The sequence below is a fragment of the Castor canadensis genome, chromosome 5 (assembly GCF_047511655.1).
Source record: "Castor canadensis chromosome 5, mCasCan1.hap1v2, whole genome shotgun sequence".
NCBI lineage: Eukaryota > Metazoa > Chordata > Mammalia > Rodentia > Castoridae > Castor > Castor canadensis.
In genome coordinates this window covers 76568859-76713037 of record NC_133390.1, presented here as the reverse complement: position 1 = coordinate 76713037, position 144179 = coordinate 76568859, and the positions used below count along the sequence as shown (strand labels likewise).

At 43.0% G+C, this 144179-nt stretch overlaps 2 long non-coding RNA genes and 1 pseudogene across 2 annotated transcripts in view; all 3 read right to left on the bottom strand.

The window, feature by feature from the left end:
- Positions 1-51769: 51769 nt before the first annotated feature.
- LOC141423267 (uncharacterized) lies at positions 51770-119808 on the bottom strand. The gene is made up of 6 exons (XR_012447990.1): positions 118934-119808; positions 107702-107808; positions 106992-107123; positions 62733-62792; positions 61025-61112; positions 51770-55018 (listed from the first exon to the last, which is right to left on the bottom strand). It is a non-coding gene; the product is annotated as an uncharacterized lncRNA (long non-coding RNA).
- LOC141423266 (chromobox protein homolog 3 pseudogene) lies at positions 90084-99699 on the bottom strand (annotated as a pseudogene).
- A 23580-nt stretch (positions 119809-143388) lies between the features above and the next one.
- Positions 143389-144179, bottom strand: part of LOC141423070 (uncharacterized) — a 2601-nt gene continuing 1810 nt past the window's right edge. The window contains exon 3 of the long non-coding RNA XR_012447727.1: positions 143389-144179. This exon is cut by the window's right edge and continues 301 nt beyond it. This is a non-coding gene — a long non-coding RNA (uncharacterized lncRNA).

The window sequence follows — 144179 nt, the reverse complement described above, 5'->3', positions numbered from 1 at the left end:
GCCACTCCCCAGAGCCAGGCCGGGAGAGAGAAGAGATGCCCCCAGACACCGACAGGCTCTGCAGCAATTAATCAGACTTTGAAGCTGAGGCCGAAGACCCACCAGGAGCCTGGCAGTGCCCACTGCTTCGCCAGCCACTCGGGCCCTTCCCTGCCGTGGTTAATTTTCACTTTTCACAAAGATGCATGGGTTTAGGGGATCGGAACACATGCCTCCCCCACGGCGGGCGCTGCGAGTCGTGCAGGGGCCAGGTTGCAGACGTCTTGCGGCCCGTGCGCCAGATGCCGCGGGCCTGGAGCTCGGGCGTGGGCTGGCCTCGCGTGCGGGGAGCCCCTGCCCACATGAAAGCGCGGCGGGCGGCCGGGAGCCAGCGCCTTCCTTGGAGCAGCCGCGCGCTCCGCTCGCTTCCAGCCGAGTCTGGGAGCCGCACAAAGGAAATGGCAAGAGCGTGAGTCACCAAGAGGCTCGGCTGCTGCCTGGGCTGCAGGCCCACAAGGAGACCTTTGTGCTTGAGCGAGGCAGACATTTCAGGGCGCTGAGTAATGCCGGCGACAGGGAAGGAATCTCCATCGCCACCCGTTCCTCCTGTCCCAGTCCCTAGCACAGGAGAAGGTGCTAAAGTCTGTGCAGTGGTTGAGTGAATGGGTGGATGAAAACATTCCTTCACACGAATACTGTATGTCAGGAGCTAGCCCAATGCCTTCTTTCACAAGTGGGGAAATGGAGGCCCAGAGATGGGATTGACTCCATCAGGCCCCACAGTGAGGAGGGCAGGGCTCAAAAATTGGGTGTCATGTGACTATTGTGTGGTTCAGGGAACACCCAAGGGCATTTCTGACCTGTAGGGGAAAGTCAGGGTGGTGGAGTTATCTGAGTGGATAAGACAACCTCAGAGGGGCCTAACTTGGAAAGAGAGAGAGAGAGAGAGAGAGAGAGAGAAGCCAGAACAATATCAGCACTTAGAGCTCCAGGCGTTAGGACAATCACAATCTCCTCGCCAAGGTAGGTGGTAGAGAGATTGCAGGGAATGGGGAAAGCACTAGCATTTGTTGAGCAGCTGGTGTACACCAGGCATGGATATTTAAGCTACTCAGCCCTGGGTGAAGTTTCATTCCAGATAAAGAAGGGGATGAGGAGCCTCAGTTGCCAGCTCTGGCAGGGCCTTGAAGTGGAGGTGACTCAGAGAGGCCACCTCTGAGTGGAACGAATTCTCAGCCTACAGGCCCACAAGCTCAATGATCTTGGAGCCCTTGGAGGGTACCAGTGTCTCAGGGCTAACTCACATTAACTCACATTCAAAGTCTACCTTCAGTTTCCAAGAGACTAGGATACAGAATAGTCAGCTTCCTACCTGTGTGATAAGCTCAGTGCCCAGAGCCAGGCAGTATTCCTGGGGGACATGGAAGCAGGACTAGAGGTTTAGAGCCGCACCAGGGAGCGCTGATCATCTATGAAACTTCTTTCCATGAGAAGTAGCGTGGACTGCCACACACTACTCATCAGAACCCTTAAGGGTGGGCTCACCCCAGCATGTGCACAGACACAGCTTCCTGCTGAGGCCTCTCCTTCCCTAAAGCCTGTGCTGACTGTCCTCCCCATACACCAGGCCAAGCAGCAGGCTGGTTGCACAGACAAGCTGGTACATCGCGCTCTGGAAACCACACCGGGATGCACTCATGGGAGTCAGACGGTCCAGCTGCTGTCCATCCGTGGAGAGATCATTCCCTACCTCTGCTGTTTCCTAATATCTCAACAGAAACCAACTTTAAGGATGACTACCATCCTTAAAACTTTCTAAATTAGCCAAAGTTTAAAGATGAAGACTCCAGATGAAGGTCAATAGCCTTCCCAAAGTCACATGGCTAAGAAGCAGTAGTGCCAAGAATAAGGGCTACTCTTCCCCACTGCCTTTCCCTTAGACACTATTAACACTAATGACAAAGGCTACTTTAAGGACCTGGCACTTCACTTGCTTCTTCATGTAATCCCCACAACAACGGGATGAGATCGCTCTTGTCAACCCTCTATAGGCGAGGGTTGAAGTGCAGAGCAGTGAGAAAATCTGCCCAAGCTGGGATCACTCAGTTACTAAGAACAAGAACTGGCTTTCAGACCAGTCTGTCTGCCTTCCAGTCCACCCCCTCCATAGCTGAGAAAAGCAAGCTATGTTCAATAAGTAGCCCCTTGGTTCCCCTGTGCCCTGTTCTGAACCGGGAGAGGGTGTAGCAGCGCTATCATGAGGTTACCAAAGTCCAAAGTCTTGCCCTCAGCCTTGTCGGTTTAGGGATTAGGTTTGGATCAGCTTCCTGGAGAGAAACAGGTTCAGGCAGTCTGATTGATGATGACTCAACCCACAAAGGACTAAGCCAAACCCAATTAATTGATTCACCTGTGAGATACACCAACCAGAGAAAAAGACCGTGGTTAAGAGAACTGGCTTTGGAGGCAAAGGCAGCTTGGATTTGAAACTCTCCACCACTTTCTACCCCTGTGACTTTGGCTATGCTATTTGCTCTCTTTACTTCCTAGTTTTCAGACACTGAAAATGGGGGGTGGAAAATGCCAGTCTTGTGTGATGGCTGTGACTTACATAAGATGCTGTGTATAAAATGTCTAGTACAGTGGTTGTTTAGTAGGAGCTCAATAAATGGCAATGCTTATAATTTTCATTATTTTATTGTTTGAAAACCAGGCTTGGCCATCTGATAAGATCTCCCCTGCCCTGTGGGTAGGTCCTATCATAAAAAGCAAAATTCTAGCTCAGAAGGCTGCTGGGAGAGATCTGATTAGAGGGAAGGGATTTACTCTGAGCCTCTGATAGCTGGGCAAGCTGTCCAGCCTCCTTCCTTGCCACCCAAAGGTGTTTCTGTTGGAATGCCCAGAGCTGCATCTGACTCAGAGCCCTGTGTTCCCCTGGACAGAGCTACTTGTAATGACATAGTCTCCCCTATCAGTACTTTCTTCCCACAGAAGATCAGTCCTGACTTGTCACTTCACCTTTGCAGCCACTGAGGGGTAAACAAACTCTTGGTTCCCCTACCTTCACTTGTGAGATCTTCCAAGCTCCCCAGGAATTGACCGCATGCTGGTCATGCTTCCCAGGCACTGAGACACAGCACTGCAAACCACAGCTGGCTCCTCTTTCTGGATCTTGAAGTCTAGAACGACAATAAGCAAACCAAATCATTATAGCTTCTAATTGCACAGAAGGAAATGACTGGTATGATGTGATAGAGAACCCTGGAGCAAGGGGGTGGCCAGGAAGGGCCTCTCTGGGGAGGTGACATTTACCCTGAGGCCTGAAGGGACGGGCAGGAGCCAGCCTTGCCAAGAACTTGGAACAGAGGGTTCTTGGCATAAGGAACAGCTTTTCCTTTTGGAGGAGGGAAAGAACTTGATGTATTTCTCATGATTGGACCAGGCTGGAACAGATGGTGGAGGGATGGGGGAGGAAGAGCCATGGAAACCAGGGATAGGCAAAGGCCTTGCTTCTCTGTGCGCCCAGCTGGATGTGTGATAGAATAAGACTCATTACCATTTATTGAATGCCTACTTTACACCAGGCACTGTGTAGGCACTTTCCATAGACTCTCTCATTTAATCCTCAGCTTCCCATCTTGAAAGCCCCATATCAATGTCTCCATTTGTGCTCTTGTCCTGCCATGTTGTCATTAGTCCTCTGTGGGTTTGTTTCTCTGTCTACCCCCACCCCCATCAGTCTGTAAGCAACTCTTGGGCATCTTAGTATTTGAGCACATAGCACCACAACACAGTGCTACCACGTCTGTGGAGTTTCAAACAGTACCCCTCTTCACTTGGTCTTGAGCAACTACAATGGGGAGATTGATATCAGAAATAGATAAAGTTTATAGAAACACACCTGGCACCTTGATGTCATAATTCAAGAAGCACTTTAGTGGCTTTGGTAGTTAGTACATTTAACAATTATGACTTAGGTTGCCCAGGTCCTCGTACTATGCAGAGCAGCTGATCTCATTCTTTGTGTGTTAGTGTCTATTGCCGGGGGTAGACACTTACCCTTGCCCAGAAGGAGTGAGCTGGTCTGGACAAGCCACAGAGACCACAATGCCTACAGCAGGGAAGAGTCCATTCCATCCAGCATGCCAACAGTGAGCACCTACTATACGTTAGAGCCAGTGACAGACGATGTTCTCCTGGGTATAAAAATAAATTTGGTGTCCCGTGCTTGTTAGTTACTAACCTGCATGGTTGACTGTGTGCAAGGTTATAACAGAGAGCAGAACAGTGATGGGAAGGTGATCGACATAGCAGGGGCCCAATCATAGGAGCCCTTAATTGTCAGACCAAAGGCTTTGAGCTTTAGCATGTAAATAATAGAAGAGGGGGGAGCACTGAGGAGGTGGGGGCAGGGGGATTATGAGCCTGAGACCAATCTGGACTAGATAGTGAGTTCCAGGCCAGCCTGGGCTACATAGTGAGAACCTGTCTCAATAAATTAGCTAATCAATCAATAATAAAAAAGAAGAGGGAATCTCAACTGTGGCTTTTATTTTTATTTTTTGAACATTAGCAATTATAAAGAGCTCTGTTCTGAAAGGGCCATTTGGGGAAGGTGGTTAGGGCCAGGGTAAGAGACTGTGTGATGGTAGGGGCTTATTTCATCCAAGTTGTAAGAGGGACATGGGCTGAGAGGGAGGATCACACTGAGGGAAGGTGTTGAGGAATAGGTGGTATGTGGTGTGAATGTGTGTGGGGGGGTTGCTGCGAGAGGACAAAGGTTACCAGCCCAAGACTCCAGAAAGCAGAGGCTACTGAGACATCACAGTACATGGAAAAATACTGGCCTTGAGTTAAAATTGACTTCCAGTCCAATATTTGTCATTGATTAGCTGTGTAACTGGAAAAAAGTCACTTCACTCTCTGAACCTATTTCCTCAGTTGAACATTGTTGGGGGTTACAACCTCCAAACCTCAAATTGTAATAGATAAAATGATACGAGAAGTCATCTTTTATTGAATCTGAGAATTCTAGATCTTTCTCCAGGTGTTCAGTTGGAATCTACTCTACCTTCTCCTTGCACATGCTCATCTTCTGTTACCACATGACTTTGGGTGAAGGATCTGCTTTCAATTCTGTAATTCATAAAGGATTTTGCCAGATCAAGTTGACTCAGGACTATGAAGCATCCCAAGGAAGCTATTCCCTGAAGGAACGTCATTGTCAAGTCTATGAATGATGCAGCCATGTTGCATACTTGCACATATTTCACATGGATTTTGCTAGACTGTGCAATCCATTTTGGTTTGATTCTCAAGTAAAAAATGTTATCGATTGCTTTAAGGAAGACAGTAGTGAAAAGGCAATTTTATTAATATGGCCATCACGGTAGGTTATGTATAGTTTCTCTTTTGAAGGTCTTCTCACCATTCCCAACTTGAAATTTTCTTCACTGAATTTGCACAACCAACTGAAATGGTTTATTCTGAAGATGTAATGCAAAAAAGAAAGGATACCTCCCAGAAAAAGGGGTAGGGGAGGGAATAGGAGGCCCTTTGAGGGAATTCCAAGATGAAAGTGATGAATGATGGTGACTTTAAACTAGGGCTTGCAGGAGGTATCACAATACCTGACTTCAAACTATATTACAAAGCAATAACAATAAAAACAGCATGGTACTGGCACAAAAACAGACATGAAGACCAGTGGAACAGAATAGAGGACCCAGATATGAAGCCACACAACTATAACCAACTCGTCTTTGATGAAGGAGCTAAAAATATACGATGGAGAAACAGCAGCCTCTTCAACAAAAAACTGCTGTGAAAACTGGTTAGCAGTCTGCAAAAAACTGAAACTAGATCCATGTATATCACCCTATACCAACATTAACTCAAAATGGACCAAGGATCTTAATATCAGACCACAAACTCTAAAGTTTGTGGTTGATAACAGGAAAAGTTGATACAGGAAAGAGGAGGAAATACTCTGGAGTTAGTAGGTATAGGTAAGAACTTTGTCAACGAAACCCCAGCAGCACAGCAACTAAGAGATAGCATAGATAAATGGGACCTCATAAAGCTAAAAAGCTTCTGTTCATCAAAAGAAATGGTCTCTAAACTGAAGAGAACACCCACAGAGTGGGAGAAAATATTTGCCAACTATACATCAGACAAAGGACTGATAACCAGAATATACAGGGATCTTAAAAAACTAAATTCTCCCAAAACTAATGAACCAATAAAGAAATGGGCAAGTGAACTAAACAGAACTTTCTCAAAAGAAGAAATTCAAATGGCCAAAAAACACATGAAAAAATGCTCACCATCTCTAGCAATAAAGGAAATGCAAATTAAAACCACGCTAAGATTTCACCTCACCCCTGTTAGAATAGCCATCATCAGCAACACCACTAACAACAGGTGTTGGCGAGGATGTGGGGAAAAAGGAACCCTCTTACACTGTTGGTGGGAATGTAGACTAGTACAACCACTCTGGAAAAAAATTTGGAGGCTACTTAAAAAGCTAAACATTGATCTACCATTTGATCCAGCAATACCACTCTTGGGGATATACCCAAAAGACTGTGACACAGGTTACCCCAGAGGCACCTGCACACCCATGTTTATTGCGGCATTATTCACAATAGCCAAGTTATGGAAACAGCCAAGATGCCCCACCACTGACGAATGGATTAAGAAAATGTGGTATCTATACACAATGGAATTTTATGCAGCCATGAAGAAGAACAAAATGTTATCATTCGCTGGTAAATGGATGGAATTGGAGAACATCATTCTGAGTGAGGTTAGCCTGGCTCAAAAAACCAAAAATCGTATGTTCTCCCTCATATGTGGACATTAGATCAAGTGCAAACACAACAAGGGGATTGGACTTTGAGCACATGATAAAAGCAAGAGCACACAAGGTAGGGGTGAGGATAGGTAAGACACCTAAAAAATTAGCTAGCATTTGTTGCCCTTAACACAGAGAAACTAAAGCAGATACCTTAAAAGCAACTGAGGCCAATAGGAAAAGGGGACCAGGAATTAGAGAAAAGGTGAGATCAAAAAGAATTAACCTAGAAGGTAACACACATGCACAGGAAATCAATGTGAGTCAATGCCCTGTATAGCTATCCTTATCTCAACCAGCAAAAACCTTGTTCCTTCCTATTATGGCTTATACTCTCTCTACAACAAAATTAGAAATAAGGGCAAAATAGTTTCTGCTGAGTATTGAGGGGGTGGGGGGGAGAGGGAGGGGGTGGAGTGGGTGGCAAGGGAGGGAGTGGGGGCAGGGGGGAGAAATGACCCAAGCCTTGTATGCACATATGAATAATAAAAGAAAAAAAAAGATCAATAAAGAGTGGCCAGGCATAGTGAAAAAAAAAACTAGGGCTTAGGGCTGTGGGTGTGACTCAAGTGGTAGGGTACCTACCCAACAAGTGTAAGGTCCTGAGCCCAAATCCCAGCAACACACACACACACACACACACACACACACAAAGTCAGGGCTTGCCTGGTTGATTCTCCACCTTCTGTCCACGAAGCCTTGGTCTGCAAGTGAGCAAGCCATTCATGTTCTTCACCTTATAGGCAGTCAGAGTGGGATGAGTTAAATCAGAGGTTCTCTTCTTTCTTGAATCACCAAATCAGAATCCAAGGATCTCAAACGGAATCCAGATGATCTCAATTCAAAAGGTATTATTTACAGAACAGATGCTTATCATTTTTTTTCTTTTTTTTGTGGTACTGGGACTTGAACTTAGGATCATGTGGAATCACTCTACCACTTGAACCACACCCCTAGTCTTTGGTTTGTATTGTTTTTCAGATAAGATGTCCTGATAACTTTTCCCAGACTGGTCTCAACTGTGATTCTATTGTCTCTGCCTGCTGAGTTTGTGAGACCACAGGCATGTACCACTATACCTGATCCAAAATAGATACTTCTGCCTGAAGAAGCTATAATGTGCTTTTTCTATCTGACTTGGGGCAATTTACAAAAAGGAATACCTAGGCTTACAAATATGTTTAGTCCATTTGAGATGCTACAACAAATTATCACAAACTGGTAGCTTATAAACAAATGAGAAATTTGTTTCTCCCAGTTCTGAAGGCTAGGAAGTTCAAAACATAGGAACCAATAGATTCAGCATCTGGTGAGGAATTGCTCTCTGGCTTGTAGATTATAGCTTCTCACTGTGTTCTCATACAGTGGAGGAGAGAAGCCTGATCTCTGAGGTCTCTTTTATAAGGCTATAAATCCCATTTGTGAGGGTTCCACCTCATAATCCAATCACCTCCCCCCCCCACCCCGCCCAAAAAAAAGGTCCCTAACATCATCACATTGAAGACTGAACTTCAACATATGAACTGTGGTAAGGTGTGCAAACATTCAGCAAAATGTCACCTTCACATTGACAGGGAGGAGGAAAGACAGGTGTCAGGACTCAGAGGGGAAAGGATACTAAAGAAAGTCTTTCAGAAAGACTAAAAGAAGTTGCTCAGGGACAATTTTATAATCTCTTTCAACAAAGTGTAATCTCAACCTATAGGTCTACAAGGGCTCCAGAAATCCACATTAATTGTGAGGGACCCTGACACAGGCTGGTAGTTTATTTTGAGAAGTGATCCCAAGAAACTGGAGTGAGAGGCTGGGAAGAATAAAACGTGAAGAAAGCCAACCCGAGGGTAAATGATCAAGCTGGTCAGGCCAGCTTGATACCCGTGGGGACCCTGAACAGCTATGAAGGGGCTTATCTTATGGATCCCAGGCCACCCTGTGAGGTGCTAACCCCTCCCTATCTCTCAGTTTTCTCCAGGGTCAGATGGCAAAATGGGTTTCCTCAGGCACTCCACACGGGGGAGCAGAGAAGCCCTGGGGCAAAAAGTGAGGAGCTAGGAGCAGATGCAGCTTGAAACCAGGATGTAGTTGGCATAAATAGATGGGCTGAGAAGAGGTACTCACTAGTAGGTTAGAGAAGTCAGCCTTCAGTGGCAGGCCATGGTAGACTCCCAACTCAGAGGGGGAACTGGTCCAATTTTGCATGTATGTAACATGTTTAGAAGACTCTGGAAAGAAAGTTTTCTAAGAAAAAAGGAGAGGATAAGCAGAAAGAGAGGAAGGAAAGGAGGGAAGGAAGGAAAATTGCTAGAACCTTAGGAAGACACAAATTCACTAGTTTCTTAAAAAGAAAAATCATGGAGTTTTCTTTGTGTAATAATTGTAGTTAATTCATTCCTATAACAAAATATTTAAGCATTTTAGACTGAATATACAATGAATAAGTTTTTCTCCTAACCCAGGCCACAGTCTCTCTACCAGAAGTAATAACTGTTACGAGTTTCTTGTGTATTTAAAAAGGAAACTTTTTGTATCTGTATATATTTCCTTTTAAAATCACAACTGAAATTAAAACATTTAGACATTTTTTTCTTTTTTACTCTCTGCTTTAAGAAATGTTTCATATGAGCATATGGATTCCTAGATTATCAAAAAAAAATCCTTCATAATACTTCTTTATTTTATTTATTTATTTATTTATTTATTTATTTAGTGGTACCAGGGCCTGAACTCAGGGCCTACACCTTGAGCCACTCTACCAGCGCTTTTTGTGATGGGTATTTTCAAGATAGGGGCTCTTGAACTATTTGCCAGGCTGGCTTTGAACTGCGATCCTCCTGATCTCTGCCTCCTGAGTAGCTAGGATTACAGGCGTGAGTCACCGGTGCCCGGCCATAATACTTCCTTAAATGGACTTAGCCATTTATTTAGCCAGTCTCCTTTCGGTGTACAGGTAGGGTTGTGATAGAACAATAATGTCACCATTTGTAAATCGGTGGCCATTTTATCCTCAGACACCACTTGAAAAACTTGCAAGGGCAGCCCCACCCTTAAACAAATTCCCGCACGCACTCTAAGACAGCTCCACCCCTACCAGAGACTACCGCGCATGCGCTAACTTCCTTACCCTCCCCCTTCTATAAAAGCCATGCCTGGCCCAGAATCGCTGCTGCGCCATCTTTCCCCTGGCCAGCCTGGCAGTTGGGGCCTGCCATTAAACTTTGCTCTATGGACGTGAGACTTTTCTCGTGAGCTTTCTTTGTGAGCAGCATTTTTCTTAACAGGTTGGTTACCACATTTTTTTCCCTTCATTGATTACAATTCCCTGCTAAAAATACTTGTATGCCTTTCTCTGTACACACATCTAAGGCTGGTTGTAAGATACAGTTCCAGGAGTGAAATTATAAAAAACGATGTGAAGTTAAACTTTTAACAGAGATTGCCGAGTTGCTCTTGAAAGAGTCTTGCTGACTTCTACTCCTACCCCACAGAGGAGTGTGTGTGCGGTTGTCCTCACCTCTTCACTACTTTGTGATCTTTAGGGCTCTAATAGGTAAAAAGTCAATCGCATGGTTATTGGAATTTGTATCTATTTAACAAGTGCTAGTCGCCATTTTATCACGTCTTTATAAAGTAGTTGTTTTTCTCTCTCTGAAACTGCCTGTTTAAAAGCCAAAATAACAGATATACACATGCTGTCTATAGGTTGTGCCTGTGAATTATGGTTAACCTAAAATCACTGGTATCTGCAATGGGCATAGTACCAGGTGACAAGGGGAGGGGGGGGGAGGAGAACAATCCAGCCCCTGCCTGAAGCACTTACAGTCACAGCAAGAGGCCTCTAAATAGCCCAGCCATGTCCTGGGGGAACTAGAGAACACTACACAGCAGGGACAAGTCACCTGACAGGTGTCCAGGAAGACATCCTGGAGGAAGTCATCTTTCAACTGAAACCAGGAGGTGGATTTCAGAGTTAAAAGGGCAAAGAGGATGGGCAAAGAGCTTCTCAGTGGGAGGCACTGTAAGTGTGAAGGCCTCAAGGTGACAGACAAGTTAAGTGAGAGAAATCCAGGTGAAAATAGTATGGGATGGAGTAGGGGTTGGGGAGTGAGGGGAAGAGTAGAGTGACCAATCAGAGTTTCCAACAGGGTTGCACTCCAAGGTTCAGCGTTACAGAGTCTGCACAATTTGGAAGGGCATGGAGGGGCGAGGGGAAGTGTGACCAGGCTGGAAGATGAGACGCCAGCTGGGTGGTAGTTTGCAGTATTAGGCCCAGTCAGTGACTGAGCAGCCCTCCTATGCAAAGCCTTCCGGACACCACTAAGAGTCTAAGTCTCCTTGTCACGATGCCTCCAGGGCAGGGCCCACCTTCTTTCCTGCTTCCGCCTGACACCCCACATGAGCCTTCCTTCTTTACTCCCCTGAAGCTCTGACACAAACCAGCGGCCCTCTACTGCAGATGCCATCTCACTCCACAAAGCCCCAACCTCACCTTGGACCACTGCCCCTCCTATAAGCCTCCAACCCCTCCTACCCCCACAACAATGATGCTGCCTCAATAAGGATATTAACAATGGCGACAGAGATCAGCAGGATTCATACACTGGCTGCTGCTGCTGTGGTCGGTGATGCTGTTCTCTGCGGGGCTGGGGGACCACTTCAGGGTAGTAACCGGGAGGCATCCAGAGCGAGGATAAGATGAGAATTTACACTGTGAGGCCAGGGCCTGGGAGCTACCCAAGTGGCCACATGCAGGAAGCAATTTGATATCTGGGTCTGCATCTTAAGAAAGAAGACCTGGAAGAGATTCAGTTTGGGGCAACTTTGCCTTCAAAATGTTAACTGAAGCTACTGGAGTAGATAAGAACACCCAAGGGTGTAGAGGAAAGTCTGATGGGGGGCTATAAAGATAACCCTATTGATTAATTGCAAAACAAAAAACATTTATGAAAGTTCAAAGAAATTTGATTTGGAGTAACAAATTGAAGATATTGGGTGAACTTTTGCCTCACAGGCACACCTCTCTGACTGGGACATGTGAGGAGAGGGCTCACTGCGGCGGGATAAGGGCCTTCCAAATGCTCTTCAATGGCAAGTTTCTTGCCCTTGATTCATGAGGTCCACATTGTTGGGAGGACAGTTTTGAAGGTTGAAGCCTCAGAAAACAGCCAACATGCTGTCCATTTTCAGCTGCCCAGACCAAGGGGTCATTTGCCTAAGGTCACCTGACCAGTCCAGAGGGAGAACCCAGTGTTTCTCATTCCTACTCAGTGTCTTCATTCAGACTAGTGCTCTTGGCAGAACCAGAACCTGTTAGAACCGAAGGCATCCTGAATAGGAAGGAATCCTGGTGTTACATGAACAAGACCTAGGCCTCATTTTACAGTGAAAATACAGTGTTTGCTGTCAGTGTGTGCTCCCCTCAGAGATCTGCAGGGACCACCATGAAGGCCAGGCAACTCAATAGAGCTTGCACCCCATTAGCCACAAGTCTGTTCTCTCACCAGAGTGAGTTACTGTGCACCCACTGTGGTACCCAGCGAGCTCCTGGCTCACTCTGGGGAGTTTGTTCCATGCATTTCTCACTCCACAAAGGAGTCCCAGGGGCGTCAGAGGCCAGAGCAGCAAGAACAGACTGCTCCATGCCCACTGAAGAGCGAGAGGATAAGAGGTATCAGAAAGCCTGGAACGTCAGAGAATGCCAGAGGCGTCTTTCTTAATAGTTAGAGTTAAGACCAGCCTCTCCAACTGTGCAGAGCACTTGAACTTCCTAAAATGTTTCATGTACGGAATCCACTTAACAAAGATGAAGACACTTGTCCAATGTTAACCTAGCTGGGATAGCACTTGAATCCAGGTCTTTTTTATTTATTGTGTCATCCATCCAACGATCAACATTTGTCACCTACTAATTGCCTTAGGTGCCACTAGACTCAGGACACCTTCAAGATGAAGGTGAGACTCACAGCCACCTTCAAGGATACAACTTGAACACCTCCCTCACCAGTGTGTCACTGGTGCCAGGACACACTCCATAGTATGTCCTGCACGGACACTCTCCTCACCCATTCCTGGTCTGACACCCTTCGCTGGGTTGTCCTCCTATGCCAAGCCTTCCTCACTCCATTAAGGGTCTGAGTCCCCTTGTCAGGATGCCTCCCAGGCAGGGACACCCTGCTTTTGCCCAACATCCCACAATGGCCTCCCTTCCTCACCCCAGTGGGGTTCCAACACACATCCAGCAGACCTGCCCTATGGATGCTGTCTCACTCTACACTGACCCAAACCTTACCCTGATCACCCCCCTCCCTTGTGGGAGCCTCCTCTTCATCTGGGTGACCCCACCTCCTGATCTGGGCCACTACAATCCTTCCCATCTCACCTAAAGGCTTAAGAACAGAACTTTCTGGAAGGAGGGAAAGAAAGGAGCATATTCTCTTGACTGGTTCCTGCACCCCAGCCTTCTCCTTCAATCACATCTTCTCCATTGTCTAGGAACCCCAATAGCTCCTGGCTTTGTTGAATTCTCCAGGTGGGTAAGGTTTTCACTGGCTTCTACCGGAGCTCACTTGTGCCATCTCTATGCCATATGACAGCCTGGAGTTCCTCAAGTACCAAAACCTGTAACTTCTGTTGAAAGTGTGTTAGAACACCTCTCTTTACCACCTTGCTTTGTCACACTCAACCAGGAAGTCCCCAAGCTGTGTCCTGTTTTACAGTTTGGAGTCAAACAGCTTTTGCAGGGTACCTAGTCACGTCTGCTGTGCCCATCTCGCTCCCTCCACAGTCTGGATTGGGAGATAGGTCTCAATGATGAACACCATTGTGCATATGGGATTCTCTCCCCTCTCCCAGTTTGGGCTCCCTACTGACCAGTTCAAACTTTCAATGACCTCATTCCAACCCTCCTAAGTAATGCCTCATGAAGTTCCCTAGGCCCTTGCTGGCACAGACCTCTGCTGCTCACTGTGGCATAATCTAGACATTTCCAAACCAAATGTGGGTACAGCTTGGGCTCAAACTGGACCCTTTAATGATGTGGCCAAGGAGTCTGGTCTTCGAATGTTCCCTCTCCCCTCAGTGTGCCCAGTGCGCCAAAGCAGGGACCACATCTTATTACCAGTCTATGACTAAGACCCCTGCCATAGCAGGGTGGAAGAGTAGTAAAGTTCCCATGGCAAAGACCGATGAAGGCCTGTCTGCTAAAATTCAAGCCCCATGTACAACCTGAAGAGCAGCCTGAAATGCTTTTTCCTCCCACCTACCTTACCCAGTAGCCAGCCTGGGGGAAAATTAGAACCTGTTTTCTTATTTTATGATGAATTAAGGAAGAAGCTACCCACCATAGAGAACCTGTCTATGAAAGAGATTTATTAGACCATGGATATGTCATCAGAGCAGGCTGGGAAACTCCATTGCTGAAATATCAAGCAGGGACCAGCTTCTCCATCAAGTCTTAGAGAAGCTGTCATTAGAGAAGTGTTGGGACAACCCAACACTTTTAAGTTCCCATATTCTAACACAAGTAGTGGTTACTTTCAAAAGAAAAGTGACAAGATCATGAGTTCACTCTGTGCGGGAAGGGAAGGAAAGTCACTGATGTAGAAAAGGCATTTGCTACTGATGGCAATAGAGTGGGGCCCAACTTGACCCAAGCCTTTCTGGCAGGTGCTCATTCATTCCCCATGGAAAGGTCCCTGAGTCTTCTCAGAAGTCCCAAAGAGTGACTCACACCTGCTCAGAGACAATTCTACTCTCAGTCTTTCTCTTGCCCTCTGTCCCACGGGTACCAACACCACCTTAGGCACTGAAGTCTCTAGGGATGTAGGAGAGGGAGGAAAAGTGGAGATATTCTAAGGGAGTATAGCAAAGTCCTTGCCCAGTCTTGGGCTGTGGTCACATGTAGGGCAAGGAGCACAAACATGTTCCATTGTCCTGCCTTTCAGGTCCTCTTACTCTAGCTATGTCGCCCAAGGCCCTACACAGCTATTTCAACTGCGTTCTGCCTCCAAGCTGCTCAATAGCATGGCTGTTAGCCACCTGTGACTATTGAGCCCCTGAAGTGTGCCGATGAACTGCTTCTTAAATTTTCTTTAATTCTAATTAATTTACATATTGTATTAGTCCAGTTTCTGTTGTCAGTAACATAACACTACAGGCGAGGTAAGTTGTAAAGAAAGAAGATTTATTTGGGCTCATAGTTCTGGAGGTACAAGGCCAAGGGGCTGCATCTGATGATGACCTTCTTTTTGGCAGAGTCCCGAGGCTTCTTTTTGGCAGGGAACAGGGAGTGCACGTGTGTTTTTGTGTCTCCGATGGTGTCTCTCCTCCTTCTTATAAAGCTACCAGGACTCACTGGTAGGGGTGCCACCCTGATGACTCTATCTATCCCTAATTACTCTAAACACCACAGTTGGATTAAGCATCAACCCTCTTAATACTTCACAATGGGAATTAAATTTTTTTTAATAGTTCATTTTATTAAATAATTTATAAAGTTGATTAATACACTGGCTTATTAGGGGAAACCATTTCTTCACATTGTCTCCTATCTTGGAATAGATTATGCCAGGTGTCAGGACATTCCCTTTTAATTTATTCACAACAGAGTACTGAATGAAGATGGAAGGGCTGATTCTTGCACTTGAGGAAAGTTGTGTTAGTGTTTGGGAATTAAATTTCAATACATGAAACCGTAGCACATAGCTACATGTGGCTAACGGCTACCATATTGTGCAGCACAGTCCTGGGCACCATCTCCTTGCTCAGGCATTGCCAGGAAAGACCTGAATTCCTATGGGAGCCAAAAGGGTACTTTGTGGGAGACTCGTGACTACAGCTTTGAAACTGTTAAACTATTCAAGCCTGGATCAGCCAGAATGTCTCCCAGTAACCTCTATGCTCCTTGCTGCTACTCTTTCCCAGGCCTAAAGATCTTCCCTTCTTTCCTTCCTGCAAAAAGCTTGAAAAACCTTGAGAAGACACAGATATTGTCTGTTTAGCCCAAGATGAAATAAAGGAGTGATCAGACCAGGGCAGCAGTGGTCTTCGATGTGCAGTTACAACCCAGCAGCTAGCATCATCTGGGAACTTGTTGAGTATGCAAATCTCATGCCACACCCAAAGTCCTGAACCAGAAATCTCAAGGGTGGAGCAGGCGGTCTGTGTTTTAACAAGCTCTACTCACTCTGATGCTCTCTGAAGTGAGAATCACAGCTCCAGAAGGCATAGGACAGTGGTGGGTGTCCTATGAACGCCAAAGAACTTGCCCTTGAGCCTGCCAAGGAGTTCACCAGGCAAGGCATGCCTGGGCAGAGGACCCTGTATGCCTACAGCCACTGCCCAGCTCTGCATTTCTTCTGATATATGTTAAATAATCTTAGAATGATAATTTTTGTTCCTATTATATTGTAAATAGCAACATATTTTTTAAAGAATCAAAACTGCATTCTGTTTTTGAAAATGTTCTTGATGGTCTGAGTTCTAAATTTAATTAAAGATTATCTTTATTCAAAGTTTTAAAAGTTTACCACGTTTACCTGATGAACTCCTCCAACCTCTTTCCTTCGACTCTTTTAAAGCATACACATAACTTTTTGTTGTGGTTGTTGTTTGTTTTTATTTTTATATTTTGTTTTTTGGAGACAGGGTCTCACTATGTAGCCCAGACTGGCCTGGAACTCTCCATCCATCCTCCTGCCTCAGTCTCCTACATGTTGAGATTACAGGCATGTACTACTATGCCTGGCAGCATATAACTTTTAACATGAAATTTCTATTCAAAGAAATAAAAGATAGACAACTAAAACACTGCTTATTTAAGAATGCTCTTCTCTTAGACATTTATTTTCTCTATCAGCTTGATTTTCCCTACAATTTACCTACCCACCCTCACCCCCTCACCAACCTCCCCCCATCCTGGCTTTGAACCAGATAGACAAGCTGTTTAAAATTGTACAAAGAATGAAGCTCTAAGCAAAAGACTTTCTTAAGCTTGCTTTATGCATGGATGCCACTCTGAAATTCATAAGTTAGTGGGGGAAAAAAAGCACAGGTTTATGATCAGACAAATTCAAGTTCAAGTTCAAGTTCTAGCCTTGCTAGTTAATCATGGAACTCCATGGCTGTGTGTTCTCATTTTGTCGGCTATAACATGAGACTAAGGATGTGATGAATGTGGGGTTCAATGAAATAATAACGTGTAAAGTAGCTGGCACTTAATAAACACTTGCTGAGTGTTCGTTTTTACTTCCCTTTCCTTCTTGCAGGGTAAAAAATGGAATGTGAAGAACCCAGGCTTTCATCCAGACTAATCTGACAGCTAGATTTGAGTCCAGCCCAGCCATTTACTGGCATGTGACTTTGAGTAAATTATTGGAATTATTCTCTGTGCCTCAGGTTCTTCATCCTGAGAATGGGAGTTACAAAAATAGTATTATCTCATACTCACACAGGAGAAATGGTCTTCCTACAAGCAAAATGCATAGAATGCCTGGAGTATGCAAGCACTCAATACGGGGTAGCTAGGGTTATTGATGTCATAATTACTCTCACTCCTGTGAGCAAGAGAAATTGCCCGAGAGCTGCACCATACAGATTAGTAAAGTGCTCATGTGCGTTGAGATTTTTCAGATGCTTGATCAACTTCTTGGCACCAGAAATACTCATCATTCTTTGATTTTTTTTTTTTAAGATTAGGTTCTGATAGGTTTTGATGGTTGCTTGACCTGTATCACATAACAGACATTTCAGTACCAATTCCCTGAAACTATTTGGAAAAAAAATAGTCTGCAGGAAAAGGAACAAGATGGAGTAATTGATTGATTCTCCCACTCTATTCCATAAAGGATGTGGGATGACAAATCAAAAAATCTAAATTTATACTAGTCCAATATTTTCTAGTTCCTAAAAAGAAAAGACTGATTCAATAAAGTCACTGAATTAAATAAAGCTAACTTTAGTCACCTGCTTCTGTAGGGATGACTGTTATTCTAAAGGAAATCCTACCTGAGACTGGGGCATGGGATATTTTGGCAGAGAATTGCAGAGAAGGGAGGATTAGAAGATTCCTGTTTAGAGAATCTTGAATTTCTTTTTTTTTTTTTTTTAAATGACTGAGTTTCCTAAGGTTGAAATCCAGAAAGTGAGTATTTTCCATTTATTAGATTTTGCTCCCTGGAAATAGAAAGACTCCAAATACCCGGCTTGATGGGCCCTCTTGTTTCTTACTTATCTTAACCTTGCCTTTTCTCTCTCCACCAAACAAACCCATTAAGCCTGGCATGCTCATTTCTTGACTTTTTATAGGATACAAATTTGCACACTTCCAGATCGAGAGCAGCTCATCTAACAGTCTGTGAGTTACTCACCTAGAATATTCAAAATAACATCTTATGGGGTTTTTCCAATCACATGTCAGTGATTCTCAACTTGGCCAGTGCATTAGAATGACCAGGGAGGCTCCTTAGTAAATGTGGAGGCCAGGCTCCTCCATCACTCCAATTGAGCCTCACTCTCAAGGGTGCGGCCCAGCCATCAGTGCTTTTCAAAAACTCCCAAGCTGTGGCTGGACTGAGACTCACTCCTCCAAATGGTTGAAGGCTTAATAAGCCTCAGTGACTCCCAATGTTCCCCTCACTGTGTGAGGAGCCTTAAAAGGGAGTCATAGGGGCCTGATGCCAGTGGAAGTTGTGACAGTAGGTCTTTAGCACAGTGTGTTGGAAAGAGCTTCTCATGTTGCCTCAGCCAATCTGAAATTTCCAGACATGTATCATCCAATCTTTTAATTTTTCTTAAAATCATAGCTAAAACTTACCATTTTAAGTAGAAATCAGTGGCATTAAGTACTTTTTTTTTTTTTTTTTTGAGACAGGGTCTTACTACACAGCTCAGGCTGACCTCAAACCCATCATCCTCCTGCCTCCACCTCCTGAGTGCGGGGATTATAAACCCATGCCACCATGCCTGGATTTTTTGTTTTTTTTGTATTATTGAGACAGGTTCTCTCTATGTTTTCCAGTCTGGTCTCAAACTCTTGGACTCAACAGATCCTTCCACCTTAGTGGAAGTCCCAAGTAGCTGGGACTACAGGCATGCACCACCATGCCTAAGAACCTTCATATTGTTGTGCAATCATCGCCACCATCCATCTCCAGAACTTTTTCATCTTGCTAAACTGAAATATGCACTCCCCATTTCCTTCTTCCCTCAGTCGCTGATGACCTTGTACTTTGTCAACCTATAAATTTGACTGTTACAGGTATCTCATGTAAGTGGAGCCATACAAAAGTTGTCCTTTTGTGTCTGCCTTATTTCACTTAACATGGTGTCAAGTTTCCTTCATATTGCAGCATGTGGCAGAATTTCATTCCTTTTTAAGTCTAATAATATCCCATTTATGCTATACCATTTCGTTTATTCATTCATCCATCAATGGTCATTTGAGTTGTTTCTACCTTTTGGCTATGATGCTATGAACATTGATATATAAATAATCTATTAAAGACCCTACTTTCAATTATTTTGGGTACATGCCAGCCTCTTTCAGCTACATAAAATTACCCAGGAATTCTCCCCTAATGAGTTGAAGAACTAAAAGCTAAGGTCTACCAAGATAGAAGGCATTATATAGGTCCATGATAGATGGAGAGCTGACAGGATACATGTGGGCATTGACAGAAATGTCTTCTTGGTGAATTATAGGAACAAAGGAATTAGGAAGGCAACTTTGGCTGGAAATTGAGATTTGGTCTTTGGTCATGGATGGTGAGTGTCCTCAGGCATCACTGAATACAAGCTCGTATCCTAGTAGGGCTCAGGATGGGTCCTGTCTGAACATGTGTGGGTTTGGCCTGCCTGATATTTTAAACCTTGTAAAATTATCTGCATCTTGCCCTCTCCAGAGCAAACCTGGCTGCGTCATTCATTTGTACTTCATTCTTGGACTTGAGAGCACTTGTAGTTATCACCCTAGTTCAATCCAAATTCCCAGAACACAGGTGAAAAAGTTGAGTGAGACCTGTGGGGTTAAATGACTTGGCCAAGTTGAGCTCATGATTCCTTGGCAGGGCACTTTTCATTTTCAGTGTTATTACAGTATGTTGACATATGATAAATTGCACATACTTCAAGAATATAATTTGCTGAATCCTGACATATATATACACATGAGGATTATGAACCTGTCCCAGAAGTCCCCTCATGCCCCTTGGTAATTCCTCTCCTCCTCTCTTCCCTGCCACACTGCCTCCAGCAGAGTTGCTAGGCAACCACTGATCTGTTTCCTGTCACTATACATTAGTTTGCACTATATGAAATTTTATGTGACTGGAGTCCTACAGTATTATGTACTCTTTCTTTTTTTTTCCCCCCGGCATAGCTTTCCCTGACACAATGAACTACACTCCCAGCCTGCTATTGCGATTCTTTCACTTGCCATAATTATTCTGAGAACATCCCTGTCGCTGGCAATTTTAATAGTTCATTCCTTTCTATTTTTATGTAGGGTTTTGTTGTAGTTTTTATCCGATTGGCCTGTTGATGGACATTTGGGTTGCTTCTAGTTTTCTGGCTATTCCAAGTATAGCTGCTGTGATTCTTCTCATACAAGTCTTTTTCTGAATATGTACCTTAACTTCTCTTAAATATTTACCCAGTAGGAGAATGAGTGGGTCATATGATAGGGACTTGTTCAATTTTATTTTAAAAAATAAGCTGTAGAGCTGTTTTCCAAAGTGGTGTGACATTCTTCAGCCCCATCACAGTATTCCATACTCTCACCAACACTTGTTCTCACCAGTCTTTTTAGTTTTAGCCTGGAGTTCTACTGGGAGACCCAGTAAATTTACCCAGTAAATTTAACTAATGATATTTAGCATTTTTCCTAGGTGCTTACTTGCCATATATCTTCTTTAGTAAAATTTTCAAGTTTTTTGCCCATTTCCATTTATTTTTAATTTTTTTGGTGGTACTGGGACTTGAACTCAGGGCTTCACACTTGCTAGGCAGGTGCTCTTACCATTTGAGCGACTCCACCAGTCCTCCATTTTTAAATTGGACTGTCTGTCTCCATATCATTGAATTGTTAGAGTTCTTTCTCTATTTTAGATGTAAGTCCTTTACAAGGTTTATGTTCTACAAAAATACTCTTCCAATTAGTGGCTGGTATTCTCAGTCTTGTAAGTTTTTTTTAGCAAATATTTTTTATTTTATAAGTTCAATTTATTTTTTTTAATTTTTTTTACAGTTCATGTTTTTATATCAGATTTGCCAAATCCAAAATCACTAAAATTTTCTTTTGTGTCTTCTTCTAAAAGTTCCATAGCTTTAGCTCTTACACTTAGGTCTATAATTAGCACAGATGAAAGATCTGAGACTTGTGTGTGTTTGAGTGACTTGGCCGAGATGGCATGTTGAATCAGCTCTAAGCTGATTCCATGTCACAGGACTCCTTGCCTTAAACAATTTTAAGTAAATTTAAATTTACTTTTAAATTAAAAAAAAAAAAAACTTGGTGGCACTGGGCTTTGAACTCAGGGCCTGAGCTCACTAGGCAGGCAATTTACCACTTGAGCTGCATCCCCAGCCTTTTGACTTTTGTTATTTTTCTTGCACTTCTGCCCATAGCTGGTATTGCTATGTGCACCACAACACATGGCTTATTTGTTGAAATTGAGTCTCACTAAGTTTTTGCCTGGACTCAAACTTTGACTTCCCACTCTCTTCCTAAGTAGCTAAGATTACAGGTGTGAACCACTGTGTCCAGCCTAAGTTGTTTTTTTAGACTCATTTACAGAATTGAGTTTATTATACTCCTTAATTCATAAGGTCACTATTATCAGCAGTCTAAGATAGTACCCCAATTTTAAATTATTTTTCTTCTTTTGGTAGCACTGGTTATTTATTATTATCTTGGAACCCCAACCCATCATTTTATGTTTTGCTCATTTGCCAGTTGGCTTCCTGACAGGTTCTGCCTGTGGGCACACTGCTCAGGGATAGGAAAGCAGAGGGTGCCAAAGGACCCTCCTATCTTAGCCCCAGTCACAGAGGACAGTCACAGCTCCACACACCAGCTTCTTCCACTCTCCAGCATCAGCCATTGGCACCCACTCTACCCACCCCACCCCTGCACCCAGAGATCTGAGCAACTTGTCTGCATACCAGCCATGTGTGGCCTTCTGTCAACTCCTGAGTCTGACTCCACCATCTTTTCCCTTTTATCCTACCAGCCCACAGCATGACAGGTTTTCTTCATGATTACGTAGATAAGTTATCTCAGCATCCCTTCCTGATATCTTTCTGATATCTTCCAATCCCCTGTAACCAATTCCCTATACTAAGTACGCTCTGTTTGAAATACCTATAGTGTTTCCTGTTTGCTTTATTGACACTGATTGAAACCATGGTCCCTTTTCTTCTGTGTGTGCACCCATCTAGTGTGTTGGACAGATATGCTTGAATCCTTGTAAAATACAGGGGCTTTTCCATTATTTCTAATGTTTGTAAATGTTATTGTGCTATCTATCTTATTTCTTTTCTTTCTCACAAAAATTTTTGGTGGGACTGGGGTTTGAACTCAGGGCTTTGTGCTTGCAAAGCAAGTGCTCTACTGCTTGAGCCAAACTTCCAGTTCATTTTACTCTGGTTATTTTGGAGATGAAGGTCTCAAGAACTACTTACCAGGACTGGCCTCCAACTTTGATCCTCCTGATCTCAGCCTCCCAAGTAGCTAAGATTACAGGTATGCTCCTGGCTAAAAAATCATTTTATTAGGATCTATTCATGTTATATTTCTACATCGCTGTAGATTACTGCATACTATTATACAGTAAGCACCTTCCTCCTTTTATTTATCTACCCTTCCCCCCCATCCCCAGATAGTCTCTGAGATTATCACCAACTCCCAGATACCATAAAGAACTCAACCCTGACTTACGTGAGAGTTTCCATGGCATTCCCCCTGGAGCTAGAGCTGGTCAGAGGTCACATGCTCTCCTCAGTTAAGTATGTGTAATACATTAAGCTTGCTCTCAGGCATGGCTGTACTTGCAATGCTTGTGGGTTCCTATTTCCTTATATCCTCATTAGTATTTACCTGTTATTCCAACATTTTGCTAATTTAAGGAGTATGAATACAATCTCGCTATGTTACTTTGAATTTTTGTGATTATTAGTGAGATGGTATACTTGTCAATTTTAAAAGGTTCCCCCCTTGCTGTATGACTTACCTGCTCATGGCCTTTGACCATTTTCTATTGTATTCCTTCTTTTTTTCTCTTTTTGGCAGTACCGGGGTTTGAACTCAGACTCATGCTTGCTAGGCAAGTGCTCTACCACTTGAGCCACTCTACCAGCCCCTCCATCTTTTTTTCTTATTGGTGTACAAGATTTCCTTATTTTGTCTATTTCTTCCTCCTCACTTAAGATATTGCAAACATCTGTTGTTTTTCTTTAACAATTATCTACTATATCCTTTGTGGAGCAAAAAATGTAAGTCATTGTAATTAAATCCATTAATATTTTGCCCTAAGGTTTGTGTTTTGGGATTCTTCATTGAGTCTTTCCCTATCCCAAGGTCATAAATATATTCTCTTACCTTCTCTTCTTTGGATTCTTTTATAGCTTTATAATTTTACCTTTTCCATAGTGATCTTTAATTAATCCATCCAAAATTCACCTTTTATTTAATAGAATTTAGGTGTACTAACTTTTTTTCTTCAACGAGTAGCCCAGAATGGGTATTAAGGAAGGTGGACTCAAAGAAAGCACTAAATACATACGAATGGAAATTCCACAGTGAACCCATTACTCTGTACAGTTAATATAAGTTAATAGTTACAATAAAAAGGGTGGCCTATACTCCCAAAACCATCTAATCTTTTCACATTTTATGTGTAGAAAAGTGAGACCTATTCTTTGTGATACAATTAAACCTCCATGATAAATAACTAAATTTATTATCTAAATGTTCTAAGTGATGTTGGCTTAAACCAGGCCCATAAAAAGTAAAAGAGGGACAGGATCACGTGGTTAAACTCTTAGGACCCCCTCAACTGCTGCTCCTGACTCCTACCAAGCACACCGGTGACCTTCCCCTCAGGACTCCTGAAGACCTAACTTCATGCATGCCACCTTGTGGAATGTCTAGCCAGCCACTTCCTTCTTTCCTGTGCCACCCTCATCTCTCTGAAGCTGCTCATGAGAACCTCTCCTGTCCCCATTCTTTCAATGCTTTGTGAGCGCTGAGGGGCATGCACACATGCACCCTGTCATAAAGGTCTGCTTTTTATAATTCACAAAATCCTCTCACACGCATTCATGAACCCTACAAAGCAGGCAGAGCGGGAAGTATTTTCTCCCAGCGGCAAATGAAGAAACTGAGACTCAGAAGAGTTCAAAACTCTTGAAATTTAAGCAATTGGCCGAAGGTCATGCTGCCAGAACAAGGAATGGCAAGGACTGAATGCCAGCTCTTTTGGTTCCAAGCCCAGTCTTTACTCCATGCTTCGTTTCTCAGTACTAGCCAAGGGGCTGTCTCTACAATCAGATGGATTGTTTCTCAGGGCAAGGCAGGGTTTGACCCTCCAGAAAGTACTTGTCTCACCCCGATCCAAATGAACTACAGGCACAGAGGCCGTTGCACTTGGAGCCTGGTCTTGAACTCCTACTCATTTGTCTGAGGCCATCTTGTTACACTGTGTACATCCTTTTTCACAACATTGTTCACAACTATTATTAGATTACCCCTTGTGTCATTAGTATTTAACATCTGCCTCCCTCACAAGTTCCATCAGGGTAGGGGCTCCATCTGTCTTGTTTGCAACAGTATCTCAGGATCCAGCTCTGTACTTAATAAATATTTGTGGAATGCATGCATGAATATATGGATGGATGAGTATGTGAATGAGTATTTCCCATACCTCCTCAGTCACTGCCTAGGCTCCCGTGGTGAATGAACCACTCACGTTAAAAATGCTGCCACACACCCAGCACCTCTACCACCCAAGACCATTTCATACTCCGGTGCACATCTTCAGGGAACACTTGACGCTTGTCATTTGCCACATGGCTGCAGGTTCAGCAGGAAGGATGGTTTGTGGTCCAGCCCAGAGATCAGCACTGCCTCAAAGACATTCCCTCCAGCTCAAGTTCATCTTGACCCTGCCTGTCCTTCCTCATGCCTGGCCCAGCCTCCCCCAACTCTGTGGCCCAGGATACCCTGTGTCCAAGACCTAGGACCACGCCTTATGGTCTGCACAAAACAGACTCTCACTAGATGTTGATGAATAATGAGCTCTTTATTCCTCTTGGGAAGCCAATTTTTAATCTGTCTCATAGATATGAATGGAAAACACAGCTGATTGGTAAGCAGGAAAAAATGCTTCTTCCTTCCAGTAATGTGCCCAACCCTGTCTATGTTCAGAAATGTCAGCCATCAGAGAACAACACATCAGTGGTAAACAATGTTTCTTAAATGATTACTGTGGAAAAAAAATGTACCCTAAGTACTCCATAGGAAGTGAGCCTGATCATAAGAACCACAAAAATATTCTTCCAGACACCCAGCTTCTGGCCAGGTGAGCATACAGGAACACACACACACACACACACACACACACACACACACAGGTGTGTATACATACTGAATTGATCTAATAACGTAAGATGGTTTTAGACCCAGATTTTGGGGTCAGAATAATATTTAAATTCTGTTTCTAGTTTTTCTTAAGTAATTTAGTTAGAGCAAGCTACTTCTTTGAATTCATTTCCTCATGTGTAAACTCAGGTAATAATACTTCATGAGGTTGTTGCAAGGATTAAATGAGATAAATAATGCCCCAGCAGAGGAATAGTGGCTGTCTTTGGTACCAGAATTGTATCGTTTACATTTCAAAACCTTGTGGATGTTGGGCTGATGCTAAATAATAGTGGTGGGGAAAGAGAACTTGGGAGAGAGAAGCTCAAGCTAGGTTTAGGAAAAAGGAAAGAAAATGGTTTAGAAGGGAGAAGGGAAATTGAGTAAGGAATGAGGGGCACACTTCCCTGAGTAAGGACACAGGGAAGGTGGGGCCAGTTCCAATCCTAGCTCTAGCGGTGGTCACCACTGAATAGTCCAGGGGGCAGTCTTGCATTTCCTCAGGATCTTATGCAGTCACTTACTTGGTTTTTTTAAAAACTTTCTACTGAAGTGGCCTTAGACATTCTGCCCAGCAGTCTGTGAGGCTCAGTGGGTGGGATCAGCTGACTTGAGGAGATACCTCCGCCCTTGAATGCATCCTCCTCCACAGCCATCGTCATGTCCTGCTCAGGGTCAATGGAATGAACTTTGGTTGAGTGATAGGCACAGACTCTGAAAGTTCACATTGGGAGGCAAGTCTCATCTTATCTCATCTTCTGTGTTCTAAAGTCATTCTTACCTGGGGAAAGGATAATATTTAAGGACTCACTATTCAAAAACATGGTCCTCAAACTAGCAGCATCAGCATCAGCTGGAAGCCTGTTTGAAATTCTGGTTTCAGAGCTCTACTTCAGACCTACTGAATCAGAGTCTCTGAGGGTGAGACCCAAGAACCAGTGTTTTAACAAGCTCTCCCAGTGATTCTTGCGCACACTAACCTTTGAGATCACTGACATAGGCAGAGCTTAGATAGGTCAGCCTCTCTTTAGTCCACTTGCTTCACTTGTAGCTACTTTTTAATGAATGATCAAGAGAGTCTATTTCCACATAGGGAACAGGAAGTTCACTGTAAAACACAATTACCAAAGCTTTCATTTAAAAATATAGATTTTCCTAGACCAGCCAGGAATTATCAAAGTAAAAATTGAGCATTAGAAATGTAGCTATTTGGACTAACCTACTCTACCAGCTAATAGAATTTGATTATAGGCAAGAGAAACAGAGTATCACAAATGGAAGCACAAAAGGAATCTAAGAGCAGACACAGGACTGCTTATAGAATCAGAATCAGAAGAATCAGTCTCAGAAGGGCCACAAACTGAGTTAGGACCTGAGTAGTGGAAACTAATGGACATCTGGATGGGGAACTGCTTCAGGGATTGACTTTCATAGCATCCTAGAGCTGCATCTCTTTAGCCAAGATGCAAATTCTCAAGAGAGAATCTGATTGGACAATGCAAAGTCACATGTCAAACCTGGCCAGTAGGAAGCAGGATATCTAATGATGGTGCCTGAGCCCCTACATACAGTGGGCACTGATGGTCCTCAGAGCAAAATCAGGTGCAGCCCCAAGGCATGAATGGATAGAGCGTTCAGGCAAAATGCGCCCTGCCTCCTGGGGCACACAAACTGTATGCCTGGACATCAGGAGAACTGCAGAAGTGTGATCCTTCAGAGAGATGAAAGGAAATGTGAACATCTTCTTAGAGCAGCTGGGGGAGTTCAAAGGCTAGGAAAATATGGTGGAGACAACAGTGTGACTGGGTGTAGTTGTGAAGGGCAGAGAATGACCTTAGGTGATGACTTCAAGAAGCCCCCCTCCTGGAAGCTGATGGGGGCAGATGCACTGTACACCCCGAGAAGGAGAAAAGGAGACAAAGAGCTGCCTGTGAGAGACAAGTAGAGGACAGAGAGTGCAGACCCTGACTTTTGCAGCCCATGCCCTTGCTCTGAGCAGCCACAAAAAGAGCCAGAATGGTGTGGAGGTGAGGGCAAGGGGAAAGGGAAAAGAGGCCTGTCAGCTGCATTTGGGCCATGAGTGCCTGCAGTGTGACAGCAAGGACCAAAAGAGGCAACACTGGCAAGATGGTCTACAGGTCATCCTGCACAAGGCTTACAGGGAGAGACTGACAGACCTTGATATTTTTAAAGAAAGATGTTGAAAAAATCAACTTCTATAGTAAAGTAAAACTGATCACAGGCACTGAATTCTAACTAAAGGCACTACAAAAATGTGTCGGTCTGAAAAAAATCACCAGCATTTCATACATTTCATACAGGCAGAGAGCTAGACACTGTACTCAGCAAATCAGAATTTAGATGACTTGCTCACAGTCATGAAGATAGTATGTGACAAAGATATATGCTTGTTTGAGCCAGGCCAATTTAACTTGAAAGCTTATACTAAATATTATGCTAGCACTGTCTTTATTGGTATTCACTTTACTAACAAATGGAATCATGAAAGTTTCTATAAGATGCTCTCAGAAATAAAGTTTTTAAAGGTTGACCTGAAAGTACAATACTGATTACTAGAGATTGGCAAAGATGAGGGTGTGGGGCAGGAAGTAGAAAAAAGGTTGGATTTGATCAGGGCACACTATATACATGTATTACAATCTCACACTGAACACCCAACATATCGTATTACAATTAGTATGTTATTTACAAATTTTAAATTATAGCTTTTAACACTATACGCATCTATGTTGTACAAGTAAATATAGGAAAATAAACTTGCATTTCTCTGTATTATTTATTATTTGTTCATTTTTTATATAGTAGAGTCTTAATGTGCAAGAAGGCATTTATATAGAGTTGTTTAATAACTGAGCCTTCATGAAGATATACACGTTTAGATATATACAACATATGTGGTTATTTTATATTCTAACTTATTTTTAGTTGGCCAAGTCTAAAGAGAGTGTATCAAAAATCATATACCTTAAATACACTTGGCCAACAGTGGCATCAAATACATGAATATCTAAAACTTCTCTAACAGAAATTGTAAAGTGTCTCAATATCAGACAAAGCAAAGAATGGAGCCTTGGTATTTATTTCACACTGACCATTCTGTGTCATTCTGAGCCAGACAATCTGAGAGCTGCACCAGCTGGTTTCATGAGGAGCTGGGGTGTAGCTCAGTGGTAGAGCACTTGCTTAGCATGCACAAGGTTCTGGGTTCAATCCCCTATGTCACAGAAATAAAGAAAGAAGAAAGGAAGAAAGGAGGGTGGGGTAGAAGGATATCAAAAAACACTTCCTTAGGAGACGGTGTTCCTTTCATTAGGGCCTTTGTTTGGCAGAGAACTAAGGTGGCAGGGAACTAAGGTGACAACCTTACGCCACAGCCCACAGTCTGGCAGGCTAACTTCAGAACTAGAGGTGCTTGGGAGCACGACTTCCCCTAATGGTCAATTTCATCTATAGGAGCTGGCAAGTTCCCACCTTGGCCTGCCCAAGGGGTTCATTCCCCTTCTGTCACTCCCACTCCTTTTATCCACACTCATCTACTCCCTAACAGTACTTGGTGCATATCTTACCAGCCTCCAAGCCATTAGAAAGCACAATTGGTATGTGATTTATCTCTCTGCTCTTGCCAATGCTTAGCATTGTACTTTCTATTCAGATGGTGCTGATAAATGCTTTAAAAAATGCTAAATAATACAAACTCTGAAGAGGCTGTATAGTGGATTGCCACTTTTGCTGGTTTATGCTTTGGAATGCAGATAAATATCTGTTTTTAATTTTACTCTCCCACCCCGCATGGATCACAAATGTAGGAGCAAAGTGTCTAGCATATCATAAGTTTAATAAAAAAAATCCATGGATTTTTTTTTCAGTGTTGGGCATTAATCCCAGAACCTCATGAATGCTAGGCAAGTACTCTACCACTGAGCTATACTGCCAGCCCTGGATGGATAAATTAACTGAAAAATGCATGCAAGATGTGAGCAGGAAGATAGATGCATAAATTAACTGAAAAATTGCAGCAATTCTCAAATCAAAATGGAAAGCCAATAGTGAGATAGTGATGGATGTCCCACTGAAAATCATTGAAAATCCAGAATTCCACAACATGTATGAAATTAAAATCTTCTATTTACCACGCTGGCATCATTTTAGTATATTATACCATGGGGAAGGTGACATTCAAAATTTCTCAAGTTAACTTTTCAAATTATTTAATTTTCTAAGAAGAAGAAACCTCTTTAGGGAAGACTTTGAAATAGAATTTAACTATAAACAACAAATGCACTTTAATTCTGTCCTTCAAAATTGCACAAGGTCAGATTACTTTCTAAGGTCTGGGTTTTCTTTCGTGAGGAAGATGTGCAAATGAGGAATTAAATGGTAAAGTCAGACCTCCTCATCTGGAGCATGACCTCTCTGCTTTTTAATAGGCCTCTTTTCCATTTGGTTTGAGATAAAGTGGCCCCAATTATTTTAGAATCCTTTAAAGGAAAAGATATCCATAAATTACGTTACGGGCCTCTCCTTATTTCCCAGAGAAATTAAATTCTTACCTTAAATGACTTAAATCGCATGCACAGAGCCAGACAAAACTCCCTTCTCTAATGTTACAAAAGACAGACACAGCAGCCCAGAATTTCGGAGCTAAAAAGATAAATAGGAATAGATATAAACACACACCCCACTAGCAAAATTCAATAGTGAGATCAAAGCTAAACTTTCTCCTTCACAGAGTTCCTGTTAAGATTTTTTTTCCCTCTTCTGCACCATAATCTGAGTCTCAGAAACTTTGGTTTCTATTCAGCTCCAAGATCAAACAGCTCACACACATCTGCTGGGGTAGGGCTTTTTCTTTTTATTCTTTTTTTTTTTTTTTAAGGCATTCAATAATTGGTGGGGTGAGGGGAGAAGAGAAGATTGAACAACAACATAGAGGCAACAGCAAAACTCATCACCACACTCTCCTGCCCATGAAAATGAGGGGCAGTTGGGAGATGCCGTAGGAGAGGGTGCAAATGTTCATAAAAGGTTGTACCAACATATTCCAAAGGGAGTCTTCTCATATCACTTGCTCTAGCATCAAACCTTATCTTTCTTTTTAAAAAATAAAATTTATCATTTTTTTTCATCTCTTTCCAAATGGAGATTCTGCCCCTGACCTGTTTTGGAGCAGAAAGAGCAGCAGCCTGGCCTCAGGAGGCATGCAGACTCAGGCAGCAGTGAGATGTACACGTATACCAGGGTGGTAGAAGGTAAAGGGTGGTCCCTAGTGAGCAGTGGAAGTGCAGGGTGAGAACTGCTATGTGATTGACAACAGCCTGGAGAAGGTTTTCTGAGGGAGGTGGCCTTCAAGCAAGGCCTTGAAGGATATGAACGGGTTGGAGCATGTCTCAGACAGGGGGACTAGTAGAAAGAAAGCAGTGCTGGAAAAAAGCAGCCATGTTCAGAGGTCGGTATAACTGGGCTGTGGGGGGTAGGGTGGCAGACACCAGGGAGATCAGTGAAAACACTGGTGGTGGGACAGAGGATTAATGATGTTGGATTTGTTTATTGTCCATGCCAGCTTTCCTCCATCCTGGATACTCCTTGTGCCCTTCTAATCCTGTATACTACCCTTCTGTTTCTCTGTTTCCAAACAATAAGATTCATAGCATACTAATGTCCTCTGTTATCTATGGCATAGGTTAAGAATAGTCATGTCCAACAATGAAAATAATAAAAATAACCTGAGAAGTGATACCCAAGAGGCAAGACTTCCTAATCTCTTCTTTCTCTGTGGATTATACAGTTTCTCCTCTAGAAGTCATGAACTCTACTGTTTGAGGAGCACATTTGGTCTCTTTGACCCTCTCGCAGTCATCCGAGAGCTAGCACATTGTTTAGTTAAGTGATCCTAAACTACTGTTTCAGGGTATCAAATAACCCCCAAATATTACTCACTTAATACAATGAAAGCTTATTTCTGGCTTCAACAAACCCAATGCAGATCGGCAGCTCTCCTGGTTGACTTGGGAACCCAGGCTGCTTGACCCCAAGCAAATCACTTACTTCCCTTCTATAAACTTCAGAGTCTTCATTTACATTGGTAGTCTTTGCCTGCCTACCTTATAGGAATATTGTGGTTTTCAAATGCTTAATAAACAACAAGTATAATTATAAAGGCCATTAACCTGTATTATCTTCTTTCTATCCAAAAGACACTGAGCTATGTGTTATGTGAGGATTATTCCATTCAGTCCTCATAGCAGCACTGTCATAAAGTTCTACTACTATTATTATAATCATGAAATGAGAGGAGTTTTTGCATTCATATGTGAAATACAATTGCAAAAGAATAATCCTTGAGCATATCAAGCATGTCCCCTCCCCCTCAGGGAATGCTCTGTCCCAGATGTGGGCATGGCTTATGCCCTGCCTTCATTCTGGTATCCAGCCTCTTGTCACCTTAGAGAGGATGGTCCTGTCTGCTCCGTCTGTTGGCATGTCACCGTTCCACCGTCATCCTTCTTTATCCTCTGGTCCTGTTCCGTTATTGTTGTGTTAACTATGCAATTGGCAGTCTGTATCCACATTAACATAGGCCTGTGATGCTTGTGTCTGTACTGAACATGTATAGACTTTTTCTTGTCATTGTTTCCAAAACTACAGAATAACAACTACTATACAATGTTGTATTGTATTAGGTATGATAAGTTATCTATAGATGATTTAAGATACAAGAGAGGATATGCGTAGGTTATATGCAAATACTAAGCCATTTTATATGAAGGACTCAACTTGAGCATCAACAGATTTTGGTATATGGTGCGGGGTGGGGGGGGCGCTGAAATCCATACCCCACAGTTGCTGAGGAAGACTGTATTTATTTACTGTTGGTCTCTGTCATTTTGACTCCTGGCTCTGTGAAAGCAGGAACTTTAAGTGCTCCCTGCTATGTCTTCAGTGCCTAAAGCTTAGTACATAGTAGGTGCTCTGTAAATGTTTATTATCAATGTGATCCAATCCTTATGCAGCAAATTGGTGTGGAGAAATGGTCCTTTGCTACTTTCCTTTTTCTGCAGAGGAGCTGTATCAAAAACATAGCTGCAATATAGGGAAGCACTGAGTTTGATACATGCATGCCTTCATCACTTAGGGTGAAGAAATCTACCAGCTGTGACTTGTCAGCTCTCTCCTGCTGAAAGGCTAGAAGGGGAACAGGCTCCCTTTCAGCCAATTCCCAGGCATCTGGGTCGCCTGTACAAGCCTTAATCAAGTCATCATATCTAGCCAGTGTCTCCTGGATCCCGTCACTTCTGAATGAGAAAAAAATTTGTGGACAAATTTCTAGCAGCAGGAAGTTGGTGCTCTGCTGTGAAGCTGCCTGAAAGCACCTGTGACATCAGGGGCCTCCCTCCCTCCAGCTCCTGCTGAGAGCTGCTCTGAGCCTCCAGTTTGGAGCTAGAGGATTCTCTGCTCATTTACTTCCAGCCCAGTTACCCCCCTGAAGTCCTGCTCTGGAGTCCCTATTGCCCTACAGCTGCATTCATATGAACCCTAAGCCCACACCCTAATGGGCCTTTTGCTGGCTTGCTGTGGTGGAGAGAGGGATCTACCCAGAAATCAAGAAGCCCAACCCAACAGCACCAACCTCTTCTACTCTCTCCATTGTCCCCAAGCTAAGGGACATTTGAGTGAGTGCCAGAAAAGTTCACTTTACCTTACAAGAGTCCTAGTTTGAAAGAAGGGCTGCTCTGGCTTCTATATGTGTCTGACCATTTTCATTTTGTACAAAAACTACAAGAAAGAAACAAAAAAGCACTTTTCTCCCTCCATCAGAAAGATTTTTTTCCCCCCTAGGAGAGAGTTTTGCTGGAGAAAAAGAGCTGAGAGGATAAAGATATTGGCAGAGCTTAATGCCATAAATCTGATTAATTTACCTTGTGACACTCTCAACAAAAAAGTTAAGGGTCATAGTCTTGCCTGTGAACTGACCTTTCACCTGCAGTCAAGGCAGTCACAATGGGGGCCTGAAAGCCTTTCATAGCTACCTGCTGCTTTGGACAATGAGATTGGACACAGTGCTCAACATGATGGAGAATACCTCCAGAGCCCCATCCTTTGTTCTTTCTGCCTGGGGAGTGGAAAGTGTCCAGGCCAGCGCCTTCACCTTCAAGTGTTCAAACAGGACCAGACAAGAACTTGTATCTCTGGGACATGGAGGAAGGAAACCTAAAAAAGAGAGCTCTCTGAATGGTTCATACAAATACTTAATTGCTTACAGAATATCTAAAGATGAGTAAGTCTTAGTCCTTGCCCCAAGAGAACACAGGGGACCACATTACTCTAAAACAAGATACAGTCAATGCCAAATGTACAGGAGTTTTTCAAAGCATGTTCACATGGTGAAAAATTGACGGACCTATGAGATCATAATATATAATTATACAAAGCAAGAAACTATACAAGACAAAATCAGACCATTCCCAGATTGGGAACTTGGAGCATGAAGTTCACATGCATCTCTTAAATTGCACCAGTACACAAAAAGGATGGTGAATGGGATGGCCCTTCCCTGTTACTCACATTTGCCTTGAAAAATGTTTTTCATACCAAGCAAGATTTTATAAGGCACAACTAGCTTATCCTGAGACCCAAGTCATGGTAACTCTTTCTGGGAAAGTGCAGCCCTGTGTAGGATATTTCCAGAGATTTCTCTGTTCTTGCATGTTCACATCGTGTTGCCAGTAACACTTGCAGCTTTCTGGCTTTGCATTTCATCTCAGCCTTAGCAGAATGTATTAACAGAGGGGAACATCTGGCAAAATGGCAAAACGAAATGGAAACCAGACACTCAGTCAAGCGCCACCAGTGGCTATTTACCGGTGGAATTAACCTTTTGTTCAACATTTGTTTTGTGGTAAGGTTGTGCTGTGTTTTTAAATTCACATTTCTCCCTGTCTCTTCTAGAGGGCTTTTCTTATTCAGCACGTCATACACCTGGCAGAAGCTGTTTTGAGCAGCTGGCAGCCATGGAGACCTGCACTCTCCTCTGGACAGTTGCATTTGGCTCCCTGAAGATTTATGACAACAGTAGATGATTACAGGTGAGCACATGTGAAAAATCCCAGACAGGAGGCTAGGCACACTCACCTTCTAAATTCACTTTGAAACAGCTCAGAGTTTGAAAGGAATCTGTGATCTCTGGGATGTCTGAAGCATGCAGGCAAGACATCCAAGAACTGCTCAGGAAGAAAGGAGAGAAGGAAGGAAAGAGAAAAGGCAAGAAGGAATGGAGACAAGACCACTTAACAGAGTGTGCATGCCAGATTAGCCTAGAGCACCACTCCACCACACCTGCCTGATCTCCCCAGCTGGTGACCAGAGTTCTTTCTGAGGAGCATCATGGTTATCCACCATGGCTCAGTTCTAATAGGAGCAATAAATCCACACATGCCAGTCTAATGGGGCCCCTTATGTATTGGCTAATGCTAAATATGGCCCCAAAGAAGGTGGTTGTTGTTGATAGTGGTTTCTATCTTTGCCGCTTTATTTACATGGAAGCCCCAGATATAAAACAGATCAAAGTGCAATGGCTCAGGTTGAAGGACAATTTGGAGGTGGACAGGAGACCCACCCCGTGAGGCAATCTTCCCCTCTCCCACCAATACTCCAGCTCTTCTCAGCTGGCCCACCCAAGGCATTAAGTTTGAAACCAATTGATTTTTTCCAAGGCCCAAGTTGGCAGAAAGCCCTGACAAGATGGAATTTACTGAGTCACCTGGAATTAATGATGGCACTGGGACCAGAAACAAGTCCCCTGTCTTCAGCCAGGAACTGTCACCTCGACCCCCAGGCACGGTGTGCACCTGTGCACCATCACTTCCTGCTTCTTCAGAGGAGCAACAGCAGCTGCTGCAATTGTAGGAAGAGCAGAAGGAAGCAAGCTTGGGGTCACAGCTCCTGTCCATCGCAGGCTAAAGCTGCTGCATGTGGCTGAAACATCCTGAAAATCCCCAAATTCAGACAACTAGACTTCATCTGGGTACCATATGTCTGGCAACTTAGTGATTTCATTTTACATTGAAAATATAAACATCATAATAAGAGAAACACTGAATTCATTTATCCATTCAATGCTTATTAAAGGGTTTACTTATGATTTACAGATTTTTTTAAATTAAGAAAGTAAAAGAGAACAACAAAACTAAACAATAGGTCAAATGTTCTCTAAGCAGCTTATGGCTTGTCACTGGTGTTGAGCCATCTTAAATAGGATAGCCGTGATGGTTTGGAAGATATATTTCAGTGAAGAAATCATTGAGAGAACATGGTGTAATTTGGACAGATGAATAATGTGAGCAAAACATTGTTTTGGAAGACCATCCAGTCTTGCAATATAATAGCAGATGTTGACATCTGGAAAGACCCTGATTTGACAATTTGGCAGGGAATATGAAAAGAAAAAAAAAAAAAAACTCGAACGGCAATTTTTTTAAATAAAAAAATTATAGAAAGGAGGGTTACAATGACCCATTGAAGCAGTCCTGGAATGTCAGAAAGTCAGAGTTTATCACCCATGAAGTTCAAATGAAGTGTAGTTTGAGCCTTGGAAGGTTCCAGAAGGGTATCTGAGGGTGAGGAAAGGGAAGGCTCTTTTGTGAACTCCACGAGGCAGTCACAGTCAGTGGTGAAGGGAAGCAGGCCAGAAAGTATTGATGGCCCTTGTGATGTGGCTGCAGGGCCCAGAGGAAATGGCTCTCCCAACCTGTTATTACAGCAGCTGTGGTCAAGCCCATCATGACAGCTTGGCGCTGGTAAAGAACACAGGAAGCTGGCTGGCCCCAGCCATTAACACGAGTGGGAATAGACAGTTCTTCCACGGCCTGGATCTAGGGCACACCAAGGCAAACTCATTCTAGCAGCCTTACATTCTGAGCTCACACACTCTCTTCCTTATCGGATAAAGCGCTGATATCATACGTTCCTGTCCATAGCTAGAAATTCACTTTAACATTTTTTGAGGTACAACTTATATGCAGTGAAACACTCAGATCCTCAGTGCTTGTTCAGGATGGACAATTGAACACACCCTACACCCCAGTGAGGAACAGAAGATTTCTATTGCCCCAGAAATTTCCCTCATGCCTCTCTGTAGACACAGAACATGAAACAACTACTGGTCTGATTGCTGCCCCCCAGATTGGAGTTGCTACTCTACAACTTCATGTTAATGGAATCATGCAATGTATCTTCTTTTATGTCTGTCCTCCTTCCTTCAGTATGTTCTTGAAACTCACGCATACTGATCCAACCTGTAATAATATGAATTGGTGAGCCAAAGGACAAAGATTGTTAAATTTCTTTAAGTAACTGCCAGATTTCCAATGCGACTGTTTAGAAGTTCACATTTAGTGTATGAATCTCAAAGTGGTTCCTGGGCTTTAGAACATGAATATCTCACTACTGTGAGGTGCAGGTGGAGACAATGTAGTGCAGTGGTCACCTGGGAGCTGTGACAGTCACATTTTGGATCATGTGTCTGGGTCTCAGTAAAAAGAAGTGGTTGAACAGATGGTACCTAAGGGTGTTTCTAGCTCTAGTAAGACATTCCATCATTAATCAATAATCTAGTGATTATTACTCTCCTTAAAAGTCATTATGTGCTTTGCAACCTATTAATGGATTGATTTGATTTGTCATCTAACAACTTCAAGCCCTGGATCAGATATAATACTTGTAGCCACAAGAAACAGAAAACCCAGTTGAAACTAGTTTAACAAACAAAGAGGAGTTATTGGCTCATGGAAATGAAATGAGTCCCAAGGTAGAGGCCAAGGCTCAGGTGTGGAGAAACCAGGTTCCTGCTCCATCTCCCAGGGTTCTTTGGTTTTGCTCGCCTCTCTTTGATGGCTTTATCCTTAGTTGGGAAATAAGAAGAAAGAAATTCCAGCCTTCACTTCTACACACATAAAAGAGAAACTATCCTTTCTAGTGGCTCTTTCTTAAGAATGAGGAAACTTCTTTCCCAGAAGTTTCTGGAAAACTTCCCCTCATGTCTCCATTTGCATTAGATTGCATGCCTTTTCTCAATCAATCTCTGTAGGTAGTGTAATGCCATGACAAAATTGGCATAGGCCTGGATTCCTGGGCCAGCCAATGGTCCATTATACTTATTAGCCCTTCTAACAAAGCCAAGGTGAGGCCAGTTTCCCCTAAAGCATGTGACTCTGTGAGGATGGACCAAGCCCCTCCCCAAAGTGAGAAGAACTGATATTTGGTAGGCAAACAGTCTATTTCCCATCCTTGAACCTTGGCTGACCTTCTTCTGACCCACAGAATGTGGCAAAAGCAATATTATATGTGCTCCACAGCACAGGCCCTACAAAGTCTTATGATACCTTCCCCTGCTCTCTTGCAACACTCTCATTATCACATCAGGAAACCTAGCTAGAAGACTGAATGATAAGACCACAGAAAGACAGGGCTCACCTGACAGCAAGCACCAAAGTCCTAGATAGATGAGTGAGCCACCTTAGCTCCTCCAGTCAAGCTGTCAAATGACTGTGGTCACATGAGGGACTCAAGCAACACCAGCAGGAGAACTGCTCAGCTAAGCTCAGCCAGCCAGCAGAGCTGTGAGAAATAAGTCATCGTTTTAAGCTCTAGGTTTGGGGTGATTTATTCTGTAATTATGAGTAGTCAGAAAGAGCTTTTAAAACTCTTCCTGTCCCTCCAGAGGGTGGTTGCTCACTGAATCTACCTGGTACATACACTAATGGCTGTGATACAAATCAGCCCCTTCCATTTTTGAGAACTCTACAAAAGAAGTTTCACACTCTTGGATGCTTCCATTTCTCAGTCCTGGTTTCCTATCACTCATTTGGGTCTACTTCCACGGGTTCAACTCCTCAACCACACAGAAGCACTTTGGCCATCTATGGTCACTCTCATCTGTCCACAGAGATCATCTCTCTCCAGGCTAAATGATCCTGGTTCTGAGCCCTTTTCTATTGCTGATGGAATAAAAGATGGGAGATCTAGAAGGTCAGACCAGTGAGGGGGCCATCTCAATGACCAGGTGATGCCATGAGGGTATCCTGAAACCCTGCAGCCCTGGACAAAATTTGTCCCAGACAGACCTGTGGGAGTACCAGCCAGATTGGTCAGTGGAGGAGCTTTGGGAAAAAATGGCTTGCAGGGCTGTGGGAAGCTAAATGGAACCCAAAAGAGGGAGTGACAGACCATCTGAGAATGAAAGGATATAGGGACAGGTTCAGTGTGTGTTTTGAGGGTTTTTGGGGGACGAAGAAGAGGAGGTATTGGGCCAAAAGTCAGATGGGGAGGGATATTGGAAGTAGAAGAAATAGGCAGGTAAAAGAGATGACTTTGGTTCTGGTTTAAGAGGAATGAGGCCAGCAAGAGGGGCAGAGCTGGTGCTCCCTGGCTACTACATGAAAGTCCATGGAACAAGTGGACTAAGGACCCTGTGCCCTAGAGGGGCAGAGGCAGGAGATAGGGCTCAGGCTGGTCTCAGCCCCCCTTTCATCTCCTTCAGAGAGTCCCAGGCCACTGTCAAGCAAAGAAGGAAGCCGTGCTCTCGGTGGGCTGGGGAGGGACCTGGATTACATTTCTTTCTTCTCTTCATGCTGTGAAGCATACTTGAGCACAGGGCTTCTAGGAGACCTTGATAAATATTTGTCACAAGAACTTTGCTGCAGTCAAACAGAAACTGCACGTTGACACTCTCATATGGGATTACTTCAAGCTACTCTTTCTCAGGCATTTTGGGTTCTTGCTGACGCCAGGCATTCAGCCTCACACCTCCACTCCATGGGCCTCAGAAACCAAGAGGGAATTCTGGGAAATCCCCCTTAGACTGGCACTTGGAGGAGGGTGCTATGGGAGCAGACTTGTCAGGGCCTGACTTGTAGAGAAGTCTCCCCTACTCTCTGTACCCTGCTTCATGGTGGGAGAGTAAGGTCTCCTAAGGGCCTCAGGCCAGATCCAGTTCAGAAACCCAGGGCAAGCAACCCAAGAAAACAAATCCTGCTGGCAGGTGCCTGTCCTGTGGGGAGACCAATATGTTCCTCAGTGGATAGGGGGTGTCAGGAATAATGGTGCTGGAATTGTCTGTGCAGTAGGCAGGAGAAGACCAGCCAAGAGCAATCTGAGTCCTGAACTGACTCCCATGCACCTTTGCTCCTTAAGCCTTTTGCAAAAAATATGCCACACCTTAACTTTTCTTCAACAGTAGGCAGTGTTCTCACTAGCTGCTCCCCCTCATCCCTGTACCCTTAAGTGGTTTATGTTTTCTTGAGGTTTTACATTTTCCCCTTGCAAATTATCTCCATACTCCTGCATCTGGAAATGAGAAAAATAAATTAGCAAATGGTTACAGTCCAAGCGTTTCCCTCCTCTTTAGAGAGGATCGTATTCTGCACCCTCTCCTTTCACCATCTCTCCTGCCGCTAGTTCCCACCCCCAAACAGGGTTCATTTCACACTCCTGTCTGTCATTCATTTTTAAGGCCTAGATTCCACAAATGACAGACCATGTGCACTTAACATAATGAGACATAACATAAAGTGGGGGAGGGGTTAAGAAAGGATAATAGAGGAGGTGAATTTGATCAAAGTACATTATATGCAGTATGGAAATAATAATGAAACAACTTTGTATAATTCATATGCACTAATACAAATCATTATTTTAAAAAAATCTCTGTGACTCTGTAGATGGAGAATTCATGAATACACCCAGGTTAAAACTTAATGATCCAGATAAAGGTTAAATCAGATAGATCAGTGTGTGGGGAAATATGTGTGAATCACCAGGGCTCTTGATGAGGTCACTACCACTGTTTCTCTCAAAATGTTAAAGACACCTGTAACCGAGAAAAGGTGAATAGAAAGCAAACTTTTTGCTTAAGATGAAACTTTTTTTTTAAGGCAGGTTTTAAAAAAATAAAATTTCCCGGGTTGGCCTAGAACACCTGGGCACAAGTGATCCTCCTGCCTCAGCTTCCCAAATACTGAGACTACAGCTGCACTACCATGCCTGGTTCAAACTTACTTTTTAAATAATCCTTAAAAAATTACAGTATCCTATAATTTGGCAGGAAGAATGGGAAAAGAAAGGGATGCAGTAAGAATTATGGCATCACAATTTGATGCTGATGAAAAAACCAAAATCTTCCTCTAGGGAACCACAGTTTTTCAGATGGAGATACTGAGTTCTGGAGTGCATAAGTGATTTATTCAAAATCAAAGACATTTATTTTCTTTACTTTTCATCCCACAGAATCTCAAGGCTTAGGATCAGAGGGCTCTGAAATCCAGCTCCTTGGTCTCAGGCAAAGAAAGGGCTGAGCACTCTCTCAGTGCCAGGAAGTCAGACCCAACCAAGCTCACAGGATCTAACTGCTTCTATCTCCACCCACCAAACGTTGCAGTGCGATAAGGGTTAAATCAGACAAGTGTAGAGGAGGGCTTAGCTCTGCATGACGAGAGCATGTGAACCACCAGAGAGAAAGGCCCTTGGAGGTGTTCCTTCTCTTATCTTGATAGTGGGGGTGTTCCGTGCCCTTTGTATAACCCTCAAAGCCTAGCGTCTGGCAGCAAAGTTTGCAAAGACTGTCTCCAGGCTGTGGCGGTTGCAAGTGCTTTTGCAAAGATTAGGCTGTTTGATAAACAGATAAACTTGGAGCTGGAAGGGACTTCAGAGTCTGCCTACTTGGCCCTCTCCTCTCGATTTTTTTTTTCTAAACAGAGGAGTAGCTTAGGAAGGAGGTATGAATCACCCAAGGTCACACAGTGACAAGGGGCACTGGAGCTGGGACAGAGATAAGAAAGTGAGTTCAAGCCATTACCTTGCACAGCCTTACCTGGGCTTCTTGAAGGTCCCCAGAGTTCTTTCAATCCCAAACTGCAAACTTTTTCTTCCAATCACCGTCCCTCTCTGTCTCCCCACACCCTCTCCACCCACTCCACCCCCCACCCCGCCCAGCAGCATCTGCTTTGACCCTGCTGGCTGCAGGAGGAGAACAGGGAGCAACAGGCAGTTGGTGGCTTTTGCAGATGGGTCCATCTGTGACAATGCCCACTCCAACCCCAAGTAAAAAAAAAATAATAAAACCATTTCGTCAACACCACCAGCACAAGAATTACCTGAGACTTGCTAAAAGTCTAGTTTCCTGGGCCCCATGTCAGAGTAGAGGCTGGAAAACCTCATTTTCAATCAGCACTTCTGGGGACTTTGTAATCTGGCTAGGCTGGGGGGGCTCCCTGGAAAGATTGGGTGGTGGCCCTTCCACTGTGCCTCCTCACATGGCATTCAAGATTCCTCATTGTCAGTTTGTCAGTTTCCCGTGTTTCGGACCCATCACATTCTTGCATTTCGGCTTCATTAACTTTAGGCACTTTTTTTTTTTTTTTTTTTTTTTTGAAATAGAGTCTTCCTATGTAATCCAGGCTGACCTGGAAGTGGAGATTCTCTTGCGTCATCCTCCCAAGCACTACCACACTTTAGCCTTTTTGGCATTTAATAAAAAAATGTATTCATGAGGTTCAGAGCTCCATACTGCTTACTACTTGCCCCTAAAGTCCCACACAACCTCCCTCCCATTGCAAGTTCTCTACCAGGTAGGTGACAGTGCCATCCCTGTCTTACATCTCAGAGGAATGGGAAGGTGAATAACCCTTCTGAAGGCACAGCCATTACAACCATTTCAGAGCGCCGTTTCCAAGAACATGGGCATCTTTGTTTTCCTCACAATTATCTTTGCTCACATCATTTCCTTCCCGCCGTTGCCATCTCTGCTTGACGATGGTCAGCTTATTCTTCAGTCAACACCACCTCCCAAGACCTCTTTTGAGGCACCTGTACTTCATCCCTCACAGTAAGGGCGATTGTGGCATCTTCTCTTCTGGCCACTACTTGTCTCTGCCTCATTCCATGCAGCAGCAGGTCTGATCATCTAAAAATATTTATCAGGTCATGTCGCTCCAATGCTCCTGAGTGCTGATGGTTCCCATTTCCCTGAGAATAAACTCCCTCACTTGGGCTACCCTCTTCTCTCCCTCTTCAGGCCAGCCTCCTTCTCCTCTCCTTGCTCAGCCCACCCCAGCACACTACCTTGCTGCTATCCCTTCAATATGCCACACACCCCCCTGTCTCAGGAGTTGCTCTTCCTTCTTCACAGAGAGTCCCAGATGTCCACATGGCTTGTTCTCTTATTTCTTTTGATCCAGTTTCTGCCATGTACAGGCTGTGTAACCATAGGCAGAGAGTTTCACTTCAAAGCCTTCATTTCCTTAAACATAGCAGGGAGGGAGGCAAGGAGCCTGGATACAGTTGGCCTCCAAGGTCCCCTCTGAATCAAATAATCTTTGATGAAGGATTAAGCTTTGTGTCCTGACCCACCCCCACCCCAGAAGCAGCTCTAAGTTATGTGAGCTGAAATATACAAGTTTGTGAGTCTTTGGGGAGAAAAAGAATACAAACAAATTATAAATAAAAAATTAGACACAAAGACAGATATTTATTTAGAAAGTTGGAAAATGCCATACATATCTTAAAATTCCAGAAAAGATAGTTTTTTAGTAATTAATTGCTTAATGCGTATCTGTAATAATTTTAAGCAACATTTTAATGACTTTTTATTGCTTCTTTATATGCCAATGATTTTGTTATATTTATTTTCAATAAAGATAATGCAAAGATAATTTACTCATTCTTTTAGTAGGGTTGGCTGGAATTTGTTTCTTTATTACTGAAAGCTGAGATGCAAGAAATTCAAAATTTCATTGAATTTACTCATTCTTTTTAGTACTCCAACTCTGTGTTTGTAAACACAGGAATAATGATGGATTCTATTTCCCATTAAAAAGCAAAAAAATGACATGCTCATAATTATAAATAATACTTTATTAAGTACAGTCCTGACAGAGAGAACTTTTCTTTGACCAAGCATTGGACGGATTCTTCCATTTACTATTTTATAGGTGTGGTGATGAGACTCATTTTCCACAGGCTGCCTTCTAGTTTCAACCCTTGCAATTTTTGCTTCCTGCTTTACCTACACACCTCCAGTGTTTGGTTTAATTCTGGATGGCACGGCTCTGTGCCGTGACAGGAGGTAAGGTGTTGCAGTGAGGGTAGTTCTCCTGTAAGTCATCCATACAAGCTAGCAACAATTTAGTTGCATACAGAATAGGCAACAAACCACACAAATTCATCACACTAAGGCCAAACTAATGTGTCTCCAAATTAAGGTCCCCTTGGCTAAAGTGCCACTTTAACCCAACTTAGCCCTAGAGAAGTTTGGTGGAAGAGTGGAAACAGGCATGTTCTTAACCAACTGTGATTAAAATATCTGTTTTGTAAATTTTATGAAAACGAATGACAGAAAACTTGAGGGTGGATACATCACTATTTTTCTGTGAATTCTCCCTATACTTGAAGCAAAGGCCTGCCCACCCTGCCTACTTGCGTGAGAGAGATTTAGCAAGTTTAGTCAGTGAGTTAAATCAAGGGAGAAGAAACCTTGACCCCACAATAGTTTATTTGCCTCTCCATGGAATATCCTCAATAAACTGCAGGCAAGAGCTCAGCTATAGAACAAACCTTGATGAGTTCAATTACAAAGGATTACACAGGGTCCTGCTTAAGATATTTTGGCCTTGTGTTTCATTCTCAGGGCTTAAATTACTCTGCCATCATTTATAATCCTCCTGACATTCTTGTAAGGCAGGTAGGTGGCAAGGATTATTCTGTATGGTCTTGAAGCTCTGGTTCGAACAGGGCTAAAGTCTGACAAATGAAATATAATCAGCAAATTTTACAAGAAAAGAGGGAACTAAACATTGATGTTTCTGCTTCTGCTATCTGCTTACTCCAAATACCATCTCATGTTTTTTTTATGATTGGGATATGCAACTTAATAGCAGTGTTTTCACTGAATATAGAACAACTGCTTTTAGAAAAACCAAACTGTTAAAGCAATTAAATATTGTCAGCTGCTTTCTTAATATATCTCTTTATTTCTTCTCAAAGGGATTACAGAGTAAAACAGCTTAAAGATGAAAGAGTGCAATTTTTCCATTTAAGGAGTTCTCTGTTTCTTTTGGCCAAGAGGGCATTGATACACATCTGAAGATAAATAGTTAATAAAGGTGTTTGGATTGCAACATCTGTTGCCATCCTTGGAAGCTAGGACTTAATTGCAGAGCAGAGCATCAAATCTTCAGAGGGTTTGTAAGACAGAGATTGATTGGGGTCACCAGGTTACCCAGAAGTAAAATCCCAATCCTTATCTTTAAAATGCAGTGTCCAATTGATTCTCTCTGGATCATTACACACAGCACATGGAGGTAAAGCCAAGGAGAGGAGTGGTCAAATATTATCCTTTTCAAGATACCTTCAAAATAAACCATTGTGGTGCTTTGATTTTGGCGAAGAGTACCAATGTGGAAAGCCAGCAAGGCTTAGAGATGGAAGCAGCAATGTTAATTAATATATCTCACAAATTTGCATTGAATGGATTTTCCACTTTACAACTTCTACTACAGATACAAAATCTGTCCTTCCAGGGGCAGCAAGGTAAAATTTCAACCTAGAAGTCACAGGGTTCCCCTGTCATTAGCAATCTCTAACATCAGAATAATAAGTGGCATGCTTCTATGATTAAAATGTGATCAGCAATGATAGCCATGATCATTCTTCAGTTGAGTCAGGAGAACCAAGTTCCAGTCAGGCTGTACCAATAGGTCACAGTATGACCTTGAACATGTCACCTTTCTTCCTGGGCTGCCATGGCTCCATATTTAAAATGATTGAGTGGACCAAATAGTTTTTAATGTTTTTCTCAGAATTTAAACTTGAAACTCTGTCATCTTTATTCTAATTAATATTCAAACTCTAGGTCTTGCCTAGCTATCTTTGCTGGGGTTATGGCCCTTGAATTTGAGAACTCACCTCCCCGAAAACAGAGACTACCAACAAAAGAGGCCCAGGCCTTGGCCACTGGTACCATGGTGTGGTCTCTAGCTCTAAGTTTCACACTGATGAAAACCAGTGAACAAATATGTAGAATCTCTATTTTAGATCCTATGAAATTCTAGCAAGATCATGCTATCAAAAGAAGACAAAATACTACTTCACTCATGGGAGCCATACAAATGGACTTGTTGCTTCCTGGACAACTTTAATTTCACTGGATTTCCTTTTTGACAGACCTCTAAATAAAAAGTCAAACTTAAACAAAAACTCCTGGGGCCTAGAATACCAGGGAAGCCTGTTAGGTGAGACTATTCACTCCAACAGGTAAAGGAGCCAACAGTATCCAGGGCAGCATCCCCTCAGAAGGGAGTGTGTGAGAAAATACCAGGGTAAGTTCAGCGCCATATTTCATATGCTTAGCTGAGAAAACAGACATTCAAGGGTGTCCATTTTTTGCTTTCTCTTTTTAGTACCTACAAGGTCAGCACTTAGAAGTTAGGACTCCACAGGCCAATAAATACAAGAAAGGGTTCTCTGAAGAGACCTGCCAATCTTGTGATGCTTGGAGGCTGTTAATTATCCTTTCTTATTAAAACTCAACTATTTAAAATCCATTTATATTCACAACCATCAAATCAGATATATCTTGTTACTAGGATCTTGTTATAAGTATCTTGTTACAAGGATCACAAAATGCAACATTCCACAGAAAATATAAAAGTTTTGAGCTCTTTGTAACAAAGTTTACTAAACACTTTTGTGATATAGTTATAGTGTAGAGTATTTTAATTTGAAAGATATGCAGTTAGAATTGCTATATGATTTTTCCATGCATCCTATACTCATCCCAGCCTTTAAAAAATTATCTGAGTAGAGAAGAAAAAGTGAAATCAATTCATAGTATAACTCTTGCTCCTTTAAACGTGCACGCATACACACTCATACACATACCCTTATTCAGATTCCTCTATAACTGCTCACATTTCTCTGGTCGTCTCTGATCACCTCATGACTTTGTTGCCTTAATGAGCTCCTGCACATTTTCAGAGATTTAAGAGGGCTAAAGATTGCTTGTTTCCATTTAAAGGCTAGGATGCTGTCTGCTCCCTGGTAATCCGGTAATATATTTATGCCAAATTCCATTGTATCCCAAGAAAGAAGAGAGTCATACCAAGGAGACGGCTGGACTTCAGTTTCCCTTCTTTCTTTCTTCCCAAACAGGATACTTCTGGCTGGCCCAGAACTAAGTTCACATATTGTGCCAGGCAGCAGAGAATGGCTCCTTAGTGCTTGCACTAATCCTCCTCTTTACTAAATAAGCAAGTCAAGCTTTGGGGGTAGGGATGGGAGGAAAATTATATAATTTGAGTTAATTGGTTTGGGGCTACCCAAAGCCCCAGCTGTATTGAAGGGAATTGTTCAGTCTTCAAGACCCAATTAGAGACATTCAGTTCATGTAAAATAGACTTTATTCTTTTCTCCAAGTCATTGTCAAGAGACTCAGGTTCCATAACATACTAAAAAATATCTTTTCATTATGGTCTGCCCAAATGCCTCCTGAAAACAGGTATACCTAAAAGCATGAGAGGAATATATATATACAAACTAGTTTAATTTACAGGTTCAGGAATACAACCCTAGTGATAAGACTGGAAGTTCTTTACAATAATCCTTCAGGTATTATACAATATGTTCATCAATCAGATTGAACAAATGATCCAACCTCTGTTTTTACCCTGAATAGAGACTGGTTGGACGGGTTTGAGAAATTCATGTTGGCCTTCCTAAATCTGAGACAAAAACCACATGTGACTCCTTTGCATGAGCCATGCGTAAGGAATAGCCATGGTGATTAACTCGCAAGCAACCACAGTGTGAGTCTCCAGATAGGTAGAAAGAAAGAATCACTGTACATTTAAAGTGATCTGAAATGTGCTAGCTTTTTGGTCCAATAGCTTTTTGAAATGATGCTTGAAAACTGGTTTTTGCTGATGACTACAAAAATCACTCTTTTTTATAAGGTCCATGCAACCTGGAAAGAAATTAGAAGCAATAATTGTCAAGCACTGAGGCAGCACCTTTGTTTACAAAATGGCTTCTTGATGCAGCAAGTTCCTTAATTCCACGATTCCTGAGAGTATACCATGTGCATGGCATGAGAAAAGAAACAGAGTTAAGGTCAAGTGCTTATCCTCAAAGGACTGAGAAAGACAACCATAAATCTAGACAAACAAAGGAAGGGTACAGATGCACAAACTAGAAGATGAAAGGTAGAGAGCTCATCTAGTTACAGATTTAGGGACAAAATGATATTGAAGATGGGTCTTGCAAACTCAGATAGGCTTTAAAACCTGTAAGTGATTCCAGCAGGCAAAGAAATCACTGAGCACATATAAGATCCCTCCTGAGTATCATCATTTCATTGGGGAGATTATTTCAGAGGGACCAAAAGGAAGAAAGGATGAAGCCAGAAAGTTTTCAGGGACAAGTCTGGAAAAAATTGAGCAATGCAATTGAAATGCAACTAAGAGTGCTGGTGGGAAATAAACTGAATTGAATTTGGAAGACTAGGTCAGGTACAAATCCTAGGTTTTGACTACTCAAGTGGGAAGAATGTACTTAATTTCAGGAACAATGGAAAGCCACCAAAGAATTTGATCTGAGTAATGGCAGGATCAACACTCTGCTTTTACCCAGAGAACTTGACATCAGTATGCTGTGTGGAAGGAGGCAGTGAGGGCCTAAGTGAGAATGAAATTCCAACCTAAGAGAGCAAACCCAAGAAGTGGAGAGTGTGCACTGACTGCAAGCAAATAGAATTGATCAAGTAGGGAACCAACATGATCCATAGCCTGCAGAAGAACTGATTCTGAGATGAGCTGGTTGCTTGCTGGTGGAATGACTTTTGCTCATTCAACAGACACAACTGAGAGCCTGAACACTGTCCTAGCACTTGGGACATATCACAAGTAAAATGGATATGGATCCTTGCCTCATGAAGGAAGTATTTAACTCCTGCATGGAGTTAAATAATTCTAAATAAGAGCTTCCAGAAGTACAGCCCTGTCCTGTGGGAGCTTATAGTTGCTCAGCCGTGGCATAGATTAGGAGATGCTAAGACCATGATATGTCTCCATGAAAGTAAGGGCTCTGTGTGGAGGTAAGCAGGCTTGTTCTTGCAGCAAAGGCCTACATGTGTGAGAGAGATTTAGCTACACACAGGTAAAACAGCAGTGTCACTATACACGGGATGACATCAGGTAGGTAGAAGATATCCCCAAAGCCAGAGGATGGCTAGCTAGGAGCAGTACTGGTCAGACTAGACGCAAGTGAAATCTAGGGCCCGAACGAATATTTTTTAAGTTAATAAATAAGAAAGAGTGGGAAGAGTGTGGTGCCTCACGTTCATAATCCCAGCACTCAGGAAGTAGGAGCATCACGAGTTCAAGGCAAGCCTAGGCTACATAATTACATTTTCAAAATGAAAAAAAGAAAGAAGGGCAGTAACTCAGCAGAAAGCAACATAGAAAAGGAAGGACAGAGCCTTGGAACTTGGCATTATTTGTATAGCAGGAGAAGGGCTCTGTCTACAGACATCTCCTAGAGCAGGGTCATAAGGAGATGGATGCATCAGACTATCAGGACATGGTGCCCTTAGACAAAAGGAGTCACCTTACTGCTCCTTCTTTCCCTGACACTTGGTTTCCCAGACAAAAAGCTGACTCCATTTGGCTTCTGTGAGTAGCTTGCCTACCAGGGAATGATAGGCTGGACATAGATTTCCATATCTACCCAAAAAAGGCCAGTTCCACCTAGCAGATGGATGCATTAGAATTCTCATCTACATGTCAGTTGCCTTAGCAACAGGTTCTATGGAGCAGGATCCTCTCAGGGACCGCACCTTGGGACAGGTTCACCAAAGCACAGCTGAACCTTACAGAAAACACTACATGGCAGGCCTGTCATGAGTACACTTCACATGTGCTATTTGATCTACTCCTTACAACCATCCCATGAGGCATCTATTATGATTCTGATTTTATAGATGATGTTAAGAAACCTGCCCAAGGTCACATGGCTAATAAATGGTGGATATGGGATTTGAACTTCTAGTTCACTGCCTAGGTATCCAGCAGGTCTCCAAGATTCTTCTGTTGCCTGTTCTCAGCACTGTTAACATCAACTCCATATTGGAGTGAGTGCAATTAGCTAACTTTTGGGTAAATGGGCTTTTTAGTCCTACTATTACATCACCTTAGCAAAAGTCAAAGACCCTCTATGTGTACTTTCATCACTTCCTCAGGCCAAAAATTGCATATTCTCCCTCATATGCAGACTATAGACTTAAAACAAATGCAGTAATATTATTGGACATGGATCACACACTAAGGGGAGAATGTGCACAGGAGAAGTAGAGAAAGGGAAGAAAACCTAAAACTCAAATGTGGTTGATGTGCTCACTGTGCAAGAATGAATATAGTAATCTTAAACTGGCAGAGGCCGCTGTAGGAAGGGGAATAAGCAAGGTTGGGGTCATCATCTCCGTCCACAGAGAAGGGGCTCTTTCCAGTGGTTCTTTAAATTAAGGCCTCTTTCTCACACTGGCACAGCTAATGCCTACCAGAGCACCTAGCATTAAAATAGATGCTCAGAAAAAGAGCAATGCTGGAGGTGTCACAATACCCAACTTCAAACTATACTACAAAGCCTTAGCAACAAAAACAGCATGGAAATAGTGAAGAGGTCTGGCAGAGATGAACCAATGTGGGCTGTAATACACATGTGCATGGAAGCAACACTAGGAATCTCTCTGTATAGCTATCTTTATCTCAAGCTAACAAAAACGCTATGTCTTTCTTATTATCGCTTATGTTTTCTCTTCAACAAAATCAGACACAACAGGTGGAACAGAATCTGCACAGTAGCAAGGGGGATGTGGGGGGTGGGCGGGGTGGGGGGAAGGGAGGTGGCCCAAACAATGTATACATATGTGAGTAAATGTAAAATCGATAAAATTAAAAATAAAAATAGATGCTCAGAACAGCTTTATGGTCTAAAGTGAGTGACCTCAGACCAGTCATCCACCCACCTCTGCGGTCTGTTTGATCCTAATCTCCCAGGACAATCCCTAGGAATGAGACTAGCCAGGTTAGGAGAAAGAATAATCAAGAATATGAATTTAAATAAAGAAATGAGGGTAGGTCAGATGTGTGAGCACACACCTTTAATCCCAGCTCTGGAAGGGGAACTGACAAAGAAGACCATAATAACCATGAAATCTAACCTTTGCCTAAGATTGCCTTAGCCCAGAGCTTTCTCAAGTACATCACATGTACTAATACATTTAAACATTACAACAACCTGATGGGCAGTCATACCCTCTTTTCCCTCTTCAGATTAGCAAGCAGAGAGGACAGAAATCATTGGTAGGTTTGCCTAATACCACACTGCCCCTTAGACATGTGATTTCATCCTGCCAGGTACCATATTTCCCTAGGTGATCAGAGCCGAGTGTGTCCCTTCAGAGGCCTTCAGTGGGCCTCAGTGTGCCCATCTGAGAAGTGAGGACATTGACTTGTGTGATCATTAGTAACCAGTAGATTCACACTGGCTGCCTTTTGAACGTGGACCACTGGAAATACACCCTGCACCCATCTGTATTTTTAATTATGCCTTTTTAGTGTAATATTCAGAAACCATTTCAAAATCTAAAAGCCCAAAGGAAAGTAAGCAGAAATGCCATCTATAACTCCTTCTTACTACTAAGAAAGAGTAGAATGACCCCAGTACCTCCTGCAATGGTTAATCTCACCTTTAGAATTTGCCAGAAGAGAGGGCAGTGCTGTCTCTGGGAGGTCCAAATGGGAGCCATAGTGGGAGCAGCACTTCTGGGTTTTTCTCATTAACTTCTCACAGGTACATCATCCCCCATGTAACTGGGCTAATGTCAGCCAAGCCCATCAGGAACCCAAAGCTGGAGGACTCAGCCTAGGCTTCCTGTTTCTTTCTTTTCTTCCCTTCCCCTTTTTATTTACCTATTTACTGAATCACACAATTGGGAAGACTAAAGTCTAAACAGTCTTTGTTGTTTCTGCCCTTCCATCCCTTTAAGTCAAAGAAATGGAATTCAAAAGCAAAGCCAGGAGACATCCATCTTGCAGAAAGTTAAACAAGGCTAGCCAGATAGAGAAAGCAGATAGGACACATCTGTCAATACACACTCAACAGAAAAAGGACATAACTGCATGACACACAAGCACCAAAGCCTCACACCCACTGGGATTTCACCTGGGGTGAGCCTCAGGCAAAGCGAACATCATCTCCAGGGTGGCAGCACCAACTGGCCAACAAGGCAGTTCACTTCCTGCTCTCAGGTAGGAGGTCACATGGTTCAAGCCACCTCGCGCACCTCTGTTTGATTCTCTCATGGCAGATGACATGCAATCCTGGAGACTCTGAGCCAAGCTCATTTATTCAATCTTTCAACAATAAAATAATATTCTTTGGTGGTACTGGGGGTTGAATTCAAGGCCTCATGCTTGCTAGGCAGGTACTCTACACTCGAGCCACACCCCTAGCTTCCTGCCTCTCTTTTGCCTTAGAAATTTTTCAGGTAGGGTCATGGTTGTGCCCAGAGTTGGCCTGAGACAGCAGTACTCCCACCTACGGCCTCTCTGGGGTCACAGGCACATGCTACCACTGCTGGCTTATTTGTTGACTTTTTTCTGTGGCTGGCCTCAAACCTCAATCTCCAGCTCCCAAGTAGCTGGAATTACAAGCGTGAGTCCCCATAGTCTGCTTGACAAATTATTTTGAGTGCTTACTCTGTGCCAGGTGCTATTGAATGTTCTGAAGTGAAACAAAAATCTGCCCTTCAGAATTTACGTATTATTGGACAAGTCAGATAATAAATAAATATGTCCTGTCTGGTAGTAACAGGTACTATGAAAAAAAAGAAAGAGAGAGAGAGAGAAAGGAAGGAAGGAAGGAAGGAAAGAAAGAAAAAGAAAGAAAGAAAGAAAGAGAGAGAGAGAGAGAAACAGCACAGAATAGAGAAGAGAGGAGGAAGAGACAATATTTTTAGATGGGTGATCAAGGAGGTGACATTTGAATAAAGAAGCATGTGAGTCCTGTGAGTGTCTGGTAGACTGTTCCCAGCAAAGGATACAGCAGGTGCAAAGCTGTGAGACATGAGCATGCCTGGCAAGCCTGAAGACCAGCAAGAGGGTTGCTGCATGGCTTAAATGAGTGATGCCAAGACCAGACTTATGCTTCTAGAACAAGTCGCTGGGAAGTAGAGAGAGCAGAACATCCAGCACGGACATCCTGAGACACTGTGAGGAGGATCTGCTGTGGGGAAAATCGTGAGCTCTGTGAATAAAATGTGCTGCATTTTCGTTCAATTGTGTACTGAGTGATCTGCTCTGCATCGGCTCTCAAGAGACCCTGTGCACCCAATGCAAGTCAGCCCTGCTCTGCAGAGACCACTTGATTTGTGTTAGGTGAGAGAAACGTTTTTCCTCTTTTTCAAGTTGTAAGGAATGAATATCTCCGCAATGGTGTACAAATAATGGTTCAACAACAAGATCTCTAAGGGAAAAGAGGATAGGAGGGCCATCTGGCTGCTACATCTGTTACCCCATTGCTCTCCAGGGTCGATTCTGCTGATCTGGATGGCTAGGCAGGTGTCCTCTTCCTCCCTCATCGCTCCATGTGCATCCCTCCCAAGGCTGCATGCTTGGTCGATGAGAACAACCATCCCCAACAGAGGAGGACTGTTCTTCGGTCAAGGGTATACAGTAGCTGTACTCCCTACCAGAACCTCCAAACAAGCTCGACAAGAAAAAATAGATGATTGATTGATGGATAGATACATAGATGCAACTTTAACATAAATTTTACTGGAATAAAGAATTTATAGCACACAACTTAAAAATAATAAGAAAAATGTATTAGGGTTCTTCAGAAAAATACTAAGCTAGACACAGACATGAAAAGGGAAATTTATTACGGGAATAATGATTATGGAGACCACAAAGTCCTAATGCCAGTTGGAGAGCCAAGAAAGCCAGTGGTGTAGTTCAGCCTGAGTTTGAAGGACTGAGAATCAGGGGAGCCAACAGTGTAATTCCAAATCTAAGACTGAAGGCTTAAGAATGGGAGGTGAAGGGTGGGCATGGGCTGGATGTTGCTAAGAACCAGGAGATCCTATGTCCAAGGATAGGAGAAGACAGATGTCCCAGCTCAAGAAGAGAGAAAATTTGCCCTTCTTCTCTGCCTTTGTGTTGCATTCAGGCCCTCAGGGGACTGAATGATACCCACCACATTGGTGAAGGTGAATCTTCTCTACTTAGTCCAAGGGTTTAAATGCTAATCTCATCTAGAAACACCCTCACAGGCATACCCAAAATAGTATTTTGTCTGGGTATCTCTTAACCCAGACACACTGACACATAAAATTAATCATCATAACACTATGTATTACAAATGTCATACATCCAAATAAGACTCACAAAACACTTTTATTGATTACTGCTGAAATCTTAAATATATGGCCAATCTATGCTAGTAGTTATCAAATGAATGTAGCTATGATATGAATGTTGGGTGATATTTTCATTTAAATGAACAAGACAAAAGCGAGATAACAATGATACGTAGGAAGGAACTTCATTATCAACGATGTGAGAGACTTCTTTGTTGAATTGGATAATAGTTTGTGAGAACTAGAAGAATATTTCCTCAACTTTTTGTGCTATTTATAATGTAATAAGTACAGAAAAACTCACTTTTTAGGTTTAATATGGATAATTAATGTTTCTTCATCACTTTTTAATTGAGATAAATTAATCAGTCTCTGATTTTTAGCACTCACCCATTCCCACAGTGTAGACACATTCCACCACTGATTTCAGACTGAACGCAGAGCAGGGAAGAGATGGACTTTGCTACGTAGTAACAGATGGAGATACTTCTCCATCTGCCATGTAGATATAATAAATTTCAATAACCTCAAAAGCATGTGTATTGTTAAAATCTAGTGAAATAATTAGTGATAGGTTTAAGTATTTTTCCTTTTTAAAATATAATTTAATTATAATTTCATATGACTCAGTTTTAATAATGGCTCTATTTAGCAACTGGCTCACAAAACTCCTAAAAATTTAACAATAAACTCTCCAGAGCTGGTTAGGAGCCAGCTCCAGCACAGCTTTAGGTTATAGGGATGTCTGGCCCTGTCTTCATAGCTAACTTTGAAGGGTCAAGATCTTTGCCTCTCTTCTGTCCTTTCTACAGGAACCACTGTGAAACAGACAATTGTCATCTAAAGGTCTTAGTACTGGGATGGTCCCACCTGCCCTCATCTGGATACTGGAACTTCACAAAAGAGTAGGCAGTGCAATTTGGGCGCATGGACACTTGGGCTCTGACCTCTCGCTGCTGCAGTAGGTAGAAGTATAACATGTCAGAGCTGGAGTGAACTGGTGAGATCACAATTCAGCCTCCTATCCAGTGTCCTCCTTTTGTAGCCCATCATACAATCTGTTGTTAACCTGTAAAGAAAAAGAGAAAGAAGCCACCATTATCCTATTTTGAGGAGAAGTCCAGTAATGAGTGAAACATGCACTCTCTAATATATTTGACAAGGATCCCAGTGGACAGTGTTCTGTGTTTCTGGTCTGAGTATTTGGAGCCTAATGCCTGGAGAGCTAATAAAAACATGTCATGGACTGACCCTGAACTTCTAGCACAGAGAAATGTGCTACCTATGCAACAGAATGAGATTCATACACTTTTTTTTCTAACCCTTGTATTCACTTCCCTTCTTCCAAACCAACATGCCATGTGACCCTTGTGTGGTTTGGCTGAGGCTGTCCCTTCTTCCTAGAGTTCCACCCACCCCCTCTTATCTGTTAGCCCTGTCTATCAAACCAAGGTCCAGATACAATGAAATCCTTGCAAGCTGCCCTGAACAACCTTGGCCTCTGTATCTCTAGCACGCCAATGGACTTCTGCTGCCTTATGCCACGAATTATAGTTACTTGTCAGTCAACTGATCGTACTGTCTTCATCTTTAAACCTTACTTCCAGGGTCCTGCACAGTGACATAAATGACCTGACCAGTCATTGTGTCCTCAGGAGAGAAGTCCTTGTGATCTATTACTTGTATGTAGCTAAGACTCTTATGCCATAAACACTCAGCAAGCTCATCACCTCGTCCCCCCTGCAGCCTCAACAAAGCTTGATTTCAAAAATCACTAAAAGAAAACATGAACTACTTCTGGGAGATAAGTAAGTCATGTTCAGGCCACAGCTGCTTTCCAAAGTAACAGACTCCACTGTTTGGCCCTGTATAGCATCAGCTGTAGATAAACCTCCAGCTGCCTATAGAATGACACGGCCAGTGTAACTGGATTGTGCACAAGATGAGGAACAGAGATTCCTGTTTGATATGAGTCAGTAACAGCAACAATGATCATCCCAGAATCCCCACCAAAGTCCTCATGGGACAACAATACAGCAGAATTCAGCACCACAAACTGGGCAGGAAGATGTCCTGGCTTCATCATTTGTCATCTGTGTGACCTTGGGCAAATTGCTCCACCTGCCCACCTTCATCTTCCTCTCATCACACTATAAGGTGACTTGTGAGGATTTAATGAGCTAACACAAATCAAGTGCTTACAGGAACTGCTGCAATACCAACCCATGGTAGTTGTTATTTACAGTAATAATAGCAACAAAAACAACAATTATTATTAGAAGACCGTGGGGTAGGGGAGAAGAGGGCAGGGTAGCAGAGAAAGGGCACCAGCTGGGAAAGTGCGAGTATGCTTTCTGGCCTGATAGTTACTGCATAACTCTGTGCCTAGGCCAAGTCACTTCCACTCTCTGAACCTCAATTTTTTCATCTGTAAAATGAAGTCGTTGGATTAGAACAGTTTCCTAAATTGGGCTAAACATCACAACATTTTGGGAAACCTCTTAAAAACCAAGGTGCTCACACTCCACTGATATTCACTAAATCGGGCTCTGAGAGTGAGGAGCTCAGGAATATAATTTGTCTTTGAAGCTTCCTAAGTGAGCCTGATGTGCCCAGTTAGTTAGCATTTAGGAACCCTTGGATTCAACCAAAAGCCCCAACCTCTGGGCCTTTGCACTTACTGTTCCCTCTGCCAGGAAATTCCCTTAAATATTTCTTCACCTCATTCTCATTCATATCACTATACAAATGTCACCTGCTTAGAGAAAAATCTTTCTGATCACCTCTCTGTAATACACTACCCGTCCAACCACAGTTCCATCTTTTACTGTGATATATCCTTCCCCATAGCACATCTTACTACATGGCTTGATCGGTTGGTTGTTTCTGTTCCTCACTAGAATACTAGCTCCATGAGGGCAAGAACTGTGTGATGTCCACCTCTGTATCCTAGCACCTCTGGTATAGTGCTGGGTCAAAACTGGCACCTAAGAAATCAGTTTTAAATCAACAAATAGGTAACTGAATAAATGAATAATTATGTGTTATGGTTTAGATGTACAATGGTCCACAGACTCATGTGTTGAAGGTTCCTCCCAGCTTGGATTATGAGGTGATTGGATCAGGAAGGTGCTAACTTTATCAAAGGGTTAATCCATTAGTTCATGGCTGAATGAAGCCTGGCTGGAGGAAGTAGGTCACTGGGGGTGTGCTTTGAAGGGTAAATCTTTTCCCTGGCCCCTCCCGGTCTCTCTTAACTTCCTGGCCACCATGAGGTGAACAGTACTTCTCTATTATGCCTGCTCCACTACGCTGCTCTGCCCCACCACCGCTCCACTGCAATGGGGCTAAGCAACCACACACTGAAACCTCAAAAACCATGACCCAAATTAAACCTTTCCTCCTTTAAGTTGCTTACCTCCAGTATTCTGTCACAGCATTGAAAAACTAGCTGGCACAGTGGGCATTTGCTTTGCCTTTGTCTGTAAATCAAAGAGCATCAGGAGAAGTGAGCAGCAGCAAGTGGGCAGCTCACTCGGCCAAGGATTTCAACAAGAGTATCTCCTCCACCGGACTGCTCTACAGCTAAAGGCTAAAGGGCACAGCCTTCTTGGTCTCAGGGGTTCCCCAGGATGGTGGCTTTGCTTCTTGCTGTACCTGTGATAACCTCACTGGAGAGAGGTGTTTAAATCCAGTTAGCTGCCTCAGAGAGGTGTGGTGGGAGTTCACTGCACTCACAGTTCCCAGGTGCTTATTTTCAGGGAGGCTGATGACAAACCTTTTAGTCGTTGCTTTATGGAGGGCAGGGAGCTTTCTAGACCCCCATTACAGAACAGTATAGACCAAAAGACATGATGTCATTGGATTTTAAAGAGGTGCTTGAGCTGGAAAATGTTTCCAGAAGTATTTTAAAGGGGTTCATAAATGATTAATAAAATTCATATGTGTAGATTATTATCTTAAAATATGCTCTATATGAAATACTTCTGAAGGCAAAATTTTATGGACTAGCATTTTACTTCCAGATTTCTAGGGCTTTGAAAAATAAATATGCTGATCTGAGTCCATCAACTTTAAAGGAAAAATCCCTTTCCCTAGGCCATCTTCTTGCTTGTACACTGGGGATGCATGGCCTTTACATGAAGATTACTAGAGTTTAAGTTATCTGTTTAATCACTCGCCTTACCAAAAAATGCTCTGATTGGTAGTAGTCTTGATTTTTCCATGAAAAACCCCAATTTTTTGCCTCCTGAATAATATTTTTCCAAAACTTTGGTGAAAATAGATAAGAGGTCAGATAATCCATGAACCAAAAAAGAGCAAGTATTTCCAGTATCAATGAATAGTCCCTAAATAAGAAGTTCCAATGTTTTTCCACTTGAAAAACATTAAATGAATGAAAAAGTTTACAAGAATGTGTCAGAGTCTTTAATGTGTTTATGTGCATGTAACTCTCAGAAAAAAGAAAAAAATCAGCCATAACTCTCCCCAGAAGTTCTTGTCTGAGATCCCTATATCCCTGGATTACTATATAGACTCCTCTAGAGCCAGCATTCCTCAGAACACAGAATGGGCAACACTAGCCTAGAAAGCACTCTTAAGAGACTGGAATTTTAGAAAACATAATTGATTTTTCTATATGTTTGCTTGTTGGCTGGTTTGTTGAGAATGTTGGAAGTCAAGAGTTGTGAAAAGCACCAAGTGTTTTTCTGAACTCACCAAGGTATGATTTTTGCCCTCTATTGAGAACATAAGAAGAAGAAGATGGTGCAGATATGTTCTTGGTGTGGCAACCTGGTTGGACAAATGTGTATGGGTGAAATTCTGTTTTTGACTATAATGGGGTCAACTGGCATTGGACATGCCTTCTCCCCACAAACAGTGATTAAACAAGACTGAGGATACAAGGCAACTCTTGCCAGGGGTTGACCAACAGGCAGCAGGATCATGATCTCTGAAAGAAGGGAACCCCAGGAAGGGAGTCCTATATGCCACATGGCTTTCTGCCTGGGGATATTTAGTACAATATAGCCCAAGCGGAGTGTGATGAGCATGTTTAGTTGAGGAATCAGAGAGCAGAGTTTGGAGATACTGGAGCCATGGGATCTACCGCAGGGAGGGCACCAGAGAAGAGGTAGTAGTGCAAAGAGGTTGTCATAAGTTTATACTTAAGAATTCCTCAGGGTCTTTGGCCAAGTGGAGGACTGTACATGCTCAGTGTAAAACTCCACAAGGATTAGCAGAGGACAGGTTCAATGGAGATGAAATCCAGGTAGAGACACCAGAGATCCTCAGTGTTGAAAGACTGGAGTTCCAGTCAAGCACATGGGAAACACAAGGTGAGCACTTCATACATTCATATAAGAAGCTAGAAATTCCACTAGCAGACTATGCCATAGGCTAAGAATCACTGTCATAAAAAAAAAAAAGAATCACTGTCATGCATCATTTTGGTCAGTGATTAACCAACTGCATTATATGATGGTGGTCACATAAGATTATAATAGAACTGAAAAACTCCTATCGCTTAGTGACTTCATAGCCACCATACTGTGCAGCACAGCTTATAACTCACACCCCAGGTAAAGTGGCCTAGTGTACTGCAATCACATAAGATAGAGCTTGTACAATTATGTATAGTACATGCTACTTGATAATGATGACAAATGACTATGTCACTGGATATGTAGTTATCATACTATACTTTTTATTGTGTTAGAGTGTATGCTTTCTATTTATTAAAAAAAGTTTGCTATAAAATAATGTGTGGTATACTCACAATAGTCTCATACATCTTATATTTACCAGATCTCTTGGTTGTATCATTTTCTTTTGTGCTATGCCATCTAAGTTTGTGTGAGTACACACTATAGTGTTCACATAATGGCAAAATTGCCTAATAGTACATTTCCCAGAATGTAAGCTGTCATTAAGAGATACTTGACTATATATCCAAAGAACAAAACAAGACCCACCCTAAAAAATCCTTAACACAGGCATACACACAACCAAGGTGAACCACCAGTAATTTAAGTTCCTGTTCTACACTGCACTGGAGATTCTAGCTAGAGCAATAAGGAGGAATGAAAAGTATAAGGATTGGGCAGAAAGAAGTAAGACTTATTTACAGATGGCATGAGCATATATATAGAAAACCCTAAGGAATCTGTACAGATGGTTGCAAAACTAGGGAATTCAGTAACATAGCAAGTTACAAAATCAAATACATAAAAATCAATTCTGTTTTAATACATAAATGGCAAATGATTATAAGATAAAATTTTCAAAGCACATTTCTTATGGCATCAAACTACATAAAACATTTAGGAATTAGTTTGACAGAAGACATTCAGGACCTCTGTACTGGAAATTATACATTGCTAAGAAAAATAAGTAAAAGTCTGTACCATATTCATTAATTAAAAAGTTCAATATTGTTCAGGTATTAATTCTCCCTTTCACCAAACGATCTACAGATTTACCACACCCCATCAAAATCTTAATGAGCCTTTTTTGTAGAAATTGACTAGTTAATTCTAAAATTTATATAAAAATGCAAAAGACCTACTCTGACCAAAATAATCTTTTTTTAATTTTTAATTAATTAATTTTTTTGATGGGATTGGGTTTTGAACTCATGGTTTAGCACTTGCAAAGCAGGTGCTCTGCTACTAGAGCCACAGCTCAAATCCATTTTGCTCTGGTTATTTTAGAGATGGAGGGGTCTCAAGAACTCTTTGCCCAGACTGGCCTCAAACCCCAATCCTCCCCAGCCTCCCAAGTAGCTAGGATTATAGGCAACACCAACGCCTGTCTCATGCCTGTAAAAAGAGTAAAATATAGGAGGCATATGATCTAATTTCAAGACATTAAAAACAGACAACCATCATAGCAATATGGTATCGATTTAAAGATAGATTAAAAATTGGATAGAGAATTGGTAGAGGCAGACATATCTAATCAATTTATCTATGACAGAGGCACCAGAACAATTCAATGAGGAAAGGAAAATCTTCATCAAATGGTTTTGGAACTACTAGACAAATTTTTGAACAAAACCATCCTCAACTGTTACCTCACACCATCAAATTAATTGGAAAGCTGGAAGCATGGTTCAGTGGGTAGATCACTTGCCTTGTAAGTACAAGATCCTAAGTTTGACCCTGTCAAAAAAATAAAAAAATTAGAGATGAATTACAGATTTAATCACAAAGCTAAAATTACAGAGCTGCTAGAAGAAAGTATAGAAAAATATCTTCATAACCTTAGATCAGGCCAAGATTTCTTAGATGAGACAAACACAAAAAGCACTAACCATAAAACAATTGGAAAATTTTTATTTTAAAGTAATAAACTTGGTGATCAATAAAGATAGCCAACTTGGAAGGCTTCCTAGCTACTTTGAAGGCTGAGATCATGAGGTTCAAGGCCAGCCCTGGGCAAATAGTGCATTCTCACGAACTATCTCCAAAATAATCAGGGCAAAATGGACTGGAGGGGTGACTTAAGCCTTAGAGAACATGATTCAAGCACTGCATTCAAACCCCAGTCACAGACCCCCCCCCCTAAAAAAAAAAGAAAATAAAAATTAAGGGCACAGACCAAGAGAAAATACTTGTAATACCTACATACTAGAAGAGACTTTTATCCAGAATATATAAGTTATATATTGTCTACAAATTAATAAGACAAACCAATAAAAAGTGGATGAAAAGCTGGAGACTTTATGAAAGAAAAAATGGTAACAAGCATTTGAAAATGTGTTCAGCAGCCTTGGTATTCAGAAAAAATTAAGACAACAGTGATACCCCTTCATATCATCGAAACAGGTATTGTTAGCAAGACTGACAAATACTTGTGAGGAGATGGAAATATTGAAACTCTCATCCCCTGGCTGTTGAAGGGCCACCTTAGAAAATTCTTTGACAGTTTCTTAGTTTCCTAAAGAGTAAAAGATGTACTTAACCTAAGAGTGAGCAATTCCATTCCTAGGTAATTCCTTAAGAGAAATAAAAACATATTCACACAAAAAGCTTACCCAACAATGTTTACAGAAGCTTTATTAATAATAGTCTAAGATTGAAAAGAACTCAAATGTCCATCAACACAAGAATGGCTACATAGAGTAATAGTCATACAATGAAATATTAGTTATAAGTAAAAGAATGAACTACTCATACACTCAATCAACATCACCAATGTTCTCAAAAAGTACTATTTTGAGTGAAAGGTGCCAGACACAAAGGATTCATGTCATATGATATAAATTATATGAAATTCAAGAACAGGCAAAACTAATCTATAGTAATAAAAATCAAAACAGTAATTGCCTAGAGGGTTTGTATTGACCGAATGGAGGCAGAAGACTACTGAGATGAAGGAAAAATTGTGTATTTTGATTGTTTTGTTGATTACCAGGATGTGATACATCCAGTGGTACACTTCAGATCTGCATCTCACTGTATGCACATCTTACCTCCAAAAAAAAAAAGGGGGGGGGAGGGGGATGGAGGAACAGAACGTGTGATAGTAGGATAGTGTGCACACACACACACACATAGAAGCAATGTAAATATGGGTAAGTATCTTCCTTGCCACCTGGGCCAGAGTTGCGCAGGGCACCATACACTTTAGAGTCTTTTCCATATAGATCTTTAAATCTCATTATGAAAAACGTCTTTCTTCTATTCATTCCATTCTCTCTTGGGCTTTATTATCAAAATACCCACACATGTTTGAAAAGAGAGGGAACAGAAACACCTAATTCTGAATTTCGCACTTACCAGAATCCAAGACAAATTGTTCATTGTTGACATTTTCAGATTTCATTTCCTGCCATGATTCTGCTCAGGAAAGGAAACAAGAGAGGAAGTGACTTTCAACTCCTCCCTAGTCTCCCAAACCTAGCCACTTGATTTGTATCTAGAATTTGATAGCAGGGAAAAAAAACAACGTGTTTTCAAGAACAAAAAAGTTACTATTTTTATTATAAGATAGCTCTGTAACTGGCTTCATACTACCTTCCCATTAAGACAGACCAAGTGACATTCTCAACAATAGCACCTCGCTTCATTACTGAAGGGCACTGGTCACATTAAAATGTAACCACATGGAAATGAATTTCCCCCTTTTCACATCTCTGTCCTTGGTTTCCATGGAAGAGGGCTAATTACCTTTTTAATAGCCCTAATTGATGGGCTTACAGATCATATCTTTCAGTCCCCACTTGTGTGGGGGAGGTGGGGGTGGGGCGCCCTCCTTTTCTCTTGACCCCTGGGCTCCAGCTCTTCCTCTTGGAAGGAGGTTTGCTGCCTGGTGCGAGGCCCCTGCCTTGTGTTCCTCTGTTTGTAGGACTACCTGCAGCCCATTGTGGGCTGACCAGGAAGCCTCGCTTTGTCTTGGCCAATTGACACAGCTGCACACTCAGTAAATAGACTCAGATGTTGAGCTTTTGTTTGAAGGATCTTTTCAGATTAATGCAGAGAGAATTAGTTTTTAAAACTTAAGCCGGAGCCAGGATGAGTAGAAAGGAGCCATGAGCCATTGAATTCACATCCACAAAATGAGAACAACTGTCTTACAAGGATGTTTAGCTTCTGTTCATTTTGGAGGGAACACGGAGGGGCGAGGCGCCCACGTTTCGCTCTCCTCAGAGTCTTTACCAGCCATTGTGAGAAGAGTGGCTTCATTCTCTAAGGGAAGAGAGTGCCACCCTTGTCAAGAAGATATGGTGACCACAAAATAGGTATCTGCAGTTGATTTGAGTGTCCTTATTTCCAGATCACAAGAGATTCTGATAAATGATGGAAGGGGACCCAGATCCTACAGCAAAGACCATTTATTTTTATCAAGTTGACAGGCAGGGTAGCAGTCTGGATCCCGTGCTGATCACAACTTCAGATTCTTTGAGTTTCATCAGTTCCACCATCCAATCCAGCTCACACGTGCTCACGCTGAAGCACTCCTTGGGTGGGGCCTCAGGATTGGTCATGGCTTCCAACTGATGGCTGGTCTCTTGGGAGAGGGGCTGTACCTAGCTCTTCTCCTGTACCTGGCACTCACTCAGCACAAATTAGAAGCTTAGTCGCAATCAATAGTGATTAGAAACTGTCAGACTGTATGCCTCTCTGATTCTCAGACTCACTTTCCTCAAGCTCTAAATTGGAGATCATTATTCTTTGCTAATATCTCCATGTACTTAGGGAAGCAATTTGATGTTGTGGAAAGGAGTTTGACTTTGACTTAGGCTGATCTGAGTTCAAATCCTTCATCTAACACTTACTAGCCATGTGGTCTTAGACAAGTCACTGCTCTGATCTCTTCACCATGACAACTAAAATGATAGCTTGGGTCTGGCAGTACACCAGTGGTAGAGCGCTTGCCTAGCATGTGGTCCATGGGTTCCATCCCCATCACTTGCCCCCCAAATGAGATGACTTGTCTCACAGGGCTGTCAGAGATAGGAAGAGTTTTCTATCTATGTGAAAGTGAGAAGCACAATGGAGATGCCCCAATATGCTGGTTCTTTCTCCATGTCTCTGCCTTACAAATGTTCTGTTTTTATCTTTTTTAGAAAAGATCAAAAGAGATTCCAAATGGAAAAGCACATGGTGAATTATAAAGTGTGTATTTATGAAGCAAACTTCCTTCATTGTTCTAATAAATACTGAAGAATGACTGTTGATGGCACTCCCAGCTCTCACTTTGTCAACCCTCCTTTCTCCTCTCATCTCCAATGTGACTGTTACACTGCCCACACGGGTACACACTGTAACCACTGCTCCCCCAAATACACCCCCACTAAGCTAAGAGGGAGCTACTGATAAAGCCAAGAGATGAATCAGAAGGGTGCAGAGAACAAAGACAAGAAGAACGGTAGACATGGGTGACTTCCTCTTCTTTGATCCTAGCAATGGGATTTAAAGAAAATGCTTGTTTCTTTTTTCCTTTATGGACAATTAACCAGTCTGGATCCCTTCTTCCATGTTCTTCCACAATGTATTTTCTGTTGACAAGTTGGGACCCTCAGACCCTGCCACAGACTTGCTGGGCTTATGGCTTCCAGTTGTAGACTGTGGCTTGGACCAAGCATCCAGAACTAGATTCCACAGTAGCTACCCAGGAAGGAAGTATGAGGTGGAACGTGTGGGTTTGAATCCTGCTACAACAACCAGGAACAATGCTGACAGGAGTGAACCACACTGGAAAACTAAATCCACCCAGACGGTAGGTCATATCCAAGTTTTGACCAGCATGCCTCTAGACACAGAGAAATTGACACTGGAAAATGTCAGTGTTCCTCCAGTGGCCCTGTCCCTCCAGATGGGCATAGAACACAGCCACCTTGGAAAGGCCAGCACTTCCCAATACACTTGCAAGTGCCAACACGTGAGAAGTGTCTGGAAGCTACTGCAGAAGCGGCAATAAGAAGTACTATTTGAGAATATGGAAATGGAGTGGACTGAAGGATGACAGATACCGGGAATTGCAAAGGGACAACTGACAACAGCATATGGCATCTGCCTTGCTTCTGTCATCAGGTTAAATAAGGCAGTTAAGGAGAACTATCTCGAGTCAGGAGTCTCCACTGCTGATACTGCCTTTTCTGGACTCTGGGGCTCTCCTTGTATTTGCAAGGAGCAGCAGTAAGTTGCTAAAGACCCATCTCAATGTGACATGCTGAATCCTCCCAGAAGTCAGCTAGTGTCCCTTTTCATCCAAGGCTCTGGAGTCTGATTTCAGAAACAACAATTAGGAAATGCATCTTGGAGGAGGTACCTTTGTTTTTCAGACTTTGGGCCTTAATGATGAGTTTCTAAATCTTACTCCCTTGGCTAGATGCCTGCCTGGCTTGATCTGCCTAGAGGTTAGCAAAGGTGGCCTTGTAAGGGACCAGGAATAATGACTGGGTGAGACCACATTTGTGCTTCCTCTGCATATGGCAAGGCTTCACAAAGGAGCTGGAATTGGAGCCAGATCCTCTAAGCTGCATGGGAAAGGCTCAAGAATGAGCATTCTAGGCAAAAGCAACAGCCTCCCCAGTCCACATCATGCTATGTGTGTCAGACTGAATGCTAGAGTACCCACTACAACAAATAGTCCCCAAAGTACAAAACGGTTTAAATTCCATGGACTTTTATTTCATGCTTATACACAGGATAGGTGGAATAGCTGTCCTCTTCCCCTTAAATTTTTTGAAGTGCCTGAGCCTCTGCCACTTCTAAGATTTGGCTTTAGAAGTTTCCCAGAAGGTCATCTTCTCTCCCTCCAACTTCTGACCCATCCCCCACAAACTCCACTAGTGGCAAGTCTGTCATGTAGCCACATCTAACTTGAAGGGGACCTAGAAAATATAGTCTAGTTATGTGCCAAGAAAACCTGTAACAACATGGATTCTAGGGACCTGCTGGCCACTTCTGCCACAATCTGGTCCATTCCTCAGGCCCTGTTGCTGGATAGATCAGAACGTGAAGCAGCCAGAGGCCCTGGCAAGGCACAGAGAGGGGAAGGGAGTTGCTGGCATCTGGTTGCAGCCCTGGGTGCAATCAGCTCATCTGGGACTCAAACCACTTTCTTTTTGTAAACCAGTTTCACTCCAATGTAATGAACAAGCCAGGAATCCCATGGCTGAGAGGGCTTCCATATTTCTCCCTGTGCTTTATGAGGAGACAGACATAGACAGTTCGAGAAGGCTGACTGTCCACAGACAAGCCTCAGGCCTCCCAGGGTGAAGTTTGGAAACCCCCTGGTTTTCCCTGGCATTGCCCTCATCCCGTGTTCCCTCCTCCTGCCCTGTTTTTAGCCCCTTTCTCTGGGCAGGCACCAGTGGCCAGACCTGTCACATTGCCTGACACCTCGGCTCTGTGCCCAGTCTGGGGGCCACTTTGGGCTAGAGCTACTGGTGGGAGCTGATTCAGGAGCCTGGCCCAGCCCTGTGTCTTTGATAGGGTTTCATCACCCTGCCTGCGCTTTGGCTGGGAGCCTGGGCAGCAGCATGGCCCCAGGCTATCTGCTTTCCCAGGAGAGGCCCTCTCTGAACAGAGGGGACCTTGAGGTGAGGGGTGAGCTTGGGTCCCCATTCTCTGTAGCCTAAAAACTGATCCCACGGCCAAGCCATCTGCCTTCACCCCACTTTCGCAAGGGGTAGAGACAAGATAAAGAATCAGGGAATTAACACGGAACAACTCTTTAACGATTTTATTACAGGTTAAATAAAACATCTCAAATAAAACTACAGGAGACTGTCTTTAACCTTACTGGCTGTAAATATGTATTAACTCAATTACTATCAGCAGTTAAGGCCTAGTTTGGGAACAGTGGTCTGAGACAAAAAAAGACATTATCATCCTGGGAAATGAATCCAGAATAAAAGGAATTTATTCCACCTTAGCTAATGAGCAGCTGTATAGGGATGGAAATGAAGGCCTTTGCCTCGGAATTGCTTTTGGCCGTTCATGGGGGAGAGAGAAAGGGTTCCCCTTTACGTAAAGCTTTTGGAAGCACATTAGGGACGTTGTTACAATGCAAATGAGGAAGACCGTTGTGTTTGGGTGGTTTATGGGTTTAGTAAAAGGAGTAACATTTCAATTAGTGGGGAAGGAATGAGAACCTGCCTCGAAGAGGCTTAATTGGCGACTTGGCATTCCCAGGGGGCTTTGAAGTAGCATCCGAGCAGGAAGGTTTCCAGAGATGGATGGAGAATAGCGCAACTTGGGCCCTGGGCTATGGGTGTGTAAGAGGGCAGATGGGGATGCTGCCGGGGGACAGCCTACAGGGCTCCGCAGATGCCAGCCCCATGCCAGTGCCCATGCCAGCCTGCAGGGCCTCCGGATGGTTTCCCCCACTCACCTCACTCAGCTCCCCTCTGAGAGCAGCAGGAGCCCTCCCTTTCTAAAACAGCCGTCTCCAGGAAACCAGCTGGCTTTAAGGACTGTGGCCCTAACCTCACCAGTGTGGAATTCCTTTCTCCTTCTCAAGAGTCCCTCTCGCTGGGTCTCTAAGTCCAGCCCGGCACTGGGGAATTCAGTCCCTAATTGCAGAGAGTTATGGGGGCAGGCAGGGTGCAAAATCGCAAAGGAAGGAGTGTGTGTGCAAGGGAGAGAGAGAGAGAGAGAGAGAGAGAGAAGCACTTGTTCAAGCACTTGTAGAGCCTGAAGACTGAAGGAAGATTCAAGTGTGACCCTATCTCAGGGCAGGAGATCAAACAGATGATGTCAAGGTCCCTTTGAGATTTTACAGTTTACGAAGGCATCTAGCCTGCATTACTCTGTGGTGTTTTCTTTCTTGCCGTGGCTTCTCCATGAGGTTTTTGTAGCTGTGGCTTGTGCTCATGAGGAACTCAAAACTTTACCCATCTTGACTGAGTTGAGGATTTATTTCTCAAACAAGCCATTCATAGGATATGACAAACTTTTTTCTACTAACATGGAGGAACTCTCCAATGAAAATGTTAACAGACAATTGTTTGAAATGAAGCCTGGAAGAAAGTTCAGCTAACCCTGTGTTTTAGCTGACTGACAGCAAGCTGACCAGGGGTTTTCAGAGCTTTCCAAACCAAGCCTCCTCGGTGGTGTGCCGTCTCACCGAGCTTGGACACACCAGAACAGAGAATTTCCAACTGACCCCAAGACTCACTCTATTGATTTTGAGGAGGGGGAACTCAACTCCCTGCCCATGTGAGCAGCTGTGAAGCTGGATTGGATTTTGCTTGAGGTCTTAGCATTGAATCCTGCAAGAGAGGGTACAATCACCCTCTTGCTGAAGTAATCAGTCCCCAACACGCAGGATCCTGAGTCAGACTTTCTCTCCCCATCCTCCCCTCTCCCGTGGGTGGCTTCTCCTGGAACTGGCTCGTATCTCTGGAGCCTGTGGTTTGGGGAATGCCATTAGCTAACTACAACAGGACTTAGGGAGTTTACTTTCAGTCTACAGTGGGAACTGGACCCACCCTCTGAGTAAAGCTCATCCCTCAGCAGGTCTCACTCAGCCAGTGCCCTGCTACTTTACAAGTGACCCCTCTTCCCACCTCCCTTCTTCTAGTTGTCCTGTGGAGAGACAATATCTTGGCCAAGCCTCTTCCTTGCTGCCTCCCAGAGCTGTGACTGGCAGAAAACGGCCGCTATATGCACCCAGCACATTTCTGCAGGCTGGGAAAGCTGAGCCACCCGCCCCAAGCCACTGTGAGGAACAAGAACCAGGGTGGGGGCATAGCGACATCAACTCCTGTCATGAGTGTACAGGAGACACTGTACTGGTGGCCAATCACATTACCACCTGAGGCTCTTCAGCCCCTGCTAGGTATTACTAGATGCTCTGGGACAACACTGGATCCAGAACCGTAATCATATTCTCACCAATATGCGTGGGAAACTGAGGCCCAGAGAGGTGAAGAGACCTGCCCAAGTACTCACAGGGAATAAAGGGCAGGACTGAGACCTAAACTTAGGTGGCGGCTCTAAGGCCAATGCTTCTCTTCTAATATCGCCAAATCTCAGCTTCTACTTTCCTGTGAGCTTTTGCCTTTGCTGACGTGGAAATGAGTTTGCAAAACCTGCAAAGGAAGAGGGAGAAAAAGTAGACAAATAGACCAAAGGAAGCTAGATAGCATTTGCCCTAGATCTCCCTGGAATGGATAATAAAGACATTATTACAGGCTTTTGCCTCACTGGAGGGACACTTCGCATAATTTCTCCAAACCCTGTTATTATAATCAGAGCAGCTTCAGTGGTGTTTAGGGGAATGCTCAGGAGAAGATTCTCACACTAGCCCATCATTTGCAAAATGTGCTTTTCAGCATCCCAAATATTTCTACTCTCTAACATCACACAGCACAAAAATCCAGGCTCTGTTATCTCTATTCATATAAAGGAGAAAAACGGTCTTCAGAGGGAGGAGGGGGTAATTTGCCCAAAGCTCCTCACAGGTGGCTCATACATACCACAACCCAAGTCTCCCAACACTTTGCAGAATTCTAACCTCCAGGAAGAAATACCCTGGCTTAGACAAGACAGCCTTATGTTCTCCTCCCCATGGGGGACTGCAAAATCAATGTCCTTTAAGACATGAGGATTTGGATAGATACCACACATCCTTGTCACCACCTCTTCTCTCCCCAACCAGAGTCTTTGTACTCCCAGTCAACCTCCAGACTGATGAGACTCCCATCCATGTCCACAAGCTTCCCTGGGATATTTTCACTGCCTCTCTCAGCACCACCAATGATTCTGAAATGGATGGCACAGTCCTTCAGCCTCCTGATTTAAAGGACCAAGACATGAGAAAATGCATCAGATCATCTAGGGTCACGGAGAGGATATAAAATCTCTTCATCAGTTGTTTTGTATTGGGAGTTGTTTCTGGAACACGCTGGGGAAAAAGTGAATAACTAAAGGTGGAAGAGATGAGCTAATCCAGGGTGTTCACTCACCAGACTAAAGTCTCGCCAGAAAGAAAGATAACAGAAAATATTTCAAAGACGAGACGAGCAGCAAATAAGTCCCCAAAAGCATACAGAATTGCTTCCTTAAAAATTTCTCCAAAAACAAAAATACAAGATAGGAGATGTGTGCTGCTTTTTTTCATACATATATATTTATATATATATTTGACATAGGAGGCATTAACAAACACTCAAAATCTCTTGATAATGAACAAGACATTTAAAAAGAGAGAGAGAAGTTTCTCTTTGTGTCTAGCAAACTCAAATGAGCTTCTTTGTAAAACAATGCCTGCGAATCCTCTATTATAGGCTCTGGAGAATTATAGGTGTGGGTGCATGCACACATATGTGTATGTAATATCTAGTATCTTAGTTCAAACTCAATAATTTCTCAAAGGCAACTGAGAAAATGGCAAGGACCGCAAAACTGCCTGTGCTCTTAAAACAACTTCCACATTGCTGTCTTAAATACAAATTGGACCACTTCCTCCCTTTGGCTGAAACCCACCTAGGGCTCCTAGTGCCCACAAAACAAAGCCCACCTGCATGTTTAGAAAGTTCCCCTGTCCCTTTTAATTCTGTGTTCATTTCCTGCTTCACAGCTTACACTCCCAACAATCTTCCTAGATCCCTGCTCATACCATATGACTTTTCTCCTTCCTCACTCGGCTCACCTGGACCCTGTGCCAGGCACCCAACTTGCCCCTCTGGGCAGCCTTCCCTAAAGCCTAACACATTCTCCCTGCCTGTCTCCCATACACCATGGCCACATCTGTGTCTGGCATTTAGAATCATTGGTTAGGGTGTCTTTGTCACTACATTTAAAACTTTTTATTGAAAAATAAAATACATCAAAACATGCCTAGATCTTAAATATGCAACCTGTTAAATGTTTTCAAATTTTAAACAGCACCCAGAACAAGCAACAGCCACTGTATTTTTGAGATAGAGGCTGAGTTTACTTCATCTTCATAACCTCAGCACAACACACAGTGGCTGGCATGCAGTATGCTGTTGAATGAATTAGTGAATGGTTATCTTTCTGTCTCTCTGTTTGACCCACTAATCTTTTCTACCAATTCCCGCTCTTCCTGAGCTGCCAAATGGGATAATTCAGGATTTCTTGTCCGGGCTTTGAGAGGCTGAATTCCAAATGATAAGGATTATGAAGAAGAGTTAGTAATTGGGCATACCTCAATTGGGAAGAACATGGCTGCTGAGCAAACCTGGATATACACCTTGGTAAAATCCAAGGCCTGGCCACAAGAGAAAATTAAGCCTTTCTTCGTCATGGACTATATTCTCAGCTGCCAGTGCAAGTCACAGTATCTACATGAGTTAAGAACAAATGAGGAAGTCACTAGAGAATAGCACATTGCAGTCTTTTTTGCATTATATCAAAGAAAAAGGAACAGGCAGCATTCATTTCTTCCATGCTCAGCTCTTGGTGCAAAGCATCAGCATTGCCTTAAGTCAACATTTGACAGCACAGCTGAGGAGCAAAAGATCTGTTCTCCCTGCACAGATGGACGCTGTTATAGCAAGTGTAGCAGGGAATGGCTGCTCTCTAAACCTTTATGTCCCTATTTATACACTTCTCCAAAAAGCCCACCAGAAATAATAAACCTACTGTTTAGTTAGCACTTACCGTGTGCCAGGCACTGAGATGAGTAACCACTTACATACATGATTACATTTATTCTTCACAGCTACTCATTATTTCCATTTTACAGATAAGAAAACTGAGCAACTAACAGTGGATTTGGAGATATACCTTTGATTTCAAAGACTGTGAAGATAATTACTGTGCTATCAACACAGTAATTATCTGCTGAGAAGACCACTAGTGCCCAGGTGAGAACCCTGACCAGAGGACTCTCCTGGTGACCCTGGGAGCCTAGGGGATCCAGGAAGAGAGGATGGGCCACCAATTGAGTTCATGAGCAAGGTGAGGATGGGTTCGTCTTGATGTCCTGCTCCAAATTCTCATCTCACTGCTAGAAATCCAGATTTAATATTACTCAGGAGGCCTCTATTCTTGTAGTAGGTTTTCTCCTGAGAAGTTAGAGCTCCTCGTTTATGCCTATTCAAGACCTGAGCTTGAAAGAGGTATTTGGGGGAGGTTCATTGTGCACAAGGATTGAAGCACTGAAAGCAACCACTCCTTCCCAGAGGCAGCCAAAGGAGGCAGAAGCTCCCCAAAGGAGCCTTCCCGAGAGGGATCAGCTAGGTTTTGGATTCTTTGTGAAAAGCTGTCTGGCCTGAATGAGAGACATGTCACCCTGGGATCTACCCAGTACCTCCGACAGCCTTCAGCAGGGACATTCTGTTCCTATTCAGCCAATCACCAAACAGGGATCTGATTAATGTTCACTAGCATCTGTGTTTAAAGGCAAAGTCACCCTACTCCCCCATTCAAGCCCAAACCTCTAATGAGTCACTCCTGCGCCCCACCTCTCAGATGTCCATTGCTTAGATTTTATTCCCCGGCCAACCTAATGCCTGGGCTCCCAGTCTATACCTCATCCTGGTTCTGTATATTGTCTGGTCAATACATATTAAAAATAGCCATCCTGGTGGGGAAGACCCATGTTTAGGGAATTCTTGACCCTTCAGGTTGGTGCCAACAGAAGAAAATATGAAGAAAGAAACCTAAACATTTACAAACATTCCAGAATGTTTAGTTCCAGCTGCTCATGTAAGTGAGTGCCCAGGAAATACAAAATTTCCAGATTGGCTTCTAAAAAATAATCCAAGTCACCATTCCTCCTTCTCTTTTGCTTCTCAGGAGCATAAGACCCTTTTCATGCTGTTTGCTTCAACATTATTGTATTTCTTCTGCCCTTTGAAATTCAAACCCTTTTTAATGGATATTAGTGGAACGTGCTTTCTTGTCTCCCTAATGAACTTTCACTTGGAAAATACCCCAAATAAGGTAGCAAGAAGTATAGCAATATTTTGTTTAAAGCAAGGAGAGACCATTTATTCTGGTTTCCCCCTCTTTGGTCCACCCCAGAGGAATAATCAGTCAAGGATCACAGATGGGGTCACTCACAGTTTTGCGTTCAAGCTCCCCTACCTTTTCAGATTGTGTTTACTTGGTCAAAGGCCGCAGACCAACCAGGGTAGGCTTCCTGATAGTGCCATCTTGCTGGTTCTCAGATGCGCTGGTTGGGATTAAACTCAGCTGATGTGTCAGAAGTGACAGAGACGTTCCTTTGAGACTCTCCCCCACAAGAGGATGAGAGAGACCCACTGTGGACCCATATTCTTCAATATTCCTTAGGGAACACTTGGGCTTGGGTTTCTGGAAGAGTCCTGGTCAGCAGTCCTGTAGTAATTTCTAGCTAAAATCAGGAAAATTTCCCCAAAATAGAAGACAGCTTGACAACATGGTGAAAACCCTGCTAGTGAAGCTATTCTTTCTAACAACTGAAAATATCCTGTGGGAAACAGTTCTCTAAAATCTAATCAACATTAATTTTCAAGTAAAACTATTTTTTAAAAATGAAGACATCAGTGTCCCCAGTGTCCTGCTGCTTCTCACAGCAAATGCTGTGACTGGCACAGAGAGACTCACAAAACAATACAGTTTAAGCTACTAAAAAAACCATGAGACTGCCCAGCAAATCTATTTCAAAAGCTAAAATGGTGATTTTATGTACTCCACAAAGGAAAGAGACACAGAAAAAGTTAGGAATGATGAAGATGCTGGTCAACACAAATTTAAACAACTTTAAAGGGAGCCAGGCTGTCTGATGATGCCTAAGAAACTGGGGACCACCTAGTTCACGATTCAGTTGCTGGGCTCTGGGAAGCTTCAGAGAAGTAGCTCTGCAAAGTGTTAGCTAATAGCATCTTTGCCAAGGTCAAGATTCGAGCTGAATCACGTGCCAATTCCACTAAAGATAAGGTGAGTGAAATGAACCTGGGCTTTGGAACCTGCAAACCAGCTGGGTTTGCCAGCTGGGGTCCTTGGCAGGTTCAGTGAATTCTCATTCTTGTGGTCAAGTGTGAAAAGCCACCTGGGTGGGTGATGAATTCACACTTACAGTTCCATAGCCACACAGTGCTGGCTACCTCAAACAAGGGGCATCCTCTGTGCTCATCTCCATTTCTTCGCCTGCAAAATGGGAATCCTAACCCCAGAGCTGCTGGGCAGATTGAATGAGTATATGTGTGAAAACACTGCAGCAAAAATGTGAGCAAGTATAAGGAATCCTTAACACCCATGTTAATGGCTCTTTGGGAACCAATCCAATTCCCTAGCTTCTGAGTAAAGACAAGCAGTTAGACAACCTTGAGAGAAATATAAGACCCTGCCAGGAGTTCAGTTGTGTCACCACAAAAGATACAGTGAAGTCCTAGCCCTCTCCCCCAGTATCTATGAATGCGACTTTACTGGAAGTAGGATCTCTGAAATGTGTAAATTAATGTAACAAAGTTACATTAATAAGAATCTCTTCTTATAAAGACACTAGTCATTGGATTTCATCCTCATCATCACTGCCACCACCAATAGAGTATGACCTTATTTTACCTTAGGGTGGATATTAATCTAACTGCTGTTCTTATAAAAAAAAAAAAAAGAAAGAAAGAAAGAAAGAAATTACCATGAGAAGACACAACACACTGAGAGAATGCCAGGTCAGGACGCAGGCAGAGACTGGGGTGATGTCGCTGCAAGCTGAGGATTGAGGACAACCATCAGAAGCTGGTAAGAACTCCATGCACAGTCTCAGGAGTGTGGCCTGACAGCACCTTAATTTCAGACTTTCAGCTCCCAGAACTGTGAGAGAATACATTTCTGTTATTTAAACCACCAAGCCCCTGAGTAAGTACTTCAGCGTGATAGACCTGGCAGACTAATGTAGACCCTCTTTCAAGTCCATCCTTTCTATAACAGTTACCCCCCCAAGTTCTCCCATAATAAGGTTTATATTTCTATATTTCACTTCTGCAAACCATTGCCACTGCACCTGAAATCTCTAGGAAGTTGCTAGTAACACTTCTTTGGGGTTGGTGCTTCTGGGACCACCGTATGCAGAAGGCTGGTGTGTCGGGGCGGGCAGTGAGCCTCAACAAATTTTGAGAACACTAGGATACACTCTTGAACAGTTCACAGTACACTTGTTCCTTTCTTTCTCCTTTAGCTTAACATAAAGTGGGTCCACAGAGCATTCTTCCAACTCAGGTCACCAACAGAAACTCATTCTACATGACCTGGTGCCCACACCAAGAGGTCATCATTCTGGGTCATAGCATGAGCCCTGAAATCTGTTCCCAGATTTGCTGATCACCAGCTCTACCAGTCTTCCTTTATCTATAAAATGGGTGTAGCACCTCCACCTCCCAGGGTGGTCCTGGGCCACAAATCAGACAAGAACATAGAAGTGCATTGAAAATAGTGAGGGCTGTGTAAATGGAAAGTGGTGAAATCATTACCACCACCATCCTCGGCCAGTTGTCAGCACCTGGGGGTTGGGGGAACCTCCAAGAGGACGAGGAGAGCAGGATCAAAGTGTCCAGTTGATAAAAGAAGAGTCCGCTGTGGTCCTGATCCTCTGGTATTGGCTGCCTGGGGAGAGAGCAGTGGAGATGCGCTCTCCTGGTGGGTAATAAAATGAGTTTACGTAGGGAGGAAGCAGGATGTACAAAGCCCAGGAGCCTGATCTGTTTCTGAGATCAAACAGAGCAGCATTGTGCCGGGGTGTGGAGCTGATGTCAGTGTCTAGAATGCTGGTTGGAATCGCCCTGGTTACGCAGCTGGACCGGAATAAGGCAAGTCTGTATCTGAACTCATTAATTTTTACAACCAACTGAACTGTTCTGCCTTTTTGGGGGGGAGGGAGGGAGAGGGGGTGGTGGCACAGGGGGAGAACAAGGGAAGGAAGGGGAAAGGGAGGGGCCGGAATGTATGGAACAGGGGGCTTCCCACCAGCAGACACTGTCTCATTATTCCCCAGCAAACCCCAGCCTCCAACCTCCAGCGCCCAGGACAGGCAGGCAGAGACCCTGCAGTGGGTTCAGCCAGCGGAGGGAGAGAAGTGGGCCAATGGGACCCAAGGATAATTACAGAGGCACAAGCTGCTCCTGGGAGTTCAGGTTATGTCAATGTTTCCATTATATGCCTCACTTTTCAGGGGTTTATAATGGAGCTATAAAAACTCATGCCAGCTGAGAATTTGGCAGGCCAGGTCGCAGCAACCGAGGGACTGTTTTTCTAATCCAAGTCAGCTGCTCATAACTTGGGGTGGGGGAGCCTCTTGGACATTTGGGTAACGCAAAGGGGCTAGGTTGAAGTACTGTATACTATTTTGCTTTCTGGTCACCCACCCTCCTTCTCTTCCTTCTCCTTCATTTTTTTGTGCAATAAGAAAAGAAACAGCATTATATAAATGCACCCCAAACACTTCCTAAGCCAAGAATCTATGGGTGCTTTCCAAGTGCCAGCTAATGTACCTTTTCTCCATTCCCAAGAAAGCATGCAGGTCAACCCCTTCCACACAAATGTGTGAACCACCTCACCCAAACCTCTACCCAAAACATTGTCGAACCTACAGATAAGCATTTGGTGCAGGAGCTATTGCAAAGGAACTCCAGTGCAGGACACTCCTTTTACCTCAGTATAACAGGATCTAGCTTGATTAGTGTTACCCCAGTCTCATCCAACGGCTTTGTTAGCCTCTCAGGAGCATAGTGAAGAGAGCACTTTTTCTATATTCGATCCTCTCATGATCTCCAATACAAAGTATGCAGATTCTGCTGGATCCTGGACAGTGCAGTACACAGGATTCTGCACACAACACATGAAGTCTTCTTCAACTCTCCTGCCAGAAGACTCTCTCTCTCTCTCTCTCTCTCTCACACATACACACACACACACACACACACACACACACACACACCCCTTGGGTCTCTGATTTAGTCTGCCTATTATATTTACCTCTTGATTGCTGTGTTATGTCAATTTATTGTGCATGTCTTACCTCTTCTACATGGGATGAGCCCCTTCTGACTGAGTTCTGAGCTTATTAGTCTCTCCTTTCTCCACAGTGCCTAATTTAGATGGACTCTGCTCAGTAAATGTGGTGGAATAAATTACTGAAATAATTAATGAATGACAATCAAAAGCCAGGTGGCTGACAGCAGTGAAGCTCAACACAGGCAGGGACTTATCAATTCCTTCTTTCTTGATAGAAAGGAAGAAAACACATCCAATTAGCTCCTTACCTGCTACCGATAGAATCCCCAACCAGCAAATGGTAGTAAGATACAAGCATCTTATGTCCATATGAATGTTAACATACCACAGTAATAAGAAACAAGTAAAAACATAAATGTATACATAATTACATTGACAAATCCCTATAGGAAAAAATGAGGCAAGTTTATTTTATCTGTTTGTATTGCTCTTCTCTCCATCGTACCTCAGTTCCCATCTCCAATGCTAGGAAAGTGCTTTATAAGTTATGAATAAGCAACTGTATGTGACTGATGGCATTGATAACACTGTAGCACATAAAACATTCAATAAAAATTTGCCAAATGAATGAATGAATGAACAAATGAGTGAATTATTAGGGTAATTTAAATGAGATAAATAATTATACTTCTAGCCAGATGTGATGGTGCATGCTGCCATCCTGGCAAAAGTAGGAAGACCTTGTCTCCAAAACAAACAAACAAAAAATACAAAAGAGCTGAAGGTAGAGTGGTACTCAGTGAGAGAGTGCTTGCCTGGCATGTTTGAGGCTCTAGGTTCAATCCTAGTACAGCAAAAATTAAAAAAAAATTTAAAAACAACAACAGAACCCCAAAACTTCTTCATGTACTAAGGAAAATACCATTAGCGATGTTAACTAGTTCCAGTTCCATTATAAATACCCAGCTCTCATCCAAGAGTCAGTAATGAATGGGACTATAGTCTTCCCCAGGGATTCAGAGGACTGAGCAGAGAAGAGGAATGAGTGTTGGGGAAGCAGCAAGGTCTGCCCCAAAGCAAAATGAGATAAAGTAGAGCCTCTCAAAATGTGGTCCCCTATCAGCAGCTTCAACATCATCCGGGAACTCATTAGAAACACAAACTATCAGGATCTGCCTGAACTTTATGGGACACCTGCTATAAGGTAGGTAATCTCTTTGATGCCTTCACCTATCTCTTCTAACGGAGTCCTCATTCACAGATGAGAAAAGAGAGTACCGGAAAGATTAAATGACTTGTTCAAAGTTATTCATCAGTGAATGATGCAGCTCAAAGTCAAAGTTTGGTCTCATTGCAATCCAGTGTACTCTCAACTGTTTCACCTTGAAGGGAGCAATCCTAGAGAACTTAGACATAATTAATGCAAATGTGGTTTAGAAGAAAAACTATTGTTCCTTTGAGGAGTTTTCAAAGCCCTTTGCAGTTTTGCTCTGATCTATCTTCCATCCTGCCCTTCACCTGGTCAGAGCCATGTTTGCCTCCTCCCCAGTTCGCAGGCAACCACCCAGCCCCAGGGCCTCAACTCAATTCCTATTCCCTGGAATGCTCCTTTGCCTATTCTGCCTGTTGAACTTTATTTTTCTGTAAATAACCACACAATTGAAATTGGCCCTCCTTGAGTGATTATAGTATAGGAAATGAACAAATTTACCATTCAACAATTGCAATAAATAACTGTAATAAATAAATGCAAGACTGCCTTAATTGAATTCTTCCTCTACCAAGAAACACTTTCCTACCCCAATAGCACTTTGCTTGCATTTTAAAACTTATCCTATAATGGGGTGATACATAGACCTCTGTCTCCTAACAAATGTGTGAACTCCCAAAGCCAAGGCTAGTTCTTACTCTCTCTTTAGCTCAATAGCACCTGGCATAGGGTCTTACTTGCACTTAATAAGTGCTCAAGCCAGGCACCAGTGGATCATGCCTGTAACCCACTGCTATTTCTCAGAAAGAGGATAACCAGAAAAAATCAGAAAGAAGATAACACACCAAAAAAAGGCTGGTAGAGTGGCTCAAGTGGTAGAGCACCTGCCTAGCAAGTGTGAAGCCTGTGTTCAAACCCCAGTACCACCAAAAAAAAGTGCCAAAACTGTACATGTAGGAGTGAACTATATAACATGAAACATACATCTGTACTTCAACAAACTGGATTTTTCATTTAGCTGATGAATCCTACCATTTTTAATAAACAAACCCCTATTTCGTTATTAATGCTGTTGATACAGAAGCAAACCTTTCCTTTGGATCATTCTAGTGGATTACCTTGCCCAGGGCTTAGCTAATCCAATTTGGAGAATATGGCATGACTGCTGGATGTTGAAATGGAGTCATTTTGGGAAGCTGAGTGGAAAACCTCCTAGTAGGAGTTATTTGTGCACCTGCTGCACTGCCCATAATAAACGATATCGACCAACTCACAGTGTGGTCCCTTGTACACTCTGTACCCTGTCATTCCCTCCCTGACTGAGTTTGCTGGATGACTTCCAAGAATATTTGGAAATTAAATACATTTTGCAGCCTTCAGAAAGTATCAAGGGACAATTTTAGAGGTGACACTGAGTCATAGATAATTAGATTTCTCTAAAAGAGTTTTTAAAAGAATACCTTTTACAATAAAATTTGAGTGTTAGGGAAATGACTAGTGAGGGTTTAAAGGAGGGATTAAAAAGATGGTATGAAAATGGTTTACAAAATCTGGCATTTTCTAGCCAGATAATACTACAGGCTCAAGGAAAGACTGTAAACATAAATACTAAAGAAGGCAGCAATAATACATTCAATTATATCACTCCTTCTTGTCTCCCAGTATTTTCTGGATATTCATTCCAAATAAGTAGCCAATGGGAATTTATAGGATACTTCCATACTATTGGCTCAGCCTATGAGAGGTAAGAAAAAGAAAGAAAACCAACTGGGTTACTGTCATCTGTTGTATTTTTTTTTAACTTTTAAGAATTTAAAAATGCCTTTCCATACCCTATCTCATTCAATGCAAGGTATTGCTCTCATTTCACAGATGAACAAACTGAAGATCATATGACCAAGGTCCTTGGTTTATAAGTGGCTGAGTTGGAGCATAAGCTTAAGTCTTCTGGCTCCAAGTCTGTGGTCTTTTATCTCTACTCCTCCACTACAAAGACTCAGTTGTGTTTAATAAATGTATAGCATGCAATCTATACTCTCATAATAGGGAAAGCCTTAAAAGTGGCCTTGTTCACACTTCTGGAGGAAAGTGCTTCACTTCCTCTATACTAACATCCCCTCTCAAATGACCCAGAAAAAAAGAAAAAGCTCTGTGGGGAGAGAGGACAAGTATGATAAAATCACTGGAACCTAGACAGTGTGGTTCCCACATGCTAGAAAGTTTGGTGTTGTCCTATTCAATATGGTTCAGAATGGACCAGAGGAAGGGAAATACTGAGAACAGATCTTCTTTCTGAGAAATAGCAGTGGGTTACAGGAAGCAATGGCAAAAGATGGAGATCCTCACCAAACATGACTGCCCTCTTCCACTGTCAAGTGTGGCAGGCCACAAGCAGTGCTGTGTGGGGGTTAGGTACAAGGGCCATGCTTGCCTTAACTGCAGAAGCAGCATCAGCGGGAAGGCCATAGAATAAGCACAGTGACTCCACTAAGCAAAACCCATCCAAGGAAGCGGGCTTTACATTGTGGCCAACAACCCAAGGAGGGAGATAGAACCAAACACAGCTTCAGCCTAAGATGGATGTCAGACAGGAATAAAATGAAATTCAGGAAGTCAGCAAACAATTTCATTTATAGGCAAATTGACTTTTTCTTCTGCCTAGATAATTGTAAAACTCTTTTATTGTTCTTGAACTTGGATGGATCTCATAGTTGAAGTCTCTGAGATAATTCTGCCAGATGCTCACTGAGATCTTTCAGACTGCAGATGAATATTTTTATTTAGTTATAACAGAAGTTGGTAGTCATTCATGCAAACACATACTTTTTCTTAGTAATGTAACTCTTGATATTCATATGGACATATAACTTAGAATAAAAACTGTATTTACGTCATCTCAGGATAGTTTTCTTCTACATTTTTTTATTTTTGTTTTTTAGTATTCTGTGCTTTACCCCACCCCAGAACATCTCTTGTCTACATTTTCTGTATAATTCTGTTCTTCAAACTCAACCATTTTTCTTTCATTATTTTAATCCCTTGTCTTTTTCCGCCTCATTCCATGGCAGTTTTTCAAGTTTCTCTTCTGTATCACTGAGTTTGACCTTTTGTAGGGCCCATTTACTCTTCACTGCTTTGAATGAAAATTCTAATTTGCTGTTTCTCTTCTTGTAGTCATAACTCTTATAAGTTACCTTCTCTGAGCCAGTGCCCTTTTCACTGTTGACTTTTTCTCCTCTCTTTCATTATTTGATTTCCCTTTTTCTTGAATTTTCATGAGAACACAACTCTGAGTTTATTGTTTTCTGTTTTTCTTCTGAAAAAGATGATATTTTGATCTTTTTCTGTATTTTGAACTCTACGTTTTCTGTCTCTTATAATCTCCATATTGGTTTTCTTTTGCTTTTAAGAAATAAGAAAATGCATACCTTACTGCTGGTGTTTGTTCAAAAATAATGTGAGTATACTTGCCTGATGGAAATGAATTTGTATTCCTACTTTGGGAGTCCAGTAGGTAGTAGATAGAGGGAGGAAGAGAAGAAATTGGAATCAATGGTAGTTAGGGGTGGGAGAAAGCAGAGGCAGACAGAGGAAGCTGGAATTACAGCAGCCTTGGGGAGATTAGTGCTCTTTGTTCCATGTTATAGTCCTATAATATTAAGCAGCAAATGACAATAAAGAAATGCCTATAGTTTTCAGTACAAAAATGCCTGCTAGCCAAGAATTCTAAACCTATCTAAGTTGTCATTAATGTCTGAAAGAAAAATCTGAACAATGTCTGCTACTCAGAAATTCCTAACTTCCATCCCTCACGTCCTTCTTGAAAGAAAAAGTACTTAAATCATACTTGAGCCAACTGAGAGATGAATCGAAATTTTAAAAATGGGGATATTGTGGTAAACTAGAACTTGTGGTGATTACTAATACCAAACTTTTAAAAGTACTAATACCAAACTCTAAATAATTTTTAAAACATGGTTGTAAGTCTTTAAATATAAAATGATAATTCCGGAAAGAGAAAGCAATGTTAAAAGATAATAGCTGCTACATATTTATTAAAATCAGTGAATGTATCTACTTAAACTTGTGCATTTCATTCTTCATAAACTTTGCCTCAAAGGAAAAAGAAAACCTGTAAGCAGTTACTAAACTCTAGTCAATAATATTTGTTCTGAAGTACTTAGGGAGAGTTACATTGATATCTTCAATTTACTTTGAAATGCATTTTTTTAAAAAAAGGTAGGTTGATGGAAGAATAGGATAGATAGACAAGGCAAGTATAGGAAAATGGCAATCAATAAACTAGGTGGTTTATATATAAATGTCTAACTTTTCTGAATGTTTGAAATTGTTCATTAAAAGAGATACTGGAAAAATGTAACATCTAAATCTAAAATCCAAGGTTAAATAAATTGGGAAACTGATTAAAATAAGAAAGAAGAGGAGAGCCAGGCACCAGTGGCTCACATCTGTAACTTTAGCTACTTGGGAAACAGATTGGGAGGACTGTGGTTCAAAGCCAGCCTGGGCAAATAGTTCTCGAGACCCCATCTCCAAAGTAACCAGAGCAAATTGGACTGGAGGTATGGATCAAGCAGTAGAGTGCCTGCTTTGCAAGTATGAATCCTGATTTCAAACCCTAGTCCTGCCAAAAAAAGAAAAAAAGAACAGGAAAATAAAGATGTGTCTATTTCTTAACATAGGAGACACTCAATAGTTAACATTTAAAAAACTGATAATTAGGAAAATATGTATTCACATATTTTAAAATTTTTCAAGGCAATCCAAATAGAAGTTTAAAATAGAACCTCTACCTTCCATATCATTAGTGTAAAAATAAAATACAGATGAGATAGCAAAAAACAATTTTAAATAAAGAGTAAGATAATATTGTAAGAAACAAGAAAAATTAAGAGATTTAGCTGAAGTAAGATTTAATATGGTAGTTATAATAATAAATATAAGTGGCTTAAACTCTCATATTTGAAAAACTAGACTTATCAATAGGCTATCCCAAGGTATATACCTGAAACAAAGAAAGTATTAGAATAAGGAAGGATAAACTAGCAAATACATCACACACATAAACACACAATTCATAAAGAAATCAAGATCATAATATTTGGTATCAAAGTAGAATTTAAAATGAAAACCTTAAGTGAAATTTAGACAAATATTGACAAAGTAATCAACACATAAAGAAAAAAACTGTCATGTTCCACGTCCCACAGCATGTAGATTAAAAATAAAGAAATAAGAATTCCTAGAAATTCAGAGGAAAATTGATAGACATGAAATATTGACTTCAACTACTCAGAAAGGCAATATACACACAATGACAGAGTAAGTTAAGAAGTATCCCAAGTGTGTTTCAACCACTCACTGATCAGGGCAATAAGTTTGCTCACACTAGAGGCTGCAATTTCCCTTAATGAAAGCATTCATCTGTGAGCTTCTGGATAGTCACATACTGTGAATTTATACTTGGTTTATGATGTCTACAAACCTTACCTGCACACGTGCTGTTAGCATACCATCTCCCTGACACACAAGATTTATCCAGACTCATGAGTTATAACCTAGAGAGGTTTTATTGTTGATTTATAGAAAGAAGAAATAAAACTGGAAAAGATTTCTTATGACAAACTGAGATATTTCAAACCAATGGGTCCTAGTGAAAGATCAGATGATAGCATGGGGAGGTTTGAGATCGCCCCAGCTACTTTTAATTTCTTATAGCTTGATCATACTGCCAGAAACAGAGATGAGTTAGACAGGGAAAACAGCAAGATTAAGGGAATGAGTAATTTTGCATTTGTAGTAATGATAAGATAGTCCAGTAGAGAAGAGTTGTAATAGCCTGCCAAAAGTTCAGAGTGGGACCTGGGTTAGAAATGTGGGTTGGAGAGTGACCATCACAAAAGTGAGTTAAAGCCACACAATTCAAGTTACTTAGGGAAGGGAGATGGGATTACCAACACCTGCTAGAGCCAGATAATGGGGACACTGAATACCAGACAGAGAAGTCTGTGCATGATGTGAAAATGTAAAACCAGCAAAGGTTGGAACCAGGGAGGTTTTTCTAATTATTAGAAAATCCTTCTCAGATTAAGCTTAATTTGCCTCCCGCCCCTCCCCATTGCCATGTCTGTCAGCTGATGTTTCTTCTGTTCTGTGGGCAACACAGAATGTATCTGTTCCCTCTTCAACATGACAACAGAGAGAAAAGCAGAAACAACATAGCCTTCAAGCAGTTCACAGGACTGGCAGGAAAAGCCTTTTGAGAAGCCATAACACTCTGTGAGAAAACCACATTAATCATCAACCCAGGAAACTGGAACGTTCTACAAAACCATTGCTAGAAATTCAATATTTGCACAAAATCTGGAGGTCGAAATTCTTGTTATTGCAGAGAAGAAAAACACGAAAAGCTGCTAGAAAGAGAAGCCCTAGACTCACCCAATTCATATTTAAGGGAAATATTCTCCTTTTACAGATGAGGAAACTGAGATGCAGAAAAGACAAAGTGTCTCACCAAGAATGTGTCCATACACTTCAGAATTTCCACACAACTATACACATTTCCAATTGAGGAACCTGCAGACACCAGGGCACAATGTCCTTCCCAATGTCACATACAAATAAGCATCCACATGGACAGTCAAGCCCATTTTGCCCCACTACCCAACCACACAAGCTAGCCAGCACAGCAGGCCTGGCAGAGAGAAGAAAAGGAGCTGTGGTATGTCTAAAGAAGCAAAGCACAAGCTCTGCTTTGGTGCATTCTTTGCAAAGATCAAAGCCCCCAGAGATGGAGAGGCCTGTGCACATGCTGCAAGAGTTTGGTTGAAGTCATTGAGAACCTCGCTACAAGTATCTCAAAACAGCATCTCTGAGCTTCCTGCATCAGAGTTGCCTAGGGACTTTATCACAAGTGCAATTTTCCTGGAGCCCAGCCCAGACTTCCTGGGTCAGAACTTAAGGTAGGTGCCCTGGAACCCAAACTTCTGACAAGCCTCCCCCATGGGTCTTACATACATTGGAGTACAGAAGCCACAGATTTGACATTCTTGACCAAACAACACCCAGAATGGGTCTAGATCATGTGCTTAAGTCAGGGATCCAAAAGAAGGGGCCACCAGCCTCTGCCTTCAGTCCCCAGATCCCCATATGCACATTCAGTCCGTGGGCTTTGCTCAGCTCAGCGACGCACAGAATCAGCGCTCCTGAAAGATGTCTCTCTGCCATTGTAATTTCCAAAACCTGTCATAAAAGCAGTGTTTGTCTCCTAATGAGGTAATTGGTGCCATAATGCCATTAAGAGGGTACCCCTGATGTGCAGCTCAATTAAGAAAGGTATACTAAATGGTTTACATTTCTTTATTTAGCTGAAACACTAGTTCTAGGCTTGCTCAGTAACAGCATGTTGTTGATGAGCCAGCATGATACTCATTTAATCCCACTGAAGCTGTCTAGCTAATTGAAGCAGTGTCCCTCCTCATCACTACCCAGTTCTTCTCTTCCCAATGCTAGAGGGGAAAAGGAGAAGAAAGAAGAAAAACAACAAAACCACTTGAGTGTCAGATGGTCAAAGGGACAACCTACAAAAAGTCTGACTCCTAGCCAGATTGCAACAGGCCAGCATTCCAGGGGACAGAATGAGAGCAGACCTGGCAAGTTCAAAAGAGCCCCAATCTGGAAAGTCAAGTGATAATGTCCCCATCCCAAAAGTTCTGCACTCAGAAGAGCCTCGAGGAGATCAGAGGTGGAATTGCCTAGCGTGGTCTGTGGGCAGTGGCGGCAGCAGCAGCATTTCTAGGAGCTCACTGGAAATGCATGGTCCCATGCCCCACCCCAAACCTACTGAATCAGAATCTGGATTTATCAAGACTCAAATGAGCCTTAAGTGCTTTGAATTTTAAAACATTTTGTTCTAGATCCATTCAGAATGAGTCAGAACTTCCCAAGCCTCCCTGAGAGAAATGTACCTACTAGAAGGCAGACATGCCTATCCCATGGTAGCTTATTCTTTTCTTAACATGGGGCTGCTGTCTTGGAAGGAAGAGCTGGAGAGAGAGAGAGAGAGAGAGAGAGAGAGATTGAGAGGGAGAGAGGGAGGGAGGGAGAGAGAGAGAGAGAGAAACCAAGAAAGGGTTCTTGAACTTGAGAAGTTCAAAACCATGTTTCATTTTGCTCCCAAACCACAGACCTCTCCTGCATCACACCCAACGGCTGCAGCTTGGCCTCTGCCAAGCCACAGCTGAACGAAAAGCCAGAAGGAAAACACTCTTTCTGACACAGGAGAGCTAGGAACTGCAAATCTGAGCCTAACCTTCTAACCTCACAGAATCACAGCAAGAGGGAGCCAACGGGGGAGCCTGAGCAGTCATTTCCCACCCTTCTACCCTACAGAACAAGTTGATGCCCACCAGGAAATTTGATTTGTCTAAGTAGCTTGTGCCCATCAGTGACAGAGCTGGCCAGGATGGGCCCAGGTCCCTTGTCTCCAGGAGACCTCCGGGAATCTTACAAGGACTCTCTTGAGGTCAGTGTACAAAAACCACTGCACAATGTGAACCTGTATGTTTCTAGCTCAAAGGTAATATTGTACCATTGTAACTATCACTGTGGTCAGTTCTGAGCGGGAAGTGCCTTCCTAGATACCCAGTGGATGCCTGAAATTGTGGATAGCTCTGCATGATACATATAGTGGGGGTTTTTTAAGTGCCCTGTACCATTGCCACACAGAACCAGAGTTAACCTGTCCTTTCACGTTTCATGCTCTGGTCCCTCCCGTACATCACTACTCTTTCCTTTAGAGACATTATTAAGTCAACTAAGGGTCATTTGAACATGATCATTGCAGTCGATCTGAGAACCAAAATGGCTACAAAGTGATCAACATTGATGAGTGAGTAGAGAATACAGTGTGGACGCTTTGGACAAAGGGATGATTCAGATCTCAGGCAGGATGGAGAAGGATCATACACGACTTCATTGCGCTACTCAGAATGGTGCACACTACAATACATTAACTGTTTATTTCTGGAATTTTCCATTTATATTTTTGAACCGAGGTTGATAACTGGTAACTGAAACTGAAAAACAACACCATGGATTAAGGGGGATAATTATACCCCTGTAACTGACTAATGGTTTGGTTGAAGGCCAAAGTCACCATTTATTCTTTCCTTGAAATAGACACAACCCCACTTGAGAACCAAGTCAAAATAACGTAAGCCCCCCTCAAAACCAAAAGTCTCAACCAACAACCCCATAACCTAGCAGCCAACACAAAACTCCAATCCAAAATGACCAAGAAACCCCGGTGGAAAAATCCATGTAAGAAACTCTGCTGTAAGGAAGGTGCTTCATCAAATCCAGCTGGATAAACCTTAATTCCCCAAACTCCCTTCTCTGCTGCCTCCAGAAGCCATGCCACCTTCCAATCTCAACCCCCCCTCCTGTCCCTCCACCACCTACAGTGTCAAACATCAGCTTTGCACTAAGGACTTCTGGAATCATCCATCCCCCTTTCGTGTGGTCCTGAGCACCCTGCCATTTCTCTAAACTGAAGAAAAGCGGAGTAGGGGAAAGAGGAGGAGAAGCAAACGAACCTTCCCTGCAGCGAGGCAATGCAAGTGACTTCGATGTTTCCATGGCTCACTTTCCACTGTTCTCTGTGACCCCTGCAGACTTCCCTTATGAGTTAGTGTCCTGGAATGTCTCTTTATTAGGTGTCTGGAGAAGTAAAGCTGTCCTGATGCCAGCACCTCACACTGAGGACTTTATTAGTTTTTTAATTTTCTGTCTGGGTGCCCCTGCTGCATCAAACTTTCCACAGCTGTTAGGAGCTATTAAGTAAGTAGCCTCATTGGGCCCTTTCCCCTCCCCCACCCTCTTCTTAATAACGGGAAATTTCTGGACATGCTACATGGCGCCTTTAAAATACAGGTACTTTGCCTCTGGTGAAAATTTGTTGGGGGTCCAGATGGGGAGAGGATGTTCTGCCATTACAAAATCTCCTGGTCTTGCCGGTGCCTTGGCTTGGAGCACGGCTGTCCAGGCAAAATGGGAACCCAACCTGATGAGGACATGCAGAAGTGAGAAGCCCCTCTTTCAGTCATTCTGCACAGCACTCGAGGGACCAAGGGCAGCTCTGTTTTTAGACTGACTTGGAATCTAGCCCAGAGTTTGATGACTGGTTCAATGCCTTCCCTCCTGAGTGGACATTATAAGACCCACAGAGAAGAATAAAACCAGACTTGCAAACATTGCCCTGCAGACACAGCCAGTGTTGTTGTTTCTGTCTTCCCTGAAAGGGGGAAATACAACCCCCATCCGGCCAGTATTTCTGAGATGCCCTAAGGTGACAGGATGAGGACCAGGCCCCAGAGTTCACAGGATGACCAGTGGGTAAATCCAAAGGTGGGCAAACGTGTACACACACACACACATTATTAGGCCAAGTGGCCTGGCTGGGAAGGGTAGAGGAAGGGGCTTGAGTGTGCAGAGTGCATAGCATCCCTGCGGCTCCAGCCTGCCCAGCAATTTGCTTTCCAGCACAGCCTTTAAGCCTCCCTTTGAGGAGCTCTTATTTGTGGGGTGAATATGAAAGCCCAGGGAGAAGAAAACCTTTTGGTGATACCCGCCTCAGGAGCAATTTTGCCTCCGAGAGCAAGTTGGTATTTGGAGTTAATCCCTCTGTGGATTGACCCGGTTGAAAGCCCTTGGAGGTCAGGGGTCCATTACGGCTTCTGTTTACACATAAACTTCCTGGTCCTAGGAGACAATCAGAGTGGTGGGGGAGGGCAGCCGGGAAGAAAGGAGAATTTTTTTTTTTTTTTAATTAAATGACCTTCCCTCTAAAAATAAAGTCAACAAAATGAGGTGGAACTTGAGGAACTAAAGTTTGACTTTAATGTCTATGAACAAATATTTCTTTTAAGTTTTTCAGTGGTGAGCTACATCCTGGAGTTGAAGTACCTTTTGAGATGAAATACTGATATATATTTATGTGCATAGGTATGCTTCAAACAAGAAGCAGGAAGAAAGAAACTTTAGTTATCTCCTGAGACCCAGAAGCTGCCCAATCAAAGTAGCCAAGGAAATTTGGTGAGGTTTTGTTGTATTTTTTTTCCTCCGCCCCCTTCCTGGTTTTTTTTTTGTTGTATTTTTGAGAGTGGTTTCTGATTTGTTTTTTGCTTAGTTTAGATTTGGATTGGTCAGAGAAAAATCGCCATAAAAATTCTACAACAGGAGAATGAGCTGAAAACAATTCGAAACTACTATATATGTGTGTGCGTATAAAAGAAACCTAGAAGATAGGGTTAAAGTCAAATAACACCGTAGTTTCAAAGAAATTAAAAGAAAAAAACATGTATGTCTTCCACATGCTCAAAAGAAGGCAAAGCAAAGCTATATGGCGGAGTGGGGGTAGGGGGGTAGGGTGAAAGAAAAGACTAAAAAATGCAAAATGGTTAATCAAGAAAGGGGCCACTTTAAGATCTGTAACTTAAACAACTTTTTAAAGATCAAATTTAAAAGCCAAAATAGTTCCTTTGTTTGTTTGTATATTTGTAGAAAAAGATTTAAGAGTCTGTCCCAGACATATGTAAGAACATTAAACAAAATATCCATGAAGAAGCAGTGAAACTCTATTACTTGAGACATTTACAACCAGATAAGAATCAGTATATAGGATTTACATCCAAAACAGTCTATAATAAAACAGATCCCAAATACCTAACCACTAGTTTCCTTTTGTGTTTGTAACTGAAGTGTTTTCTTTTTATAAGTTTTTGCTAGTATTAAGGATCGCTCTTACTGTTCACTCTTGTCAAATAAAAAGCAAAGCATTTCTTCAGTAAACCTTTCCACTTTGAACACTATAGCTAAAGAATTCTGGAAAGCTAAAAGTCTACAGTTTAAAATGAATCTGTCAATAGAGGCATAAAAAAGAAAGCAGCAAACATTGAAAATCAATCCCTAGAGGCTATTAATAACCCCTTCAAAAAAATAACACAAAGACATTTTCTAACTCATTTATTTTCCTCAATACATTTTGTGACTCCCGTTAATTCATCACTACTTGGTCTCTGCCTTACATGCTTGGCTTTTCCTCTTTTATTTATCTCTTCCCCTAAATGGGGATGGTTTCCTGATATTTTCTAACCTAACTTCCTTCAGTGCACCTGACAGCAGGAAGGTGGCTGTTTTAGAAGAAATAAAAGGAGACAAGGAGGAGACAGACTGACAGCAACAATTCAGCAGACACAGAGGCCCAAAAGTTCAAGATTTAAGGAGGTCCAGGCATGCCATAGATGAAGAAAGCATTGTGAAGAGACACCTACCACAAAGGGGGCTGTGTTTTTTAGGGACACTGATGTTCTGTCAACCCCTTGCAGAATGACTTTTAAGAAGGTGAGGCATTTTGCCAGACTGAAGATGGTGACTGAATAAAGGCGGAAAGAATTCAGGGCCTAGTGGCAAATATCAGAGGTTGTCAGAGAGCAAGTGGTGAGTCACAGGGTGACATCAGACTGTGTTATAGGCAGAACCAAAGTCTAACAATGAGCTGCCCTTTGGATTTCAAAATGCCAATTGGCTGTGCCTTGGGGTCTGCAGTGGATTATGGTCATGATCAAATCATTTATACCCCAAACCAGGACACTTCTGAAAGCAAAGGGTGTGTGGAGGGAGTTGTCTGTTATGCTTATACCAGGCAAACAGTATAGGCTTGGACTGCCGCTCATGTAAACCACTCTAAAATCTAGGAGACAGAGTCTAGCTTTCCTTGGAATCTACTCCAGACAAGGCTGGGACCAGTGGAACTTCTGTCTCCCCAGCGAGAAGCAGCCAAAGCAGCAAGGAATGGGGGATGGGAGGCAGGAGGAAGCTCCCTGATGGACTGGATATAAGAGCTGGGTTAGTCATACTCTTATACTGTCTTAGAGAGTCACAATATGTATCAGCAAATTAAAGATGCTAAAAAGACCTGAAGGCAATTAAACTACTATGCATTGTTCAACTCAGGTTTTCCCAAAGGTGTTTGGCCCCCCTGAGGTCTTTTTTTTCTGCCAGGCACCTAGAACGTTCAGGCAAACATGCTCTAAACCTTTGGAGGTAAAGTGCAGAGGGAAGGGCTGGCTTGCAGGCCTTGGTCTCTAGGAGCTGGAAAAACTGCAGAGTCTGCACATAAAGAATCAGCACTCCTCAGGATGACACTAGCAGATGTTCAGCTGGGTGAGGTAATGCAAGAACCCACCAAGGCACAGGCAAAAGGCCTGCAGAAACATGTCCACAGCCATCCCACACTGGGAGCAGGGAGTCTCTGAGTTCACACTGGCACAGGTTGGCCTCCCCAGCCCAACAGATCCATTACTGAAATTACAATGGCAATAAGGACTGCAGTAGATGCTACAGAAATAGTAAACCTGATCCCAACTCAGCTGTGACACAGAGAACCTGTTTCCTTCCACTGGTGCCAGAGGCTGTACCTCAGCCATGCTGCCATTTCTCTGGTATGCGTGTCCTTGGGGCAGTACCCAAGAGAGTTTGGTTGGTACAATGGTAGCCAGGGCGTCTCTAAATAATTGAGGGTGACTTCTGGTAAGTGAGGTGGATCGGTGGCCACAACCAGAGAATGTGTGAGCAACAGATGAAGTACCTGTCACTGGGTGTGGAGGGCAGTGCAAACACACACTCCATGCAGGTGTGACCAGCCTCCTAGACACTGGAGAGTTCTCACCTGGATAATCATGAATGCCTCCAAAGGCAGGTCCTAGTCTCTCACTATTTCCCTTGATTTTCCACAATGCAACCTGAGGGATCTCTCATAGACTTGGTCAAGTCTCTCAGCGCATCTTCCAGTGAAGAGGGAGAGAGGGAGATCCACCTTCATGGGTAGGAAAGTCCTAAGGAAGGTCATAGTGGGGGGGTACAGTTCTCTGATTCTCATCCACAAAGTCCAACCATCACATGGCACTAAGGCTCTTATGAGAGCTAAGATGACCCAAGTCTCCCCTCCTCCCTGCACTTCTACTCCCTCCACTCTATTTGCTTATATCCAACTGCTATTTGATTTCTTCATCTTTTTTGTTTTTTTGGTGAGACTTGGGTTTGAACTCAGGGCTTCACACTTGCAAAGCTCTACCACTTGAGCCATATCTCCAGCCCTGCTCTTCAGTTTCTTTTTTTTTTAATATAAAACTATTTATTGACCACTGTTCACCATTATTTACAATAAAGTAAACAATATACAGTTGGATAACATTCTGATTACTACAAAGTTGTTTTCCTGGCTTCTGCAGAACCAGCAACCCAAATACTGCAAAGATCGAGCCTACATGTAAGGAATGAGTCTGGGAAAAGAAAAAGCATGCAGGTCAATTTATAAAATTTTCACAAATTTATGCCAGCAAGTCCTAAATTGCCAGTATTTCTAACCAGTGGATTACATTTCCATGAGCCAAGTCTGAGATATTTCATGATTCTTAACCTTTTAGTACAGATTTCAACTTTCTGTAAAGGAATGGCTCCCTAGAGGAACCTTTAAATGTGCACTTAGTCTTGTTTAGCTAATTAAAACAAACCAGGATTTGTCTAGTTTCCTCTTCTGGCTGGGGAAGTTGTTGGTACTGGTAACAAGGAATTTTGCAAATAAACAATTGTATTTATGTGTCTATAGAAAACCAAAACAAGCCCGATGTGGTGATATATACCTGTAATCCCAGCACTTGGATGGTAGAGGCAGGAGGATTTCAAGTTTGAGGCCCAGTGAGTCTGTCTTATCTCCAAACAAAAAGAGAAAAGGCTGGGGTTGAAGCCCCGTGGTACAGCACTTGCCTACCATACTCAGGGCTCTGCCTTCAATCCCCAGCACCTAAAACCACCTCCAAAACCATCTAAATATTTTATGTGCACGCCAACACAAACAAAAAGCCCAGAATGGTCCTTTGGCATGCCAGTTAAAAGATAAGGTCTGATTAGTGACTGTAAAATTTCCCTAACATTAAAGCTATTCTCAAATGCAGAGGAAATATACCATGGTATCAAATAGTCTTTTCTGATAAAGGAAGCAAATACAGAAAGCTTTTATTTTATCTGTTCAAAGTAACCAGTACTATTGCTGCAAAAAACAAAACCAAAAAACCCCAACAACTCCCCCAACACTACTTTCAAAACCAACATAACAAACTTGATTTTCATTAGAATGTGGTTATCTTTTTCACACTAGTAATTCAAAAACTAAGACTTAGATTTTATATATATGTATAAATATGTATTAAAAACAATGCAAACAATTATTGAGCTTCATCTTCTGGACAAGAATGCCAAGTTAGTCTCTCTTCATAAAATGCAATTATAATTTGAGGACACTTCATATTTGCCTCTTTTGCCAGTGCCAACTCTGCCTCATCTGAATCTTTCTAGTTCATGAGAAACGTCAATTCTCCACTGCTGTCTGTGGCACCAATTATTTGTTCAGGATCAAGACCTCTAGCAAAGCCTCTTGGTTTGTCAGCAGCCTCTCTTTTCTTCTTTGGCTTGTTATCATCAGATTCACTGTCAGATAAAAGATTTTCTTTTTGTACCATCTTTTTCTTTACCAGCTTTTTAAGAATTAAGAAATGCTTCAATTAACTCTGTACAATCTAAATTTTCTTCAGGCTCCCAAGTATTGTCAGGATCTGTAAATCCCTTCCACTTCAGGAAGTACTCCACCTTCCCATTTACTACACGCTGGTCCAGTACTTTTTCCACCACAAATTCTTCAGGCTCTGCCTCTTCAACTTTTTTACTTTTTCCATTCTGTTTCTTTCCCATTTTTTGCAAACTAGTTTTATTGGAGGCCATTTTTAATTGCAGACTTGAAGAGCTATTGCTGGGATGCTCTGGGTTGCAGGTCCTGCAGCGTCTCTCTTCGGTTTCTTAATAGGCCAGTATTCTTGTGGTCCCTTGCTTTTCCTGTCTCCCTAGCAAAATCTTCCTCCTGTGCCTCAAGACCCATCTGAGATGCCTACTTTGTAGCTGAGAATTCTGAGCTACCCAATCTCTACCCAAGCCCAAGTCAAACCTCCTCCTCCGTGGCCCACAATCCCTTGTTTGGCTGATTGGGCCACAGGGGGTAGTCTCTACCATGAGACTCTGAACACCTGAGGGCAGGAAGCTTCCAGTTCCTTTGTCCTCTGTGCCTACCCCAATGTCTGTCAGATAGCCAATGTGGAGTCATGGAAAAACATAGAACCCTGTAGAATCATAATTGTGACTCAGTTTTTCTCAGTTCTTAGCATCTTAAGCCCAAAAGTGAATGCAAAGAGGAAAATGCCCTTATGTTGAAGTATGAAAAGAGTCATCAAAATGATTAAAATGTAGAAGTGTGCCAGAATTTTACAACCATAGCAAAGCAAAAGAATGTTTGCAAGGAGAGCTTAAATACGCACATCCAACACCCCTGACCTACGTGTGTCCCTTCAGGAAATAGGGAGGACAGACAGGTGTCTTCGGCTCTAAGAAGGAGGAACTGGGGAGGAGGCAAGGACTAAAGTGAGAAAAGGAAATGAAGGAGAATGACAGTATCTAGAAGGTGAGGGAAGGCCCAGAAGACCTGACGATGAAAACACAGAGCTTCAAGTAACCCCAAAGTCCCCTTCAGTGAGGAGGGAGGGATCTGGTCCAAGAAAGTAAAAATGGCCCTCAGAGGTTAAGTACAAAAGTAAGAGGCAGGGAGGCTGCGAATCTTCAGGACACAAAGCTGAATAACCAAGCCTATATTTTTGTAGTACTCTGGTTAATTTCCAGCCATAAAAATATGGTCCACAACTTACAGAGATATCCCTTAAGCATTCCACATGCTTCTCAGGGGAGGGTAATTGTTCTGAGCAAATCCACACAAACTTTTGTGCCAAAAGCAAGAAGTTGTGAATAAAGAAGGAAGAAGAAACATGAAAAAGAGGGCTTCTCGGAAACCAGAACGACAAATGCAGGCCATCCTCCCCTCCAGCAAAACCAGAGGGAAGAGGAACTTGACAGCACACCAAAGGCTATTGCTTTGGAAAAGGAGGCAGCACAACAGACCTACAGGATCTTTGCATCATTCAGGAAGCTCTGGGAGCCTTACAGAGTGAACCCCAGGTAGAAAGGATCCTAGCTGTATGAAGTCACAGCTGGAGGTCCACCTGTCTCTAAATGGCTCCACATGTGGATAGCCAGGTTCTTCTTCTCCACGTTCAGACATATGGACACATAGAAACTTCTTTCCTATATTCAGCTGAATTCTTCCCCTGGAGAGTGGGAGAAAAGAAGAAGCAAGGGAAAAAGGAGCAGAGGCCTGAAAGGATTGGTGGTCCCTCCCCCGATGGACCTTCAGGTATATGAAGCCAAGCCTAATGTGTCAAAGTGAACATTCCTAGTCTCTTTACTTTCTGTGACATGAGTTCCAGTCTGTCACTCTCCTGGCTAAGATCCTAGGGACATGATATTGTTGGAATGGAAGGAAGAACTTGGGGTCCAGAATTATCCTACCCACCACTGTGCAGCCCTCAGTAGACTGTTCCAACGCAGCTGAAGCTGTGTCTCTCTGCTCAGAGGACAGGAGTGCTGTGATTTTGTCACCTATTTAAGACATAAGAGAAGCAACTCCTCACCCAATTCCTTGTCTCCCAGCTCCCCAAACCAACTGAAAGCTTTGTGCTGCTTCCAACACGAATCGACAGGAAGGGTATCAGAGCACCCGAAGCCACCACTGGGCTTGCACCACCCTTTGCTCCTCCTTCTCTCCAATGTAATCCTGACTAGACTCAGATGCGACCTCCTCAGGACCTTTTCCCTCACCTTTAGTTTTCTGGATATACAACTGTTCACCCTCTCAAGGACATCTTCACTCTGAGGGGGGCCCCCTGTCCCCCAACATGCACCCCCAAAATAGGAAAGTTCACAAAGAATACCATGAAAGACAAAGAGGCACTGAGACTGTTTCCCACTAAATAAAATGAGATCCCAGCTCCCTGAGGTTGTCAATGGAGAACACTGATCTCAGACCAAGCAGTGCTGAATCCTGTGACCTCTACCTCCCTAAGCTCTCCCTACCTCTTGGAGATGCCTCTGGTACTTCAGATTCCAGCCATCTCTCCTAAGAACACCAAACTTCAGCCCTTCAAGGATGGCCTTGCACAAGATTCTTTAAACTGGAAGGAACCAGAAAAAAAAAAAAAAAAAGGTTCTTTGCTTCTGTGTAACATCTTGCAGTTTATTGACTATCTGATATTTGTTGTCTCATTTGGTTCTCAACATAGTCCGCGACATGGACAGGCCTAGAGAGATTTTAATTTTCCAGGTGAGGAAACTGGGGCTCAGAGGAGAAACAGTGAATTCCCCCAAATTTATACAACAAATCAGAGGAAGAGTTCTAGAACCAAAGCCCCTGATTGTTTTCTGGTGGTCGTGCACTGGTGCAATCACGGTCTTAAAATGCACCCCTCCCTAAACATTTGATGCATACAGCAACAGCCAGTGAAAAATCCTAAAACCAAGCCTTTCTGGGGACAAATGGCCTCTGTCCTGCAGCTCCAGCCCTGAACCCCTGATGGCGCAATGACATCCTTTGAGATGAAGAGGCATCTGTGCTGGGGCCCAAGGGAACAGACAGCCACACCCTGGGGCTCTGCAGGCCCGCTGACTCAGGAGGAGCATTCCCACGGGTGACCACGGCCGGCTCCAGGCTGTTGCCCTGGGAGACCAGAGAATCAGCAAGCACAGAGCTGCCTGCCCTGCCCAGCCTCGCAGGGCAGTAGCTTAGCCCCAAAGCTGGCAAGCGCCCACCACTTGGGTGTGACTCGGCTGGATGCCCAGCCTGCAAGCCCGTCCAGGTCTCAGTTGCTGGTAACACCCTCACGCATCGCCCTCTTACATATGGGAGCAGAGTCATCAATCTGGCGGCAGCCCAACCTCAACAGCTGATTGGAACTGCGAACGGCAGAAATCTTACCAGGCCAAACCTCTTTCCGTGAGGTTATTTAAACGTGAGTTTTAAAGGATTAAACACCAGGCTCATCTATGCATCTCTTTTCTAAACAAGTGCATTTTCTCATCTGCATCAGGAATACGTGTCATGTTCCTCTAATAGCTGGGAAGACACTGGTGTGGTCATTATTCCACAGGAATTTCCCAGGCATTTTACACATGTAGTCACACAAACAGCTAGCGAGGCATGGCAGAGGCATGGCATTGTGCAAAGTGGGATGTAAAGATTTCAAAAAGAGGACTAAGCTTCCTCAGTTCAAATCCCAGTTCTCCTATTTCATAGCTCTGTGACCTTGGGCACATTAGTCAATGTCTCTGTGCCTCAATTCTTTCCTTCCTTCCTTCTTTCTTTCCTTCCTCCCTCCCTCCCCTTCTATTTTTCTCTCATTTTTCTTTTTCTATGACCACCACTCAGTGGGAGCTTGGGCACAGAAGAGGGGAGTACCAGAGTCAAGCATGTGTTCCATAACATTTTAGGGTGAGGCAAGCAGTGGCCTTCTCCTCCTGGGCTGGCAGCACCAGGTACATTCAGCCAGCAACTCACCATGGGCTGCTATCCCCCAGGATTTATGAACATCTCCCTGCATGAAGGCTACAGTTCCTTAGAGATGACTTGTCTACTTGGGTTGGAGCAAAGGCCCAGGGGAAAGGAGATTAGAATGGCTTTCCTGACCCTTGTGCCTCCATTTCCCTATCTACAAAATGGGAATCCTGGTCCCTCACTCACAGAGTTACGAGAATTAAATAAGATGGTGTTATGGTTTGGATACCGTATGTATTGAAGGCTTGGTCCCCAATGCAAGAAGTACTCAGCATTGAGTACTTCTCAATGGGACTTTTGGGAAATGGTTGGCTCACTAAGGTTCTGCCTTAATCATGGGTTAATAGGTTAATGGATTAACCCATTGCGCAAACCAAAATTTGAATAGTCTATTGGGAGGTGGTGGAACTGTGGAAGGTGGGTTCTAGTAGGGTGAGTGCATCACTGAGGGCATTTCTTTGAAGAGCATGTCCCCTACCCCTTCCTATCACTGTCTCTTTTTCCTGGCTGCCATGTTCCTGCCTCACCTCAGGCCCAAAGCCATGGCTCTAGCTAACTTTGGATTGAAACATCTGAAACTGTGAGTCAAAATAAGTCATTCCTCCTTTAGGCTGCTTTTCTTCATTATTTTGTCAGTGCTGAGAAACTGATGAATACAAATGGTCACACCGAGAGCCCTGAAAACTGCTCTAAATGCAGTGCCCGCTTGACGGATGCGAGCCACTGGTACGGGCAAATGGTTACTTGACCTTTCAATTTCCCAATGAGATGAGACCTATTACTAACAGCATTTCACAGATGGGTAATGGGGGTCAGAGGCAGTAAGCAGGTTTCCCAAGGTCAGGGTGCTAATAAGAAGCAAATTTAAGACCCTAAACAGGTGTGTGTGGATCCAACCCCATGCTCTTATGTACTGTGCAGAACAATGCAAAATGCCTCCCAAGAACCCACTGTCTCCTCTGACAGGAGGGAATCAGTATTTGCCCCGTGTGCTTATCAATTGCTTATCAAGTGCAAGACGCTTTGTTGGAGCTTTACACATATTAATGTAAGTAAATGAATAACTCTGGTTCAAATCAAAATGTGATTAGCTTCTCACCAAGTGCTACCAAAAGTCAGAGGAAGGTAAATGCCGCATTGCCAGCCCCTGCTTTCCCTCTTGGGGCCCCTCCTCTCTCCTCTGGTCCCTTAACATCCTGGGGCTCAGAAGAGCAGGCAGCTAGAGCATGTACTCCTTGCACTATTTTTATTTCACAAAGTACCAGAACTGTAGGAACAAGCCACATACATGTTTCTTTCCACCCCCCAGCCAGATTTCCAACAATTTGAAATTAGCTTTGCCCTAGCCCCTCTTCAATAACCATAAGAGCACAAAAACCTACCTTAAAAAAATGTTTTCTTCCCTGTTTCAGTGCAGCAACTCAATGGAGTCAAATTAACTACAACAAGCAGGAATGATACAACCCAGCCTGCTAAGTTTTCAGAAGAGATCAGAGATTCTAAGGAAAAGATGTCTCTTCATCTTCACTAAAACCTAAAAAATATTTATTTAGAGCAATTATATTTAATACAAAAGTCAATCATTAAAAAGTAAATGATTGGGCAATCATTAAAAAGTAAAAAGTTTGAAATACTCCTTTTTGCATAACATAAATCTATATGTTCAGTCTCATTCAAGTTTGTTTCATATATATGAATATATATATATATATATATATATATACATAGGTGCATCCTTACCAATAGCAAGAAATACATTAGAATACAGGATCTAAGGGGTACTGGAGCTGTGATCAACCCCCCATGGATACCAAGATAGCAGGTTGTATTTGCATGTCACCTAAAAATACTCTCCCATATGTGACTTTAAATAATCTCTAAATTACTTATAAAACCTAATACAAGGTAAATGCTATATAAACAGTTGCTGTACTGTATTTTTTAGGGACTCATGAAAGAGAAAAACATCTGTACATGATCAATGCAGATGCATATTAAAAAAAAAAAAAGACTTTCAATCCATGATTGGTTGAGTCCATGGAGTGTAATCAGCAGGATACTAACGGCAGCAATATTAATAGTAACTCCCTCTAGAGCATGAAGTAATGGTAATTTTCTTCCTTCTTCACGCATTTTTGTATTTTCCAATTTGTATATGTGAGTCCATGTTATTTTTATAATCAAGAAAGGTATCAAAATTTTTACTTTAGTTTTAAATTAGTGCCAGGAAAAGCAAATTTGTTAGTGTTAGCAAGCATCATTTAAAGTTGAGTAAAAGTCTAATAATTCAACTAAAATAAGAAAAGAACTAATTAAGAAAAATCAAGAAATAAGTTAATGAAAATAAAGGCAAAAATGCATGATTTATATTTAGCATCTAAATTTTGCAACAAAGTACGAAAACTACCTCAGCAGTATATTTGCCTATTTATCCATTTACAAAAAGTATAATGCAAGCAAATGTTTCTCTACTTTTTTTCTTTGGTGGTTCTGGGGTTTGAACTCAGGGCCTCATGCTTAGTAGGCAGGCACTCTACCACTTGAGACACTCTACCAGCCCTTTTCATGTTGGGTATTTTCACCATAAGGTCTCTTGAACTATTAGCCTAGGCTGGCTTCGAACTATGATCCTCCTGATCTCTGCCTCCTGAGTAGTTAGGATTACAGGTGTGAGCCACCAGTGCCTGGCATATCTCTACTTTTAGGCAGTAGTGATTAACCTTGAGGAAGGAGGTTAATAGACAACTTTTAAAATCAAAGAAAAATTACAAACAATAAACCTTTCCTCCAAAAAAAGGAAAGAAACATACATACACACAAACACACCCACAAAAGTTGACAAATAAATTTAGAAGCTTCCTAGTCCCTGAAATAGGCCAATAAATTCTGCTTCAAGAATTTCCTTCCCCCATTCTTCCCTCAAAGTTTTTTTTTTAATTTTTCAAAAAATTAATACTAATTTCAAGTATGGAGAAAAATGGAAGAACAGAACAATGAGCATTCATATAACTTCCACCTGGCCTCAGCAACTGTGGTGCTAGGGCTTGAACCCAGAGCCTCATGCCTGCTAGGAAAATGCTTTACCACTGACCTATACATTCCCTATTGGTTTTTTTTTTTTTTTTTTTTGAGACAGGGTCTTGCTATGAATTCCACACTGGCTCCAACCTCTCAATTCTACTGCCTCAGCTTCCCAAGTGCTAGAATTACGGTGTGCACCACTGTGCCTGGCTCACAATTTTTATATTACTTCTATTATATTTTTGCTGAAACATTTGAACACTATAGGCACTGTAACACCACCCAGAAAGTATTTTAGCATGTTCTCCTAAGAATAAAAATGTTCTTCCTAGCTGGGTGCCAGTGTCTCACACCTATAATCCTAGCTACTTGGGAGGCCAAGATCAGGAGGATCAAAGTTCTAAGCCAGCCTGAGCAAAAGTTCACAAGACCCCCCCCAACCCAACCAATACCTGAGTGCAGTGGCGTGTGCCTGTCATCCCAGTTATGTGGGAGGCCAAGAGCAGGAAGATTGCCGTTCCAGGCCAACCCAGACAATAAAGTTTGTGAAACTCCATCTCAACAGAAAAAACTGTGTGTGGTGGTGTGCACCTGTCATCCTAGCTACAACAGGAAGGGTTAAAAAGAAGGATCAAAGTCTAGACCGGCCCGGGCAAAAAGTGAGACCCTATCTCCAAAATAACCAGAGCAAAAAGAGCTGGACGCATGGCTTAAGCATGAAACCCTGAGTTCAAACCCCAGTACCATAAAAAATAAATGTTCTTCATAATAACAAGCAAATTACACACAGGAATATTAATGATTCCATTATATATATTATCAAGAACCTTTGTCATCTAATGTATAATCAGGAAGAAATAAAGTCCAAGGACAGTATAGAAATTGTAAATGATGTTCTACATAAATTGCAAAAAGAGAACAGAACAAGACTTCTCTGTCTTGTCCCTCTGTGGCATCTCAGAGCAGTAGCTGCCTTCCTCTACCACACCAAGGTGGAGCTAGAACATGGAGTCAAAGCCATGGAATAAAGAACACCTCTGTGGGGCAGCTGCCTAGCCTGTGGTGTCCCCACAGGGGCACTCGTGTGAGGACGGCAGACATGCACGATTGGATTCTGGGAGGCCAACACAAATGCTTCTCTTTCCAATCTCAACCACAGAAACAGCCAATGACCTGATTCATGGTATCCAGATCCACACCTCTTAGCAAACCACCAAAAATCTCAACCACTTATGGCTTGAGCCATCTTTCATTTTCCTGCCAACTCCCCCAAACCTCAAGACAACCAACAGTATTGGCTGAACTCAACCAGTCCATATTAATCCTTTCTATTCAGATTAAACTTGTGTTTTAGCAGGTGCCTACTGTGGTGATTTCTGGATGCCAGGAAATTAGAAAGTTCAAAGATGGAAAATATACATCCCATTTCTGCTCCACCACAACTTTCATGTCAAATGCCAACATACACTCTTTGACATCCCTCCCATACTTGGAACACTGCTCAGTCTGTGTACATATTTTTTACATTGTTATCTAATTATTTGTCTTCTCAACTACATTGAGCTCCTTGAGAAAAAGAACTCTGTCCTTTTCTACTTCATATCCCCCATGTAGTTGGTTGAGTGGTGGTCCCCTGAAAAGCCTAATCCCCAGGCCATGTGAAGTGACCTTGTTTGGACAAAGGATCTCCAGCTTGAGCAACCCAGATGGGCCTTAAATCCAATGACAAATATCTGTGTAAGAGACATACAGAGGAAAGACAGTCAGGGAGAAGAATAGCTTATGAAGACAGAGGACAGACCAGAGAGGCACAGCCATAAGCTAAGGAACACCTAGAGTCACCAGAAGCTGAAAGAGACAAGGTAGGATTCTCAACCAGAGCCTTCAGAGGAAGTGTGGCCTGCTGACACCTTCACTGAAGATTTCTGGTCTTCAGAACCGTGAGGGAATAAATTTCTATTATTTGAAGTCACCAAGTTCATTGTAATTTGTTACAGCAACCATAGAAAACAAATATGCCCCAATCATACAGCTCCTGATACATAGTTTGACCGAAGCATATTTATCAAATTGAAGAACTGAAAAAGCTTAAGGGGTGGATTTATTCCTTTTACACATCCCACAGAGACGGAGGCATCTCTTTGGATTGTTGTACTCTGGCTAACACATATGTCAGCCTCAGTGTCAACGGAACAATTTCTTTTCAATAAGATATTTTAACCTTCCTCTATATTCATCGTCCTGTCCTCCTTGATTTCACTGTAAGTGAATGAGTTGCCTTTTGATGTATTGCCAGCACACGGTAGATATGAACCTCCTTCTTTAAGGTTGGAGAACGGAGAAACCGTACTTCCCTGTTCAGTTATTTCAGGCCAGGGTGGGAACAGGTTTTCTGTGCCAGCAGCATCCTGATTATGATGCAGGATGTGCGGCCAAAGGCAAACAGTTCCTCTGCAAATTCAATCAAATAGGAAGGAGCAAAGGCCCAAACAAGAAAGGCCTGGCTCGCTGTACGCACAGCCAATGGGTCCTGGGAAGCTGGTGAGGGATGACGCCCTATCTCAAGCAAAATCAGAGTGAGCTCAAAGGGGTACTCTAGAAACTTCTGCACATACACCAAGTGGGCTTCCAACCCTGGCCTTACAGAGACACTTTTTGGACAATTCCAGATGCACCTTAGTGGAAGTTATTTACAGGATAAAAGGATGGAGGTTAACCAGAATTAAAGCATCTGGATTTTTTTTTAATCTCTTCTCCCTGGAAAAAAATTGACACACACAACCCTTCTATGTTGTTGATTGTGGCTACAAAGGACCCAGCTGATGATAACTGCCAGCATTCTGTGCTGCTCAGCACAGAATGATCAGTTAAGTGAGAGATACCAGCACTTTTACCTACTTGAAAGAGAAGAGGGTAGGAAATAATTGAGTTACCTTGCATAGTAAGAGTAAATGTTGTACCACGAAATTTTGCTTCCATCTTGCATATATGGATATGTCACACTGGCTTGTGATAGAAAAAGCCCCATCACTGTGAGTTAAGATCCAAAAACACAGGAAAACCACTGTCTTAGAAAATCTATTCCGTAAATCCAGAAAGCACTCTGTCCCTTTACAAGTGTCCCAGTTCTTAAAAGCACTATTTGCAGTTGCAATGGGCAACTCAATTAGTGGGAATGAGTCACCTTGTGAGAGGGGCTGGCATAGGAAAGCAAGGAGCATGTCTTCCTGCTGCTCAAGCTCACCCCCCTCCCTCCTGGGTCTTCACTTGTACACCTTGGTGGAACCTCTTACAATTCCCTTCCATCCCCTGGAGTCCACTCTTCCTCATCTGTAGCCCTAGAAACTCTACTGACTTTCGCACTTACTCTGAAATAGACCATACGTACAGTTCCCAAAGTCTTTGAGGAAGGAAAGGAACCACCTTAATTCCTGTCATTACCCGTCTTCTTTGTCGTTCTATGTCAACGGTCCAATTTCTCCTTTGCCATTTTGCCTGGAAGATCATCGCTGTGGCCTCTCATTCATCAGTTTGCTGACGCTCCCAGCCCACGGTCCAATGCTCTGGTAAATGTTCCACCCTGTGCCCTGTCCCCTGAGTGCCTGCCTCGTGATTCTGCTGTGAGCTTTCTGATCACATGTAGTTAAAGACTGTTATGGTCACACATGATTAAGGACTAAAGCTTTAGCCCCGTGGTGTAGACAGCAGCATACACTTGGACATTGGCAGAAGTGGGCCCAAGTTTCGGGTGCTGATGCTTTACTAACTGTTGACCTTGAGAAAACTGCTTGACAGAGAAGTAAAGCAAGCGTCGTCTGCAAAATCAGGATAATGTTAATACCCACCTGGAGGGAGTTGCTGACATCCACTACTTTTTAAAAGATTGATGATTGACACTTGGTGTGCATCTGATGAGTAGACTTCAAAAAAAAGTCTTTATTCTTTAAATTCTTTCAGAAACCTGTTTTACCTGGGGGAAATGTACAATCCAGAGACATTCTGAAAGAACAGAGTCTAGTAAGTCAAGTCATTCCTGACGCTTTAGAACTAAAAAAAAGTGAAAAGGAAGTGAGGGAGAAAGGCAGGAGAAAATTCTGCACTTGGGCTGACTTACAACTGTGCCACCATGTTCTCACACTTGCATGAACACAGGCCATCAATCTCTTTCTGCCAGCAGCAGCATCCAGTTTGCCAAGACTACAAATCCATTTTGGCACAAAGGATACACACACTAATGGAAAGCAAGTGTGCACAGAACGCACTTCACTCACATCCCAAGGAGATGACTTGAAACCCAACACAACCACGGTCATGTTGGAAAGGACTGCCCTTCACATCTGGGGCTGCTCTTTCTTCTATGGTGGCATCAAAAAAAATATGCCGTTGTCTTAAACAGTTCTCAAACCCTTCACAAGCTTGCCATAGCACGTCAATGGGGAAAACAGTGAGGCATTTAAATAGTTAAAAATAAATACATAAATAAATAAATAAGGCAAACAGATAATTCAAAGAAAAATAGGTAAAAGTTGCTAAGAAATACACAAAACTGCATACATTTACTAATGATCAAAGAACTATGTGAAAGTAAAACTAAACCTCCATACATGCTAATTATATTTATAAATGTTGATTACAAAAAGACGAAGATAATTAATGTTAGTATAGGAATAATAAATCAAGCATTCTTCTCTGCCAATGGAATTTGAAGGATAAACCTTTTTGACAGCAATTTGGCAATACAAACCAGCAATTTTAGAAGTTCCATACCCTCTGGCTAGTAATTTAAATTCCATGAATACATCAAAGGGAAATAATCAGATATGTAGGCGTGGTGATATGTAGACATGTGTATTAAAAATCTCATTACAATAATTTCTGTAATAGTGAAAAATTAACAATAACTGAAACAGCTAATAAGGGAACTGGTAGATTAGTGGTAGCTCATCAGTATGGTAGAATATTAGACAAATATTCAAATTAGGCCTTAAAAATGGTAATGGCATGAGGAAAATGTGAACTATAAAACTATGCACACTCTCAGAAAAGATTAGTCATTGGCAGGAAAAAGGGAGGCAGGATAGAGGAAAGAAGGTAACCATGTTACAAAGAAGGTATCTTCTCTCCCAGGAGACATCTGTGGGGTGTCACTGTTAGGAATCTCAATCATCTATGGTGGAGGTAGTTACCTAAGTCTGCACATGTGATAACATTCCACAGAAATAAAGCACACACACACACACACACACACACTCAGTTTCACACAAACACATGTGCATGTAAAACCAGTGAAATTATAGTAAGGTCACTGGATTCTATCGCTGATGAATTCCTGATTGGGATATTGTATTATAGTTATTGAAGATGTTACCATTGGGGAAAACTGAGTGCCGAGTTTATAAGATCTCTCTGCATTGTTTCTTACAATTACATGGAAATCCACAATTATCTTCAAATGAAAGTTTTTAAAAACACAAAACTTTTATAGAGAATGTTCCAAATTAGATAAACAGAAACACAGATAAAAGAGGTTTAAGGAGGAAATACACTAAAATGTTCCGCTGGGGATGTAGCTTGGTAGTAGAGTGCTTTCCTAGCATGGACAGGTCCTGGGTTTGATTTTTAGCAAGAAGAAGAGGAAGAAGGAGAAGGAGGAGGAAAGGGAAGAAGGAAAGGGAAAAGAGGGAGGGAGGGAAGGAGGAAGAGAAAGGAAGGAAGAAATGAAGGAACGAAGGGACGAAGGAATGAAGGAAAAAGAAAAGAAATACACGATATTTACAGTAGCTATCTGTGGATGGTGGAACTATAGGTAAATTATACTTGCGTGTGTTTCTAAACTTTAAACTGGGCATATATAACTTTTATGATTATGTCTTCTACTCATTACCATGTTGTACCAGAGATGTAAGGGTAGTGGGATGATTCATTTCCGGACAGTCAGCTGTCAACTCCATGTGCTAGATGATATGAAGGATGAATGTTTCACAAGTCACTTCAGACACATGCAGAGATGAACAATCTGGAAAAAAATTAATCGAGATAATACATCACTCTGATCAGCACAAAGCCATCCACATAGTAGGTACTAATTTCAGTAACAGGTGAACAAAATAACCAGTAAATGCTACTGAAATCAGATAGACAAGAATCCCAAGATATGAAGAACAGAAGGAAAGAGTCCACAGAGGGGCTGGTACTTAAATTGGACCTTAAAGTAGAGGCTGACTATGTGCAAGGACAGAAGATGGAAAATATTCGAAGTAGACATTGGCATTTCTTTTTATTCTATTTTGAAACAGGGTCTCACTAAGTTGCCTAGGCAGGCCCAGAACTCAAAATCTCCCTGCCTCAGTCTCCCACATAACTGAGATTTTAGATGTGTGCCACCACACCCGGCAACACAGGTATTTATTATGGTCACCTCAGAGAGATGTCACATGGCTTCATTGGCCTGGAAGCTTCTTCATATTCATTTTCAAGCCATGAAACAAGTAGTACTGGTTGTCCAAGACAAGGGTGATGACTACTGTATGTTCAGGCCTTGGTCATGGTTTAATATGAGGGCAGCTGATGGTGATGCTGAGGAGCTGGCCTTACCAAATCCCTTCACCACACTCTACTGGGTTGACAGCACTTTCACATAGAGTCCCTGGCCTCATCTCTCCTCACTCTGCAGAGTTCTCAGTGAAGAAACTGGAGGCTGACTGAAAAGAAAGGACATGTTCAAAGTCAGAATGAGTCAGTGACAAAAGCTAAGGCCCCAGACTAGTCTAGTGCTGTTTCCCTAAGGCAGGACTAACTCGGGATACATTCCTGAGAAAGGAGTTGACTAGCTCTTTCTATTTGCATCAAAACAAACATACCCTTCCAATCCTGTCCACATCCTTACTATGTCTTGAAGTCACTGTGTACATCAGCATTTGGAGGCCCAGATTAAAACACAAGTAAAATATACAATTTGGTGATCAAAAATTTCCAAAAAGGAGTAAGTAGAATCCACCCCCAAATATGTATGACTACTTTCTAATGGGATCCCCGTTCCTTCATCAAATACCCATAGAAATCTGTGAACCAGAAAAGATTTAAGAGTTACTGGAAGATAATTGCAATAAAACCATGGTGGACTTGTCTGAATTCTAAACTCCACTTTGACCTTCCTGGTCACTAGGAGAAAGTCAACAAGGTTTTACTTTAATAGATGCTGCAGAAAGAAGTGTGGCACTAGACAGTGATGCGCCGGGGGCGGGGGTGGGGGGGTGTCTTACACTCTGAAAGGGTTTTTAAGCAAAACATTGTAGCATTTGATCACATGAGCGCTTTCTCTTAGAAAACAACTCTCCTAATACCAACCTCAGTATATAACCAAACAATCATACATGTCCTAAAACAACCAGAAGCCGAAACAGAATTGGCTTTTATGCAGTTAACCTTAAGGACCTAGGGTGTAGCTCAGTGGCAGAGCACATCCTTATCATGTACACGGTCCTAGTTCAGTCCCCAGTACCGCAGGGGTGGTGGAGGAGCAGTAAACCTTGGGTGGTTATAAGAAAAGAAGTGTTCAAGAGGTAGAACTGGAGACTTAATTTTTTAAGTGAAATTTAGGATTATATACAAATACAAATTCACAAAAATTCATAAAGCTGCCCAAGAAATCTGACCTATTCATTTAAAGATGGAAAACTCAAAGCCAGGAAAAAAGGGATTTTTCCCCTCCACCTTTGGCTTTAGAATCCACACCAACATGCTCACCAAGTATTGCCTAAAAAAAAGTCCTACACACAGTCCAGTGTGATTAGAAAACTTGTGGATTGCATATTAGCATTCCAATACTTCACTTGCTGGAAAGCTGAGAGAAGGGCATCATTTCTTAGCCATATCAAGGTTCCTGCTACCTGACCTGATTTATTCTGATCTACTTTACCTTTCTTCAGAGACAATGTGACATACCTCCTTCCCAGGTATATTTTCCCACATTCTGAATTAACAGGATATTTTCCCACATTCTGAATTAACAGGATGCTAATATACAAGGGAATGGGTTAGTAGAATTGAGTTTGGAGTTGGGGCTTGGGGGGTTGTTTTCGTTCATTAATTCAGAAGTTCTCCTTTTCTCACTTTATTTAACCTTGGATAAGAAGATGTTAAGAAAACATTCCTGGGGAAGGACTCATTCACAAAGCCAACTGAACCACAAAACCTTCCCCAAGGCCTACGGCCCTCTTCAGAGTCAGTTAGTCTCAAAGTCTGGAGTTGGGGGATTTCTTCTTCTAGACTCTTGGTGTAACCATAATTAATACTACTACAGGGGCTTATGACACAATAGTATCACGTACAAGAAAAGGTGGCAAACTACGTCCTGTGGGAGATTCCTAGTCGCAACAGAGACCTTATGTCCTGCAAAACCAAGAATATTTTCTGACTGGCCATTCCCTGATATGTATCACAATGGTCCTCAGTCACCTGCTGGGAAGCAGCTTCTTGTTCTGACAGTCCCACAGGTTCCATGTGAATAAATGTTTGAGATTCCTTCTGGAGTTCTACCTAGGAAGAATACCCCCTCCCCTAAGATGGAGAGGAAGGGTTCAGAGGTTGTTGGGATAAGGGTTGGAGAAGTGACCAAAAAAAAAAACAAAAATTGATAGTTGAAAAACAAGTTGAGCACCCCTACTGGACAAGTCGCCCAGATGCTGGGACCACTGCTTTTTATGCTCTGTCTCCCCGGTCACAGCTACCCTCAGCTTCCTTACCCATATGCAATGGTGTGTTGCTGCCATACACAAATGATCATGGGGAAGCCCACTGCCATATTCAGTGACATCATTGGTAGTTTGATGTCAGTCAACGATGGCAATATTTACACCATGAAATCTGCAAATCTACAAATCAGAGTTCTCTCCCCAACCCTCACCCAGGGCCAGGTGGTAAACACTTCCCAGCACATCATGACATATTCGCACATATTTCACAGGAATGGTGCCATGTGCTACACTGTGGAGGGTGCCGGGTACAATGTGCACACCAACCCCAACACACACCCAGCTGCTGACAGCTCAAGACTGAGTCCCTCTCCAGGAATTGCCTTAATCCGAAGGGAATTGTCAACATCCCAGGCCTGCTCCCTTCCCTGGGGCAACCTCCTTGAGCAACTAGCTAGTCAATTCCCGGAATGAGAAGGCAAGACCCATCTTGATGCAGGACAACTCCATCTCCAAAGATCTTGGTGCCATTATACGAGACAGAAAGAAAGAGAGAGAGAGAGAGAGAGAAACTCACTTTTTGCTACCACCAATTTCTGGCTGTCCTTTTTTTTTTTCTTTTTCTTTTTCTTTTTTTGTAGTACCAGAGTTTGAACTCTGGATTTTGTGTTTGCTAGGCAGGTGCTCTACTTGAGCCACACCTCCAGCCCTGTGTGTTTTTTTTAAAAACCTGTCTGGAATTATCTGTTTCAATTCATTTTTTATTAGTTTATGGTTATTTTCTAGATTGCTTTTCTCAGATAATCTAGATGACATATAGATATAACCTGGATGATAAATGTGTGTATATATATTTTCCCTGACCAGCAAGGGGTATTCTGTCTGACTCTAGTATTTTGTAGATATCATCTTCCCTCTTCAAGTCTCCATTGTTGAAGGGAAGAATTGTGGCACCATCTCTTTCCTTTGCCTTCATAATTAACATTCCCTTCTTTGTGTTGAAGTATGCAAAAAGTTTTTCAATACCTTCTGTTCAAGAATTTAACTGTCTGGGTTTGAGTATGGGGTTGTAGGCACCCCATGAGCTCTTTTAAAGCTTGGGCCCAAGTAATTTTCCTCAAGGAAATCATCTTCTCTGATTTGTTTAATTAGTTCCTGTCCTTCATCTGTTCATTTTTCTCCTCTTCCTGCAACTCCTATTAGTTACATCTTAGATCTCCTGAAATTTTACTTTGCCCCTTGGACATCCATCTTTTTGCATTTTTGTTCTATGTTTGGGATACTCTTGCCCTTGGTCTTCTAAGTCAGTTTTAATTCATCCAGTGGGTACTTTAGTTTAAAATATGTTTTAGCTCAGCCAGGCACTGGTAGCTCACACCTGTAATCCTAGCTACTCAGGAGGCTGACATCAGGAAGATTGTGGTTCAAAGCTAGCCCCTGGCAAATAGTTCATGAGACCCTATCTTGAAAAATCCCACCACAAAAAAGGGCCGGTGGAATGGGTCAAGGTGTAGGCCCTGAGTTCAAACCCTAGAACCGCAAAAAATAAAAAGGAAAAAAATGTTTTAGCTCCAGTACAATACATAATTTTAAAATTATGTTTGAATGTCATTTGGTTACTTCTGCTCAGGTTGTCTATTCCTTGAGCTGAGCGCCTTAGATGCAGAGCTGTTTTCCTGCCCATCCTTTGAAGGTCAGGACCAGTCCCTAGGGTTGCATAGGCAGTAGTCCTGCCAGTAACGGGAGGGACGGCCTCTGTGGGCCATCAGTGCAGCTGCACAGAAGGGTTAATCCCAATCAAAGCACCAGGAGGAAGGAAACCTCTGAACTCCATCGTTCCCAAGTTCAGCTTCTCCTCAGTGAGCTGGTCAGGGATGTCCAGCAGAAATGCCGAGATGCCCCTTCATCCAAGGGCCATGACTCTGAAGAGACCAACTCTAGGACCCACCACAGTTAGAGTCTTATCCCCAAGTTTTCTACACACTACCCCCGCTGCGGTGGGAAGAGAAAGCCCTGTCCCAGCTGTCCTCCTCAGGTCTCCACCAGAGCCAAGCTGGTCCTCTGCTGTGGTTTGAAAATGAAATGTTCCCCAGGCTCATGTGTTAAACACTTGGTCTCCAGCTGGTGAAGCTGCTTTGAGGGGGCTACAGAAACTTCAGGAGATGAGACCTAGCTAGAGAAAGTAAGTCTCTGGGGGTATGCCTTTGAAGGATATAACTGGTCCCTTCCTTCCTCTTCCTCTCTCTCTCTCTCTCTCTCTCTCTCTCTCTCTCTCTGCTTCCTGTCTTCCATGAGGTGAGTAGTTCCTGCTGCCATGATACTCTGCCTCACCACAGGCCCAGGCCCAGAATTAATAGCCAAGAACTCTGAACTGAAACTTACGAAAGCAGGAGCTAAAATAAATACTTCCCCCCTTAAGTTGTTTATGGCAAGTGTTTTGTCATAAGGCCGCAAAGTCTGACTGACACATGCTTGCTTCCCTGGGTTCCATCTCCATCATTCTCACTGGCTGCCTTTTCAGGAGAAGTACCACGCTAGAGATGGAAAGAGAGGGCAGCCAAGCTATCATCTTAGGAAAACCTATCCCATCCCCAGCCGTTCAATATAAATAAAGGACACACTTGGTCTGCAGACCTTGGCCAATGCCTCATTTACTTCTGGACAATGTAATTCTCTGTTCTCCTCTGATTTCTTTGGGTAAGTCCTCAAAGTTGTGTACATTAATTAAATATCCTTGAATAATTGGATTTACTTTAAAATTGTGTTCATAAGGAAAATAACTGTGTGAAAAGGCAGTGTGTACAAATACAAATGTCGTATATGTGCACATGCCCACAGATGTATTAACTAAAACCAGGAAAAAAGTTTGTGTGGATAAACACCAAATTGTTATCTTTAGATGATAAATTTCTAAATCATTGTCTTCTTTTTTCTTATCTAAATTGTCCATAATTTCTTATGTATGGAGAATAAAATCTTATTTGTTCCTTCAGCAAAATGCATTATAAAATGTTGATTGACTCTCACGCATGTTCTCAGAAGATGGAAAGACTGAGAGAGCGAGCAGTGCTTGACCTCTCCATCTCAGTGTCTGCGAAGTGAGGCCCATCCTGTGGACTCCTTATTCTCAGTGCCCTTACCAGGCTGTTAGTACCCCATGGGGGCAAAGGAGGACCAGAGATAGACACTCCTGTGCAGAGCCACCCAGGGCAGCCCCCACCTTGGAATGGATCCAGACTCAGAATGAGGTTTGAAGGCAAAAGTCAGCCACCCCTGAGCCTCCCAACCATCTAACACTGGCCCAAATGGACTGGACCATCTCCCATAGCACAACCATTCCCAGGTTATGTTGACTCTCCAACAGCAAACTCATTGTCTGACATTTAGCAGCCACTGCTATACACAGACCGAATCCATGATCTCTCTGCTCCGTGGTCGTACAGGACATATTAGATGGCATTGCTTGTGTTGTGGCCATCTTTGGACTTGCAATTCTAAGTGAGGGACCAAAATTTGAGTTGCATAGGAAGATTTCAGGTCAATACAAAAGGTTCACACTTGGATTTGTTCTGAAAGATCTCAGTTCCTATTGGTTCACATAGGATGCTTCTTTCAAAAGAGCTGGGTTGGCTGTCTTTGGATGTGAAAGAGAAGGAGCAGCCTATCTCCTGGAGAGTTGCATGGAAAGGCCATGAGAAGAGACCAGATGTGTTCCAAGTAACCTTCTAATTCCAACTCCATGGCAAATGCAATTCCTGGTTGGGCAATCTTATGCAAATATGTCTCTTTCTTCCAAAATATTCTTCTGCCCTGAAGTCATTCCTATGCCTATTAAAGCTCTCCTTTGAGGCTGCCAAGTATGATTCAAAGGAAAGATTGGGTGTGTCCTTCTAGCACCCCTCCTGTGGACACCATGGGACTGGTGAAGGAGAGGCAGATGGAACTGTGCCTTTGTTGCACAGGAATCTGGAAGACCCAACCCTAGAAAGATACACTGCAGGTTAGGTGATGTTTACAGCATTAGTAGCTGTAGGGGCACCAGACACTTACAAATGGCATTAGAGACACAGAGCAAGGTCAGCAGGATCTCTGCATTTGCTTGGTGGATCATGGGCAGGTCCCAAAGTGGGTGCTGAACAACTGAGCCACAGAGCAGGGCGTGGGACGCTAAGAGTAACGATCATTTAACGACAGACACAGAGGTTTAAAAGTTTAAGAACCAGAGTGGCCACACCAGGGCATACCAATTAGATAGATATCAGCCCTGCTCTGAAACCACTTCTGAGCAGGGCTGACCCTCTGGCAGAGGCTGCAACCCCATTGCTGCGAGCCACATTTTATGGAGTTCTTTTATTAGTCTCTCGTGTAACCCATAGCCACATCATAAAATTAAACACCCCATTCTGTACATCAAGCCCACTGACTTCTGTAGCCCTGATTAGCACTGGGCTTTTCCCTCTGGGGGTTGTATTACAGTAATATTATAACTGAAAGAAAAGGAATCTTTGCAAGCTTGCTCAGTTTATGCTGAAGTCAGAATGGCACAGGTGTGTCCCTTCTCTGAAGCCCTCTGGGAGCTTCCCAGCAATCTCTCTGCATTTTTCATTCCCACACTTCCTCATCCCGCCTTTGGAATCCCTTCCCCCTTTCCAAGCTCCTTCTGCCTCTTGAGATGCCTCAGAGCTAGGGGTGCTCAACTGCTTGCCCAGAGTCACTGGTCAGGATAGCCCCAACTCACCCGAGAATAAATTTAGCCTGTGGGTAATATCCCAGGTAGAGAAGTTATCTTTAGCCTGGCAGAGGTGGGGAGTCAGTCCAGGCCATGGTACAAATAGCAGAGGGAGGAGGGGAGAGAAAGGAAACTAATACTCCAGAGACCACAATAGTGGCCAGTGTGCTCAGGTGGCAGAAAACTAAAAGTCAACCGTGTGCTTCCTGAAACATGAGGCTCTTCCGGAAATAATGGTCTGTTTCATTCCACCCTGTGAACCAAGAACAATTTTAATAGCAGAAAATATGGCTGCGTTATGGGCAGCCAGTATAAAACCACAAGCACACATGTTCTTTACAAAGAGCAACAAACTCAGCATGATCCATGATTTCCGAGCCTTCCCAAGCCTTCCCCTTCATAGCTGTTTACTACTTGTTCATTAGTTTCATTGCCTGCAGGTGTAAAGGTTTAAGACTTAAGAAAAATGTATGGAAAAAAATTACATGACCTAAATTAAGAAAAGACTACTACTATTCGATTTTAAAGCTGGGTATCTCAGTCCTGCCCAGGAATACCAATGGCAGAGGTTGAAAAGCAGGAGGATTCTGATTTCAAGGAAGACGACAGACTTCTTAGGGAGACCACAGGAATTTGCCTTCTTATCAATCTAATAAAAGAAATCCTTCCTTTTCACTCATGAAAAAGCTTTCCTGCTAGGGTTTATATCCAGAGCCTTCCTTTTGGCCTCCCTTATAGAAAAATAATAGAATCTTTTGTCAAAACAACTGAACCCTTGTTGGCTATTATTAGGGCAAAGCTAGGTCCTAGGTTGAACTCTGATGTGTCTGAGCATGTCTGACAGCTGTGTCACAGGCCCTCAGCCTGTTCTGTAGGGAAGGAGACCTGAGAAGCTCAAGCTGACCCAGTGAACAGTAAGAGTCCTGTTCACTGGAGAAAAGCAACTAATTCTGGGTCCCCTTTGGCCCAACATACTTTGCGCTTCTATCTGAGAATCATCAAGGTGCAATGACTGCAAGAAAAAAAATGCCAATTTGTTGAAGCCTGTGAGAAACGAGAGCAGAGAGTAGATTTGGGGGACATGATAACTGGAACACCACACTATAGGGAGAAGGACCAAGAACCTTATTTTTCCAGATTCCCCAGAACTTTCCAAATTCCCTAGTGGCAGGACAATCCAGTAGGAGCAGGCCCCGAGGACAACTGTCCAGGACAACACCTGGGCAGAAGACTGGAAAGCTTTTGGTACGGGCAGGCCAAGGAGTATAGTGCTACTAAAAAGGTCATGGGTCTTGGGTGTTGAGACCTGAGGAACTCAATTTACTCTGCCAAGTAGTTCAATAATTAAGTCACCACTTGTCCTTTTTCTTCTCTTGACTAGATGATATCAGTTGCATGAACTAGTCTATGACAACACCCTTTATTTTATCATTAAATGAGTGCACTTGGTCTTCCTTATTCAGTTAGAAGTCACTTTAACTCTGTGACTTCTCCTCCCACCTATGTATAGCAGAGTAACTACAGGACATTTGTAAATATTTTAGGACCATCTCCAACAAATAATTTGCTAATCTCCATCAGTTATACTCCTTATGATCCATCTGGAAATTTGTCAGCACTTACTAAAATGGTCTAACAGTATCTGTAGTCAACCATGCCTCTTGGAACTTTTTCTACTGTTCTTGAGTCAGAGCTGTCTTGACAGTATTTGAGATGTCCAGGTTTTCTTGCTACACATTTTTTTGGTCTTGTCTGTTTGTTTAGTTGGTTGGTTGGTTGCAATCTTTCTGCCTCAGCCTCCTATGTGCTTGGATTATAGGCATGTATCACAATCCCAGCCTACTACCTACTTTTTATTACTGAACATCATTCAAAATGAGCAAGACTAGTTTTCCAGTTCTCAAAGTCAATAGACCTTAACCCTCTTTTCCAGAGCACCAAGAGTTATAACATCACCGGCACCTGCAAACACACTGAGTAAGTCCATGGCGACCTCTTCATGTCATCGTAAAAATATACAATGTTGAATAGCATATGTACAGCAGCTCTAGGAAAAGCAGCCCTTAGTGACAGCTGCCCCTGTGGAAGGAGGAGATAATGAGTGAAGGACTCTACAGTTGGAATCATAAGCCCTTCTGAATCACTCTAATTTTTCAATTATGTGCATATATTTCTTTTCCAATTATTTTTTAAATCTAGTTCTAAAGAAACAACAACAAATTCAACAAAGAACAAGACTCATCTCTGACCCCCTGAGTAATGACACTGACAGATAAGTGCCTATAGCTTCTACTATGTCTGTCTGTGATGTCAAATGTCACCATGCCATTGGCCCCATGGAACAAATGCCTCACTGAATTCAAGATGGATTACACAACAACCTGCCTGGCTCCAGCTCTCACAACTCCATCCACAGTGTTGGGCAACATGACTTCCGTTTGTTGACTCGTCGCTAGGCCCAAGCCCCAGGACTAATCCTGCTCCTTGTCTGCAGGGATTTTAACAGCCAGCAGCTTGGGTTACTCGACCTCAGCCAGCCTGGTTACTGGGCCTGTTTTGGTCTTTGTGTTCTCTTGGCAGAATGGTCTGGACCTTCTCTGGTGGGGACATGTCTCCATTTTTAGCCTGCCTGATTATGAAATCCACCAAAGGATAAACAAGACACCTGTGAGATCAGAAGCTCCCCAGGCCCCATGTAGAGACCAAATGCAGTCACCAAGCATGTCCTGTGTGTAGGATATCAAGCCAGGTGTGGAGCAGAGGCAGGTAAGAAGGGAAGGACAGTACCAGGCCCTGGCGCTCAAAGCCTAGTAATTAAGACAGGTGGAGCCCAGCCCCCAGGGCTGTCATGCAGATAGGCAGGTGTGAGGGAGGCAGAGGAAAGACTGCTTTCTATCAGGGAATGGAGATAAGGAGTAGCCCAGGAATGTTTTTAGGAGGGGGGTGGCTCGGTTGTTAAGACTTGTGAGGCTACATGGGATTTCAGTAGCTTCAGGGAAAGCCTTCCAGGCACCAATCCATTGAGGCTCCATACCTCTGCTCTCCCACTCCTTGGAGAAAGGAAGGTGAGTGGCCCTAAGAACAAGTTTTTTTCTGTTTAAAATTGCCACCTTCTCACCTCTACCTCTGTCTGGTGAATACCTAGTCTTCAACACCCAGCCCCATGACACCTTCTTGGGAAGTCCACACTTTCCCAGGCAGGATTGGTTATCTTGTCCACTGCCTCCTGCCATCTGTTCTAGAGAGTTAGGGAAATTTAGAGGTTAGGTGATGGGGCTCGGCCACCATCTGCTTAAATTCAAGTTACTTTTGTGTGTGCAGTGCTGGGGTTTGAACCCAGGACCTTGGGCATGCTAGGCAAATGCTCGATGGTTAAGCTATACCCCCAGCCCCTAAATTCAAATCCTGGTCCAGACACTGGCTTTCTGAATCACCTTAAGCAAGTCACTTAACCTCTCTGGGCCTCAGTTTTACCATCTGTAAAAGGCCCGGTAATGGCACCTCCCTGAGTTCACTGTGAAGATGAAAGGAGTCAATGCCCCTTTTGGCATTGACCTGCCTCGGGTACCTGCTCCTATCACTTACAAGCCTGCGCCGCTGCTACATTACTCCACTCTCTTCCTGACCTTGTGAGGGAGGAAGGCCAAGGCCAAACTAGTCATCTCTGAATCTCTCTCTTCAGAGTTTAGAGGCGTTCCTAATGTAAGAACTCAAATCAATTATACAGTCTTCTGAAGGGATGGACAAAACCACGGGCAAATAAGTCCAGATCAAATGCAAAGGCAAAGCAGATGTAGGTGACAAGAAAGGAGCAGGAATGTAGAAAAATCATCGCACGGGATGAGATGTGCCACACGTTCAGGGGAGAAAACTTGACTTAACCGCGGTTCCACCTCTTCTCCAGGTGACTGCCTTCCAGCCCAGCCTGGGCGCCATCCGCGGCCGGCAGTTCCTGCCCCTCCCTCCCTCCCCCCCCCCCGCTCCCCTTCCCTCCCCCCACCCCCACCGCGCCCCGGGAGGGCTGCGCAGTCCTGACCTCCTCCCACGCGGACCCGCAGCCTGCCGCCGGCGGGCGGGGCAGGAAGGGGAGCCGGCTCCCGTCCCCAGATCCTTAACTGTCGCTTCCAAAGCCCGGCTGATCCTAATCAGTGTGGGAAAGGAGCGCCGGGCCGCCCGCCGCCGGAGACGCCGCCTCTTTCATAAACTTTATCGCCGCCGAGCACAGCCCCTGATAAAGCCCCATAAATAAACGCGCGGCCCGGAGTGTGCGGCCGTCCCGGACCGCCGGCGCGCACGCCCCACCTCGGCCCTGCGGCTCCCCCGGGACACGAGCCATGTGCCAGGCCGCGCGGGAGCCCGATCTCAGCTTCCCGCCCCACGCCTCCCCTCCCCGCAGCACCTCACCTTCCCCTTGATGCACTCAATAACGAGTCGAGGGGTTTCCTCCGGGCTGCGAACCGCCCCTCCTGGTCCTGGCCCCGTAGATGGGAGGGTTGTGTTCCCGGTCAAGTTCCTTGGGCCTGGGTTGGGCCTGGGCGTGTGGCTCCATTATGGCAAGTCTCCTTGGTTCTTGCACAACACACAGGGACTGGAGAAGGGAAGGGAGAGACGGAATGGCCAGGAGTCTAGGCATACGGGGAGCCCTGGGTACTGGGCTGAGCCTGCCTGTGCCCAGTTCATTTAAAGACCCTGGGGAAGACTGCAGGAGAATGGGGACCCCCTCTCCCACGTGTGCGGTAGTGTGTTCAAAAGTCCCTGAATACTCAGCGTCCTTGATCCCCATTCGTTAGTCCTTGAAAGTCCCACTTGGGGGACCCAAAATTAATCTGGTACATTTCGTAGACGGAAGGTTGAGGTCGACTTCAGGAGTATGAAGGAGTCTAGAAAGGCTGGGTTCATGTAGCAGCGCAGGCCACACAAGCTCCTCACAAAACCCAGTCTCTAGCTGGGCGCCAGGCTCTGAGGCCTCTGGCAGCCCCTGCCCTTCCCTGGTCCTCAGTTTCCTCATCTGTCTAGTTTTCTTAAAAGAGCTCCTTCAGCTTTCATTCCCATCCTTCTTATAAACCGTTCCATCTCTGAGGAGTCTTGCCAGAGGCCTCTCTGAAGAAACACTGTTATGTCCAGTTGGAAGAAACTAGAACATGAAGTTTCCAAAACTGACCCCTGGTTCATGAGACTCGCACTAGACTTTGTCCCTTATGGTGGCTGCAGAGATTCAAGGCCCTTGGGCCAGAATGAAGTCATCCTGCCAGGGGAAAAGATTTAAAAATAAAATCTAGTAAATTCTAAGACTGTCAGCTCAGTGCTCCTTTGGCTTCAAGTATAAGCTCCGTTGTGACTGTGGCTCTGCTTCCCATGGGAGGGACCAGTTGGAAGCAAGGCTGGGTGCTCTTTGGAGAGAGCAGAAGCTAGGCATCCTGATAAGATTCTCTTCCATTCTCTTGGGTTTGACACTGGGAATGTGGGAGGGAGCCAACCCCTCCAGCCACAGCTCGCTCTTGAAACAGAAATGAACAAAGGCCTGGTTTTTCCAAAACTCATTTCTTACACCACAACATGTCTGAGGGACCATGAGGCCCCAGACAGGCTTCATTTCCTGCTCTCTGGACAGAAAGCTACTCAGTCTTGTTTCCTTCATTTGCATAATGTCAAGAAAAGTGAGTCACATTGAATTGTCATTTGTTGAGAAATACTGGCAAGAGGTTCCAACTGCAATTGGAATTGATTTCTTAAAAAGGAATACAGGCACTCTCCCTCACTGATTTGTTATTATCTGTATGTGGTCAACTCTCCAGGCCTTGATTTTCCCATCTGTGCATGCCGAGGATTTCGGAGGTTTCTGGGACTCTAACATATATGGGACTTTCTTGAGAAGAAGTAAGATTCGAAACTTTCTAGAATCTGTTGATAAGAGAAACATTGAAAACGCATCTTGCTTTCAATTTTGTCTGCTGAAGCCCCACCCAAGGACCCTGTTAAGAATCCCTGCTCTGGAGGGTAATAAAATGTTAGGCCTCTGTTTTCTAATCTGTAAAGAGGAAATACCACTGTCCACCCCACCCACCAACCAGCTTCAGAAGAAAGACAGGAGGATAAATAGATCTATGCTATTAAAACCTGTTGGTTCTCTGCCTGGTAGACATGTAATATTAATGCAGTTCTATTACCGTCATCTGCCGGAGTCATTCCCTATTCTGCTAGGTAGGATGTAAATTTCTTTACAAGGCAGAGGCAGCCCTGTCTGTGAAATTCCTGAAGCAACCCCTTCTGGTAAGCTAGCACTGTAAGTTTTCATACTTGCCTGTTAGAAACTTAGTGAGTCCCCATGGAGACCAAAGGGAAAGCAGGAGCAGCTCTGCAGGCTCTCAGAAGGTAATAATTGCCAAGGCAAAATGATACCCTTGTGACTTTAAAAGTCAATGTAACTTTCCAAAGCATCCTCCTCTCTCCTAGAGTAGATTGCAATATTAGAGACATTAACTCATTGAAAAAAACACCAAGGTTTAGGGGAAAAGCTTTTGAAGAAGTTAGCAGCTAATATATTAAACAGGGTCAGTCTGTTGGTACAAGGAACCAAACTTCAATTTCTATATCACCAGTAGAACAATAGAACTGGATTAGACTTCACGGTCCTTCCTCTTCCTGGCTTCACAACTCCTTTGAGAATCAGATGTAAGCTATGGTTCCTTGCCCCAGAAAATATACATGAACAGGACACATAATTCTCACATAATTTTCCTAACAATTTAGGGACTTTACAGAACCCCGGCAGAACCCTAGATTCATGGTAGCCTAAGTGTCCACTCTGTGGGCCTCTTCTGCCTTAATTAGCTTTAGACAATTAAGAATGACCTTGACCATTCCTCGGAGCCTCTGCAAGCAGAGGAAGAAGGAAAATTCTTCCTAGGGATGATGTGAAAATGACCATGCTTTAAACACCCAATTTAGGCTACGTTTAGAACACAGTCCAAACAAGCAGCTCCCAGGGCAATAGCATGGGATGTAACAGGATGGCTTTTTCCCTGGGAGACAAGGAATGAGAAGCATGGGAGGCCCAGACTTGCAGCATGGGGTGTAGTCAGAACGTGCAGACGGCACAGGCCTTGAAGAAGCAAGCTCTATGGCTCTCAAGAAAGCCCCGGGACAGCAGCACTCTTCTCCTGTGACAGTGGCAACAGGAGCTAGGCATCGTCTCAACAGACAGAGGGGCTCTTCCTGCAGCACCTGATTAGGCCTAACTATCTGCCCGAACTGCTCCTAGAAAGGAAAAATGATGTTTCGCCTCCTTGTTGACATCAGTTTGGCAACAGAATTTGCCCTGGCTAATAAAATGAACAGAAGTGGTACCTGCCATTCCAGGCAGACGATCTAAGAGTCAGATGGAGGTTTACTATGCATTCTCCCTGCCACTGGGCTGGCGATACTCCAGATCCACACTGGCTCCAGAGTGAATGTGTTCAACCTGTCAGAACTCAGGTGAGTACAAGAAAACCTTTTCAGTGTTATAAGACCTTGAGATTTTGAAGTTGCTTGTTACTGCAGCACTGCCAAACCTAACTTACTGATATGCCATCCTCCTTGGAAATAGAAGAGAGATGGGTACTCACAGTGGCCCTCACCTAATTCTCAGAGCCAGCCAAGGTCCACAGGGCCATGTACACACTCCTTCCTATCTACCCTTCCCTCTTCCTGACACTATCAACAGAGCCTTCCCTAGCCACTAGCACCCAAGTACCCTACAGCTCAGGTAAGAGCCAGTAGCCGATCTGTTATGCCACCTGTAGTAGGTTGACTAGTAACCCTCACCCAAAAAAATATGAAAAATATGTCAAGTCCTATCCCCTAATTCTTCACATACGATCTTATTTTGGAAAGTGTCATTGCATATATAATTAAGTTAAGGCTGTCTAGATGATGAGATCATCCTGGATCACCAAGGTGCACCCTAAATCCAAACACAAGTGTCCTTGTAAGAGATGAAGAAAGCTAAGTATGGTAGTCCATACCTGTAATCCTACTACTTGGGAGGCAGAGCCAGGAAGATTTTGAGTTCAAGGCCATCCTGTGATGCACAACATGACCCTGCCTCAAAAGAGACAGACACAGAGAGAGAGAGACAGATAGACAGTGAGAGAAAACATCACAGAGCCCAGAATTATGCAGCTACAAACCAAAGAACATCTGGAACTACCAGAAGTTCAAAGAATCAAGGGAGGTTCTCCCCTGAGCTCTAGGAAGAATCCTGTGGTCCTGCAACAACTTGACTACAAACTTCTAGAGCTATCAGGGAATAAATTTCTGTTGTGTTGAGCCACCTGGTTTGTAGTAATCTGTTACAGTAACCATAGAAAATTAATATACCACCTTAGCAAAATATCTTTTCTTCCTGAGCTCCTGTCTTTGATAGAATTCTTAAAGCAGGGGCTACAAACCAGTGTGCTAATGGACTGGGAAGAAAGCCTACCTTTCTCTCTATTCAGTCCCCAGGGCAATGCCTCAATTATGTTGAGAGAGAGAATGCCAGCGCACAAAGCCTGACTGCTCTACTTCCTTTCCAGAGGAGGCACCGGCCCCAAGAAAGGCTGAATCCTTGATTATGGACTATGCAGAAAGCGATGCTCAAAATAAATAGCTCCTGGAATCAAAGTTCAGGGAGCATACACGGGATTTTACTCTTGAGGATGGAGAGAGATCATGGAGTCCAACTTTTTCAGACAGAGGTTTTAGATGTATAAGAGAGCTTCAAAGGACTTGGGGTGTAGCTTAAGTGGTACTGCCTAGCAAGCAAAGGGCCCTGAGTTCAAGACCCCAGCACCACCTTGTTTTATCAAGGACCCTGAGGCCTATACAGGGGAACAATCTGCCCAGGATCATGACCTAGGGGCTGATTCCAGTCCCTCAGTCCAGCACAGGAAGGCTTTATTTCTCCACAGAACTCTGTTGTTTAACACCCCTGGTTCTGTCCTCAGGAACCAAAACTTACTACACAAGTGTGACTAGGTCTTTGGTAAGCCCTCAGCTCCCTGGTTTAAGGACTCCTTGGTTTAAGGACCCCATTTCATGTCATTTTGTTTTATTTTATTTACTTTGATACACAGTCTTACGATGAAGCCCAGCTGGCCTTGAACACACATCCTCCTGTCTCAGCCTCCCCAGTGCTAGGATCACAGGTATGTGCCACCACACCCAGTTCATTTTAAACACCTCAAGATGCATGCTCATCTCACATCAAATGTCATTCTTATTTTTAATTGTTTTCACAGTTCTTTTCTACATTTTACTTCTGCATTTAGTTACTCATAAATAACTTGTTTGATTTTAGTTTTTTGCTTTTTGGGGTTTTTTTTTGGTGGTAGTGGGGTTTGAACTCAGGGCCTTGTGCTTGCAAGTGGATGCTCCACCAGCCCAGATTTCTTTTCATTGTTTTTAACTATCATGGTGCAAACCCAGGAAAGTCAAACCATAGATTATGGTCCTTTTTCCAAAGGCAACAAAACTTTTATGTTTATGAATTCTTTTCCTGATTAGTAAGATTGGCATTATGCTTCCTTTTGTAAAGATTTAACTAACATTTTATTGATTTCAAGAGTACCTTTTAATTCCTGGAATTGGAAGTACTGGGAGAGGCCATCACATAAAGGATGGTCAGCAGGTATAGTAAGTGAGGTAGGCAGGACATGTGGCAGTGCACACATATCTAGCAAATCCCTTTGGCTCTGGGAGAATGCCTGGCTCACCAGACCCTGCTGTGTCCATAATCTTCTCTAAGTCTTGAAGACCAAGCTGGGACCAGATTGCAAATGACTGCATGCCCTTCCTACCTCTACCCACCACCAGCTCCTAGGGAACAATGGACATACCCTTGACTCTGCATTTCTGCCTCTAACCAGCTCCCTAGACATGCCTACCCACACCCTCCTCAGCTGTTTGGATGGTCCAGAGCCTGCTGAGATAGAGTCTTGTTAGGAATGGAAGATAAGGCCAGCATCATTCCAGAGCCAGGAGGGTTGGGATCCCCTGAGGAGATGACTTTGCTGCATCAATCTCTTCACTCTCCAGGCCAGGGCACCCCTATGGAAAGGATTCCCATTCTCACTGCACCAAACACCTGGGAGAGAGAAGAGCCATTCAAGCAGGGATTTGTTTGATGAAACAAATAACTCACAGGCTACAAACAAGCCAAATAGGCAGATGTTTCAAGAGGCACCTCCCCAGCTCATTAGGCCATCATGAAATATCGGTGCATAGAATGATTCTAGAACATTTCTAGGAATGGAAGTCAGCTATATTATAATCTCTCCCTTCAGGCGGAATTTCATAACATCAGCTCCAGATGGTAGCAGGGACTAATCACCCCCATTTTAAGCCACAGAGCAGAAGAGCCACTCCCCCAAGGATACCCAGCTAGGAAAGGAGGAAGCCAAGGAGACTAAAATCCCAGGTCTTCAGACTAAGAAGAGCTCCCCCTCAAGCCCCACCACCCCTCTGTCTGCTGATCCCAACAGAGTTAACACTCCAAAGACTCACAGCCTCTCAGAAAATGTGGGAACATGTCAGAAAGACAAGAAAGCCAGCTTGAAAGGGCACACTCTCTGGTCAACTCTAGGACAATCTATTTATCATAATAATAATACTATCATAAATAATGATAGTAATAATTATAACCATTGAGTAAAACAGGAGTCTTTTAAGTCCACATAAGTATAAATAAGTAAATGGAGAGAAGAAAAAGCTTTCCTTACAGTAAAACGCCAACTTGTAATTAAAGAAAGATGGAATTAGAAAAATGGCCATTCAGTAACCACTATAGTAACAATTAATTCAGCCAAGAAACATCAGTAGACATTAAAAAACAATGGGTGAAAATTCAGTCAGGAATAGGAAGAAAATTCACATAGCTGCAGAGCAACTCCACCCAAAATTCATATTAACTAAAAAAAGGGAAAAATGATCATTTTACAATGAAAATCCCTGACAAACACCATCTTAATTGAATGATCAATGTGAACATCACCAATAATGGGTCAAACTGAAATCTTATCTTCCAGATCAGATGCAATGAGAACACGGCATTGTTTCTGTGGTATTTTTCCTCCCCAAAATGCATGACCTAACTCTAATCAGAAAGAAATATCAGACAAATCCAAATTGAGGAATATTCTACAAAATAATTGCTAAGTAACAGTCAAAGTGTCAAGGAAAATTTGGGCAACTATTCTGAGTGAGACAAACTAAAGAGCCATGACAACTAAAGGCAGCAGGTGACCCTAGATTGGATCCTTATGTTATAACAAACATTACTTGACAAATTGACAAAACTTGAATGGCGTCTGGTAGTGCTGTCTCAATGTCAATTTTCTTATTTGAATAGTTTCACTGCAATTATGAGGGAAATTTACCTTGCTTGCGGGAATATACAGCAAAGTATTCAGGCTCAGGCAAAAAAAAAAAACCCTTCTTTGTACTATTTTTGTGACTTTTCTATAAATCTGAAATTATTCCAAAATTAATAATTTAGAGAAAACACCCAGACACAAATAAATCAAAGTAGTGACTTTTAAACATATTTTGACACTTCTTCCAGGAGATAGGCTGCCTCAGCCTGTTTGAGGCAGCTCAGTGCCCTGCTGGAGAGCCTTGAGTATCTGTAATCAGCCCTCTGTCTCCACTATGTTAAACTGGCATTCCCTCATCACTGTGTACAGCAACTCTCATTTTACTTTTTAATCTGACCCATTCAATGAAAAAGGGTTTTGGGGGGAAGAAAAAGCACACCTTAAGGGTATTAAAATAGCTTCTACCTAAAAGAACACTTTAATAAATGCATTTTTAAAACATAGAAAATCTAATTCTTTAATGAGTGAATACTGGTTTTCTTGAAAGGGGGGAACCAGCAGAAATGAATGTATGTTCATTTAAGCACATTTATGCATTTAAAATGAACAAAGCCAACACCAGCTTACCATCACACAGGACAATTCAATAGTCATGTGTCATACGCTCCTATGCCCTCTACTGCCTTCCTGCTAAATGGTGAAATATATACTGTATGCCTCTTCATGTCTACCAATACCCAGTACACCCACCTTCCCTCCCTTCCTTCCTCATTGTCTTAATGCACTCAGCATTGTCTGGTCGATCAAAAAGTCTATTTTTCTTGCAGACTTTAGGAAATCTACAACACCTATTAAACCTACGATTAAGCTTAATATAACCCGGGGAAAGTAGAAGAGGAAGATGAAGGCTGTGAATCAGAGGAGACATGCTATTAGCGTGTCCCCCTTTCCTTTGGGAAAGGTATGCAAAGTACATTGGGTGCTCGCCCTTTCTCAGATCTCTAGGTATTTCACCCTTCTTGGTCAAAAAAATGCCGTGCCTGGGGGATGCCTGGCGGATTCCCACAACACTCCACAGGACACTGCTGCAAGGACCCTCATTCTCTCTAAGTGGAACAGTCTTTCCCCAGCTCCAGCTCTGCTATGTTCTGAGAGTTCTTGCTAAAACAATTATTTACAACTCAGAACTAATGTCACAAGTTGCAGTTTCATTTCCTAATCAGCCACAAAACTCAGCAGAATTAGTGTATAATGTTAACTAATGCATAAACATACCACACACACATGAAAACAATGGCAGAGGAAAGTGTACACTGTGTTTCCTATACTTGCAATCAAGTTTGGATGGGCTATCCTGGAAATCTAACCGACATTTTTACACTGTTTCACTAGGAAAAGCAAAGAAAATCCAACTTGGAATTCAGGCCTCTGGAAACATTCTCCTCCACTGCAGAGGTTCACTCCCACTTCCCCATGTCAGCCACCCCCCCAACAAGCATGGGGGACCCCTCCTCAGTCCCTCAGGCCAGAGGGTCTATTGAAATCGAGATCCATTCCACAGATCCCTTCCCAGTGTCACACCTATGTGTGCACACATATACATTCCACGCAAACCCAGGTTTTATCATCAAAAGGACTCAGGTGGCATTTTCAGTCACGTGCTCAGCGTTTAGAAGCTACGTTGGTGCAAGTGATGCACGTTCATGAGTGGCTTCCTCCCTTGGAAGGTGATGATGAGCTCCTGCTATACCAAGGTCTCCCTCTTTCTCCCACATGGCCATGTCAGGTATGAACCTCAGACCTAAACCCAGTTATATTCTGATCGTCTTGCTCTAATTTTTTTTTTTCAGTACTGGGGTTTGAACTCAAGGCCTACACCTTGAGCCACTCCACCAGCTCTTTTCTGTGATGGGTGTTTTGAGATAGGTCTTGAGAACGATTTGCCTAGGCTAGCTTCGAACTATGAGATCCTCCTGATCTCTGCCTCCTGAGTGGCTAGGATTACAGGTGTGAGCCACTGGTGCCCGGCCACTATTGCTCTAATTTTATCCCCTTTCTTTTCTCTCTCTCTCTCTCTCTCTCTCTCTCTCTCTCTCTCTCTGTCTCTCTCTCTTTGTCTAACATGCACACACACACACAATCTGTTTCACTGAATACAGAAAATTTGACATTGGGACAGAAGATGGGGTGGCCTAAAAGGAAATTTAAGAAAGCAAATATCATTTGTCATTTTATCACTCTAAATATTTCATTCAGGACAGCCTTCTAGCAATATTTGGAAGAATTCTTTTATTTAAAATATCTTTGGAATATTCTATTTATCATGGTAATGAGGAAAGGAAACAAAAAGCAGAGAAAGAAGACATAAATAGCTTTGGGTATCAGCTCACTGCTGTAACTGCACATAGCTCTAAACTTTCTAGATATGATATGACTGAAGTTTCAAAAGCTGCTGAGACCGTCGCCAGGATGAGCTCATTGAAAGTAAAAATGTCCTTGAAGTTCTTATTCTGTGACAAAAAAATGAGGGCAAATCTGTCTGGCATTCTCCCTACATGTTCTTCTTCAAGAAAAAGTTTCTAAAATAATCTCAGACATGGTGTAACATTTGCCAGACAGTTGTGTGAGGGAATGCCAAGAAGATATTCCTTGGGTCTATCATAGTCTTTTGCACTTTTTCTTCTTTAGTGAACTCTGGGTCCAAGCCAGAATATGGACACAGGCTCTGAACACTTGAAAAGTCTCTCGAGGAAGATGTGATGTTGCTTGAGGCTGTTTGTGCCTCTCTTGCTGCGTGAGTTGAGAAGGCAATTTTTCAACTTCTTGGCAAAGGGAGTGACCTTAGCCCTCTTTCTAGAGGGCAAGTGTCTATTAAAGACAAAAGGGTAACTGGAGTTCACCACCTTCCAGGACACACCTGGTCTGAATCCCCTCTCCAGAATCCCCAGAGACAGCTCCCACCCTGAACAGGAACTATAGATTTGTTGATATTAAAGCTAGAAGAAAACTCATTTGACTTACCTTCTGACCCACCTTCCCTTCATCTTCATTGTCCAGCAGAAATGAATTTTCAGGAAAACTAAGTTCTGTCAATAAACATGTTCAGCTGCCAAGGTAGCTTGTGCCTGTAATCCCAGCTACTGAGGAAGCAGAAATTGAGAGAACTGAGGTCAGCTCAGGCAAAAAAGTTCAAGAGACCCCATCTCAATCAATAAGCCAGGTATCTTGTCATGCACCTGACTTCCCAGCTACCCAGGAAGCCACAGGTAGGAGGAGGCCAGAGGTAAGAGGTGTTGGTCTAAGGCAAGCTCCAGGCACATGAGACCCTATCTGAAAAATGACTAGAGCAAAATAGGGCTGGGTGAGTGACTCAAGTGGTAGACTACCTACATAGCAAGTGTGAGGACCTGAATTCAAACTCTGGTACCACCACACACACACAAAAAATCTCATAGATATTTTAATACATGTGACTCTTTTCATTCAAATGAATTTAATGAAAGACTTTTGGACAGGGAAAAAAAATTCTCTGCGCTTTACATAGAACTAGATGTAAAACCTTGGGGTTGTCAGGCGCCAGTGGCTCACACCTGTAATCCTAGCTACTCAGGAGGCAGAGATCAGGAGGATAATAGTTTGAAGCCAACTCTGTGCAAATAGTTCACGAGACCCTATCTCTAAAGAAAAATCACATAAAAGGGCTGGTGGAGTGGCTCAAGGTGTAGGTCCTGAGTTCAAACCCCAGTACCACAAAAAAAAAAAGTCTCGCGGTCAGCCTGCCTCTTAAATCTTCAAAATGCCAGTTTTCTGATGCAACCATTTCTTCAACATCTGTCAGAGAACAAAGAGGACCGTCCATAGCAGTGGAGACAGAGGAGCATATAGTGTGGACACAGGGACAGATGTTGATAGAGGTAGAGGCAAAATGAGAAATGTTCAAAGCTATCTTTGAGGTCCCGACAGATTAATGCGGAAGCCTGGTGTCAGGCCATGGGGAAATTGTTTTGTCGGTCATCATGCTTTCTCCAGCTCTACTAAGTGATAGGTTAGGGTATCAGTCTGCTAGGCTGTCACACAACATACCACAGACTGGGTGGTTTCAATGGCAAAAATGTATTATCTCCCAGTTCTGGAGGCTGGAAACTGAGGCTCAACATAGCAGGTTTAGGTTTCTTAGGCCTCCCTCATCAGCTTAGAGGTGGCAGACCGCTTCTTTCTCTGGTGCCGCCTTCCTGGCATCTCCTTTTGTGTCCACAGTTCTTGAAAGGAACACCACCAGACAGATTGGATTTGGGTTCTCCTAAATGGCTTAACTTAACCTACTCATCTAAATACAATAATATTCTACAAGCATGTAGATTAAGGCTTCAATGTACAAAATTTTTGTGGACACAATTCAGCCCATAATAGTTAAAAATAGGGTGTTAACCTCCCAAAATTCCAAGAATTTCAGAGGAGTTTTTTTTTTAACAAGCCAAATAATAAGTATGATTGAGAACATAGCTTTGTCCCAAGCCCTGAGCTGATGGAAGCAAGAGATGGCCCCATGGAGATAAGCCTGTGTCTCTTCTGGCCAGAACTCTGGATCATGATTCTAAAATCCTCCAGACAGCAGCTTGGGAGTGGGGCCAGCATGCAGAAAAATGAATAAAATGTGAGCCAGTGGGGTAACTTTAAAATTTCTAGTAGCTACATCAAAATAAAATTGTAAATAGATGGAATTAAGTTTAAAATATACTCAATCTAACTCAGTACATTCGAAAGATTATGCAATCAACATCATAAAATTGTCAGTGAGCTATTATACATTCTTCTTATTGTACTCTGTCTTCAGGATCTGGTGACTCTTTCGAACCAGGGCACATCTCAATGCAGACTAGAGAGCGCTCAATAGCCAGAAAGGATTAGTGGCTGACACTCCACAGTACAGATCTAGGGAGTGGTCAGGTCTCCAGTGGCCCAGGCAACTGCAATCTGAAGCACGAGGATTTAATAAGCAAGCAGGATGGCTGAGATGAAAGGGACTTTCATGAGGTCCTCAAGAACACTCAGTGCCCCACAGATCTCTATGGAACCCCTAAAGCTACCTAGGGAGAAGTGCAGGGGACCCCAGTAGGCTGGACCTTATGAAGTAACCAAGGTAATGACTCAGGAGCAGAGCAGACCCTGGGAGACACACACCTTGCTCATGCCACTCAGCTCTGACTTGGTCATCAGGGCCAAGAAAGAATTCTTACTTCAACCTTCTGGTCAAATTGTTGCAGCCCATGCCCACCAGGAATCAAACAGGCCTACTAAGAAATATCTGCTATGCTACCTTCCTTCTCTCTCTTTTCTTTCAGGCCAGGAGTGGGAAGACGATTTTTTTTTTCCTGTGTACCAGATTGTGTGTTATGATGGTGTGATATAAGGAAATACTCATTGTGTCAGAAAAACAAGGGAGTGATCATGGTTGGTGAAAAACTCTAGAAGTCAATAAATGGCCTTGGAGGATTGTTGACCTTGGAAATTACATGGGAAGTAGGATGTCCCCAGCTGCCCAAAGAGTTTTGTTTTGTTTTTGTTTGGCTGTTCTGGAGTTTGATCTCATGTCTTACACTTGCTAGGCAGGCACTCTACCACTTGAGCCACTCTATCAGCCTTTTTTTGTTTGTTTGTTTGTGTTGGGTATTTTCAAGATCCGGCCTCAAGAACTATTTGCCCGGGGTTGGCTTCAAACCACGATCCTCCTGATCTCTGCCTCCTGAGTAGCTAGGATTTTAGGTATGAGCCACCAGTGAGTGCCTTGCTTAGCTAGAAAGATTTCTAAGGCTGTCTAAAGTTATAAAGTTTTCCCTAACAGAACATCCTTAATATTGACATCTCCATATACATATGATATCTATAATGTACATTAAGTCATTTGACCCCAATAACATCCGATGAGGAAGAAGAGAAAATTAGGCTCCCAGAGTTGTCAAAGTTACTGAGTTGTCTATGACTTAAGTCTACATAAACAGTACACAGGGTTGTTGCCATGTCAATGTACCTAAGCATGTTGTAAATATACACCTAGGAAGAGTTGGTTGAATGAATGAAAGAGTGAAAAATAAGAAACCAAATTTCCTTGAAATTCTTTAGAGGACGCCATTTCCAAATTTAAATTTGACATTGCAAATCCTCAAGAAATGGACCGAAGTGTCTTTGTTGGTTAATTTTATTTAGAAACAGCAGAAAGCATTTATTTAAGTCTAGATTTATTTATAAAATTATTATGGAACAGGATTTGGGAGGACCCATCTCTGTTTCTCCAGGCTTCTTGCAACAATGTATAGACAGCCGAGCAGCAGAAGGGGTATTTAGCACTAGGCAAAGCAGCCCAGGCTGGGAAAATGCATTGTCCACATATGACATTAGTCACCTGCAGACACAGAGCCAAGCAAACAGTGAAGGGGCTAGTCAGGTCAACCTCTGCCAAGCTCTGTGCTTTATTCACTTACTGGGATAGAATGTCCGGGGGCAAAAGATACTAGAAAGCAGGCCAAAGGAATTCAATAGCGTGACTGGTTAGAAGGAAAGTCCTTAGAAAGAAAATTGTGTACTGATAGACCCTCTTTACCCTTACAGTGCCAAGGCACCTTTCCTGTTTCTAGGGGCACAGTTATTCCAAAGATCTCAGACACTGGATGTTCAAACTGAAAGAAATCTAGAGAAAATGATAATTACCAACACTTGCACATCCCAGACGTAATCTACACACTTCACCTGTGTTAACTCATCCAACCTCCCCTCCCCAAGCAGGTACCCTGTCACCTATCCCCTCTTCAGTTACCCATGTACCGTCCCAGGAACCATTTTCACCTTATCTTTGGGGGAGCCACGTGAATGTGCCCCCACCCCCCGTTAGGCCTTGCCATCGAACAGTGAAAGAAGCATCACGTCCTGCCCTCCTGCTGTGAGGGGAGGCTAATGTTTGGTCTCTCGTTGCACAGCAAGTTATTGATGGAACTGATTCTAGGACCTTGACCCCTCGTCAGGGTCTGGAGTGTATGTGACCTGCTATGTGCTGCATTTGGGGAGCTCTGAGTGATTTCAACACACCTTCCCTTAAAAGAGCTCACCACCCACAGGGGAGACACTGGTAACAGGTATGCAAACACCAGGATGTCTTCCACCTTGGGGTTCTGGGAAATGAATCCATCATCCTCTTTGTTATTCTTGCTGACCTCTTCCTAAAGTCCCGCCTCTAAAAGGTCACGGCACCTTTCATCTGCCTCAGTTTCTCTCAGCCAAAGAATGGAGATGATAACAGAATTATTCCTGGAGTTCTTACAAGAACTACATGAGTTACTGTTTCTAAAGCCACTCAGAAAAGCATAACACGAAGCAACACAGTATTTACGTATTTCACACAAGCCTCTCACCTTGCTCTCCCCTGTCCAGTATCAAAATACTGTTGCTAAAACCTAAGTCTGACTCCCACCCGTCAGGCTCCATGTTGCCTACAGTTTTCCCAAATGTTACTTCCAACAAGAATCCAATGAGGTGCTTACTTGAAAAAAAATGCAAACTGTTGGGCCACTCCCTGCATTCTGGGTTTGGAGGTGTAGAATGAAAGTCTACACATACCCACTAGGGTTCTGGTGTAGGTGGCTTGACAGTTTGAGAAAGATATGCCTCCTGTGGCAAAAGTGTGGACAAAGTCCACACTTATCAGGACATTAAGTGACCCTGGTCATCTGGCCCTTGTCCACTGTTATTCCAGCCTCACTGTTCAAAATCCTGTGGCAGGGCTACAGCCTGCAGGGCCCAGCCCTGGATCAGGAAAAGTAAGAAGCCATGTTCAAGTCAAGCCCACTTGCATTTCTCCATATGAATGGTGTGTTATATGAGATTAGAAAAAAAATTTCAATAGCTGAGCTGATGCCCAGCAAAGTCTCTATGGCCATGCCTGAGGGTCACCATGGGAACCACATCTCTGTGACTTAGCTCAGAGGGAGCGTAAACGCTGAGAGGGGCAAAACCGCCATGTTTCTAAGTTCCTATTCTCTTTCTGAGTCTCCCTTAGAGACCAGATCCCTTTTTCTCTTCTCTCAAAGTAATTCAAGGGATTGTCAGTTACATATTTGGGGAAAGGAAGTTGAGAAAGGGCAGAACAAAAACAAAAGTAGGCCTAAAGCCAATAGGACAACACACTGAGATCAATAGGGACTTTTAAGGTCTAGGAACACCACTGCTCCAAACTCACTAACTCATCAAAAGAAAAAAATAATCTTTTCTTTCATGACAGAGCAAATTTAAACTGACTCCATGTGACACCCTCTAAAAACTAAGTCTTGGTGTACTTCTGGTCTAATCCAAGAACTTTACAACACCTTTTTTCACCCAATTATGAAATCCATGCACTTTTAAAAGGTGTTTAGAGTCAGGAAGAAAGAAAAAAAAATCCCTGCTAAGTTTCACTGAGAAAAGCTTCCTTTTTGATGAATTCCAGATCAAAACCATTGTTTTTTAATTCTGCAGTTGACTCCCTCAACCACCAGAGGAGCACACTCCATCTCTCTTATTTTTGGGTTGAATGTTATCCCCCAACATCCAAGTCTATCCAAAATCTGGGAGTATGACATCATTAGGAAATATGGTATTTGTAGATTTAATTAAAATCTGAACTACAGGATGAGAATCTAATTGCTGATTTCCTTAAAGAAGAGAAAAACAGAGAAAGGAAAATACAATGTGAAGCCATAGACACACAAGGAAGAAACCATGTTGAGAGTGGAGACAAAGACTGGAATGGCCCAAGGGAAGCCAAAGACTGCCAATAACCACCAAGAAGCAAGGAAGAAAAAGGAAAGATTCTTCCGCAGAGCCTTTAGAGAGCAGAACCAAAAGGGAATAAATTTCAGTGTTTAAATCCACCTTATTTGTGATAATTTGTTACAGCAGCTCTAGGAAACGGTTAACTTTCCAGTGAACTCCTTTCCAGGTGGTAGAAAACTCACACTCTGTGGACTCTCTGATTGAGGGAATTTTCTCAAGCAAAACCAGCTTGGGCTGGAGTTAGATTTCCCTACTGGAGCACAGTCTTCTTTTGATAAGAACATTTAACTCTCTCCAGGGCCACCTCTCTCTCAATAGAATGCAGTTTTGGTGGGGCTGTCACACTTCCTTGTCATCCCCTTACCAAGGAGGTGCCATGAAACCCAAGGTTTGCCACTTGGACTCTCTTCTGGGGTTTGGTGCCAAGCATGGGGATACCAGAAGGAAAAGCTACATGTCATCAACCATGCTGCTAAGCCTCCAAGGCTTAGCACCATCTGTCCACTATTGTGAGCGCTAGGAGTTCAAGGCCAGTTCCGATGCTCCACCTCTGAAAGGCTTCCCTTTCTGCTTCAGTGGCCAGAAACAGTATTGGTTTGTTGGTTGGTTGATTGGTTGGTTGGTTTGGTGTTTCTGGGGATCGAACTCAGGGTATCATGCTTGCTAGGCAAGTGCTCTACCTCTTTGAACACTACCTCCCAGTCCTGTTTTAGCTAATTTTTCAGATAAGATCTTGTTCTTTTGCCTGGGCTGGCCTTATTCAGTAAGCCACCTACCTCTGCCTCCTGAGTATCTGAGATTACAGATGAAAGCCACCACTCCTGGCCCTCAGAAACAGTTTTTCTTTTCTTTTTTTTTTTTTTCTGAAGCAGTTTTTATTATCTATTATCAAACACGGTAATGGAGACACCTGTATATACCCAACCTACCCTAAACCTTCCAGTCTCAAAAAGAGAGGAAGAATAAGGGGATCCCTGGGAGTCTGATAAAATATGACAATTGTACCCACATAAACACACATAGCAGCATCTGCTAAAAATACATTGTCTTTCAATGTGTTTTGTATGCAGATCTTTAATATAAATATCAGAAATAAAAAATGTACTAGATAAATGGTCTCTCATCTGAATGACTGTCATTCTTTCTACTAGACAAAACATGATATAATTTGCTGTATTTTCCCAGGTGGTTTTTTTGTTGTTGTTTTTTGTTTTCTTGTTGTACTTGGGGTTGAACTCAGGGCCTCACACTTGCGAGGCAGGCATTCTACTACTTCAGTCATCTGCCAGTCCTTTTTTGTGTTGGGTTTTTTCAAGATAGGGTCTCGTGAACTATTTGCTGGCTTCCAATCACGATCCTCCTGATCTCTGCCTCCTGAGTAACTAGGATTACAGGAGTGAATCCAAGGTGTTTTTTTGGTTTAGAATTACAGCTACTACTCTATCAGAGTCACTATGTTAGTTTACCACTTCAGGTATCCTTTCCCCTCTCCTGTTCCACTATTGTTGATCTTTCGTTTCTATTTTAAACATTTGTTATAAGATCTCTCTTATCTCTCGTGGAAATAGGTGACATATAAATTTTGAAAAAATAAATAACTATGATCTCCATAAATCTCATCAAGTGAGATGCATAAGGGATCTAAATTTAGCTTCCCCAAGCATTTGGTTTATTCCATGGACATAGTATAATCAGGATTGGGAAGAATATGGGCCACCAAATCAAACACACCCTATGCCATCTACTTGGATGCAACTGACATTGTCATGTTGTCCCCAAACTGACACCATTACCTTCAAAGACCTGTCTTCAAGATCAAAATGTGTCCTGCCACATGTTCAGCAGCATTTGTGAAATAAACCAGACAAATTCCTAAGCCAACAGTCAGAGATCACAGGGGCAAAAGGCCACACCACACCCTTGCCTCTCACCAGAAACTTGGGAAAAGTACAGGTCACACTGGTCTTTTTTGGTTTCGTTATCATAGTTAACTGAATCAATGTACTCACCTGAAAGAGCTTGCCCATCAGGAAAGTATTTCACTGGGTGACCATTTGGCCAGAGAAAAGCAATCTTTGTTTGGCAACCCCTCGTCCTGTCCCCAGGGCCTGAAAATAATACCAGGGCCAACTTCTCTCAAATCTGAGGAGCTATTGTACCAATTTGAATAAGTCAGTCACTCTTTCTTTGCCTTGAGGAGGAGAAAAAAAAAAAAACACAGAAAAACAAAACACAGACGGGACATGTAGCATAAACCAGACCATGGGACTGAAAAGATTAATATTTTCCGTGGTCAGATGAAAGATGGTACATAAATGTGAAATGGCTCATACACATTATTAAATCCCTATTACATTTGAGTTAGTTATAGAGTGACATTTTGACTGTTTCCGCTGTGTAACTCTCAATAACTCTACCTGTCTGACATTCCCTTCCTCTCTTGGGCTCATGTAGAACAGGTGCCACTTTGTGGGAACAAGGCCACCCTGCAGAATTTCACGAACACATACATTCCAGACAAGGCTGTTGCTGGAGCACGTGCAGAAATCTCAAACACTCCCAGATCCCCAGATCGCAAGAGGTTAACTGCCCAGAACTTGATCAGGAAGAACGGAGAAAGTTCCTCATATTAAAAAAAAAAAAAAAAAAGAAAGAAAAGAAAAAGAAAAAGAATCCCAAATTCTTTCACCTCCTTGTAACCCTCAAGGATAAAAAACAATTCATTGAATAACCAAACAGGCACGTCCTTCCTGATCTGAGTGGGCACTCAGGAAAAAACCACCAAGATTAAAAGCTTAGCGCCCATTGTCCAGAAGAAATGAGGAAAGCAGTAAGTATACTGTGAAGAGGAAATAGGATGCCAGGAATGAGGTTTATAAAGAAGGAAAGAGAGAGAGAAAAACAAAACAAAACAAAAAGCAATGACCTCAAATGACCATAACCTTTACTGCACTGAGGCCGGTGACAATGGCGTGTTTATGAGGGGCCCAGTCTCTCCACCTGCAACCCCTTGTTCCTTGGGTCATAGCCAGAGGTTCAAATGGCGTCACATTTGAGGTTGGGCAGACTCCTGCACCTGTCTCACTATGAGCTCGATAACTAGCTAAAGCACAGGTGTCACTCTGAGGCAAATTCCTCTGTCTTAGATAGATCCGCCTGGGATCCCAAGGTCCCTGAGGCTCTCTAGTGGGGGAGGAGGGACCCTGCCTCCTAATCTGCTATTGTGTTAGGAATGGCCATGTAGCTTAGCCAGAGAGCACGTGTTTAGCATGCACGAGGCCCTGGGTTTGACCCCTGGCACTTCCATTCAAACAAACAAAAAAAGAGTAGTGTTAACCATGTCCAGTCTGGAACCCAAGTGGCCCGCCATGTGCAGTCAGGGCTTCTCTGTTCCCCCTGAAGTAAAGTATCTCAAACAGCTGAGGAAAAACGAAATCACATCCATGGGGACCAGAGTCCTGGGTATGCTACACAATCACTCAATCTCCTCCCACTTACCCCCAAGCCCAGATTTTCCCTAAAGCCCATAGCTGAACTTTAAAATTCATGAGGAATTTGTATTCTACTACTTCATAATATATCTTTGTTTTCCTGTTAAAAATATCCTTAATTATCACTAAGTAAACTTAAATCCCTTGGAGATATCTTGTGGTTTAATGTGCTCTCTGGATCACCATCTGTTATAGCTTGGATCTTTTTTGGTTTTCTTTTGGCAATACTGCGGTTTGAACTCAGGGCCTCATATTGGCTAGGCAGACGCTGTACCCCTTTGAACATTCCACCAGTACCCTACAGCTTAGATCTTAAATGCCCCCTAAAAGCCTACCTATTAAAGATTTGTTCCTCAGAGTTCCCATGAGTGGGATGGTGGTGGAAACTTTAAGAGGTCTTGGCCTGTGACCCATGCCTATAATCCTAGCTATTCAGAAGGCAGAGATCAGGAGGATCTCAGTTCAAAGCCAGTCCAGGCAAATAGTTTGTGAGACCCTATCTCGGAAAAAAACCATCACAAAAAAAAGGGCTGGTGGAGTGGCTCAAGATGAAGGCCCTGAGTTCAAACCCCAGATGCAAAAAAAAGGTGGGAGGTCTTTAGGCAATTAGGGCCATTCCTTGGAAGAGAGGAATGGGACCCCACCTCCCTCTTCATTCTTTTCACTTCCTGGCCATGAGCTGAGCAGTTTTGCTCTGCCACATGCTCCCTCAACGACGAGCCACACAGATCCAAGGTGACGCAGACAATGGATCATAGACTGAAACCACTAAAACTGTGAGCCAAAATAAACCTTTTCTCTTTATAAATTGATTGTCTCAGGTGTTTGTTATAGTAACAGAAAGCTAACTAACATACTTTCCCCAGAAGAGACTATCACTCCAGTTTGAGGAGCATAGTCTTAAAAAATTGCTTCTCTTGAAGAACCAAAGATCTGGCCTTTGGTCTGTAAACATGTTTGGGCAGCTGCCCTGCTGTGTTTTCACTTGTCATCAAGAAAGCTTTTTGATAGGTGAGCAACAATCCTACTACTCAGCACAAAGGTTGAAGCTGCTTCCATGCTGTTGTGCCTGGCTCTCTCTCCTCATTTCCCTCTTTGGGGAAGCACGGGAGACATGACCTGTTCATGTTTAATCCTCTAAATCTTTAAGTGGCCTGGGAAGCTCTGTAGGATCTGGCTGACCCCACTCTCGCACCCATGGCACACGGTTATCTTCCTCGTGGTTGCTGAATTCTAGCTCCGGTTCTAATGTGGACCCTCACCCAAATCTGCTGTAGGTTCTCCTACTTCAGCAAGAAGTAATGGTTCTACTCCCGGTCCATGTGGGTATGAGACCCTTCTCTAAGAATGTGTCTAGGTCCCCAGCATGTCTAGGACTCAGTTCTCAGTGAGTCTCAGGGACTTTGCTGCCACCAGTCCTTCCTCCTGCAGTCTTTACTGTAGTGGATGCTATGGTTGGCCTTCCCAACAGTCATTTCATCCTTTCTTCCCCTCCTTCACAGCAGTCATGCCAGTCTCACACATTGACCTACTCTAAGATCTAAGTTGATCAGAGTAATCCTGTTCCTTTCAATAGTTCCAGGGTGGGCACATGGCATCAGGTCACCCAAACTGATTTTTGCCCAGGACTTTTGTTTGATGGAGAAACTGTGCATGTTTAACTTCTTTCTCTGCACATGCAAAGAGACACTGAGCAGACACTTGGAAACCAGAATAGGAGCATATCTTAGGACAGAGCTGGCATACACAGGACAGAGAAGAGAGGGCAAAAGAAATCGGGTGCTTGGTTATAGCACTGAGCCACTGAATCAAAGCAATGTTAAGACCTTCCCTTTAGAATGTTTATTTCCAAGAACCAATCATTCCCTGATTACTTAAGGCCGTTTTACTTGGGGTATGACAACAGATAAGTTTCCTGTCCTCATGGACCTTACAGGCTAGTCAGGAGCAGAGAAAAGTGCATAACACAATGACAACTGAACTGGAGGAAAAACAGGTGCTGACAAGGCAGAGAGGTGGGCCATGGTATGGTTTGCATGTGGTTTGTCCCAACCGAAACTCACACTGAGACTTAGCCCCCAATGTAACAGAGTTGAGAGGTGGCGAAGACTTTAAAAGGTATTTGGGTCATGAGATATCTACTATCATGAAGGAATTAATGCACTCTGATAGGAGTAATTTTCCTCTCTATAGACTAGATCAGTTACCCTGAGAGCAGCTGTTATAAAGAAAAGCTACCCCTTGTGTGTTTGTCTCTCCCACATGATCCTCTTTCCTTCTGTTTTCTTCTGTGAGTTGACTGCAGCACAAAGCCCACACCAATGTAACCATCTGAACTTGGGCAACGTAGCCTCCAGAACCATGGGTCAAAAAATAAGTCTCTTTCCTTTATAAATTGTACAGTCTCAGGAATTCTATCATAACAACTGAACGTGTATGAAGATAGTCACCAAATCCAAACTTGGAATCCAAACTTGGAAGAATTGACCAAGACATTATAGGTAAATAAGCATTAAAAATGTAATGTGAGGGAAAGAAGAAAAAGAAGAGGAAGATACAGATTTGCACACCGAAAGAACAATGTATGCAAAGGCTTGAAGTGAGAGAAAACACGATGCATTCAGACAACTAAGAATGGTTCCATGATTTGTCCTGCCTTTTAAAAGCAGCAACTGAAAACTGAATTCTGCCAGTCTCCACCCATCCATTTAAAATTAGTCACAGCCTGATGGCCAGACCATCAACCAAAGGTGAATAATGCAAGTATAGGCAGCAGGCACTGACCCAATGAGAGCCACACATGTGTCCTGCACACCTCACTCCACACTCATAGAGCTTGTGTAACACTCGTTTATCTTCTCCCAATCTTCCTTACCAGCCTGGACTTACATAGCAAGGTATCAAGACAGAGAACTCCGGTGGTACACACTTATAGCTTATCCTTATTACTTGTGGATTCCAGATTTGTGAATTCATCTAGGGTGATTTACTGGTCATTTCCAAACTGTGCAAATGGTAAAAAAAAAAAAAAATTGAGTTTCTCCATGCACACACTCCTAGCTGAAGCCAAACAGCAACATTCTTGCTTCACCTACCTTACTAAAAGCAAAACAAATATCCTTTCTCAGTACCATTTGTGGTCTACTGCTATAGTTTGGATCTGGAATGTTCTCCAAAGGCCCCTGTGTTAAGGACTTGGTCCCCAGCTTGGAACTATTGGGAAATGTTGGAAACTTTAAGAGGTGAAGCTGACCAGGTCATTGAGGGCACACCCTTGAAGGACCCCAACCCCCTTTTCTTTCTCTCTTTTGATTCCTGGCCACCATAAAGTGGATGATTTTGCTCCCCCTTGTACTTTCACCATTATCTACTGCTACAGGGCCTAAAACAACAGGGGCCAACTGATAATGCATTGAAACTTCTAAAACTGTGAGCAGAAATAAGTCTTTTTCTCTTTGTAACTGATTAGCTCAGGTATTTATTATAGCAACAGAAAACTGACTAATACAGCCTTTTTTTTTTTTTGCATTTCTGTGCTTTTCTTTTATTTTGCTGTTTCAAATGGCCCCATTGCATAGTAGTAATGTGTTGTGTCATGGTTCTAAGTGTGATATGACTTATAGAACAAATAATATATGTGTTATATGACATATGACATAGACAAGATATATGACTGTCCCAAGGAGATAACACAGAGTTAAAGTGCTGTTGACTAGGAATCTGTTGTTAATGAACAAAAACTACATTTAAATAAATTGCTTTTAAACAGAAACACACAAAAAGGTTATGTATTGATTTGTTGACAAAAAATCTCAACTACCTTGAAGGAACTAGACCCTGTATTTCTCTTAGTAGAAATGGTTTAGTATATACTAATTTGGTTGTTGTAATCACATAGTTATCTTGAATAATGAGATAGATTGTATAGGCATATAGATTGTAAAGACTAGGGACTGTCTTGTAAAGACTAGGGACTGTCTCGCTATTCTAGCAAACAGACCTCAACATTCATATAAGAATTCAAATACAATGGATGTTTATCTCTTATTCATATGTCAGTTTAAAGCAAGTTAATGAGTTAGCCCAGTGCCTTAGCTCTGTAGGGAACTTAGCTGGATGGTCACTATTATTGTAACGTATGGCTTTCACTGGTAACCTGGTTATTAATTTTATTTGACCAAAAGAGAAAAGAATATGTGGGTGTACACCTGAGATGTTTTGGTGGGCTGTAACTGGAAGTGGTGTCCATTACTCCTGCTTAGCTTCCATTGGCCCCAACTCAGTTACCTGGCCATACCTAGCTGCAAGGGAGTATGGGAACCATAGTCTTGCTGCATGGGCAGGAAAAAGAGAACTAGATTCCTTTGGTTGCTAGCAGCCTTTGCCATAGTGATCCTGTTTTAAAGACTCATATGAAGTCAGGTTCAGAACAAGACATATGACTACCCCATGAGACAAATACTTTGCTCCCTTCACTTCAATTGTTGTTTAAATATTTGTCCAAAGTTTATTTTGAGGTAAAACTGAGATCAGTTGGAGGCAAGGAGCTGTATCTTGACCTGTGGAGTCCTGCCCAAATACTGCCTCCAGATCTTATGAAGATTCCTGGGCCCTGTCTAGGGCTGCCTCAAAGTGTACCATTTACTTAGTTTTTCTGTGAATCAGTGCCTATGAATGTATTGCAGACCAACGGCTGAGGAGGGTCCACAGGGTGCTTTGAGGAGGTACCTATATCAAGAGTCTCCTGGAAGAACCACACAGACCCAGCAAGCTCAAGCCTCAGAGAGAAGACACGTGACTCCAGGTAGGAAGGGCTAGGACTTCAGCAGCTCCAAAGGCAAGAGGTGAGGTCTCAACAGGCCAGCAAGGTTTTGAGCCAGATCTGACTTTAGATGTCTCAGCCCCTTCCTACACTGGGAAGCCAGTTGTGAGGAACCTAGTGCATGAGAGGGGATTTGGGATAAGAGTGGCCTGAACAGGGGCAGGAAATGGGAGGACTTCGTTTCCACCCTACATCTTAAGAAAGAGGGAACCTCTCTTTGTGCTTTGGAAGCACTTGTGAAAATTCATGTTACCACAGGCCACCCATGAGGCTTCTTTGCCTTACTGCAAGACACAGACAGATAATGGCACACAGAAAGGAGCTATGGATTCTGTCCTACCACTGTTGGATCTCTCCTTGGTTCTGTAAACTAGCAGCTTCATAGAATCTAGAAATAATCCCTGGGGCAGGGGGACGGGGAGAAGCAATAACAGCGATAATTCTATACTGAGTACCAGGCACCATGGTAAACATTTAACACATTGTTGTGTTGAAGCCTCACAATGACCTGTGAGACTTCTAATCCCCATCCTACTAATAAGGAAACCAAGGTTCAAGGAGGTAAGTAGTATTACAGTGTTCACACAGGTAGAAAGAGGTTGAGTCAGGACCTTCTGTCTGACCGTAAAGCCTCCATACGTAGGCTCTAAGTTCTGTGGCTCTGATGGCATTTGTCACTTATGGATGGCACAGAGGACTCCTACCTGACCAGCCTTCTTTCTTGCACCTTGCAGCCCTCTTTCTCCACAGCTGAGTCTGTCTCCTTTGTGCTGACAGTGACCTCTGAGCATCCACTGGACTCCACCTTTTTGATCCTATAGACTGTCAGCCTCCCCCATGTGCATCCCCTCCTGGTGCACTTGTCAGGCCCCAAGTGCTGCCAGAGTCTGGCAACAGCTGCAAGGAGGGCATCTCATGCAAATGTTCTTTTTCCCTTGGTCACTTCACTTCAGATGGCTCTTGAAAAGACTTGAAAAAGTGCCCACATCTCAGAACCTATGACTTCCCCTCACCTCCCCACTGGAGTGCAAAAGGTAGAGTGATCAATCCATCAATCACAGGAGTTCATTTCTAGCCTGCAATCAGGCCAGGAGTCTGGTCTGTGATTTCACCTGGCAGGCTGCCATTGTGGCCACTCAAGCAATGCAGAGGTGTGGCCTTGACCTTCACCCAGGTAAACAGCCACATGAGATAGCTGAGCT